This window comes from Schistocerca serialis, chromosome 9 (assembly GCF_023864345.2).
Source record: "Schistocerca serialis cubense isolate TAMUIC-IGC-003099 chromosome 9, iqSchSeri2.2, whole genome shotgun sequence".
In the NCBI taxonomy this organism is placed as follows: domain Eukaryota; kingdom Metazoa; phylum Arthropoda; class Insecta; order Orthoptera; family Acrididae; genus Schistocerca; species Schistocerca serialis.
In genome coordinates, this window is record NC_064646.1 from 210,502,230 (window position 1) to 210,646,408 (window position 144,179).

Genomic DNA, 144,179 nt, shown 5'->3' on the forward strand with positions numbered 1-144,179 from the left:
ACTGGTGCCCACCATGCCGCTCTACAACGAGGAGTGATTGTCTGGGGTGTCATTTCTTTTCACAGCAGGGTCCCTCTGGTTGTCATCCGCAGGACCCTTGCAGCGCACCGGTAAGTCGACGATATTCTACGCCCCATTTTGTTGCCCTTCATGGCAAGCCATCCTGGGCTTACATTTCAGCAAGATAACGCCCCCACGCACCCGGCGATAGTTTCTACTGCTTGTCTTCGCGCTTGCCAAACTCTATCTTGGCCAGTAATGTCGCCGGATTTCTCGCCAATTGAGAACGTTTCGAGCTTCGTGGGCGGGGCCTACCATCCAGCTAGGTATTTTGACGATCTGACTCGCCAAGTGGACAGAATATGGTACAGTGTCCCCCAGGAGGGCATCCGAGAACTCTATCAATCAACGCCAAGCCGAATAAGTGCTTGCATAAGGGCCAGAGGTGGACCAACGCGTTATTGACTTGCTCATTTTGTGAAGCTCAAAATGGCTCAAATGACTCTGAGCACTATGGGCTTAACATCTGAGGTCATCAGTCCCCTAGACTTATAACTAACCTAAGAACATCACACACATCCACGCCCGAGGCAGGATTCGAACCTGCGACCGTTGCAGAAGCGCGGTTCCAGACAGAAGCGCCTAGAACCGCTCGGCCACAGCGGCCGGTTTTGTGAAGCTCTTACTCTTCAATAAATCTTCAGATTTTTCTGAAACTGTAAAAATTTTCTTTTCTGTACCTGAACATCTCATCTACAGATTTTGTTCCATGCGGGTAATTCCTTCGTAGTGCGTCTTTTCTTTAAAAAGAAAAAAGAAAAAGAAGGTGTATCTGGTCTTGCTGTAACTAGCCGTTAATCAGGCCTTCATGCCACGCAGTGAGGGTTGCTTGCACTACTGTGTACTTGTACTGAAGAGACGTAGCATAGTCGGGTCGTCACGATGTGGGACAATAATTTTCGACAGCACGCGATGATAGTTATATCCGATTTGAGGATTCGCAAGAGCCGTCTCGCTCTTCATCTCCGTCTCTATTCCATATCTCCATACAGTATCCCTGTTTTTTTTTAAAAGCACGTGCTACAATTTCTACTGTAGTAAAAGCAGTTGCAGTAAAGTAGTTTTTAAAACATTTGTCCACTGTGACATCAATATATAAAAAGTAAATACACTGGTGTCAAAAATTAAAGCAACAAACGGAAAGCCGGCCGAAGTGGCCGTGCGGTTAAAGGCGCTGCAGTCTGGAACCGCAAGACCGCTACGGTCGCAGGTTCGAATCCTGCCTCGGGCATGGATGTGTGTGATGTCCTTAGGTTAGTTAGGTTTACCTAGTTCTAAGTTCTAGGGGACTAATGACCTCAGCAGTTGAGTCCCATAGTGCTCAGAGCCATTTGAACCATTTGAACAAACGGAAATTTTGCAAGGTTGCGTTTATTTTGCCACAAAGCATTGTACACAGGAGATAGTAATGAAGAAACGATGTAAAGAACACAGAATGTAAACTGCAAATTGCATAGCGGTAGGCAAAAATGTTCTTCGTTTTCTCCAACGTAACGAATTTGTGCACCCATTCTGGTAACTGGATAAATGTGCTTAGCATGGGGTGTGATCATCTCTGACAGCAATACAGGCCTGTCAACAACGGAGAATGCTGTGAGTGATGTCATCAGTCTCATGTTGAGACAATAACGCCCATTCTTCCTGCAGAGCTGACCACAAGTCTTGGAGAGTTGTTGGTGGATGCTGACGTGACGCAGCCTGTCACTCTAGTGCATTCCAGACATGCTCTATGGGATTCAAATCGGGAGAGCGAGCGGGCCACGCCATGCATACAGTATCTTCCGTTTCCAAGAAAACACAACCGCCTCTGCTCTATGAGGTCAAGTATTATCGTCCATCAGTAGGAGGTCTGGGCCCACACCACCTCGCAACAGCCGTACATGAGGTCCCAAGATCTCGAAAAAAATGGTTCAAATGGCTCTGAGCACTATGGGACTTAACATCTTTGGTCATCAGTCCCCTATAACTTAGAACTACTTAAACCTAACTAACCTAAGGACAGCACAGAACACCTAGTCATCACGAGGCAGAGAAAATTCCTGCCCCCGCAGGGAATCGAACCCGGGAACCCGGGCGCGGGAAGCGAGAACGCTACCGCACGACCACGAGGTGCGGACCCAAGATATCGCTGCGACACCTACCAGCAGTTCAACCTCGACGATTCACCCAAACAATTTCATGAACCCTTGCTCACGCCTCCTCGATATCGGTCTCTTTCCACAATGTTTGGATTCCGAAATCGTGTTCCACGTCACCTCCAGATGCGAATACATCGAGAATCGGAAGTTACCTGCGAAAAGAACATTGACCCACTGCTTGACTGTCCAAGTGGCATGTTGACGACTCCACTCTAAATGTTCCCTTCTGTGAAGACGCATCGGAGGTACACATACGGAAGGTTTCCGCAATAAAGGCTACTCCACCGAAGCCTTCTCTACATCGTTTGTCTCGATACAACAGGTCCAGGGGCTACAGCGAGGACACAAGCCAGTTGCCGAGCAAATCTAAGGCGGTACCGTCCTGCCCTTACGGTCAAATAACCCTTGTCTCTTTTTGATGACACAGATGGTCGGCCCTGCCCTGGTTTTCCAGATACCGTTTAGGTCCCTATAAACTGTTGCCACTCCGAGAAATAACAGAACGATTCACATTAAGCCTTCGGGCCACATCAGTTTGCAACTGTCCTGCTTCAATTCTTCTTATTGCCCTCCATCGCTGTGAGTCTGGTAGCCGTCTTCTTTGTGCCATACTGCACCCTCTGTGACTGTATACAAAGCGATTGTGGATGTGAGACTACCCAGTAAACACTACCCCGTTTAATAGGTGCCCTCACGTCATCGTTGGCATTGTTTTTCATTGGCCGGAATGTTACCTTCCGTGCAGAACACGATTGTACGGACATCTATTGACATTATGTATGCTTATACCATGAATTAGCCACAAAAGGGGGAAATAGTGGTTTATTGATTTAATTTTGGACACCAGTGTATGTTAACTTATGATGTGCAACTGCGAAGCTGTACAGGCGAGAGGGCAGAGCTATGCAACTGTGTGATCGACGAAGAGGAAGAAAGGGTTCATTTAGTAAAGCATTGCTGTGTATAAAAATCAGAAAATATAATGGAAGTGAAAACGTTGAAATACTTTAGAAACAGTGCCACTGAGAATGGGGAAACTAGAAAAGGATAAGGTGCAGCGTTTGAGGTGTGAAGCTGCACACGGAACTCGAATATAAAGTGTGAAGGTAGAGTAGCAAACAGGGCAGTAGTTGAACGAATAGGCCAGAAAAAATGTGTTTAAGTAACCTTACCCAAATGAGAGGCAGGATGACAGCACGTGTATAAGGTGTTGATAAATAGTTAAGTTGATAATGGACACCGCAGTAAAGCACTTTACTGAGAATGTTTGGTGCTGTCGGAATGTAATTCAAGTTTTTCGACCTTCAGTTACAGATATGTTGTGTACCTGTTAGACACAGCGTTGTCGGTAATTCCTGTTACATTTTCAAGTCTAGATGTGCTCTTACAGCACGTAGTTGCAGTCGACTGTAAGGAAATACGTTCGAACTCATTTACTGAAAGAAATTTTGCTAGCAAGGAGAATAGAAATGGCCTGAAGTTTCTGATCGACAGGCTATGCGTTATGAAGAAAAAAAGCTCTGTGGGGAGGTAGAGCAATAGTCGATGCATTTCTTTAATCTCTCTGTCTTCCTCTCTCCCTCTTTCTGTCTCATAGCTACGAACAACCCAAACACGATAATTCTATCAGAGACAGCAAAGGGCTTGGAACGGCATTTGAAGAGAGTGGGTCGGGTCTTGAAAGAAAGACATAAGATGAATATCAACAGATGCGAAACAACGATCAAGGATGAATTAAATCAGGCGATGCTGAGGGAATTAGTTTAGGAAACGAGACTTTTAAAGTAGTAGATGAGTTTTACCATTTATGTAGACAAATGAATGATGATGGCAGAAGAAGAGAGGATGTAAAATGTTGACTGACATTGGTAACAAAAGAGTTTCTGAACAAAAGAAATTCGTTAACATCTCATGTATATTTAAGTGTTAGGAAGTCTTTTGTTATGGTAATAGCCTTGTAAGGAAGTGAAACATGTACTATAAACAGACAATAAGAGAATACAGGCTTTTGAAATGTGGTGCTACAGAAGAATGGGTAGATCGCGTAACCGGTGAGGAGGTACTGAATAGAAATGGGGAGACAAGAAATTTGTGGCACAACTTGACTAAAAGAAAGGATCGGTTGAGGGGACACAATCTGAGACATCATGGGATAACCAATTTAGTACTGGAGGAAGTGTGAGGGTTAGAAATGAGATGAATACATTTAGCAGATTCAGAAGGAGGTAGGTTGTTGTAGTTATTTGGAGGTGAAGAGGGTTGCACAGGATAGAATAACGTGGTGAGATTGTAACGTGCAATAAGCTGTTTGGACCACGTATGTTCTCAAATTAACGATCTTATCATTTTTTCGAACTTTATCTGAAATGTTTCAAATTCTGACTGTAAAGTAGTATATGACTTGCTAACACATTAACCCCTGTGATTAAAAATCAACTTTCATAAAAGTACTGTGTTACAAATAGATAAATTTTTATTTATGTGAATACATACTACCATAATTATTCTATTGTGCTGCTGAGTGAATTTCATTTTCTGTAAATTATTTTCGCGTTGATGTTCTATGTTTCATCTTAGTATGACTATATCTTTACTGATGTACTTTGGAACGAAGTTAACTGGGTGCCAGTTGGTTGTATGTTGTCTGGCAGGACGGAAGGAAGGATAGATGTAAAGTTTTCTGGAGTTGCGTACAAATGGAATGTATATCGCTGAGTGAACATTGTAATCGATAACAGAAAGGCATCTCGGACAATTAAAAATGGAAATTACATACGAATCAGTTTGTCGTGTATGTTATTTCAGGAAACACGTCAACCTATAGGGTTTCCAGACCTATAAGAGAACCTGGCTTCTAGACGGAAGAAATTCAAGCAACGGACTGAAGAAGATTCTTAAAAAACAAGATGAGTATTTTTTCCGTAAAACTACCACTAGACTCGGCCAATACTTTTAATCCATGAACATTTATTACAATTAACGGCCACTCAATTGTGGGTAACAAAGGAGGTTGTTAAAAGCTGCATCAAACCAGTCTTCGGACTGAAGGCCACAACAACAAAAACAACTACTTGCTCTTGTGAAAGTCATCTACAAGAAAAAGCAGTCATAGTTCAGAAGTGGTAGGTAAAAACGTAAAGTCCGGCCACAGTCCCTGCCAGGCCCATGCGTACCGATCGATCTCCGTGTCGTCCTCCGAAAATGGCGTTATTGGATGCAGTATGTATGGACGTAGTGTCAGCATACCGCTCTCACGGTCGTTGTCAGCTTTTGTGACCTGTAGCCGCTACTACTCGATCAGGTAGCTCCTCAACTGAATGGAAATATTGAGAAACCCCATATGTCAAAAAATCAAATTTTTCAGGAAATACAAAAGCTTTCGAGATTTAAAACTATGCTGAAATTCCGTTTTTTTAATTATTTTTTGTTGAAATTAATGTAGGGGGAAGAATGGCAGTGCGCTGCAGACAATCTTGATGCATTTTCTTGACGTTAAGTTAAAATTTATGTAGTAAACATGTGGGCTTTCTCAATATTTTGTAATAAATGTGCATAAATCATTACTTAACCCACACTTTATTATTAATATGGACAAGAATCAAACAGATTACGCCTATTTTCCATTATACTCCACGTATGGTTCATTCTTTGACACGTATTTGCCAGATGCCTAATAAGGATAGAAATTCTGGGTGATTTCTTCGCTCCGGTCGCAGGTTCGAATACTGCCTCGGGCATGGATGTGTTTGATGTCCTTAGGTTAGTTAGGTTTAATTAGTTCTAAGTTCTAGGCGACTGATGACCTCAGAAGTTAAGTCGCGTAGTGCTCAGAGCCATTTTTGATGATTTCTTCCTTTGGTGGCAATGGTAGAAATAGCTGCAGACCATCTATTTTCTTCTCATTTATAGAACGTGATATTGAAAAGCCTGACTTACAGGTATTGATAGAATTACAAACGTATCAGCCATCTGGGATGTGTGATCTTCTGCTCCATGACTGGGTGGCGTAACAGTACCAAGGCTTTCATGTGAATAGCAGAACTGCATGAATTGCGTTACATGAAAGTCGTGTTTGCTGCTTCTTTGTGTAGCCCTTCCTTCAGTTTCTTTCGGTAGAACTTTGGTCACCATTCCTTAAAATTTCGGACCTCTTTCGGTTTTGGTATTTTCACATCAAATATCGTATTTGTCGCGGACTCTATCATTGATCTTGTATCATAAAATGTATCCTATCCGCCTTTTTTATTTTCCTTTTTACTATGTTGAAATCTCTATCATATGGGAGAGAAGATTGACCACTTATTGGAAAATAATGGGTGATGAACTGAAATCTTACCTGTGCCACAACCATTAAGCAAAATCTCACCATTGCATGGTTTCTATGTTAGCCTCCTCAAGGGTCGAAGAACAAATGAAGGTGTTAAGCATGTTGTCCAACATTTTCATTTATATAACCAAAAGGAAAGTAACAGACTTTATTGAGTTCCTTCGTGCTTTTCCTTCATGACACAGGTAAGACCTGGCGTTTCCGCTCTGTAAGTAAAGTGCATTGAAGACATTTGCCGAAAGCTGACACAACTGAAATGTATCTTGTACCGGTATCTGATGCAATTGCAGGTTCAGCATAAAATAAAGTGAGAGGCCTGCAACAGCAAAACAGTTTCCGCTTTCGCTTTAACTGGATGTAATTTCTTGAAGAATTTATCTGCACGCTTCTTGTTCACTATTATCTCAACTGTAACTGCCCTGGTGGCAATGATAATTGAGCCTTAATTTTGAATCAGTGCTAAGTTTCAGGTTAGAGCTCATCTGCAGTCATAACCATGACGTTTTGGTTGCACTCTTTATCTCCTTTCCGATATTTTATTTATGCTTCATTATTTTTCTTGCTCATTTTATGGCTATATCTTTCGGAAACTTCATTTCATTCTTTCTTTTCTTCATTATTTCCTGATATTTGTCACTCACTACCAGTTTCTGGCATTTTTCCACCAGTAACGATAGAAATCGACTAAACCAAAGAGTAGAAGACAGTATAGATTATTCTCTCTATTTAAAACAGTGCTGACAAATTAAAATTTTAAGAAAGCACAATTTTTTGTACATGTGGCGTTTCTCAATTTAAGTGTGGCACAGAAAATGGCAGAACATATAGGCTTCCTCTATATTATGATCGTCTTATAAGTTTAATGTACAGAACCATAGGTAACTCAATATCACCAAAAAAAAAGAACATGTGGGGTTTCTCAATATTCCCTTTCAAAATTCGTCTCATACAGTCTGTGTCCACTCCCCCTAGTCCACCGACCGAAAAAAAAACCCTGGCAGTGCCGGGAATCGAACCCAGGCCTCCTACATGGCAATCAGCTGCGCTGACACTTTTTTTGCCTTTTGTTCGTTATTGTTAGTTGTATTTGGTCGTAGCGGACGTCACATAACATCCGTTGAAGTTCGTCGTTGATCCCTTCACTCAGTTCTTTGTTACAGAGACCAGGCAGCTCTCTGACCGAACACGCTGAGCTACCGTGCCGGCACAGTTCAGCTACTGAGGCAGACAGAAAGAGTGCATAGTCACTGAAATGCGAAAGCAAGATCAACTAAACTTTCCTTCTAATAACTACCAACGTGCATCTCTCCCTACTGTAAGCCGAGTAGCTGACAGACTTGGAGTGGTTTCGGCGCTTAAAATGTGTTTAAAGAAGGACTGATGACTACAAATAAAATGACACTAAACATTTACTCATATTGGATATATATTGTTCCTCGCAGTAATTTAAACATGCAACGTCTTTCATTTTACTCCGCTCTTATATATCAGTCATATTTCGTTTATTGATTTTGTCTTATAAATGAAGGCATTTACGGGAGTTATGACGAAAATCTGCTCTTAGTCTTGTGACGTGATTTATACGTTTTCGAACAATGTAACTTCACAGACGATTAAAAGTTTACAGCGGCACGCCTGCTACGTTGTGAGAACTTGTTTTTGTCTTAGTGTTGAAGAAAGTGGTTTGGCAGCCGTTAACGAGCTCAGAACTTTCTCCAGAGATTATTTCTCCTTTCGTATAGGAGCAACTAACTAAGCAAATATGACGCCAATGAACTTTTCCTTTTGGAGGTGTGTAAAGATCTTAGTTTATGACATTTCGGTTCAGATTCTTATGCATATGATTTTAACAGCCACAGAAGCTGTTCGTTAATTTCATGCAACACATCACATAGATAGTATATTCGTATACTGAATAATCTGTCCCTCAGTTATGTAGTTACTCATTTTATTTTTTGTCATATGTTGCGTAGAGGAAAGCACTCCTGGCCTAAACAAGCTGCTCTGATCAACGACCTACTCTACATGAGTAGGCGTACGACTATAAGTATTGGTAAGGTAAAACCTTGAATAATTGTTCTTCGAAGCAGAAGGAGTTGAAATTGGTGCCTAGAGGCTGTTAATGAGCGGATGATTTTCTTTTAAGACTGACTATGGCATGCTGGAAAGTATACAGTGTTTTGTGTCGTTGTGAACTGGTACCAAAGTGAGAGATACATATTCGTTAATAATGAGACCGAAGTAAGACAAACATATTCTGAACAAAAGATAGATAAAGAGATTTATTATCAATTTTCATGAAAGAAAAATAGCTATAGTTAGTAACAGAAGTTACACAAGTACCTATGTTAATATAGAATCATACGTCTGTTTAAAATGTCGAAGTTTCTCTGAAAGTAATTTGTTTACCAAGGTTATTAATTGAATCTTACTGTGATAATATTATGTTAAATATGTAAAATGTGTGACTACGGCCTCCCGTCGGGTAGACCGTTCGGCGGGTGCAAGTCTTTCGATTTGACGCCACTTCGGCGACTTGCGTGTCGAATGGATAAATGAAGACAGGACACCACAGACAAAAGAAGTTTCTTAGTGAAACGTCGGAAAAGTATTTTTTTAAACTAACATTACGAGATCTTCAAGTACATTAATTTCTTCAGATGTGATACAAGAATCATTGGACGTCTTGTGTACCAGAATGTCTAAAGGTGTCAATCTCAAAGATGATACGAGTAGGAAAGAAGATGATGTTGTCGCAGCTTGGTTCGAGCAGAGGAAGAACTTTGCGACACAGAGAGACATTCAGAGTTAGAATTTGAAACAATCTTAGATCGTCTTTGGGTATCTACAAAAACATCTCTTGCCTGTATCTCTTAAACTGAGTATTGATTAACTGTCCCATAGGATATATTCAGTTTTTGTTTTGTATGTTGTCAACCATGTAAGCTGCTTAACTCCTTGTAATACTATGACTGAGTACCATTCGGTTGTTGACATGGATATTGACTGTTCAGGCGTGTTATGTCTATGTGCATTGTGTGTTTTTTCAGTGCACCTGTGTTTTTATGTTGGTGATGACCTGTTTGTTTTTATGCGTTAAGTGTATCTTTCGTTTTCGTTTTAAGTTGGTGGTTCAGTTTGTATATAAGGGTTATTTCATATACACTTTCAACAGCTGTTTACTTTACAGACTGTAGTTAATTTTTATATCTGTCCTCAAAGAGTGGAGTTTTATTTAATCTATGCTAGTATGTATTTGATATAACGTTGTTTGTGGGTTATAGAGTGGTTTGAGGTCTTGTGAATTGTTCTGCGAGCGCTAATAGGTTTTCTGCATATGGAAAATTCGCGTTGGTTGTTGTTTCTGTGTATTGTAAGGTCTGCAAAATTTAATTTTTTTCTAAATTTCTGTTTCTCTGGTGAACTCTGTCTTTGAGTGAACCTGCCTTTATAGTATTGCGGAGTCCATGTGTGTAACTGTGCAACTCCGTGTTTCGTCTGTATAATACATGGCGTCATTAACGTAACATTGCCAATGAATTATTCTGTATTGCATGGGTTTCACTATGGTTTCAAATACTTCGTTCTCAACGTAATTCTCGTCCAGAACTCAAAAAAGTGTGGTGGAATAATCGAACAGTATGTAAACTGTGAAACATTGTGTTGCCAGTATAGTTTTCATATAGTCTTGGCAACGAGGGAAGTACAACAAGCAGATAGAAACAAATTACACACACACACACACACTCACACACACACACACACACACACACACACACACACAAAACCCTATCCCAACATTCATCAGTTTACAAAGTATAATGTCCTCATAACCAATAAGCAGAAATGTTTTCATAACCAATTACAGTAACCTAGCAAACAAACATGAAAAATAATTAACATAGCGACGTTGACAATAGAATGTGACATATAAAAACTTCAGTAAGTTAATACAGTTCTACGAAGCGCAAAATAACCCAAACATCAACAATTTCATTTTAAGCCAACAAGCAGCTGCATTAACGTTAGTATATGCTATTAAAGTATATAATTTCTTAAGATGTTATGAATATAATGACCATAGCCCCAAAACTCTGTATCTTCCTACGGCAGTCTTTTCCTGTCTTTCGACAGACCAAGATGAATTCAACGACGATCGCGAAACTTCACCGAAAGGTGAATGGGTGAAAAAGGCGAAAAATTATGGTTGCTTAAAGCAGAATCCTTTTAGATAACCTATTTATTTGAAAAACACGGAGCTTTAACCCCAAGATGAGTCTCTCGTCTGCTATGTCCCCAATGTCACCTACAGCAGTCAAACACTCTGATATTAGAGGACTCCATACTATACTTGGTTATTTGATTTTGCAATCACTGAGAGTTTAAATATTGTGTCTGCGTATCAGCCGCCGCGTCCATCCATAAAAAATGCAAACAATGTACCACAGTCTGCCAGAACTTACTACCCTATTTAACACGAACAGTCGAAATGCATGAGATTTTTATACAATTTTCCATTGTATTACTGCCCGTAATTAAAGTTGATGATCAGCTATATTTTCTTTTTTTCTCAAGTCATTAATCACCAGGCCAAATATACACCAAAGTACACAGTTTATATAATTGCATTATAAGGAGAGGAAGTCACTGTCATGCCAATACCAACTTTTTATGAGCAGTTTTTGTCTTCTCATGAGTAAAGAGTTATACAAAGCATCACACCGCAATACTGATACGCGTCTCACAGCAGCGTGGAATCATACATCAGGAGTATTTCGTCACTTGCAAAGGAAGAGATTGTTTTTTATCCCTAAATAAGCTTGTCTGTTACAATTAGTTTGTTTTTATGCCGTTTCAGATTCACCTGATGTGTTCCTTTTCTGCTGCAGCCATCATCTAGTAATTTGTAAACAGCCTTGGTTGTCGCTGTTTGCCGTGACTAGCGAGCCCGCATACTTTTAAAAGTTTCTGTCACGTAAACCGCCAACGACGTCATTACAGACATTATTCTGAAACAGCTCGTGAATTATCGTAAAAAATTAAGTGGATATGGAATTACGAAGTGAGAGGTAATTATACTGATCTTTGTGTTTTGGTTCTCTTCGTCTCGAGAACAGAATCACTGGGAGTGCTTGATGGTAAATCGTGAGTTTAAAGTTGTCATTATGCAGTTGTTTTCATAGCGTTCACTGTTTTTAAGTCTTCTCAGTGGATAAAAGTACTATGTATAGTAAATTACTTTAGCGCCACCAAGGTAACACTTGCAAACTTAAACACGAAAAAACAATCTGCGGTCATGATTTATGCAGAAAAATTGAAATCTCGGTCTCTGTCCCATGTTGCAGACAAAACATCAGTGGCAACAGCTCCTGCATGCATTTTAGCGTTTGTTCCGCGTCTTGGCGCACCGTGCAGAAGACTGAAAATGTTTCCTTTACCTGCTTTTCGTTATATCTATACACTACGGTCTAATGGTTGCATCTTTGTTTAGTAATCAAAATGTTATCAGTCCCGCGTTAAAAATCTGAAACCGCTTAAACTATCATTTATAATTTGCACTGGCGGCCGGAGACTTCGGCCATAAGAAGTCCCCCTCATTCCGCAAGCGGCTTCGTCAAGAGGGCGGAGGAACAGACAGAGATTCAGGACATTCTCTCCTCCTTGGAGTGGGAAACTGTCCCTGAAGGCGGAAGAATCAGGAATGATCAACGGCATGAGGATGCAGAAGGCAATGGAAACCATTGCAATAAAGACACGTAACGTGTATCCACAGGACATGTGATCCGTAACTGAAAAAAGTGTCATGATGACCTCTCCATTGGCAAAATATTCCGGAATAGTGCCCACTCGGATCTCCGGAGGGGACTGCCAAGGGGGAGGTGCCCATGAGAAAAAGATTCAATAACCAACGAAAGGATAACGTTCTACGAGTTGGGGCGTGGAATGTCAAAAGCTTGAACGCTGTAGGGAAGCTAGAAAATCTGAAAAGGCAAATGCAGAGGCTCAAGCTAGATATAGTGGGAGTCAGTGAAGTGAAATGGAAAGAAGACAAGGATTTCTGGTTAGATGAATACAGGGCGATATCAACAGCATCGGAAAATGATGTAAAGGGATTAGGATTTGTTATGATTAGGAAGGTAGGGCAGAAAGTGAACAGTTCAGTGATAGGGTTGTTCTGATCAGAATCGACAGCGAACCAACACCGACAACGATAGTGCAGGTTTACATGCCGACGTCGCAAGCTGAAGATGAAGAGTTAAAGTATATGACGAAATTGAAAGGGTAATACAGTACGTAAAGGGAGATGAAAATTTAATAGTACTGGGGGACTGGAATGCTGTTGTAGGGGAAGGAGTAGAAGAAAAGGTTAAAGGAAAATTTGGGCTTGGGACAAGGAATGTGAGAGTAGAAAGACTAATTGAGTTCTGTAATAAATTTCAGGTACTAATGGCGAATGCTCTGTTCAAGAATAACAAGAAGAGGAGATATACTTGGGAAAGGCCGGGAAGATTTCAGTTAGATTACATCATGGTCAGACAGAGATTACGAAATCAGATACGGGATTGTAAGGCATACTCAGGGGCAGATATAGACGCAGATCACAATATAGTAGTGATGAAGAGCAGGCTGACGTCTAAGAGATTAGTCACGAAGAATCAATATGCAAAGAAGTGGGATACAGAAGTACTAAGGAACGACGAGATACGCTTGAACTTCTCTAAGGCTATAGATACAGCAATAAGGAATAGCCCAGTAGGCAGTACAGTTGAAGAGGAATGGACGTCTCTGAGAGGAGCAATTACACGTGTTGGAAAGAAAACCATAGGTACAAAGAAGGTAACTGTGAATAAACCATGGGTAACAGAAGAAATACTTCAGTTGATCGACGAAAGAAGGAAGTACAAAAATGTTCAGGGTTCAAACGGTTCAAATGGCTCTGAGCACTATGCGACTTAACTTCTGAGGTCATCAGTCGCCTAGAACTTAGAACTAATTAAACCTAACTAACCTAAGGACATCACACACATCCATGCCCGAGGCAGGATTCGAACCTGCGACCGTAGCGGTCGCTCGGCTCCAGACTGTAGCGCCTAGAACCGCACGGCCACTCCGGCCGGCAATGTTCAGGGAAATTCAGGAAAACAGAAATTCAAGTTGCTGAGGAATGAAATAATTAGTAAGTGCAGGGAAATTAAGACGAAATTGTTGCATGAAAAATGTGAAGAAGTCTAAAAAGAAATGACTGTCGGAAGGACTGACTCAGCATTCAGGAAAGTCATAACAACCTTCGGTGGCATTAAAATCAAGTTTGCTAACATTAAGAGCGCAACGGGAATTCAACTGTTAAATGCAGAGGAGAGAGCGGATACGTGGAAAGAGTACGTTGAAAGCGAGGGGGAAGATTTGTCTGATGTGATGGAAGAAGATACAGCTGTCGATTTAGAAGATATAGCGGGTCCAATATTAGATTCAGAATTTAAGAGAGCTTTGGAGGACTTAAGATCAAATGAGGTAGAAAGGATAGATAACACTGCATCAGAATTTATAATATCATTGCAGGAAGTGGCAAAAAACGACTATTGACATGACTCTGGTGACATACTATGACTATCGAAAAAATTCCAAAGATTGCATGAGCCGACATGTGCGAGAATTATCGCACAATCAGCTTAACAGCTCATGCATCCAGGTTGTTGACAAGAATAATATACAGAAGAACGGAAAAGAAAATTGAGGATTTGTTAGATGACGATCAGTTTTGCTTTAGGAAAGGTAAAGGCACCAGAGAGGCAATTCTGACGTTGCGGTTGACAGTGGAAGCAAGATTAAAGAAAAATCAAGACACGTTCATAGGATTTGTCGACCTGGAAAAGACGTTCTATAATGTAAAATGGTGCAAGATTTTCGAAATTCTGAGGAAGATAGGGGTGAGCTATAGGGAGGGACGGCAAGGTGAAAGGATATCAGTGATACGATTCGGTGATGACATTGCTATCCTGAGTGAAAGTGAAGAATAATTACATGATCTCCTGAATGGAATGAACAGTCTAATGAGTACAGAATATGGATTGAGAGTAGATCAAAGACAGACGAAAGTAATGAGAAATAGCGTAAATGAAAACAGCCAGAAAGTTAACATCAGAATTGATGGCCACGAAGTAGATGAAGTTAACGAATTCATCTACCTAGGAAGTAAAATAACCACTGATGGACGGAGCAAGGAGGACATCAAAAGGAGACTAGCAGTGGCAAAAAGGGCATTCCTGGCCAAGAGAAGTCTGCTGGTATCAAACATAGGCATTAATTTGAGGAAGAAATTTCTGAGAATGTACGTCTGGAGCACAGTATTGTACGTTAGTGAAACATGGACTATGGGAAACCAGGAACAGAAGAGAACTGAAGCTTTTGAGATATGGTGTTACAGATGAATGTTGAAAATTATGTGGACTGATAAGGTAAGGAATGAGGAGCTTCCGCGCAGATTCTGAGAGGAAAGGAATACGTTGAAAACACTGACAGGGAGAAGGGACAGGATGATAGGACATCTATTAAGACATTACGGTAGTAGAGGGAGCTGTACAGGGCAAAATCTGTAGAGGAAGACAGAGACTGCAAAACATCAAGCAAATAGTTGAGGACGTAGGTTGCAAGTGCTACTCTGAGCTGAAGGTGAGGAATTCGTGGTGGGCCGCATTAAATCAGTCATAAGACTGGTGACTCAAAAAAAAAAAAATGTCGACTATCTGTCCCGAATCCATTTCCAATCTCATCGTTGGCAGGAGCCTGAAGATCAAAGAGGACGAGCTGTACTTAGACTATGGGTGGCGACCGTTGTAGGGTCATCTTTAGTATTGGGAGAGGTTCAGATAAAAATGTAAATTATAAGGAAGCCGGTGCTTGAGGGCTACTCACGTTCAAATGTACCTAGAGCAGAAGTAGAGACATTTGATTACGACAGATCTTGATCATCATTCAGTACTGATCATGCTTTTCACCAGTTCCCTTCCCTTTGCTCTTTTCCTCACATTGCTCCCGCGCGTACATTTTTAAAAGGGTGTATGTAGTCCGTAGAGCCGAAGCAAAAGATCTGGTGAGAACCCGAGAATATTCTGGTCCTATGTAATGCTGCAAAGCAGGTCTAAGTCTTCTGTCCAGTCGCTCGTTGACAAGTCTGATGTGACGGTTGAAGATAGCAGAACGAAAGCCGATGCTTTAAAATTCGCGTTTAAGAAACCATTCACTCAAGAGAATCGTACAAACACACTGTCGACTGACAGCGCATAGACTCCCGTGTAGAGGACATAGTAATAAGCATCGTTGGAGTAGAGAAACAACTGAGCGAATTGAAAGCAAATAAGTCGCTAGGTCCGGATAGAATGTCAGTTCGGTTTTACAAAGAGTACTCTACGGCTCTGGACACTTAATTAGCGGCTGGCCGGGGTGGCTGAGCGGTTCTAGGCGCTAAAGTCTGGAACCGCGTGACCGCTGCGGTCGCAGGTTCGAATCCTGCCTCGGGCATGGATGTGTGTGATGTCCTTAGGTTAGTTAGGTTTAAGTAGTTCTAAGTTCTAGAGGACTGATGACCTCAGATGTTAAGTCCCACAGTGATCAGAGCCATTTGAAATTTTGAACTCAATTAGCTTGCAATTATCGGGAATCTGTCACCCAGCGCAAAGTCCCAATTGACTGGAAAAATGCGCAGGTGACTGTTGTTTAAGAAGGATGAAAGAACTGACACACAAAATTCTCAGATCGAACATAATAAATTTTCTTGAGACCGAGGAGCTTATGTTCACGAATCAGCACGGTTTTAGAAAGTATCGTTCGTGCGAAACTCAGGTTTCCTTTTTCTCAGATAATATAGTGCGAGCTATGGAATAAGGGCAACAGGCAGATCCCATTTTTCTATATTTCCGGAAAGTATTTGACACAGTGCCCCACGGCAGACTGTTAATGAACGTAGGAGCATGTGGGATAATTTCCCAGATATGTGAGTCGAGGACTTCTTAAGTAATAGAACGCAGTATGTTGTCCTCGACGGCGGGCATTCATGAGGGACAAGGATATCGTCAGGACCGACTCAGGGAAATGTATTAGAACCGTTATTAATTTCTGTATAAATGATCTGGCTGATGATTGTTTGGTGATGATGCTGTGGTGTACGGTAAGGTGTCGACTTCGAGTGACTGAAGGATGATACAAGAAGATTTGGACAAAATTTCTAGTTCATTTGATGAACAACAGCTAGCTCTGAATGTAGAAAAATGTAAGTTCATGCCGATGAGTAAGAAAAACAAAGCCGTAATTTTCGGATACAGCATCAGTATTGTCCTGTTTGACACAGTCACAGTGACGTTTCTATTAATCAAGAAACCTTCGAGCCACTCACATATCTGGGAAATTATCCCATATGCTCGTACGTTCATTAACAGTCTGCAGTGGAGCAACGTGTCAAATACTTTTCGGAAATCTAGAAAAAATGGAATCTGCCTGCTGCTCTTCTTTCATATCTCGCAGTATACTATCTGTGAAAAAGGAAAACTGAGTTTCACACGAACGAACCTTTCTAAAACCGTGCAGATTCCTGGACATAACCTTCTCGGTCTCAAGAAAATTTATTATCTTCGAACTGAGAATATGTCAAGGATTCTGCAGCGATTCCATGTTAAGGATGCTGGTCTGTAATTTTGCGTGTCCGTTCTTTTACCCTTCTTATACAACAGTCATCTGCGCCTTAATCCAGTCAGTTGGGACTTCGCACTGGGCGACAGATTCGCGATAATTGCAAGCTAGTTAAGTGTCAAGAGCCGTAGAGTACTCTTTGTAAAACCGAACTGACATTCTAATCGGACGTAGCGACTTATTTGCTTTCAATTCGTTCAGTTCCTTCTCTACTAAAACGTTGCAAAGTGTTATGGAACGGGGCGAGCAGGTGAGGATTGTGGTAGTGAAGGCGAATGGTCGAATTCGTTTTATTGGGAGAATTTTATGAAAGGATGGTTCACCTGTAAAGGACACCGCATATAGGACACTAGTGCGACTTATTCTTGAATACTGCTCGAGTGTTTGGGATCTATACCAGGTAGGATTAAAGGAAGACATCGAAGCAATTTAAAGGCAGGCTCCTAGATTTCCTACTTGTAGGTTTGAACAACACGTGTCACTGAGATGCTTCGGGAACTCAAATGGGAACCCCTGGGGGAAAGGCGACGTTGCTTTCGAGGAACACTATTGATAAAATTTAGAGAATCGGGTTTGAAGCTGAGTGCATAACGAATCTATTGCCGCCAACATAACATTCCGCGTAAGAACCACGAAGATGAGATGCGGGAAATTAGAGTTCATAGCGTGGCATACAGGCAGTCGTTTCTCCTCACTCTATTCGCGAGTGAAACACGAAGGGAAATGACTAGTAATGGTACAGGGTACCATCTGCCACGCACCGTACAGTGGTTTTCAGGGTATGTATGTAGATGTAGATGAAATGTATGTAATTATTGATGGGTGTCTGAGGCCTTGTTGCCTTGAGAGAGTCTTACTATGCGTATGGTTATACTTTATTTCCACGAAACTGTAAGCCCTTATAGGCTTCTGGATCTACTAACGCTGCATCAGTGCCTTCAAATATTTTCTTTGATAATTTGAGAGTTGTTTCCACAGACTGCATGATCGAGCGCCGTTTGTTGCAGCACTGTGCCTCCTACAAGTTCAGTTAGTGTATCTTTATCAGACGTCAGTAGGTTTTTAGACGGTACACTCAGTGGTGGCTTTGCTGCTTACGTTTTGTTGAAGGCTTCTCCGCAATAGTTGTTCTTCTTTTGCTCGAGTATGAAGGAGATGCTTACTGATGAACCAAACGATTGTGATGAACAGGATACACAACGCAGCAGTGATTGTGCGTAGCGTGGATTCGACAAGTTTTTCGTAGGTTTCTGGAGGTGTGTGGCCCCAGACGTCAACGCGCAGGTCAAGCAATTCCCGTAAATTAAGGGCCGGTGATATGCAGACGCCTAACTGGCCCCGGCCGGACTGGCCGTGAGGTTCTAGGCGCTACAGTCTGGAACCGCGCGACTGCTACGGTCGCAGGTTCGAATCCTGCCTCGGGCATGGATGTGTGTGATGTCCTTAGGTTAGTTAGGTTTAAGTAGTTCTAAGTTCTAGGGGACTAATGACCTCAGAAGTTGAGTCCCATAGTGCTCAGAGCTATTTGAACTATTTTGAGCCTAACTGGCGCCTGGAGCGCGTTAGATTTGTTCCATCGGATTCAGGTCAGGAAAACTCTGTGGCCAAGACATCAACATGACTTCAATATCATGCTACCCCACTGCAAAATGATTATGTGACACGAATAGTTATCCTGTTGGAAGACACAGTCTCTATCAGGGGAGACATACGGCATAAAGGGATGCAGATGGTTTGCAGTAATGTTCTCGTATTCCACAGCTCCCACGGCACCTTAGACTATTACCAAAAGTCCCATGGGACCCCAGGTGAATGTCACCCATAGCATAATACTTCGCCAAATGACCTGATGATGATGATGTTGGTTTGTGGGGCGCTCAACATCGAGGTCATCAGCGCCTGCAAAGGTTCCCAATCTTTCCAGTTCCAATCTCGCCACTTTCCGAATTATGATGAGATGATGAGGACAACACAAACACCTAGGCCCTGGGCGGAGAAAATCCATGACAAAGCCGGGAATCGAACCCGGGACCCCGTGATCCAGAGGTAGCCACTAGACCACGCGCTGCGGATCCCAACTGACGTGCGTGCCTGGCACAGTGCATGTTTCGAGCAGCCGTTTGCCTGAATTACAAGAAACGTGATTCTTCCCACTAGACAGCACGTTTCCTTTGATCCACGGTGCCGTGCCCACTGCAACCGTAGCTAAAGACGTCGTTGGGTCAACTTGGGAATATTTATTGGTAGTCTTTTGCGGTGCCTCACGTTCACATTGTGCACATGTTCCTGCACCAGCACTGTGCCCTGTCGATAGATTTGCCGCTGATTGTCGCCGATTCTGCTTTACCGAGTGGGCAAGCCTCGACCTCCACGTTATGTGTTGAGGAATGCACATCCAACAACTTTTCGTTTCACTTAGCATATCACAGCTTGGATTCTAGCAGTCTGTTCGACTGAGAATGCTATTTATACAACACTCGCCTAACACTAAAATCCTTAAATAATGAAATGTCGCCAGTTGGTATTTTTGTGATCTTTCCAAGGCGTTTGATTGCATTTCAAATTACTCTTTTAGAAAAACTTAAGTTTAGTGGAACTGATAGCTTTACACACGCAAATGGTTTGATTCATATTTCACAAACAGAATGCAAGACGTTGCACTGAATAATTCAGACATTGTTCGAAGTCCCAAATGACTGGAAAAAAGCACACATGTCTCCAGTATATAAGAAGGGTAAAAGAACGGACCCGCAAAATTACAGACCAATATCCCTAACTTGGGTTTGTTGCAGAATCCTTGAACATATTCTTCGTTCGAATATAATAAACTTTCTTGAGACTGAGAAGCTTATGTCCACGAATCAGTATGGTTTCAGAAAGCACCGCTCGTGCAAAAATCAGCTTGCAGTGGAGGTTCTATAAATCCCATAGAGGGCAGCTGATAAACTACTTTAAAATACACTCCTGGAAATGGAAAAAAGAACACATTGACATCGGTGTGTCAGACCCACCATACTTGCTCCGGACACTGCGAGAGGGCTGTACAAGCAATGATCACACGCACGGCACAGCGGACACACCAGGAACCGCGGTGTTGGCCGTCGAATGGCGCTAGCTGCGCAGCATTTGTGCACCGCCGCCGTCAGTGTCAGCCAGTTTGCCGTGGCATACGGAGCTCCATCGCAGTCTTTAACACTGGTAGCATGCCGCGACAGCGTGGACGTGAACCGTATGTGCAGTTGACGGACTTTGAGCGAGGGCGTATAGTGGGCATGCGGGAGGCCGGGTGGACGTACCGCCGAATTGCTCAACACGTGGGGTGTGAGGTCTCCACAGTACATCGATGTTGTCGCCAGTGGTCGGCGGAAAGTGGACGTGCCCGTCGACCTGGGACCGGACCGCAGCGACGCACGGATGCACGCCAAGACCGTAGGATCCTACGCAGTGCCGTAGGGGACCGCACCGCCACTTCCCAGCAAATTAGGGACACTGTTGCTCCTGGGGTATCGGCGAGGACCATTCGCAACCGTCTCCATGAAGCTGGGCTACGGTCCCGCACACCGTTAGGCCGTCTTCCGCTCACGCCCCAACATCGTGCAGCCCGCCTCCAGTGGTGTCGCGACAGGCGTGAATGGAGGGACGAATGGAGACGTGTCGTCTTCAGCGATGAGAGTCGCTTCTGCCTTGGTGCCAATGATGGTCGTATGCGTGTTTGGCGCCGTGCAGGTGAGCGCCACAATCAGGACTGCATACGACCAAGGCACACAGGGCCAACACCCGTCATCATGGTGTGGGGAGCGATCTCCTACACTGGCCGTACACCACTGGTGATTGTCGAGGGGACACTGAATAGTGCACGGTACATCCAAACCGTCATCGAACCCATCGTTCTACCATTCCTAGACCGGCAAGGGAACTTGCTGTTCCAACAGGACAATGCACGTCCGCATGTATCCCGTGCCACCCAACGTGCTCTAGAAGGTGTAAGTCAACTACCCTGGCCAGCAAGATCTCCGGATCTGTCCCCCATTGAGCATGTTTGGGACTGGATGAAGCGTCGTCTCACGCGGTCTGCACGTCCAGCACGAACGCGGGTCCAACTGAGGCGCCAGGTGGAAATGGCATGGCAAGCCGTTCCACAGGACTACATCCAGCATCTCTACGATCGTCTCCATGGGAGAATAGCAGCCTGCATTGCTGCGAAAGGTGGATATGCACTGTACTAGTGCCGACATTGTGCATGCTCTGTTGCCTGTGTCTATGTGCCTGTGGTTCTGTCAGTGTGATCATGTGATGTATCTGACCCCAGGAATGTGTCAATAAAGTTTCCCCTTCCTGGGACAATGAATTCACGGTGTTCTTATTTCAATTTCCAGGAGTGTAGAAATACCAGATCCAGCTTCGAAAGCTGGCATCAAAGATCATTGGAGTGGTTTGCTGAACATATGCGAATCGGATACCGTGGAGTCTAGTGAGGCGTTAGTTATAGGAGTAACCATCGATTCGTGGACTTGCAAGACTAGCATTTCAGGAAGAATGGATGTTGTGGAGACAAGGCTTAGCCACAGCCCGGGGGATTGTTTTCACAACAAGTTTTTCACTCTACAGCAGAGTGTGATATTAAACTTCCTGGCAGATTAAACCTGTATACAAGATTGGGGCTTGAACCTCGAACATTTGCCTCAGTTGCTATAGCATTTGCCTACGGAAGGAAAGGTCCTGGGTTCGAGTCTCACACACTTTTAATCTACCGGGAAGTTTGAAGTCAGCGCGCTGTAGACTGAAAAACTAATTCTGGAAAAAATCCCCCAGGGACTGGCTGAGCCATGTCCCCGCAATATCCTTTCTTCCAAAAGTGTATGGTTGGAGATGCGGTATTGGCAAAAGTAAAGCTGTGAGGACGGGCCGTGAATCGTGCTTGGGTTGCTCAGTTGGTGAACCCCATGCAAAGGTCCAGAGTTCGGGTCCAAGCCCAGCACACAATTTCAGTCAGCCAGGAAGTTTCGAGAGTAGGTTTTTTTTGGTAAGGTTCATGTTCTTACAGCCTAAAGTTAATTTAAATCAAATTAACTTTGTGGGCTAGTCGCGCACCATCTCCCGAGTACTTATGCCTACTGTCGTTCCCATATAATCGTAATGTAATGTACTGTTAAAATCATCTGTCACATGACTTCTTCTGAGACGACGTTAATGGTTCTAACCATTCCCTTTCTCCCACTTCTCTCATCATATCTGGATAATCGAGTATGATCTGTTCATAACATAGCGTTATTAGCTGAGTTACCGCCAGCAGAGGACTTAGCTGCCCTTAGCTCATGTTTCGAAAATGGAGACTGAAGCCCAGTGACAGAAAGACCGAGGTTTGTGGGTCTTCACGAGAAAACGGCTCTGAGCACTATGGGACTTAACATCTGACGTAATCAGTCCCATAGACTTAGAACTACTTAAACCTAACTAACCTAAGGGCATCACACACATCCAGGCCCGTGGCAGGATTCGAACCCGCGACTGTAGCAGCAAGGTAACACGGAGCTCAAGGTGCAGTTTCATGGCAGTACTCTCCGTCACAACAAGTACCTCAAGTATCTTAGTATCATACACGACCGTACTCTATCTTATAAAAATCGAAAATATATCCGCCATGATACAAACTCGTAACCTGGAAAACACATCAGCCAAGATAAGAACGCGAACAACATCATTCAGAGGCGGTGTGGCACAACCGGTGGGACTTCAATGGAGACTTTGCACACATTGCCTCTTGCAATGTTTTTTTTTTTTTTTTTTTTTTTTTTTTTTTTTTTTTTTTTTTTTTTCGGCCGCAGAGTATTGTGCTTCATTGTGGACCGAGAGAGGTGGCGCAGTGGTTAGCACACTGGACTCGCATTCGGAAGGACGACGGTTCAATCCCGCGTCCGGCCATCCTGATTTAGGTTTTCCGTGATTTCCCTATATCACTTCAGGCAAATGCCGGGATGGTTCCTTTGAAAGGGCACGGCCGATTTCCTTCCCCATCCTTCCCTAACCCGAGCTTGTGCTCCGTCTCTAATGACCTCGTTGTCGATGGGACGTTAAACACTAATCTCCTCCTCCTCCTTCATTGTGTTGTGATAGTTGTCATACCATCCTCATCGATGCACAGCTCGACAACTATTACCGGTAAAATCAGACCAGCTCCTGTCTTCTGGCTTCCTCTGCTAAGCAGTGTCTGTCCAACATAGATTCGCAGAACTGAGACCCTGCTCAGATATTACCACAGTATACATATGAACAAGGAACTACCCATTCTTCACGAAAAAATGGCTCTGAGCACTATGGGACTTAATACCTGACGTAATAAGTCCCCTAGACTTAGAGAACTACTTAAATCTAACTAACCTAAGGGCATCACTGACATCCATGTCCGTGGCAGGATTCGAACCCGTGACCGTAGCAGCAGCGCGGTTCCGGACTGAAGCGCCTAAACCGCTAGGCCACAGCGGCCGGCTATTCTTCACGACATACCTGTCTTACGAAGAAATAGGCTTCGTTCGAGAAACCCGCCACTATTGTACGCGGAACAGAGAGCTACGAGTAACACCAAAGTAAGAGATCCCCGGATCAGGAACTGTCAGCACAGAGGAAATTACCAAGAATAAGAATATTTCGATAAATATAACTGTGATACTGAGGGCGCTGACCGTAACAGAAAACTGTACGTCAGATGTGGTCTGTGTTCTGACTCACTTTATAGATGGGGTATTGTGGAGTCTCCGAGCTGTGACTGTGCTGCACCGAAACAGTCTGTCAGACATATAAGAGACGAGTGCGCCCTACGATGCTATAAGGGCACGTGGAATGATTTTATGAATGCCAGTGCCACAGCGGTGGAATGTATCAGACACCTAGTTGTAGAAGTTCAGCTCTTTAGTTGGAAACGTTGTATAGAATCGGGTGTACTAGCAACATTCTGTTTCAGTGTGTGTTTGCTGTGCCTAGAGTGAAACTGTTTACTGTAGAAGACATCTACATCTACATCTACATGGATACTCCACAAATCACATTTAAGTGCCTGGTAGAGGTTTCATCGAACCGCCTGCACAATTCTCTATTATTCCAGTTTCGTATAGCGCGCGGAAAGAATGAACACGTATATCTTTCCGTACGAGCTCTGATTTCCCTTATTTTATCGTGATGATGGTTCCTCCCTATGTAGGTCGGTGTCAACAAAATATTTTCGCATTCGGAGGAGAAAGTAGGTGATTCGAATTTCGTGAGAAGATTCTGTCGCAACGAAAAACGCCTTTCTTTTAATGATTTCCAGCCCAAATCCTGTATCATTTCTGTGACACTCTCTCCCATATTTCGCGATAATACAAAACGTGCTGCCTTTCTTTGAACTTTTTCGATGTACTCCGTCAGTCCTATCTGGTAAGGATCCCACACCGCGCAACAGTATTCTAAAAGAGGACGGACAAGTATAATGCAGGCAGTCTCCTTAGTAGGTCTGTTACATTTTCTAAGTGTCCTGCCAATAAAACGCAGCCTTTGGTCAGCCTTCCCCCACAACATTTTTCTATGTATTCTTTCCAATTTAAGTTGTTCGTAATTGTAATACCTAGGTATTTAGTCGAATTTAAGGCTTTTATATTAGACTGATTTATCGTGTAGCCGAAGTTTGAGTTCCTTTTTAGCACTGATGTGGATTACCTCACACTTTTCGTTATTTAGGATCAGCTGACACTTTTCGCACCATTCAGATATTTTTTCTAAAGCGTTTTGCAGTTTGTATTGATCTTCAGATGACTTTATTAGTCGATAAACGACAGCGTCATCTGCAAACAACCGAATACGGCAGCTCAGATTGTCTCCCAAATCGTTTATATAGATAAGGAACAGCAAAGGGCCTATAACACTACCTTGGGAACGCCTGAAATCACTTCCGTTTTACTCGATGACTTTCCGTCAATGACTACGAACTGTGACCTCTCTGACGGGAAATCGCAAATCCAGTCACATAACTGAGACGATATTCCACAAGCACGCAATTTCACTACGAGCCGCTTGTGTGGTACAGTGTCAAAAGCCTTCCGGAAATCCAGGAATACGGAATCGATCTGAAATCCCTTGTCAATGCACTCAGCACTTCATGTGAATAAAAAGCTAGTTGTGTTTCACAGGAACGATGTTTTCTAAACCCATGTTGACTGTGTGTCAATAGACCGTTTCCTTCGAGGTAATTCATAATGTTCGAACACAATATATGTTCTAATATCCTGCTGTATATCGACGTTAACGATATGGGCCCGTAATTTAGTGGATTACTCCTACTACCTTTCTTGAATATTGGTGTGACCTGTGCAACTTTCCAGTCTTTGGGTACGGATCTTTCGTCGAGCGAACCGTTTATATGATTGTTAAGTATGCAGCTAATGCATCAGCATACTCGGAAAGGAACCTAATTGGTGTACTGTCTGGACCATAAGACTTGCTTTTATTAAGTGATTTGAGTTGCTTCACTACTCCGAGGATATTTACTTCTACGTTACTCATGTTGGCAGCTGTTCTCCATTCGAATTCTGGAATATTTACTTCGTCTTCTTTTGTGAATAGCAAATGCGTGTTCTTGAAGACAAAAAGTGAGACTGAAACCGAGAATCGGCACACAGTTGGCCCCTCTCGAAGAAAGCCGCCGAACTATGCGTTCCCATGTGCCTGATGATATTATCTTGTGTCCTTAATCGATAAGAAGTCCTTACTGAATAAGCCAGCCGTTAGAGTTTTAAAATTTTACACCGTTTAGCGTACAGCCATTTCTTCTTGCCCAGTGTTCAAGTTTTCACGATAACAATTTTTCACACGCCAAAATATGAACCGATCACAAGTGCGACCATGACCACGGCGTCATCGTACATTAGATACATCCCCTGCAGAAGTGATTAAAGAGACAATGACGCGTCACTTGACTGCCTAACACAGTTGATCCCAATGCAGAAGTATCGGTGTTCAAACCCCTGTCAGGTCATTGCGATTTAGTTGACAAGTAGCGTCATCAAATTATTGCACGCAGAAGGTGAACTGCAACCAGAGCCCATTAACTCCAGCGTAATTCTCCAGTTGGATTCCAGTACAAATCACAATGCGTTCTACAATTTGTGTAACTAAAAACAGTCAATAACCGCAATTTTTTTCCTGTATTTTGTAGATGGTTTCGATTTATGAGACCATCATCTGATGCATCTGTTTTCCTAAACAAGTAAACAAACATAAAAGACTTGTAGCCAAGGTAGCCACTGCAAGTTCTTGATGTATTTTGCTACTTTACAAAGACGCATATGATGATGATCTCGTAAATCGAAACCAGTCACAAAATAAAAGATAAAAATTTGCGATCAAAGACTGTTTTGAATTCCGTAAATTTTTAACACTGGATAACTCTATATTTCGTTGTGATAATGTTACACTTCATAAATTCAGTAGTATTGCCAGTTATGAGGATATGGCACCAAAGTTTTAACACAGTATCGGTGCGACAAACAGTAGATAACATCTAATCGAGCCATTTAATGGCTTCCGCGTGACCACCGACCTGTGTCGCGCTCTGTCATCAGTGAAAGGTGCAAAACCTTATCGCGGTGTGGTGTGTACCACTGCGGTGAAACGAGCGCTTCCACACTTCACTGGCGCTGCTATATTTCGGCTTCTCGTAAAAAAAAAAAACTGTAACTGCCGCTGACCACCACGTAATCGCCGTGAGTCGGAAGCTTTTCTGTGTCCGACAGAAACAATCCCGTCAGAACTTCAAAAAAGGCCGCAGTTTTCCGCAAAGACTGCATCGTCACACAGTTTTCACTTGTGCGAACTTAACTAACGACTATCGGTCTCACGTCCATTACAACTGTAGTACTGTCATTGTCTTCAGTTCAACTCCCTGTTTTAGTAACCGCTGGATTTCGCACCGTTGGACGGTTTATAGTACTGTTCGTTTCCAGGAAGAAGTACTTTCGTTACTTTAGTATGATAAATACAATGACGGAAAAAAATCGCAACACCAAGAAGAACTTGTGCGACATAAACGAAAGTTTGTAGGTGTGTTTCTGCATCGGAAAGATGATGTCTATTCAAATTTCGCATAGCGTGCATAAGAGGGCGATAGTAGCGCCGCTATGAAGATGCAGATGATCTTTCTTTAAATACACGCTACAACGGCTGTGAGCGTTAGTTACCTTTGAGACTCAAATATGGTTCAAATGGCTCTGAGCACTATGGGACTTTACTGCTGCCGGCCGCGGTGGCCGTGCGGTTCTAGGCACTTCAGTCGGGAACCGCGTGACTGCTACGGTTGCAGGTTCGAATGCTGCCTCGGGCATGGATGTGTGTGATGTCCTTAGGTTAGTTAGGTTTAAGTAGTTCTGAGTTCTAGGGGACTGATGACCTCAGATGTTGAGTCCCATAGTGCTCAGAGCCATTTGAACCATTTGAACTTAACTGCTGTGGTCATCAGTCCCCTAGAACTTAGAACTACTTAAACCTAACTAACCTAAGGACATCACACACATCCACGCCCGAGGTAGGATTCGAACCTGCGATCGTAGCGGTCGCGCGGCTCCATCCTGTAGCGTCTAGAACCGCTCGGCCACCCCGGCCGTCCCTTTGAGACCGACGTAGTGAGTTGATGTTAGACAAGGATGCCTTGAAGGCGATAAAGACGCCGTTATCAACTGAACGAGGTCGTGTAATAGGGCTACGAGTTAGCTGGATATCACTTCTGCGATACTACAGAGAAACTTGGCGGTACTGTAGCCGCAGTACATGATTGCTGGCAGCGGTGGTCACGAGAATGTTCAGAGGCAAGAAGACCGGGCTCAGGACGACCGAAAGGGAAGACCATCGTGTTTGGCCTGTGGCTCTGGCGCATCACATTGCAACTGCAGCAGCAATTTGAGCTGCAGTTGGCACCACAGTGACACAACCACATGTTACAAATGAGCTACGTCTAGGATAGCTCCGAGCCAGTCGCCCTATAACGTGTTTACCACTGACCCCAAGCCATCGTCATTTGCGACTTCAGTGGTGTCGAGAGAGAGCTCATTGTAGGGCGGGGTAGAAGATTGGATGTTAAGTGGAAGTTCATTCACATATACGGAACATAAGGAATAGGAATATACCCAAAATTGAAGTCTGTGGTACTCCCTTATGATTTTTAAGCGCAGTCATTAAAATTTTCTACCTTTCCGATATTGTCTGAATTATTCAGCGCAACTTTTTGTATTCTGTTTGTCAAATATAATTCAAACCAGCTGTGTATAAAGCCATCAGTTCCACAGAACTTGAGATATTTAAAGAAAGTATCATGATCTGCACAATCTAAAACCATGGAGGGATCACAAGAAATACCGACAGGATATATGTTATTATTTAAGGCTTGTGCTATTTGATAAGTCAATGTGTAAATAGCTTTCGCACTCGAGCAGCCTTCTTGGAATCCAAACTGTGGTATGCTAAGTAACTTTTCGAATAGTTTGGAAAAACACATCAGTAATGAAATTGGACGATAATTGTTTAAGTCTGTCTTGTCACAGTTCTTATGAAGTGGTTTAATAATTACGTATTTTAACCTTTCTGGAAAAATTTCCTGTGCCAGATGCGCATTGCTGACATCGCTAAAGACATTACTTATTAATTTGGAGCAACTTTTCAGAATTCTGTTTCAGATACCATCTGCCACACAAGAACTTTTGTTTTTTTTTATAATTTTTGTAACCATATTAATTTCAGTGAAGGTTGATGGTGCTACTACTAGTTGCTTAAAGCATTGTGGAATGGTCTTATAATTAAAAGTTATTATGTGAGACGCCTCTGTATGCACCATGTTCCATATCGTGAAGCTGTTGGAATTATTTGATGGTATTGGTATGTCGATTCATCTTGAAAATTTTGGGAAGAGAATATTTCAAGAAGTGGTACTGGTAACAGTATTTTACAAAAATATATAACTTAAGACGATATTCAAACTGACGTTAATGAAAAATAAAAATTATCTTTGGTTTATAAAAGTTTACGCTAGTGGGGAACAGGACCTTATTATGCTGATTGTTGATAGGAAATCGGTTCAAAGGGATAACTGATACTTGATTTAGAACGTTATGAAGTGTTCAGTGGAGTAGTGGTGTAATTTAAAACCTGTTTGCATTGAATTTAACAGATAGATATTACGTATCACTGTATCATTCAACTGCGTAGATCGCAGGTGAAAACAAAGCACGCGCAATATAAACCAAACGTGCAAACGTTTGAAATTTCGTGGTCTTATAGGCCCATATATTCTTATAAATCAAGAATATTTCAGCTTAAATAGTCAGTGTTGATAAAGAAACTGCTGATAGGATAAGTAAGTGATTTTTAGAAAACAAAGATGTTGTGACTTAGACTAGTTGTAAGGTAAAAATACGGCAGTCTAGCGTGGTCTCTAGGTTGATATAGCATCGGAGAAATCAAGGAATCCGATTACGCCAGATTATAAAATCGTTTTTTGAAAATGACAGTGTTTACCTGGCACATTATACACATTTTGCTCAGACTCCGCAGCCTTAATAAATTATGGGAGAAATATTTCTTATTTCCGATCATTGACGATTGACTTTTATGTACTATTACAGTTTTCTCATCTACTTCCGGGTGTTGAGTGTCTCCAGTAAGTAAGTAAGTAAGTTATTTTACTGCCCGACCGGCGTCGAGCTATGCACATACTGTACATACAAATAGAAACCAGTGAAGGTGTATTTCAGTTTCAAGAAACGTGGAAGACATCAGTGCTATAGAAATAATTGCAAATCATTGTATTGTTTATTTATTTATCGGCCTTTAGCTAGCACCATATAGCCAGCTTACAAGTACAAATAATATACGAACGTTGCAGACAATCACTATGGTATGTGCGACAATGTCTCTGAAAAGAATGTCGTAGATGCTATGAGCATGCGTTGTTAACAGAGGCCGGCCGGAGTAGCCGAGCGGTTCTAGGCGCTACAGTCTGGAACCGCGCGACCGCTACGGTCGCAGGTTCGAATTCCATTTCAACCATTTATTAGGTGAGGCTGACGTTTGCATAAATTGCACACCTTTGATTGGGACTGGTAATATTAGCCAACAGTTCTTTTTGGGTCGCCTCTTTGATACACGCTGTAATAACATTAGAGACGATCGAACGCTCGTTACTCCCCAAATACCTCCTCTTCTTCGTATTCTGCACATTTTCTTGCAATGCTAGACGATTATCCATCACTTCCGGATATCGAAGTACGTCAGTAAGTATATAAAGTTAACTCACTGACACAGGCAACTAAGATCCCACGAATAGAAACGACGTATATCACTGCACGCCGATCTATACTGCTAGACAGATAACGGGCAACACATTTTGGGTGCCCCTGTAGGCAGGTAGCAGCGTTCTTCCGAGAAAGGCCACTTCCCTCACCAAAAGCGGTGCTCGCTCTTGAGTTTACAGACAGACTATAATCATTGTTTTCTCTCATAATTTTCCCCTTTATTACTCCTTTTCCACCCTAGTTAATTATTTCTTGGTGCCTTAATAGATGCCCCACAGACGTCTCCCATATAAGGAAAGGGTTTCGCCAAATTTAGTTACGTGCCTATCCTTTCTAGTTTATCTTCGGTTGGAATTTTGGTGGTTGATTTAATTTGCAGCACCGCTTTGCAGCTTCACAATGAAGAAGTCTCCAGTTTCCTCTTCTTAGGTTCCTGTAGAGCCCTTCCTTACAATATCGGCCATTGACTGTACAGCTTCCATCATATTTTGCGCAATTCCACATCAATTTTCGAAACCAGTCGAGCTCTTTTGTTGAAGAAGGCTTTCTTCTTTCGCGGAAATCTACACCTAAAACTTATTTGCCTCATGTGTTTTGCTTCCTGTGTAGTAGAATTTTTGCACATCTTCCGTTAGTAAGTACTTTACAGATATGTCCAAAAGAACAGACACTGCGTATACATAACTAAGGCGAAAAAGACCAGTGATCCCTTCAGCGGAGATACACATCAAGCTCGAACTCTCGCCAGAATCGCCGAGACACCGCGAGTAATGAACCTAATGAGCAGGGGCACTATATCAGTAGTGCGTGGTATAAGTTGAGAATTTGGGTGTGACTGGAGTTGTGTTAGAATAATCCGTGCGGTCGTGGTAGCCACTATGTCCGATAGCGTAGTCGTCAGCACATCTGCCTTGTAAGCAGGAACCCAGGTTCGAATAGCCGGCTGGCCTAATTTTTCAAATTGCCCCACTGATATAAATCAGTGCCCACTGTCTTTAATTCTTTTACGTCTTGATATCTCATTATGTCCGAGCTCAAAATATGTTCTAATATTCTACAACAAATGGATGTCGAAGATATCGGACAGTAGTTCTGTAGATCACTTCTGCTGCCCTAGTTGTAGACAGGGTGACCTGCGCTTTCTTCCAACTACTGGGCACGGTTTTTTGTCCGTGGGATCTACGGTGAATTATAGTTAAAATAGGGGCAAATTCGGTATAAAATCTGAGAGGGATTCCTGTAGGTGCCGGCCGGAATGGCCGAGCGGTTCTAGGCGCTTCAGTCCGGAGCTGCGCTGCTGCTACGGTCGTAGGTTCGAATCCTGCCTCGGGCATGGATGTGTGTGATGTCCTTAGGTTAGTTAGGTTTAAGTAGTTCTGTGTTCTAGGGGACTGATGACCTCAGATGTTAAATCCCATAGTGCTCAGAGCCATTTGATTCCTTTAGGCCCTGGAGCTTTGTTTAATTTTAACAGTTTCAGCTGTCTTTCAACGTCGTTGTCGCTTATATCATTTTCACTCATCTTTTCAGTGGCACGAGAATATGTAACGGAACATTTGTAAATGGAGTTAAGCATTTCCGCTTTTATTTGCTATCCTCAGTTTCAGTTCCTGCCTCATCCTTGAGTGACTGGACATTAACTCTCCTGCCACTAACTGCCTGTACATACAACCAGAATTTATTTGGGTTTTGCGAAAGACCTTTCGACAATATCCAGTGAAAATTGTCACTGAAAGTATCACGCATTGCCTTCTTATCAGCTAAACATGTCCCATTCTGCATATGTCTATTTAAAGTCCTATGTTTTGTTTTACACCTGTTATGCAATAGTTTATTACCAGTTTCTTTATAGTGACTGTGTAGCAAGGAAGGTCCCTCCCATCACGAACTGCTCTCTGGGCATATAGGTATCCTCTGTATGGTCAGATGGTATTTTAAACTTGTGTCATAGTTCCTCTAAATGCTACTGTCACCTCAGGTAATTATCGCTGCTGAATTATTGTAAGGAAATTCACACACTTCTCTGTAGATATACTGACTGACACTGGATCAATGCGAGATAAAGCCAGTGCACAGAGAGCAAGAATCCGGTTGTATTAGATTGCAAAATCAGTGGTAAACTTTTTTAGCCTGTATATTCATCTGAAAACCCAAGGGTAATGTCTCAAAGCGACAGAAAACGGAATGAACATATGAAATCAATAACAGGGAATATGAATGTAAGAAACATAGTTTGTGTGAGAATTCTGAAAACATGTGCTGGAGCTCTTAAGTAAATCGTATTGTGAGCTTGTTCAACAGTAGTGCTCCAGCAGCTAACATACGAATCTGAAGCAAGACATTGAATGAGGCTCCAAATGGAAATCGAAACCGTCCCCTAGCCTTAGAACTACTTAAACCTGGCTAACCTAAGGACAACATACACATCCAAGCCCGAGGCAGGATTCGAACCTGCAACTGTAGCAGCAGCGCGGTTACGGACTGAAGCGACTAGAACCGCTCGGCCACAGCAGCCAGCAACTGCTTCAACCTACATTCAAATTAATCTGCTTATTGTATTCTTTCCTTAGACTCCATCTACAAACCCGCTGTACACATTTCCCTGTATCGCCAATTTCAGTATTCCTTGATGTCTCTAGTGCCCTACCGGATTATCGCTTCTTTTAGTGAGGTTGTGCCATAAAGATCTTTCTCCTCAGATCTATTGCGAAATGAGCTCTAAATTTGAATTATTATCTTTACAATTCACTTTCATAGGATTCAGCAGACCGAATCACTGCTGGAGAGTACATCAGGGAAGCGACCTACGTCGAACTTGAGACGTAATTCTTGGGTGCCGTGACGGTAAGCAAAAATCAACCATTATTATACATCAGTCATATCTATAAATTCATTTACTTCGAACATATTTCCATTTTTATGAACGAACTATTTGCTCTCAACAGTCGTCAATTGCAGCCATTAATTTATTTCATTCATATTTGTCGCTTCTACATTCTACGTTCTACATTAGTCGCGAGCCATTGTACGAATCCTCAAATTCAACTGATCCTAGAATCACCTTGCAGTCCACTAACTCATAGTTGATGTTTTGAGGAATTTCGCATCCTAATGAAACCGACAATGATTGCTCAGTTCGTATTTTCTTTCCTTCTGAAAACTGGGTGCAACATCCGCGATCGTCTAGCAGCACGCGGCAGTTACGGTAATTCTCTCCCACGGCGTTTTCGGATTCCGGGGCACCGCCAAGCGGAACCGCAAAAACATCGCTAACGAACGGGGGCGGCTGTACTTTCTCGCTGTCCATTGGTTTTCCCACGATATAGAGCTATTAACAATACAACACACCAGCGAGTGGAGAATAGTTGCGCACGACTCCGTGCTAGTGTAATTTTCAAAATAAAAAAGCATTCTTACTCTTAATGTAGAGTCTTTTGTTAGGAGGACATTGCCATTCTCTGTGGAAACAACATGGTAAAATAAATTACTGTTATTAAGTAGTAGACCATCTCTTATAATCAAGTATTTTTGTTCTTCTTTTTGTGTTATACAGAAAGCCCTCAAACAACTGGTTTACTTAGGCTAATCGACTGCATCTACAATTTTGCGCTCTACTATACCTCTTGTCAAGTTAACGTTATTGGTCACCTTAGAATGTGTTCTGCCAGGTTATCCTTTCTTGTGGCAAACAATGCCACTAAGTTTTTTCTTTTCTCATTCCTTTCTAGTGTCGTTGGATTTCAACCATTACTTTTTAAATTAAATGATTGCGTCCTTCTATTAAACATCTCACATGAGTCCCACAACTCACACTTCAGCGTATTTATCCAGGCGACATCAAGACAATCTTTCTCAATTCCGTGCTCATCACTGAGACAACTAAAGCTCTTTCATTGATGTGAACTTCCTTTGATCGAAAATTCGGTGTCCCCTTTCCTTCAGCTATCATGTACAGTATTAATTTACAGTATTAATTTAGAGGTATCATAATCTACGACACATTAAGGATGAAAGCAACATTTTCACGACACATCACTGTCAAGCAACATAGCTCGGCGAACTTGACCCACACACAGAAAGAACTGCTACAGATGCAGAAGGTAACAGAGAAGCAAAAAAACGAAAATTTGATTCAAAGACAATAATCACAAAGAAGTCACCGCGATTCTTAATGGTCCGCTGCACATTATCAAATGCGGGAAATGGCATCAAACACGGCGTGTGATCACCAAGGACGCAATGCACGCTCTGCAACGTGCTCCCACACTAGACAAGGTTGGTAAGAATTTCTTGTGGTAGTGCGTTCCACTCCTCCTACAGCAGTGCGGTTGGCAACTATGATGTGGACGTGTAGTGCGTCTCCCCAAAATGCTGAAGGGGATTTAAGTCGGGGGAACGCGCAGAGCAGTCCAGTCGCCGAATATCTTCACGTTCCAAAAGCTCCTCCACAGCACTGTTCGATGCGGTCGTGCATTGTCATCCATAAAAAAGAATTCGTGGACGAACGTACCTCTGAATAGACACCCGTGAGGAAGCAGTACAGTGTCTCAGTAACGTTAATAACCTTGACCGATGAGTGAACCATGTTCAAAGATGTGGATGTCAGTACGTCCATGTAACATTATCCCTCCCCACAGCACTGCACCTGGACCACCAAAAGCAGTGGATGTCATTATGGCCATGAAACATTGTGCCTTCCCACACCACAGCACTTGGACCACCAAAAGAAGTGGATGCAAGTGTGGCCATGAAACATTGTGCCTTCCCACAGCACTGCACCTGGACCACCAAAGGAAGTGGATGTTAGTATGGCCATGCAACATTATGCTTGCTCACAGCACAGTACCTGGACTACCAAAAGATGTCCACATCAGTATGGCCATGCAACATTATGCCTGCACACAGCGCAGCACCTGGACTACCAAAAGATGTCCACATCAGTACGGCCATGCAACATTATGCTTGTTCACAGCACAGCACCTGGACTACCAAAAGATGTGGACATCAGTACGGCCATGCAATATTGTGCTTGCTCACAGCACAACACCTGGACTACCAAAAGATGTGAACATCAGTACGGCCATGCAACATTATATCTGCACACAGCGCAGCACCAGGACTACCAAAAGATGTGGACATCAGTACGGCCATGTAACATTATGCCTGCACATAGCGCAGCACCTGAACTACCAAAGGATGTGGACATCAGTAGGGCCATGCAACATTACGCTTGCTCACAGCACAGCACCTGGACTACCAATAGGTGTGGACATCAGTACAGCCATGCAACATTATAAATGCACACAGCGCAGCACATGGACTACCAAAGGATGTGGACATCAGTACGGCCATGCAACATTATGCTCGGTCACAGCACAGCACCTGGACTACCAAAGAATGCGGACATCAGTACAGCCATGCAACATTATGCTTGCTCTCAGCGCAGCACCTGGACTACCAAAAGATGTGGACTTCAGTACGGCCATGCAACATTATGCTTGCTCTCAGCGCAGCATTTGGACTACCAAAAGATGTGGACTTCAGGACAGCCATGCAACATTATGCTTGCTCTCAGTGCAGCACCTGGACTACCAAAAGAGGTGGACTTCAGTACAGCCATGCAACATTACGCTTGCTCTCAGTGCAGCACCTGGACTACCAAAAGATGTGGACTTCAGTACGGCCTTGCAACATTATGCTTGCTCACAGCACAGCACCTGGACTACCAATAGGTGTGGACATCAGTACAGCCATGCGACATTATGAATGCACACAGCACAGCACCTGGACTACCAGTAGGTGTGGACATCAGTACAGCCATGCAACATTATGAATGCACACAGCGCAGCACCTGGACTACCAAAGGATGTGGACATCAGTACGGCCATGCAACATTATGCTTGGTCACAGCACAGCACCTGGACTACCAAAAGATGTGGACTTCAGTACGGCCATGCAACATTATGCTTGCTCTCAGCGCAGCACCTGGACTACCAAAAGATGTGGACTTTAGTACAGCCATGCAACATTATGCTTGCACTCAGCACAGCACCTGGACTACCAAAAGATGTGGACTTCAGTACTGCCATGCAACATTATGCTTGCTCTCAGCGCAGAACCTGGACTACCAAAAGATGTGGACTTCAGTACGGCCATGCAACATTATGCTTGGTCACAGCACAGCACCTGGACTACCAATAGGTGTGGACATCAGTACAGCCATGCAACGTTATAAATGCACACAGCGCAGCACCTGGACTACCAAACGATGTGGACATCAGTACGGCCATGAAACATTATGCTTGGTCACAGCACAGCACCTGGACTACCAAAGAATGTGGACATCAGTACAGCCATGCAACATTATGCTTGCTCTCAGCGCAGCACCTGGACTACCAAATTATGTAGACTTCAGTACAGCCATGCAACATTATGCTTGCTCTCAGCGCAGCACCTGGACTACCAAAAGATGTGGACTTCAGTACTGCATGCAACATTATGCTTGCTCTCAGCACAGCACCTGGACTACCAAAAGATGTGGACATCAGTACAGCCATGCAACATTATGTATGCACACAGCGCAGCACCTGGACTACCAAAAGATGTCTACATCAGTACGGCCATGCAACATTATGCTTGCTCACAGCACAGCACCTGGACTACCAATAGGTGTGGACATCAGTACAGCCATGTAACATTATGAATGCACACAGCGCAGCATCAGGACTACCAAATGATGTGGACATCAGTATGGCCATGCAACATTATGCCTGCACACAGCACAGCACCTGGACTACTAAAGGATGTGGACATCAGTACGGCCATGCAACATTATGTCTGCATACAGCACAGCACCTGGATTACCAAAAGATGTCCAAATCAGTACGGCCATGCAACATTATGCTTGCTCACAGCGCAGCACCTGGACTACCAATAGGTGTGGACATCAGTACAGCCATGCAACATTGTGAATGCACACAGCACAGCATCTGGACTACCAAAAGATGTGGACTTCAGTACGGCCATGCAACATTATGCCTGCACACAGCACAGCACCTGGACTACCAAAGGATGTGGACATCAGTACAGCCATGCAACATTATGCTTGCTCACAGCACAGCACCTGGACTACCAATAGATGTGGACATCAGTACAGCCATGCAACATTATGAATGCACACAGCGCAGCATCTGGACTACCAAAAGATTTGGACTTCAGTACAGCCATGCAACATTATGCTTGGTCACAGCACTGCACTGGACTACCAAAGGATGTGGACATCAGTACGGGCATGCAACATTATGAATGCACACAGCGCAGCACCTGGACTACCAAATGATATGGACATCAGTACGGCCATGCAACATTATGCTTGGTCACTGCACAGCACCTGGACTACCAAAGAATGTGGACATCAGTACAGCCATGCAAAATTATGCTTGCTCTCAGCGCAGCACCTGGACTACCAAAAGATGCGGACTTCAGTACAGCCATGCAACATTATGCTTGCTCTCAGCGCAGCACCTGGACTACCAAAAGATGTGGACTTCAGTACAGCCATGCAACATTATGCTTGCTCTCAGCGCAGCACCTGGACTACCAAAAGATGTGGACTTCAGTACGGCCATGCAACATTATGCTTGCTCACAGCACAGCACCTGGACTACCAAAAGATGTGGACATCAGTACAGCCATGCAACATTATGAATGCACACAGTGCAGCACCTGGACTACCAAAGAATGCGGACATCAGTACAGCCATGCAACATTATGCTTGCTCTCAGCGCAGCACCTGGACTACCAAAAGATCTGGACTTCAGTACGGGCAAACAACATTATGCTTGCCCAGAGCGCAGCACCTGGACCACCCAAGGCGTGGATGTCAGTAAGGCCAGCAACACTATGCCTGCCCATAGCACAGTACCTGGGCCACTAAAACGATCATGTCCTATAATGTTGCGCTGCTGCTACGTTCACAGGTTCGAATCCTGCCTCGGGCATGGATGTGTGTGATGTCCTTAGTTTAGTTAGGTTTAAGTAGTTCTAAGTTCTAGGGGACTGATGACCTCAGATGTTAAGTCACATAGTGCTTAGAGCTATTTGAACCATTCTATAATGTTCCTTGGTGCGTTTTGTGTCCACACCTTTCTCCATAAGAGGATACTCCAGTATTGTCGAACATGATCCTATTGGTGGTCTGAATGTTATAGTGCAGGGAGGCATGATTTCGCATGGGCGTACTAACCCCCAAATCTTGGAAAGAACGGTACGCTGAGCTACCAATTTTACTGTGACTCTGTACTCCCTCCCCATGTTCTTCTTTCATGAGTCCAGTTCGGACCTCATTTCATTTTTGTGGATGACAATGAGTGACAGTACCGAACAGCACAGTTTGAGGAGGAAGCTCCTGGAAAGCGAGTTTATTCGGCGAGTTCACTCCCATCAAGCACGTGTGGGATGCATTGGGCAGACAGACTGCAGCCAGTCCACATGCACAAACAATCCTCCAGCACTTGTCAACCACGCTTATGGAGGAATGAAACGCTCCGCCGCAAAAACTCTTTACCAAACTTGTAACAAGCACGGATTACAATGTGCGTGTGCATCAAACGGCGCAGGTTGGAAAGGGAGCTATTGGAATTCAAGGATATTCGGTGAATGGACTGGCCTGCCTTTCCTCAGAGTTAATTCCCATCAAGCACGTTTGGGATGCATCGGGGAGACAAACAGCAGCTGGTCTACATGCACAAACAATCATCCACCGCTTGTTAACTGCGCTAATGGAGGAATGAAATGCTCCACCACAAGAACTCTTTCCCAAACTTGTGACCAGCACAGATTACAATGCGCGTTCGCATCAAACGCCGCAGGTTGGAAAGGGAGCTCTTGGAAATCGAGGATATTCGGTGAATGGACTGGCCTGACCTTTCTTCGGACTTTATTCCCATCAAACACGTTTGAGATGCATTGGAGTGACGAACTGCAGCTGGTCCACATCCACAATCAATCGTCCAACACTTGTCAACCACGCTGATGGAGGAATGAAACGCCCTACCACGAGAACTCCTTACCAAACTTGTGACAACGTGGAAGCACGTTACAGAGCATATATTTCCGTCTTTGGTGATCACATACCCTATTAAAAACTATAATCGGCGTATTGTGATGTCTAGGGGACCATTACGAGCCTCTGTGACATCAATGTAATTATTTTCTTTGTATAAAAGAGTCATTTCTCTTCGTCTCATTGCGCATTTCTTTGAGTTACTTTCTGTACTATACTGTAGCAGCTCTTTCTATGTATGGTCCAAGTTAAATCGCGCTATGTTACTTTGCAGTGACATATTGTGCGAAAGTAATTTTCGTCCTTAAGTTTTGCACACCACTATATTTCTCTTTCTGTCACTACTTTCCATCCTTTATGTATCGTACATAGTTATCGATTAAATTATGTGAGCATCTTTGCCGTGATTTCATTACCCTTAAAAAAATAAATTAAGAAAAAAAACAAGAAAGACCAGATGATAGGTCTCCTAGACTTCAGCTATCGTAAATGTTAGACACCTGTGTTGTGTGGTCATGTGGTCATAGTTCATATTTCAAACTCATTTTTCTGCTGTGAAGCACATGTTCGCTAATGTGATGACTACATGTAGCCGCATACTATTACATGATTATTTACTTCCTTTTATTTTAGAGCCTGTAGTCTGATTTGCCTTGTTTTCGAAGGCCGAATTTTTTCTGCCTTCGAATGCGACATATTTCTTAACATTGTACAGCAGTTTCACACTGTCACACACAACTTATTGCTATCCAACTGCGAATTCCAAGCCTGTCTCCTCAACACAATGTTAAAAGTAACGCTAATAGTTGCAGAATCAGCTACAATAGGAAATTTTGGACCACCAATCTTTTTTTAAGAATATTCCAAGTCATTTATTTTCCTGCTGCAACTCTTGAAAAGAGTCCAGTCAGTGAGCAGTTTAACGACCTACCTTGACACAATAATTTAACAAGCTGCTGCATATGTTACAAGAGGTGGCTGTGTCAAGATTTCAACGAATAACGGAAATGTTTTATATATATTGTTTGGTTGCTACATTGCATTTTAACTGTCTGTTTTTGTTTCACGCATGAATAATAAATACATCAGGTTGGAAGGAAATGAGGATTGAAAGGAAAAGCGAGCAAAAAGGGAAAGAAATGTAAAAATAAAAACTTTTTTAGAGCCAAATCAGAACAACTGTTACCTAAAAAGGAGAAAATATATAACTGACTACACTCAACGTATCATTCCAGGTAAGAACAATGTAGTTTATTGCAATATTTTACGTAAAAAGTTGTGTCAGTGCAGTCAGTACTCATTCAGCAATTTGCTTATGACAACAGGATAAATAATTTCATTTTCAAGTGATTAACAATAGTATGTACTGTACTGTACAAGAGGGAGGGATTTATATCACGGGAGCACGAAACGGGAGCGGTGTTTCACTATTTTAGCTCAGCCATCTTATATTAGGGGAATATTGTTACCCACTGAAAATAATTATTTGGAACTAAAATCACTTAATTGTTCTATACGTACAATGCCTAAAACTCAAACATATTACATAGGTATGGGAAACATAGGAAAATTAATTGACATGTACTCAGCAAAATAACATAGTACTGGATCCATTGCTGATGAGAGTGAGTTTAATGACATATCCGTAGATAATACGAACAAATTCAGCGTGCGAAATTAATTCAAAAACTGAAATCGAAAAAGTTAAACCCACAGTTAATACCGTATTGAATCCTTTTGTTAGTCCTGCTACCAGACAAGTAAATGGTACAAATACCACTGAGCCATTCAATATAGCAAATATAAGACCAATCATCTTCTCAAATAACAACTAAATTATCATCTGAAATACGTAATGAGATGTCTGCCTTACGAGAAGAAGTATCTACCTTACATAATGATACATGTGTTAAAAATGAAAAGTCCACCTCACATAATGAAATGTCTGCAGAGATCTCTTCTAAGTTGTCCGCTGATATATCAACTACATCTGAATTGTCCACCAAACTATCGAGTGAGACTTTCACAAAACCGATGAGTTTTGTAACGAAATTTCTACACAAACAGCGGATTCTTCTATGAACGTATCGGAATTAATATTTACGTTGTAATGCCCTCAAGACTGATTTACCAAATTTGTTGCTACAACAGAATGAGATGTCGACCTGAAAAAATTAAATGAGTGCTGAACTAGCTACGATGAAACAGGTAAGCAGTGATTTGTCTGATAAAATGAAACGTTTGTCTGAAGAGCATAAAGTATTTAGTAATCTGTACGTAAATTATATCTTAACTGGAATAATTAGCTACCGAACAATAGGTTAAACTCTAATTAGACGTACACCTAGGCAACTTTGACAAAGATTATTCTGAGCGGATTTTCAGCAAGGCCTAGTTTGTAAATGAATGTTTGATTTCTGAATTGCCACACGTACTTAGCGCTGAGATTTCCACAAAACATGAGTTTTGTAACGAAATTTCTGCTCAAACAACGGATTCGTCAGCGATGTGTTATGGTCACAAGAGAATAGGCTAGGCGAGGTTGTTAATTCGGAAATTAAACAGTCAAACACCATGGTAGAGACTTCCCACGTTGGCCAGAGAATGTCACAACAAAAGCCAAAGAAATGCAAGAAGAATTAGCCAACGCCAAGCAGTGTGTAAATAGCTTTCGACGGTGCTGAGCCACAATCATACATTTGACTTTACATTACTGTATTTATCTTCTGTACTATCTAGTTTCTGCTTTTACGCCATTGTCGAGTACAATGACGAAAGTTGGAACATGCAAATAGTCAGACACATAGCAAAAAGTTGAAAAAATTTTAAAAATATTATATGCATACCGTTATAAAATTACGAAGTATTCACTTACTTCTTAGACCATTAACATGTCGTATTTGGTAAAGTCAGTCCAAAGCAGGTAAACAACATCAGCACTTGCCTTTAAGATGTAACTATTAAAGCGATGTCAAAGGATGGAGACTCTAGAACATATAGTAAATATAGAAGTATTGCAGGTATAAGATTACTAGCGTTAGGTGTCATCTGACCACACATGATTATCTTCGTAGGTGGAATTTTGAATCATTATCTTTGTATTTACATGTAAATATCTTATCCTTAATAATATGACGTGAACATACGTTATATGCATGAAGTAACCGAAGTCTGTAAGGAAGAAACTAAATAAAGCACAGAAGCCACTGAATCGCACTTAACGATATAGTAAGAGCCAGTAATAATATAAAAAAGTACTAAATATAGCAATATGAGTGAAAAAGAGACAAGTAAAGTTCAGAAACCAATGAATTGCACCTAATGGTGTAGTAAGTGGCAGTAATTATGTAAAAAATTACTTAATTCAGCAATACGAGTGAAAAATGGGTGGGACAAAAAGTGGGAGGGAAATGAAGGGAGAAGAAATAGGAGTAGATATTATTAGCTGAAGATTGTATAGTGTGACTGGAGGGGTGATAGCTAGGGGATCGGAGGGTTAGGGGTGACCCAACTGTAGAGGTCAGTTAGTGGAATGGATAAACAGGGAACGTAGTGTTAGAAGTACGAATATGTGTGACGAGATGGCGGGGGGTGGAGGGTAGCGTGGGCGTTTGCAGGAGGGAAACAGCATAAAAAACATGAATGAATATTTGATTGAATGTTAAAATTGGGTAAATCAGAATGGGGTTGAAGGAGGGAGGAGAAGATCTGGGAGGAGAGAAATTACGACAGACAGAGCGATTAGCAAGGAGTTGAAAGCTTGGGAGGGGGCGGGAAGAACTACAATGGGCACAATGATATACAAGGAATGAATGGGGTACAGGCGGGGGTGGAGGAAAGAGAGTCATCCATTGGATTAGATTAGTATAGCAATGATGGCAGGGGGGAGGGAAGGGGATGAGAAAACAGCAGAAGGAAGAAGACGTGAACTGGAAGACATGCACAATGAGGTGCAAGAAGGCAGAGAGATGGGTGGGTGAATAAAACAGGGGATAGGAAAGAGGGGGGGGGGGGGACAATGCGAAGGGATAAGTAGGGGAGGGCGGGGCAAAGGAATTCCGTGGGACTGCGATACACTGTGGCATTCACGTGTGCATATAAATATAATACAAGAATGGTAATATGCTTACAGAAATGCAATAATTCATTGCAAATTATATTGCATAGAGAAATCGCTACTTAGTAAATATAGAGATCAAAAGCAATGTGTAAATATTTCTTTCATACTATGGCAGAGAAGACGGAATTGCTAGTCCTATACCCTGTAGGCATGAGTATGGGAATGAGCTGAACCACAGCCGTATATGGCCTGACCATACGTTGTATGGCATGGAGGCGACGCCACAACTTACTGGACGGAAACCTGCATAATCATAGGCAGTTTCGAGTATTCATTTAAGAGAAAAAAGTGTACATCCTCTTGTATTCATTAAGGCTTTTGTAATGCCAAGGTCACAGACTTACAAACAGAAAATATAGTATGTCATAGGTTTCATACAGGGGGAAGGCGCCCTACCAAGATTACGCTCAGTTGGAGCGTGTATTTCTAGCAAAATATTGTTCTGCTTGTGTGCAAAGGAGACTAAGGGAGGAGATATTTAGCCCAGAGCATTTGTAAATATTTTGAAAAATATAAACAAGACCAGGTACTGGGAAGGATCCAGTTACTAACCAGGACATACTCAGAATTTTGGAGGCTAAATTGCCTTGGATATAAGGGATAAACTAACACAAGTACCAGAAATTGATCATGATTATTTTATGTCGATCTTGCATTCTATTGACCTTATACGAAAGGATTTAAGAGCGAACAATCACCACGATAACGGTGTGGCACAATCTTCATCGCCAAGGATGCAGTGACACACCGCAGCAGACAAGAAAGATATAGCACAGTTGGGACCATGTCACATGCTAAATTCGTGGCAAATAAATAGTGGCTCACGATGGAATAATAAAAAAACTAAGTGACAATAGATGCATGTACTAGGTAAATTGAAGGTGGAGGGGAGAGAAAGGGAAGGAACTATTGATGTTAGGCGCACCACAACTTTAAGTGGAATCAGCTGCGACAATGCTGTGATAATGTGTGCTGGACTGGGATTCGAACCAAGGATCTCCGGCTTACTAGGCAGTTGCATTAAACTCAGCACCAATTGGACACAGTGTTTACCGCAAATGCGCGGACCATCTTGGCACGCCTCGTTGCCGACTCACATTCCCAGCTAGCGCCACCTATCTGCAGACCTCCAGGGTCGCTACTTTGAGATTCCCACAGGAGATCAGACGTAATTGTGCATCCATACTTAACATGGTGGAGTTATTCCCCATTGAGGCGAATTAATTATATGAATGCTTTGTGTCTGTTCTTTCGTGCATGTCTGAAAGAACAGACACCATGCATTCACATAAGATTCATGTGATGTTGAAGGAGAATGGCGGACTTCACACCCCGCTGTAAACGTAATTGAAGTAGCAGATGATCTATGCCCCTCAAACAAACTAGACACAGTCACAATAAGCCCTCAAAAGCTGATCGTGAGTTGGTCTGGGGGGGGGGGGGAAACGTAGAAAACAAAGTTAAGATGCTACAGTACAATTATCATAATGATATCAGGGAAGGATTACAGGAAGGAAATTGTACGCTACTGTACATGCTCTGTTAGGAAATACATTAACTGACTTTTCGTTAGATACTGGTGTGATGGTAGGAAATACGTCCGCCAGTTTACGTAGAAAAATAAGGGAGGTCCCTGTCCAGAATTGTCTAATTCTGGGCGCTCTCTGAGTTAAATCGTGAACTGTCAGGATCCAGGCACAAGTAGAAGTACGATAAGGAAATGAAGTAATAAAATGCTCGTTCTTAATCACAAATGTACAAATAGGTGAATGTATTTTAGGCTTAGACATTTTGTGTAGGAAGGACACGATAATACTTCACCACAGGTAAACGTTATTTGAATGTGTATAGCCAAAGAATCACAATAGATCTGTTAGAGACAAAGGTGAACTATGGTAAGTGCTGCCAAGGGATAAAAGATAATTAACATCAAGATTGCACCCACCTGAAACGAATGCACAGAGCAGTCAAGCATTATTGATTCATCACAACATAATGACTTACAAAGGTTATTGTTGAAATATGTACATGAATTTAGGAAAAAAACTGGTATCATAAACAATTATCATTATCTCATGTATATCTGACATAACACATACTCCATCCCATGGTCAAAGAAAGCAGCAGCTAGTAATCACGTAGAACAGATGCTAGAATGGCACATCATTGTACCGTACATGTCACCATATTGTAGTCTATTTTAAAGTGTTGTGAAGCCTGGAGGAAATGTTTGTTTGGTTTTAGATGCGAGGGCAATTAGCAAAATTATCACTCGTCCAGAGCATTTGGGATAGTAAGTTACGGAAATTTTTCGGAGTTAAACTCCTCATTAGTACTGATTTACGAAATTCCTGCTGGCAGTTGAAACCAACCGAAGACTCTAGGAAATGCACAGCATTTATTTTTTCAAGTAGAAGCTACCAGTTCTGTGTGCTGCCATTACCTTAGATTTAAGCTCAGGAGTATTTATAACTGCGCTAGATAAGATATTGGGACCTCAATTACTAGACCAAGTTACTCTGTATGCTGATGACGACTGATGTGGGAAGAACATATACAGTTACAAGAAAAGCCACTATACAAATTTTCAAAGTGGCAGGAGTAACAGAAAATTTATAAAAATCTAGATTTATCAAGGAAACAATTAAATTTCTTGGTCATATTATTACGTCTACTGGAATATCACCTACTCCTGATGAGATCAGTGCCGTAAAAGATTTTCCGAACCCACGTACTACGAGGCATCTAAAGCATTCATCGGTTTATGCTCATTTTTTTTTTTTTTTTGTAGATTTGTACCTCAGTCTTTTAATGAAACAAAAATGCACCATGAATCTGGATGAGTGATTGCCTGAACGACTATGATTCATTGAAAGAAGCTTTAGTAAATTCCGATATTCAGCAACATACTGACATCAATAAGGATTTCTGACACATCGTTTTCAAATTTAGCGGCTTGTCTATTTCAAATTTATGAGACAGAAAGAAAACAAATAACGCAAGTCATAAGTTTTGCTAGTTGCACCTTACCTAAATGTGAATGCTTATTTTCTGCTACTGACCTATAAATTGTAGCAGTGGATTGAGCCGTATTTAGAACATTTAACTATTACATCTATGAGAAGAAAACTGTAGTCTTTTGTGACCATCAAGCAACGGGTTTTCTCACAGCATGTAAGTTACTGCATCCGCACTTAGCTCACTGGTCTTTTTCTTCAAGAGAATGATTATGTGGTCATTTATAAATCCGTGAGTGAAAATACTGTAGCAGATGCTTTGTCAAGACTACCACAAGATTTGCTAGTAGAACAAACGACCAATGGTCAAGTACGGTTAATGGATGGTAGATGCTATCGCCAGTATTACTTGAACATATGCAAGAACATGGATGAACTGCAGGTTGCAGACAACAGTTGGCAAAAGATAAAAATGTTAATTTCACAGGATCCAGTACATATATTGAAGCAGTACTACATGAAACATAACGATGTTCTCTGTACAGACAAAACCCTAATTCTGAAGCCAATTTCGAAAAAGTCACAACCACTGTAAAGAAAAAATTACTTAAAATGGTATCGATGATTGTTTTTCGCTGTTGTTTGCTTTTACAGCCTGTAATGAAGTTGAACAGTCTTGGAATGTGTCATAAAATAATACTTACAAGTACATAATAATGACAAATTTTCATGGATTCAAGGTACATTTAGCACCAAAGCTACATCTGAATTTAGTCCTTTTTAAGAAGACAACTCTATTCTGTTAACACGAGACAATACACTGAAGACAGAATTTGGTAGGATCAAAGTTAATGACATTTGGATATCAGTAAAAAATAATATCCGCTGCTCAATGGTAAATCGCAATGAGCATTAACTCCATTTCCAAAATCCAATTTCTGCGCAACTGGATGTACTGCATTCGCTGTAATAAACGGTAAACATCGTGTGAAAATGAACCTGGAACCCTAAATGAGGGTCTCTGTATCCTGTTTAATGCCAATATTTGAAAAGTACTGTAGTGAACAACAAGCTCATCCATGAGATTAAATATACTAACGATAAACTAGTTCATTAAACTGTTTGTGCACTCAAAATATGTGTTCTACCTAACATATTATTATGTTTTTTCTAACTAGCCTAACCGGATCAATTGGACAATTTAGTTGCATCAGATAGACCGTTAATATCTTCAGGGCGCCGTGGAAGTCTCTGTGATACTTGGCAGGCATTGAAAACCAAAAAACTTAGTAACCACTGACTCAGGTCAACCCCCGACTCTTTAAGGAATCGAACTCACACATATAAAGCAGTTTCAAATATCTGAGTACTTCACAAATGAGATAATGTGTTAAATATTTGACTTTAAGCATGTAAGCGCTAAGAAGTTTAGAAAATGTTTGAAACTATGCTTAAAGTTTGTTGGAAGTCACTAAATGTTCTCATTATGAAACACGATTAATATAGTGTGGCTAATTTCCATTCCATTTTAAAGAAAAGCAATTTTTCCCATTTGTCAATGTTTATGGCGTCATAACTCCTCGATTACGTGTCATTCACGATATATGTGGATATTGTCTGCAAAATGTTTTGCTTATACAGTCGGTAGTAAAGAAGTATGAATTAAAAACATCATCCCTTATGTTCAAGTTTGACTTCATTAACAGCGAAAATGTAGTAAATGACAACCGTTTCTTCTTTTATCATTTTTTGGGGTACATCAACGAGAAAAACTTTCATAAGCGTTTGAAATTACTTGTGAAGTTTGTTGGAATTCGCCAAGTGCTCTCATTCTCAGACACTGGATGAACGGAGCCCGGGTATACGTTCTCTGTTAGTTATTTTGCCTCAAGAGACACAGTCTCTCTCTGTAATACTTACCTTACTGTATTAAGCTGTTAACATAAGATTGAACCTCTTAATTAGCAGACTATGACAGCATTTTAAGTTTTTAAAACCCGTCAATAATTGCGAGAATTGTCGAAAGTCAAAATTTTGTTGCCGTCTGGAAGCCGCCGGTTAGGCAACCTGCAACTGGGATAGTGTTCCGAGATAGCCGCTCAGTAATACGTACAGATAGCTAACGAACCATACCCATCGAAATATTTATCAGAGTATCACGTAAAATTCTGAAGTAAATCGGTTAAGAACTTTTCGATGTCTTTGGTAACTATGTTTTTCTTTCATACATTTCGTCGTTTTTTCTATACAGAAAAAAGTATTTGTTTTAGTCCGTAGTAGCACATTTTCTTTATTTTGCTTAGTGGCTATCGGTTTCCGTAAACGGTACCATCCTCAGGCGGGCCATGATCAAAAAATATCACTGTACACAGAGAAAATAATAATGTGAGAAACATTTACATAATATTTTCTCTCTATAATGGTAAACGGATATGGAATATGTATATTATATTTTTAGAAAGGTATAGTTACGTACGTTCGAGTGTTCAGTAGAGTATCGTGTAAAAATCTGAAGTAAATGAGTCAATAACTTCTCGAGATTTTTGTTAATAGCCTTTCCCCTTTATGTGTTACTTAGAAGTACAATTATGTATTATATATATTAAGAATATAGCCTATATACATGCGAATAGACATGAGAGTATTGTGTAAAAATTTGAAGTAAATCGATGAAGAACTTTTGGAGATTTTTGGTAGCAACGTTTCCCCTTCATATTATAGTGCATATTTATTTAGATATTACGTATATATTACAAAATATGTTGCCTGTGTCCAACAGAATGTGCACTGGAGTATCGTTTAAAATGCGAGGCTATCAGTCATGAACTTAACAAGATTTTTGGTGGCATCGTTTCCCTTTCTGTGTTAAATGTATATTTATTATGTGCATTAAAAAAATTATATTTATCTGTCCGAAAGTTCATTAAGTATCATGTAAAAATTTGAATAAACTGGTCACGAAGTTTTTGAAATGTTTAGTAATAATGTTAGTCCTTTAGATATTACATTTAAAAAAAATAGCCTATCTCCGTCCAAATAGTCTAAAAGTATCGTGTAAGTATTTGAAGTAAATCGGTCAAGTACTTTTTGAGATTTTTGGTAACAACTTTACCATCTTCTACATTAAATATATTCTTACGTATGTTTTATACACTAAAAAATGTGTAGCCCTTGTACATCTGAATGTTCATTAGAGTACTGTGTAAAAATTTGAAGTAACTCTAACAAGAACTTCAAGAGATTTTTGCTACAACATTTCCCCTTAATTATTACACAGATATACCCTAGCACGTCAGAATGTTCATCGTGTAAAAATGTAAAGTAAATCAGTGAGGTAGTTCTGGAGATTTTCGGTATCAACGTTAAATAACGACTTGTCTTTATATAATAGTAAAGATTATAAATACACTCCTGGAAATGGAAAAAAGAACACATTGACACCGGTGTGTCAGACCCACCATACTTGCTCCGGACACTGCGAGAGGGCTGTACAAGCAATGATCACACGCACGACACAGCGGACACACCAGGAACCGCGGTGTTGGCCGTCGAATGGCGCTAGCTGCGCAGCATTTGTGCACCGCCGCCGTCAGTGTCAGCCAGTTTGCCGTGGCATACGGAGCTCCATCGCAGTCTTTAACACTGGTAGCATGCCGCGACAGCGTGGATGTGAACCGTATGTGCAGTTGACGGACTTTGAGCGAGGGCGTATAGTGGGCATGCGGGAGGCCGTGTGGACGTACCGCCGAATTGCTCAACACGTGGGGCGTGAGGTCTCCACAGTACATCGATGTTGTCGCCAGTGGTCGGCGGAAGGTGCACGTGCCCGTCGACCTGGGACCGGACCGCAGCGACGCACGGATGCACGCCAAGACCGTAGGATCCTACGCAGTGCCGTAGGGGACCGCACCGCCACTTCCCAGCAAATTAGGGACACTGTTGCTCCTGGGGTATCGGCGAGGACCATTCGCAACCGTCTCCATGAAGCGGGGTACGGTCCCGCACACCCTTAGGCCGTCTTCCGCTCACGCTCCAACATCGTGCAGCCCGCCTCCAGTGGTGTCGCGACAGGCGTGAATGGAGGGACGAATGGAGACGTGTCGTCTTCAGCGATGAGAGTCGCTTCTGCCTTGGTGCCAATGATGGTCGTATGCGTGTTTGGCGCCGTGCATGTGAGCGCCACAATCAGGACTGCATACGACCGAGGCACACAGGGCCAACACCCGTCATCATGGTGTGGGGAGCGATCTCCTACACTGGCTGTACACCACTGGTGATCGTCGAGGGGACACTGAATAGTGCACGGTACATCCAAACCGTCATCGAACCCATCGTTCTACCATTCCTAGACCGGCAAGGGAACTTGCTGTTCCAACAGGACAATGCACGTCCGCATGTATCCCGTGCCACCCAACGTGCTCTAGAAGGTGTAAGTCAACTACCCTGGCCAGCAAGATCTCCGGATCTGTCCCCCATTGAGCATGTTTGGGACTGGATGAAGCGTCGTCTCACGCGGTCTGCACGTCCAGCACGAACGCTGGTCCAACTGAGGCGCCAGGTGGAAATGGCATGGCAAGCCGTTCCACAGGACTACATCCAGCATCTCTACGATCGTCTCCATGGGAGAATAGCAGCCTGCATTGCTGCGAAAGGTGGATATGCACTGTACTAGTGCCGACATTGTGCATGCTCTGTTGCCTGTGTCTATGTGCCTGTGGTTCTGTCAGTGTGATCATGTGATGTATCTGACCCCAGGAATGTGTCAATAAAGTTTCCCCTTCCTGGGACAATGAATTCACGGTGTTCTTATTTCAATTTCCAGGAGTGTATTTCATCCATCCTCAGCAACTGTAGTAGCATATAATGAATTAATAAGCAACCAGCTGCATAACAGATATTTAATTTCTTCACCGGTTTCGGGCACTTCGTGCTCTTTTCAGAAGACTATACCTATCGCTTGTATCTTTTGAAGAAGAGCACCAAGTGCTCGAAATTTCTAAAGGAATTAAATTTATTTTATGCAACTGATTGCTTACTATTTCATTATAGTAAAGATGATTATCTTTATATACCCTATATATTAAAAATATTTAACCTGAGTCCGTCCCAACGTTTATTAGAGTATCACGAAAAATTATGAAGGAAATCAGCCATGTAGTTTTCGAGGTTTTTGGTAACATTATTAAACAACGAATTGTCCTTATACAGTAGTGTAGATTTATATACAGTGTACTTTAACGATGTCTCACATGGAGCATGTCGTTAGCTTGATTGGGAATGACAGGTAATCTGTATCTTTCTTCAGCACTAAAAGTTGGTACTAACTGGGAGCTATAATTACAAAATAAATAAAACGAATAGAAAACAGTAATTTTGTTTGTTAATTTTCTGTCTAGTAAATAAGGACCTCATTTTTAGAGAATATTTTGTAATGGGACTTCAATGACAAGCCTTTCCGTCACACGTTTAGCAGTCACTGAAGTACTGCAGGCGCCTCTTGCGAAATTTACGTTCGACCGCAACTGCTCTCGCGGCACGTGTAAGTTGAGTGGCGATTACACGAAGACACTGGCCGTAGATTTCGATCCGCACGAGGAAGATTCACCTCAGAACCGGAAAGAATTGCGCCTCTCGACAGCGCCGGCAATTCCCAGCGTTACGCAAGAGGAGCTGGGAAGACGCGCCACATGCGCTGTCAAGGGCGATCTGCAGATCTCTGCGGAGGACGCGAGTGAAGAGACAGTGACGGGAGTGGAATGTGGGCTGAGAACAAAAGAGACCAACGGCATGCGTCGTTGGTCTCTTTGGACAGTTCCTCAACCAGGCCACAACTGCTAACAGATCCTGTCTTACTTCGTGTTTGTGAAGTGGACTACACTGAGGCCATATCTACAAACGAGTTAAGACTCAAAATGCTGTTGTGTTCAGGAACATAAAAGAAGGTGGCAGAAAGTGGTTCTTAAGCTTGTATATCTCCATTAGTCACTGCCTCGATATTGACGAATGGTTTAAATTTAGGAAATATTCCACACAGTATTTAACATCCCAATAAACGTACAAATATTCAGCAGAATGGGTCAAACGCTGATTACTATAAAGGGCTTCATCAGTGGTGTTTCTGAGCTGAAGATATAAATTTTCCAGAATTATAGAGAAGAGCAGATGCATAAATTTTAATAAGGGACACCTGATCTGGAAATGACAGATCTGAAAGGTACAAGCGGCAATAAAAAAATTTAAAATTTATTGTTGATCTGCTGACGAAGATAAAATCCAAACACAGATTTTTATGGACAACTTAATAACAAAATCCGTCTAATGTCTATCCAACAGCGTTTTTATTTTGCTAATCTACATTAAGAAATCACAGCTTTATCACCAAGGCTTCAATTATTATGTAAGGACCTACAAATGCATATCTCTGTGCTGACCTCAGAATGTAGATGTTTACACAATAGCTGAAGTTCAGTGACGACTTCAGAATGCAGTTCGTAGATGTAAGACCTAGCCACTGACCAGTTGCCACAGAGACTGAGTCGTTCATTTCAGGTGCCAATAAAACGGGCCACCTCTCAGAATTCTAAGTCTGACATTCCGCACAATCTGGCTGCACTGTAGAATGTGGGAGTTTGCGGTGGAGGTGCTATCTTTCAGTCGAGTTGTTACAGTGCTATATCAGATCGTGGTCTAGTGGGAGCAGTTTGCTAAATTATTTGCCAAGGCAGACTGTCAAATTGCTCGCTGACGAGATATATCGCAAGAGCTGCAGTGGGAATAATAAGATCTGGTGGCATAAAATCCTTCAGTGTGATTGGTTCTGCGCCTATTACCGTTACTTTTGTCGTTGTGTTGAGGAGACAGGCGCAGAATTCGTTTCTAGATAGCAATAAGTTGAGTGTGACTGTGTGAAACTTCAGTACCATGCGAAGAAAAATATCCCACTGGATGACAGGAAGAAATCTGACTTCGATTGCAAGGAAAATCAGACTACAGGCTCGACAATTGTGGTGTCACCGCCAGACACCACACTTGCTTAGGTGGTAGCCTTTAAATCGGCCGCGGTCCATTAGTATACGCCGGACCCGCCTGTCGCCACTGTCAGTAATTGCAGACCGAGCGCCACCACACGGAAGGTCTAGAGAGACGTCCTGGAACTCGTCCCAGTTGTACAGCCGACTTTGCAAGGAACGGTTCACTGACAAATACGCTCTCATTTGCCGAGACGATAGTTAGCATAGCCTTCAGCTACATTTGCTACGACCTAGCAAGGCGCCGTATTCAATTGATATTGAGATTCTATTAATGTATCATCAAGAGCGATGTTCTACAAATGTCTATTAAAGTTAAGTATTCCAGAAGCTACGTACTTTTCTTTATAGCATTCATTACGTATCCTGTTTCAGACCTCACGCCAGCCTGCGTGAGTTTAAGCGCGTGCCTTTCGGCTTCCTCTCATTGTGTCTAGGCTGTCTTGCCTAGACACAACAACAATAACGGAAGTAATTAATTATGTGTAGTACACAGGAGGTGCGTAGGCATCACATCACCTAACCTGTGTTCACAGCGGAGAAATGAGACTGAAACATAAATTGCGATCACACAAACATATGAAATGAATATAAACTCAAAATCTGCCAAAATTAGGGTATTTATTAGCATTAAACTTGAGAGTAACAACGTAGCTGTCTTACGTTTATGATAGCCAATGAAAAAAAAAAGACGAGACTGGAGGACTCAGACTCCTATCCCTTGTTTCTTTTACCAGGTGTTGTTATGGCAAAAATACATATATCATGCTCACATAATCAATTGATAAAAATGTGTTACGTCGCCCTCTTGAATGGCTATGACAAGAGTTACATAATCTTAGAGAAGTCATTCAAAATTTGGATTGTTTCACGTAACCCAGAAAAATATACACAGTAATTGCAATATCATAAGTTCAATGAATTATACATTATGTTATTTAGTAAACAGTTATTAATCATTTATAGTTAAAGTTCAGTCTTTTGTGCAGATACACAGTACAATGTATTTATATTAGTCACTTAATTAATTAAATGAAATCGTAATTTCCTGTTCATGTAACGATTTATGAATAAAGTTCCTTTTAAACATAAGCCATAAAAGAATATATGAATCACAGTCTACAGATGACGTTTTAGAGCATTTTGTAGCCAAGCCATGGTGGTACCTGTGGTCTGTGCAGTCTAGAATACTCAACATATATTTTGTTAACTGCATTCCTTTTGCAAGTTGGTTAGTGTTGTTTGTGTCTTTCACATGTTCAGGACAGGGTTTTTTAGTAACAAGCTGACTGCAGTTCTTTGAGGTATAATGAGTAATGTTCTGTTTCATGAGGCAGAGCGTGTCGGGAACAAGCTTATGTTGTGTAAGATGATGACCATGAGAGTTGGCATAAGTGACGTCAGTCAGCTTTGTTGTGGTCTATGTAGGCAGCCAGTCTCTGGATTGAAGATTATCTGCCGGAGTAGTATGCAGAAACCATCAGGTTGATTCATTTGACATCTCAAGGTCATCTTAATCAACTCATCAGTTTTGACTTGCTCAACACAATCTTACCATGGAATTACTCTCATGTAGAGCATTACCAGTAGAAGACATGGTAAGAATGGGTTAGATCAGTTACACAGTTAGCATTTTACGTAAAATAAGGAATGGATACATATTTACACATACCTTTATTATGTACATAATGGATCCATCTTAATGCAGGAGATACTTTAGCTTATTATTAGAGCATGACATCGCTCGGTCGCATTGTCACGTTGGTTAGGAATAAGTTCATTCACATTGGGTAAGAACTTAATAACTTGACTTAGCATGCACAATTTGAGCATCCTTGCTAAATTTCCCTGTAAGGTTTGATAAAAATTTGAGGGGAGTCAGTGTCAGTCTTGCACTGATATATTCGTAAATCCATACCTCTGTCATTTTTTGTTAAATCTCATTGACATTTTGCACAGTTACATATAGGGATCCAACATGCTTTTATATTTTTTACAGATTTTTAATAAAATTTGAATGCTGTGAGCGATTTTTGAATTTTTTGTTACATTATTATTTTGAGATACACTGTTCATTATTTGCAGGCAAATTTGCAAAATTTTTTTCTATGGTAAAGTAATATACACCAATAAACGTACAATTAAGTGCAGTAAATTTTTGGTAAATTATTTCAATTATTTTCTGTGATATTTTGAATTTGAACAATTTTAGGGACAAATTTTCCCTATATTATCAACCATAAATCTGCTTGCGCTGTGTAGACTGAAGTTCTGTTCCACTTTCACATTTCTTCTGTTTAAAAGAATAAGTGTGCCAAATTTATCGTAATCCTTCCAATAGTTCCTGATATATGTGTTTCTGAAAGACAGATATCTTAAGCTGCGGAAAAATCGATGTAAATTTTGAATGAAATTTTTTTAATCATACCTAGCTAAATCTGCCCATATCCATATTCCAGTTGTTCTTCATCATTGTCTGCAGCTCTTTTAGCTCTTTTGTTTCTTTGTCTAGTAATTTTTTCTGTATTCTATATCGAAAGCTCCAACTTCACGAATCGTTGCTCATTGATGATCCGCAGTATCTGCTCAGTGAAGACTCCAGGTGTAAAGCCCAACTTTCTGAGGGTGTGAAATCTTGTTCCATTTTCATAATCAAACACCGCCAAATGGGAAACATACATAGTCTTCTGGCATCTCTTCCAAATTAGAGCACTGGAAGTTTCATTTCGGTTCTGCGTTTTGCTATGCAGCCATTTTGCTAGCAGTTCTGATGAAGACAGTGCTTTTCTCGTATTATCCAAATCTGTGGGGTTATTTCTAGTTGCACCAGCATAATATACTTGTAGGCTGTCCATTCTATTATTCTTTAGTCTGTTTTTACCTCCCAGTGGTTTCCCATCCAGCAATAGCTTGCCTTTATTGTCTGCAACAAGTCTTCTGAGTCGTCCATTCATTCTATTCTGAATACGACAACCATTCCAGTTTTTCAATAGTACAGTCTTTTCTGCAGGGCTGACTTTCAACTGCTGTCTTAAAAGCACTGTAGTCTCCATCTTCTAAATAATCTGTGTATCTTACTCGATACGTTTGCAAAGACGTATGGAAAATGAGTTTCATACTAGCATCTTCCATCCCACCATTGGAGCCTACATAATTCCTGCTACAAATAGCTTCGTGAGCTTCTTGGCATTCTGTTGCTTTACTTGCATCATTATATTTCTTGTACAAGGAACATGCAGAACAATATTTAGACATCACCTGTAAGTCTAATAATTTCCAGTGTCGACACTAATGGCTGCTGAAACTTCATACAGTGGAGTATGCCCCCTCTTCATGCAGGAACTGTCTCAGGAAACTGCTGTATCTTTGATATTAGTTGCATTACAATTTTCTTGAATTGCTCCCTGGACTGCCATTTTCATGCTGTCTTCACTTACATCTGCAACTGCATTGACGAGAATAGTGTTCATTGCAGTAAATTTTAGACAAGGATCACACATTTTCATAATACCTCAGAAAAAGTTTCCACTATCTCTTCCAATTCCTATACATCTTAGTTCATAAGCAAGTCTAGCATTGTCTTCATACATTCTATTACTTGCCTTTGATGTCTTGAATGGTGTGTCAGCATCACATTTTTGATATAAAATGTGTAATGGGCAAACCAAACCTTCTCTCTTTCCATTATCCACCAAATTCTGTCTTGATTTGCTTATTCTAACACAGTACCTTTCCCAAGTTTTACTTTAGATGCACTTGATGACAAGCTAACATTTGCACGTGCAGGCCCAACCCTAACCTCAACATAAATTTTTCTCTTTATATTGGAAATATGGGACTTACTCTACATTTAAATACTTTATCAATCCTAGGCATTGTAAAAACCGATCAACATATTCTAACTTGCACAAACAATGACACAAAAAAAATCCACCTTCACTCAAATTCCGTTAAACAGCACAGAACTTGTTTGCAAAGTTCCACAGCCACACTGCTTGGACCACAAAATGGCTCCACACCGATCTATACAACAGTGCTGGGTTGTATGCAGAAAATCACAGCCTTATAAAGCTATATTTTCCAGGTTCACAGGCAAAATTGAGCAAGAAATTTGTTCTTCCACTGCATACCTCAAAAAGTGTGCATGTCACGTTTCGCTGCTTCCGGTTTTAATTTTCTTTATGCCATCTGACATGTGAAGTAGTTATAATGTTGTTCTTACAAGAACCGACGGAAGATTGTGTTAACACATATTTTCGTTGGTAATTCTGACCAGACTTCTTATAATAATTGTTTCTACACTTCTTTCATTGAGTTTCACGTCCCACTATATAGAAATCAGTAGGCGTATCATGTACACAGTAATGGAGGTCTTTGTTTGCTTTTGCAGCAATAGAAATTGTATTGCGGAAGATGTAAATGTTGGAGAGTAAGAAATCAGTCCGATTGAATCTTGAAGGAAGACTTTATGTTTTTGGTTCTTGCAGTAAATAGCGGTGTATTGTATCATGGCAAAATATCGTCTAACTGTAAGTGGATTAGAAGCAAAATGCTATGCATCTTATAGTGAGGAGTGTATTTCAGAAGAAGAAAACAATACTAGTGAACTAAAGTTAAAATTTTTTGGGTTGTTAGACCGCATCATATTTCTTTCTAAAATAACAGATATTTCGACCCCTCTGCTGGGTTCTTCTTCAGGATGTTACGGTGTCCACTATTGCTAGAACACTCTTCACTAGTGGACACCGTAAAATCCTGAAGAAGATCCCAGCAGAGGGGTCGAAAAGCCTATTTTTTGGAAGGAAATATGACGCGGCGTAACAACCTAGAAGATTTTAACTTTAGTAACGACGGCCACGAAAGCCTGCAGACTTACATAAATATTAGTGAAGACAGCATTTACCCTACGTCACTATCGGAAAATTGTACTTCAGGCAATGAGGTTAGTAGTGACAATTTCCAAACTGTAATAAATTTGGAAATTTGTGGTAAGTTTTATGGGACCATACTGCTTAGTTCATCGGTCATAAATCTTATACACTACTTAATCTAACTGAAACTAATTTACTCTAAGAACAACACACACACACACACTAACGCCCGAGGGAGGACTCGAACCTCCGACGGGGAGAGCCGCGCGAAACTGATACAAGACGCCCTAGACCGCGCGGCTACCCCGCGCGGCCGCAGACTGCAGAAGTAGTTCAATCGAAGCGTAAGACCATCAGTTGAAATTTGATATCCTTTGCAAGTCATGGAAGGGCGTCAACTGCAAACAAAATGACAGAAGCACCTAGTCCACTCAGATAAGCAGTATTGTGTAGCAAATTACTAATACTGGGGGTCGCAGAGTATACGGTGACAAATGGGAAGATTTAGATGGCTTACATAACAAACATATACTAATGTGTTATTTCTTGCTGGTGTTTATAAATAGTACGATGAATCAGCAAGCAGCTTATGGGATCCAGAATCAGGCGGAGCATTTTTCCTGCTACAGTGTCACTAAAGATTTTCTTTCGCATCTCTTGAGTGTTTCGTTTCGATGGTAAATCTGATCAACAGATGCCAAGGGACTTATGAGAACAGTGGTTGGAAATGCTTGCAGAATCATATAATCCTGGATCAAATGTAACTGTTGATAAGCGACTGATGGATTGTAGAGGTCGCTGTCCTTGCAAATAGTACGTCGTGAAGATTAATAAAACCGAGAAACTACAGGGACAGATTCTTGACGGGAAATGGAGGGAAAAAGGTCCTACGAAATTGTGTCCGGAAATGCATCGTTGCCACGGTAGATGGCACTGGTGACTGAAAGTTCCTCTGACCACGTGCCGGTGTTCATTGTGTGATGCAGGTTGTGTGATTGACGCAGCATTCTGTAAGCAGCAGAACAGTCTGATATACAAGTCGCGAACAAGCCGAGATGGTTTTTGTGTACGGCCAAGCGAATGGCAACAGTCGAGAGGTGGAACCCGGTCCTCCAAATCTGGTATGCGTACATTTCACCGCCTTCCTGAACGTCCAACTGTCTGAAAGACGGTGTGGGCACACCAGAACACCCATTGTAGGACTGCACGCTCTACGAAGACGCGGCCGGTAATGGACGTCAGGTCTTCGATTCCAAAGCAGCATTAAGGAGAGAGTCGACCTGGCGCAACTTGGACGATACTGCAACCGCAGTATCCAGGAAGGCCAAAGAAAACTTCACGAGGCATTCAACCATAAGTTAGCACGCTGCCAACCAGGCTAGACAATATTCTCTGCAGATAAGAGAAGACAACTGAGGTCGGCGAACATGGAATAAAATACTGTGCCAAGAATCTACATTGCGTTGGTACAAGTGATCGTGGAAGTGTGGACTTTAAGAAGTAACAGTGAGGGATGGAAGTAATTGCTGCAGTGGAAATGGAGCTGACGTGCTGCCCGACGCCCAAGTAATCCAGCAGACTACGGTTGTTGACCGGAGTAGTATGAGGACGGACCCAGCAGCGGAAACAACCAACTGCAACTTAAATGCATCAACATAAATGAACAAACAGAAAACAAATTCTGTAGTGTTCATAGTAGATTAGTAGCTGGGTAACTGATTAAGGGTTTTAATGTAGTTTTGTAGTAACAGAAGTAGTTGTAGTTTTTTTCTCTTTTTTTTTAATTAAGTATCAGAAATAAATAATTAATACATAACTTATAACTGTCCAATGAAATGTGATTTTTATAGCCTATTTTAGCTTTTCGGATAATAGACTATATTACGAAGAATAAATACAAAATAATACAAAATAAATATCTGAAAGGACCCATGAGCTCTCTAACACTCCAAACGGGCTTGGAATATGTGACGCGGTTGGCGTCTGTGCGGGCATTTATTCTGGTATAGCCTTGCTGCCTCTGGACCGTTTCCATTTGCTTGGCTGCACACACAGCATCTCGGCTTCTTCCCGACATGAATACCGGACCGTTCTGCTGCTTACAATACGCTGCGTCTATCTCACAGCCTGCAACACACAAGGAAAACACATCATTTGGTCAGAGGAGCTTCCATTCGATAGCGTCATCTATTGTGGCACCTATGCATTTCCGAACGCATGTTCGTAGGACCTTTTGTCCTCCATTTGCAGTCTGGAATCCGTACCTGCAGTTTTCCGGTTTTATCAATGTTCACTCTGCATATTCCAAGCAAACTCACGAAGTATGTGATGAATATATTAACACTGCGCGACAGTGCTAGTTCGTGTGCTGTGAAAACACAAGTCTACAAAACTGCACGATGAAGCATGTAAGAGAAGTCAGGGTTTGCGTGTTGTCATCAATCTGACGTATACGTTAAGATGACAGAATGTTAGATGTCATTTTTTTTTACATTCTTTATGTTGCGTCAAGGGCATCTCACAATAAAGATAACGATGTTGGGTGCAGTTAGAGAAAACAAGACAGGACTGCCTAAGTTATCATTCAAAGACGTCAGCTGTTCAGAATTCTGTTTCACGAAGGATACCACACGTTGCACTGATGAGTACAATGCATAAGGGTCGCGAAATAAGCAACAGAAAGATAAAAAGCCGAAAGTTAGACCACAATGCCATGGAAGCTTATTGCCAAATTCACATGAAAGGGAAAAACCAATCGTTGGCGCGTAACTGTATTTCACAATACGCTTGACGCTAGTGTTTGCAATGCTTTTCTACTATCGAAACAAGTCAATCCCGAGTTGAAAAGAAATACTCTCCGCAAAAGAAGAATATTTCTCGAAGAACTAGCAAGACTTATTGTTACTCCGTACACTAAAGACAGAAAACCGTTGCCACGAAATGCAACACCCTTCGCTGTTGTGAGAAAGATGCAAACACTGGTTCCAAGCAAAGCTGCAAAAGTACCAGAAGTAATTTTTGTCCTTCTAATTGTGACAATAGAATTCCTATTATGTGCTCAAATTGTGATAAGCTTGTTTCTAAAGGTCATGTTGCATATTGTTCACCAAACTGTAAGAAGTAATGTGTTATCAGTTTTCTGTGTCCAACACCATGATTTCCACTGTTATTTTTACTTGTACTTTGATGAAGGATTTGCACTGAATAGGCACGTTATTTCGTAGATGTACCAAAAGACGCAAACAGATGTATGTTGCTGTATTTTGAAAAGTGTTCTATGTTTAGAACTAACCTACCCGTTATCACTTCTTTATATCTTGATCAATGGTTTGTGTTCAAAAGAGGCTTGCCCATTGTTACTTTTTTGCATTTAGATCAACTTTTTACGATCAAAAGAAATGAATATGTTGTGATTTATTTATATTTTGATATTATTTGTTGAAAATAAATTTATTCATTACAATTTTATAGTATTATGAATCATGCTATAAAGAAAAAGAAAGATATCTATGTTTGAATTTTGATCAATACCAATATTAGATCACGTAATAATGCTTTACCTGGGACAAACAAGAATTAAATTTCATATAATACACTACTGGCCATTAAAATTGCTACACCAAGAAGAAATACAGATGATAAACGGGTATTAATAGGACAAATATATTATACGAGAACTGACATGTGATTACATTTTTACGCAATTTGGGTGCATAGATCCTGAGAAATCAGTACCCAGAACAACCAGCTCTGGCCGTAATAACGGCCTTGATACGCCTGGGCATTGAGTCAAACAGAGCTTGGATGGCGTGTACAGGTACAGCTGCCCATGCAGCTCCAACAGGATACCACAGTTTATCACGAGTAGTGACTGGCGTATTGTGACGAGTCAGTTGCTCGGCGACCATTGACCAGACTTTTACAATTGGTGAGAGATCTGGAGAATATGCTGGCCAGGGCAGCAGTCGAACATTTTCTGTATCCAGAAAGACCCGTACAGAACCTGCAACATGCGGTCGTGCACTATCCTGCTGAAATGTACGGTTTCGCAGGGATCGAATGAAGGGTAGAGCCACGGGTCGTAACATATCTGAAACGTAACGTCCACTATTCAAAGTGCCGTCAATGCGAACAAGAGGTGACCGAGACGTGTAACCAATGGCACCGCATACCATCACGCCGGGTGATACGCCAGTATGGCGATGACGAATACACGCTTCCAATGTGCGTTCGCCGCGATGTCGCCAAACACGGAAGCGACCATCTTGATGCTGTAAACAGAACCTGGATTCATCCGAAAAAATGACGTTTTGCCATTCGTGCACCCAGGCTCGTCGTTGAGTACAGCATCGCAGGCGCTCCTGTCTGTGATGCAGCGTCAAGGGTAACCGCAGCCCCGGTCTCCGAGCTGATAGTCCATGCTGCTGCAAACGTCGTCGATCTGTTCGTGCAGATGGTTGATTTCTTGCAAACGTCCCCATCTGTTGACTGAGGGATCGAGACGTGGCTGCACGATCCGTAACAGTCATGCCGATAAGATGCCTGTCATCTCGACTGCTAGTGATACGAGGCCGTTGGGATCCAGCACGGCGTTCCGTATTACCCTCCTGAACCCACCGATTCCATATTCTGTTAACAATCACTGGATCTCGACCAACGCGAGCAGCAATGTCGCGATACGATAAACCACAATCACGATAGGCTACAATCCGACCTTTATCAAAGTCGGAAACGGTACGCATTTCTTCTCCTTTTACGAGGCATCACAACAACGTTTCACCAGGCAACGCCGGTCAACTGCTGTTTGTGTATGAGAAATCGGTTGGAAACTTTCCTCATGTCAGCACGCTGTAGGTGTCGCCACCGGCGCCAACCTTGTGTGAATGCTCTGAAAAGCTAATCATTTGCATATCGCAGCATCTTCTTCCTGTCGGTTAAATTTCGCGTCTGTAGCACGTCATCTTCGTGGTGCAGCAATTTTAATGGCCAGTAGTGTATTTTCTTAACGCAGTCTCCTACAGATTTGCCCATTGGGTCATTACGACTCGAAGTACCAAGAGTGTATACTATTTTTAAGGAGAACAGCAGGGTTAATTAGAACGTTCGAGAGACAGTTCAGTGCACAAGGGAGGAACAGTGAGTGGTGGACCTCGCGCAAAATGAGCTGGCGTACGCGCAGAAACCAACTCTCGTTCACAGCGGCGCGCGAGTCTACCCATTTGTTCCGAATGCGCTGCCGCCTTGGTTGGATGTCGTCTGTTTGCTATTTGCTTCGTCAGTTGTTCATGTGCTGAGTTTCTTATTTGGTACTCCTAGTCATAGATTATCGACTTATTGAATTATCGGTCCTATCGGCATAGCCCGATAATGCGGACGTTTGCTGACTCGCTAACTTTGTCTTACAACTTCTGCATTTGAGCAGGCTTAAGCTGTTGAACCGCACGTCCCATAACGAGGTGTGGTCGCTTGCAGCAGAATCTCCTCCCTCCCTTCCGTTGCCCCCTCCCTTGCCACGCTGCTTTTGCAGGTACAGGCCAAGTTATTTTGTGTACTCTACACCAACAGGTGTTTACCGCCCGTATATTCACATGATTTTTTTTTATTACTTTCATTAGCCGAGATTTCGTATTAACTACCCCAAAAAAGGTTTGGACAATCTTGGTATCTGCAAATGTGTTTGGTGTATAATTAGAGTTCCAATTTTAAAATGCTTTAAAAAAACAAGTCACTGCTCAAAATGACGTCAGATTTGACCGGAATGTTATCGAAAAAGGGGGAAACGTTACAGAAACAAAAACAATAACGAAAATATTACAAAGGCGCTGTAACTGGCACAATATGCGAAATAAAATACGTGAGGTACACGGCTTTTCGTAAATTTTGCCTCTGAGATTCTCGGTATGTCTGTCTCAATGCAGGATCGCGCACTGCTGGTGAAACTCTTTTACAAAAACTAGTAGCTCTGCAAACACTCAAGGGCATGAAAAAGGCGTTGTTTCGATGTCTGCTAAGGGTCTGGAGAAAATGATTACAAAATTAGAAAATGCATTCTTTGGATGTGCAATATGCACTCCGTCTTCAGGCCACGAGTAACCTACCGGAACCATCCGACCGCCGTGTCATCCTCCGAGGAGGGTGCGGATAGGAGGGGCGTGGGGTCAGCACACCGCTCTCCCGATCGTTATGATGGTATTCTTGACCGAAGCCGCTGCTATTCGGTCGAGTAGCTCCTCAATTGGCATCACGATGCTGAGTGCACCACGAAAAATGGCAACAGCGCATGGCAGCCTGGATGGTCACCCATCCAAGTGCCGACCTCGCCTGACAGCGCTTAACTTCGGTGATCTCACGGGAACCGGTGTAACCACTGCGGCAAGACCGTTGCCATTTGCAATATGGCTCAGGGAGAAAAACAATTGATCCGATGTCAGTAGAAGATGTGGTCATAGCATCACAAGAGGGGCTGCGTAGTGGTGTGCAAACATGCAGTGCACGAAAAATTTCCCGAACTTTCGACGATCTGTTAGCACAGTGCATAAAACTCTACGAAAATTCTGCATTGCTATCCAAACAAAAGCGCCTATGCAGAAGTCACTTCATGCTGACCAGCCAATAAGAGAAACATACGCTCAAGAATTTCTTGCTCACATGGATGTGGACAATGAATGACCATGGAACATTCTGTGAACGGACAAAGACTACTTCCAAGGACACGTCAGTACACAGAATTGCAGAATATGAGCAAAAGAAAATCCGCTCGCACATCAGTCGGTACCGCTTCATTCTGCCAAGGTAACTGTGCTGTTCAGGTTGACGGTATCGTTTATCGCAGGAGTATATTTTTTTCGACAAGATGGGTCCTGCGGGTCCTGTTACCTGTACCATCATAGAGTCTCCTGCACACCATCGTCATTCTAACACGTCAAAGCATGGATGTGTGGGTAGGTTCATTTCTATGCAACAAGGATCTCTCCCGTACATTGCACGGCCATTAAAGTAGATACTGCAGAGGAATTTTGGAAATGTTAGGATTATCAGCTGCCATTCCCCACAGCCTGGCCGTCCAGATCACCTTATCCTAATCCGTGTGACTTCTGGCTGTGGGGTTATTTGACAGACTCCGTGTTCGGTGACCCGATTGCAAACGTAGTTGAACTGGAACGTAGTTGAACGGAAGGCACGTACACTGATCTGCCAAAACATTATGACCACTGCCCACCGCCACATTGGATGCCGTCTGGTGGCGTTGTGGGCACGTGACACGCTAAGAAAAGTATGTAAGTCGTGCATACACGGACGGGAGATCACCCGGGCAAAGATATTGTAAGTGGGCTGCTCTGTGTTGGCACCCCTATGTAGCGCTTTGCATTGGATCTCTGACTGTACTTTCTTTGTAAGAGACTCTGTGGCTGTTTGGACTCGTTGGGCCGGCTGGTGTGGCCGTGCGGTTCTAGGCGCTTCGGTCTGGAACCGCGTGACCACTACAGTCGCAGGTTCGAATCCTGCCTCGGGCATGGATGTGTGTGATTCCCTTAGGTTAGTTAGGTTTAAGTAGTTCTAAGTTCTAGGGGAGTGATGACCACAGATGTTAAGTCCCATAGTGCTCAGAGCCATTTGAATTTGGACTCGATGGAGGTTAATCTCCAGTAGTGTTGGACAGTTGGAAGTTAGTCGCCAGCAGTGATGGAAGTACTGTTGGGCAGTTGGAGGTGAATAGCCAACAGTGATGGATGTTAAATGTGAGAAGTTAGCATTGATGGAGGGTAGAGGTCTGAAGTGTTTGTAGGCTAACGATCTGGAAGTATACGACTTGGAGACTGAAAATTGTTCTTGATTATATATCTTTGTACTGGATATCAATGACGATTTATATTCGTGTTTGAACTGGATGTCACGTTATTAAGGTAAAAAATACATTATTTGGTTTGCAACAAAATTTTTTCTTTGCTAACCACATGCCTATTAGTAGTTAGTGGATTTAGTAGTTAGAATGTTTTATTTAGCCGGCAGTATTGACGCTCGCTGTACTGCAATAGTTCGTGTAATGAAGATTTTTGTGAGGTAAGTGCTGAATGAAATGTATAGGTTATTGTTAAGATTTCTTTTTAGTCAGGGCCATTCTTTTGAAGTAATTTTTTTGAGCAGTCAGATTGTCTTGCGCTTGAATGTTGTGAGTCGGTGTTGACTTGATAAGAAAAAGTAACGTTCAGATTTACTCAGCTGTTTCAGAATCAAATAACGTAGAAGTTTCATCTTCTCAGTCATTCTGCAATTTAAGTACAGACACACTCATTTAAATAATGAAATTTCAATATGGGCTGCAGATAGGAAAGTCCATTGAGATAAGCGACTTTCACAAAGGTCGGATTATTATTACGCAGAGCCTGTGAACGAGAATATCGAAAACGGCGAAGCTGGTATAATGTTTACGTGGTACCGTCGTGAGCACCTATGGAAAGAGGCAGAAGGAAAGCGAAACTACCACTAGGCGCTAAATGGCTGGACGTCCACGACTCTTCACAGAACATGGGATTCGAAAGCTTGTCTGTTCTGTGATGTAGGATGGATGGTGATCTGTGGTATCTCTGCCGAAATAGCACAGTGCTGGCGCAGGCAGAAGTGTTTCAGGGCACACCGTTTATCGTACGTTATTGAACATGGAGCTCCACAGGAGACCACCTTTGTGTGCTCACATGTTGAGCCAACGACATCGTCAGTTACAATTCCAGTGGGCACGGGACCATTGGGATTTGACCGTCGACTAATGGAAACGTGTCGGCTCTTCGGGTGAATCACATTTTTGATGCACTAGGTCGAGGTTACTCGAAGTGCGCTACAAGCGTGCGCTACAATTGCAGGCTAGTGGGACAGGTATTGTGGTGTGGGAGACATTCACTTGCGCTTGCATGATACTCGTGTTGGAAATCGAAGACACACTGAGAGCTGCCAGCCACCTGCATCCCTTCATGCTTGATATCTTTCCTGATGGCGATGTCATCTTTCAGCAGTATAACTGTCCGTGTCTCGGAGCCAGAACCGCGCTACAGTTGTTTTAGGAGCACTATAGTCAATTCACGTTGATGTCTCGTTGACCAAAGTCGCCTGATTTAAATCCTATGGAACCCATCTGGGTCGTGACTGGACGCCATCACCACGCACGCATAACAATGGCCCGTTATTTACGGAAACTACATGACCTGAGAATAGACATCTAATGCCACATACCTCCACAAACCTATAGACAGACTGTCGGATCCCTGATACGCAGAATTATTTACGTATTTCGTTCGAAAGACAGACAAACAAGCTATTAAACAGGTGGTCATAATATTTTGGCTCATCAGTGTATTGTGCAGTACTTCTGAACGTGACCCTCCGATCTGTTGTGGAACATGCTTTTCTAGATTTCAACTTGCAGTAGAAAACGGTTGACAGCATATTGAGCAATATCTTGCTCTATCATCACCACAGTTAAAAACCATTTTTATTCGTGTTTTAATGTGGTCTTTGGCCTCAGGACAACTGAAAACCTATTTTGCCCATCCGATGTGGTATGATCTTGCAGTGGTGAATAGACTTACCTAACAGTGCTACAACTGTTGAAAGCCAAATTTTTGCGCCCATGCACATTGCACAGAACAGTTTGTTTAATGTGAAACACACACCATAGCTGTCGTACTGCGATTTGTCTGCCATTTGTAACCGAACTCATTTATTCTACAGCGCCATCTAGTGGAAAAACCTTTCATAACGTTTTCCCATTCTTCCATAACATTTCTTAAAATTTGACGTCATTTTGAGCAGAAGTTCTTTTTTCTACAGCGTTTTGAAACTGGAACTTTAATTATAATCATCCTATGTATAGGCTTTGTTTCGAGATAAGTAGGAACAGAAAGCAAGATCTTTATGAAACTAGGAATAAACCTTACTTTGAAATAAAAACAGTCATAACCAAAATAAACGCAGTATACTCGAAAGCACACATTTATCAAAACAAAATCTTTTTCTAAGTAACATTCAAATCCGCTGTGGCTTCCAGCCCCGTACTGTCATTTGCTTCGATATTCTGCTCAAGTCTGTCCCACTCTTCGATAGCCGGCCATTGTGGCCGAGCGGTTCTAGGCGCTACAGTCTGGAAACGCGCGACCGCAACGGTCGCAGGTTCGAATCCTGCCTCGGGCATCGATGTGTGTGATGTCCTTAGGTTAGTTAGGTTTAGGTAGTTCTAAGTTCTAGGGGACTGATGACCTCAGCAGTTAAGTCCCATAGTGCTCAGAGCCATTTGAACCATCTGAACTCTTTGATAGTGCCCCTTAAGAGGCTGTAGATTGTGTGGGACTCACTTCAAGTTTCAGCTGGTTCCTATCATGCTCAATCGGGTTCATGTCTAGCAGATATCGCATGTCATCCCAACAGGTTGATTTCTGTGCTGTGGTAGAAGACGTTCACAAGATGGACGCGGTACGCTCATACATTATCGTCTTGAAACACAAATCTTGGCTAGCCGGAGTGGCTGAGCGGTTCTAGGCGCTTCAGTCTGGAACCGTGCGACCGCTACGGTCGCAGGTTCGAATCCTGCCTCGGGCATGGATGTATGCGATGTCCTTAGGTTAGTTAGGTATAAGTAGTTCTAAGTTCAAGGGGACTGATGACCTCAGAAGTTAAGTCCCATAGTGCTCAGAGCCATTTGACCCACAGATCTTTTCCGAAGTTGGCAACCAGATAAATTAATAATTGGCTACCTTACGGGCTCCCCCGCACCCCCCTCCCTCCATCTACTCTGATGACACAGCTACTGAACAGTTCAAATAAAAACTTGAGGTATCCCACTAGTACAATTATGGTTTGTGGTGACTCCAATCTACCCTCTACATGCTGGCGAAAATACATGTTTAAAGTCGATGGTAGGCATACAACGTCGTCCAAAATCGTAATGAATGTCTTCCAGAAAATTATTTTAAAACACTAGTTCAGGAGCCCTTTCTAAGTGTAAATAGTTGCGAAAGCATGCTTGACCTCTTAGCAACAAACAATCATGTCCAAATAAGAAGCATCGTGACCGATACTGGGACTAGTGAGCACATGTGTGTTGTAGCTAGTCTAAATACCGTAGCATCGTAACCCACTACAAATAAACGCAAATATATCTATTCAAAAAATCAGATAAAAAGTCACGTGACATCTTTCTAAGAGACAGTCTTCACTCCTTCCATTCTGACTATGTAAGCGTAGAACAGACGTTTTTTAAACTCAAAGAAATAGTATCAACAGCAGTTGATAGATATCTACCAAATAAATTAATGAGACATGGTACTGACTCCCGAGGTACACAAAACAGGTTAGAAAACTATTTCAGAAGCAACTAAAACAGCAAGTCAAATTTAAAAGAACGCAAAATGCCCAAGTTTGACGATCTTTTATAGGAACTCGAAATGTAGCGCGAATTTCAATGAAGAGATGTTTTTAATACTCTGTTTAGAAATCTGGCAGAAAACTCGAAGAGATTCTGGTAGCATGTAAAGTACACCAGGGGCAAGACGCAATCAATACCTTTACTGTGCAATAACAATGATGATGTTGTTGATGACAGCACCACTAAACCAGAGTTGAAAAACACTGTTTTCCGAAATTCCTTCACAAAAGAAGACGAAATAAATATTGCAGGATTCTAATCTAGAAAAACTGCCAACATGGGTATCTCAGAAGTAGATATCCTTGGTGTAGCGATACATCTTAAAGCACTTAAGAAATGCAAGGCTTCCGGTCAAAATTGTATACCATTCAGGTTCCTTTCGTAGTTTGCTTATATAATACACACTTAGCAATCATATAAAACCACTTGATCGTAGAAAGATCCGTACCCACAGACTGGAAAGTTGCACATGTCTCACCAATACCCAAGAAAGGAAAACCCAAACCCCTGAATTAGCGACCCGTATCACTAACGTCGATTTGCAGTAAGATGTTAGAACATACACTGTGCTCGAACATTATGAATCACCTAGAAGAAAACAATTCACTGACAAATAGCCAACACGGATTCGGAAAAAAGTCTTTCTTCTAAAACGCAACTAGCTCTTTATTCTCATGAAGTAATGAGAGCTATCGACGGGGGATGTCTAATTGATTCCATATTTTTAGTTTTTTCAGAAAAATTTTGACATTGTTCTTCACAAGCGACTTATAATTAAATTGTTTCCCTACTGAGTATCGTCTCAGTTGTATGACGTGAGTCGTTATTTTCTATCAGAAGGTCACAGTTCGTAATAACTGACTGAAAGTCATCGAGTAAAACAGAAGTAATATCTGGCGTTCCCCAAGGAAGTGTTATTGGCCCTCCGTTGTTCCTGATGTACAGTCGTGCTCAAAAGTATCCGAACGACCTGAACTGCATTTCACCTGATTGGCGTGCAACTGGCATAACACGGCTGTCTAGCAGGTCCTCTAATAGCTCCTTGGTACAGTCGTTTGACTATTGAAAATGGTTCCAACATGTCACCACTAGAAAACACTGCTCTGTATCGCAGTAACTCAAGATGTAAAGTAATACACGATGCTACAAATATCAGGGAACACCTTATCACAGATAAGACTGTCCTTAAGGCTTGCAAGCTCACATTTATTACAATAAATGACATACCTGACATGATACCACTCTCATTATTACGTCAGATAGGTAGTGCACGCAGTAAGTTCGTCGTATTCATGATTTCCTCTTCAAAGTAACATACCGTACTTTTTATTTAACACAAAATGACATTAAAAATTTAAGTTATCCACGAGCAACTAGTTGAGAATATGTATGAACTTCAAATGACACGACGAACCGTCTCATTCTGCATATGGATTCAAACTCAGGTCAGGCAGACGAAGCAAAGATTTCGTGACTGACGGAAACTAACAGTCATTCCTGACTAGGCATACAGAGAGTGATATACCTCGAATTTAGACAGTATAAGTTAGCAAATATCAACTTTAAATTACAAAACGCAAACATTTTTAACGGACGCGGACCAAATCATATGGAAGAACTGACAGCGACGTATATCGGAAGACAGTAAGATCCCTTCGCTTTTGGTTTGGCAGTATTCGACACCCATTCTAGGCGCAAGTACATGAAGAGTCTTTACATCCTCCTGACATGAGAATAGCATAATCTCTGTGTCAGAAGATTGCTTCTACTTAACCATTTAATAGACTCGCATGTTTTCCACCGTGACTAATTTTGTAAGCTAAGCATATCATCCGTTACAGCACACTCCTGGGGCTGGGAAATGTGGCCACAATGGTCTGGTGGAACGAACTATCTCAGGGGCAATGCGTGGGTTCAGGCATTTACTTTTAAGAGGCACAAACAGATTTACTTTATCTCTGGTAACCTCAAGAGAAAGACGTTATAATTCATAATCCACATTAAACATCACGTTCCTTCATTACCAACTGGGCAGAGCCAGTTTACGTTGGGAAATGACATAGGCGGAAGAAATGGTAAACAGTAATACTGTCGCCAGTAAACTTACTTACGTTAGAAAATTTTATTTCATTTGATGAACCGATAGCCATTCAAAGGAACAGGGCTCTTATATTATTTGTACTTGACTGAACTGCAGACGTAGAAAAATTTGGTGCTGGGATGTGATTTCAATTCGTATCTCCTCTCTCGAGGATCTGAATCTCTCGGAACAGTATAGTTCACTCATTTCGTTCCTTTCCCCAAGACTCTAGGTCTACTCCAAAGTTAAGTTTGTGGGTCCGAATACTGATCCAGTACAAAAATATTCATAATATCATTTCAAGCCCTATCACGTGCATACCGGCCTGCTAGTGAAAATTAACGTGCACTTTTAATGTCTTTTCATGTGTTGGTAGGAGTGCAGTTCGATTGTCGCTCAGGCACAAAAATTTGTATCCTTATTTCAGATTCAAACACCTAGCAGATGATAAGAAAAACCGATACATAACATTTGATTTTACTTAGTTAACAATCCGATTACGTGTTGGTTTCGCATCTCCATCACAGAACTTCACATCATGCGCTCCATCTTTAAATGCATGCACACTTTGTTACTTCTGAATGGAGGTATATCAGACATCTTTCGTGGTTAGTTAACAGAGAAGAAAGGGTCTTGATAGGAGTCCCGGTTTATTATAAAACCTGTGGTCTTTTATTTTCAAGTTTAGTTTTAGTTACCGATATTGGCAAATATTTCGGTAATTCATGACTGTTCACGGCTAGTCAGCAATATGATAACATTAGATTTGATTTGATTCGATTAATATTTGTTCCATAAATCATGATTACGAAATATCGTAATAATGTGGAACATGTCATTTTAATGAAAGGTTTCTTTACATACCATGATGCAATTTCTTTACAACAATATTTACTCTCTCTCTCGCATTCTTTTTTATATTTATCTCTCTCTCTCTCTCTCTCTCTCTCTCTCTCTTTCTCTCTCTCTCTCTCTCTCTCACACACACACACATTGTTTTTTGTTTTTCTTGTTTGTTGTGCTCGACTATCGGCCGGGCACGAAAACGTCCATGAATGAATATCTTAGTTTTGAGTATACTTGCGAAAGGAATATATAAACAAATACGAGAGTTTCTGATTTATGATGCTTAGTGTACAGCCAGTTCTGATTATTATTAGTAACTACGGTCCAGTCCCTAAATCTAGTTACAGAAATGCAAATCAGACGCATTCCAGGCCGTGTCAGCCGTGTCTTTGAGATGCCAGCTATGGTCACTTCCCAGCCCTCTGTAGGAACACATCGGTTCGTCTTTTACTGCTGGTAATGTAACCGAGATTTGGCAACAAGGCAAGGTATGTTTGGCAACTCTGTGATCGACGAGTTACTTCCTGGTGTGCACGGAATTAAGCCTCAAATTTCAATAGATATTTTCTGTCATTTCCATTGAATAATCTGAGTTATTATCGTTTGCGGTGTAACAAAAGTCTGTACATTTACGGTTTTCAGCCCAGGAAAGTCGTTGCTTGTGGAAATCGCAACTAATCTTGTCCTTTAAAGAGCGATTTACGAGTTCTAGTCACTATTGGCCTCGTAATAGAAATCCCAAATGCATATCTCGTTGCTAGCTCTGTGGTAACATGCTGCTCTCTAAAAAGGCGTCTGTCTTGGGTTGCGGTTCCAGTCTCGATGACTGTGACGTTTCTATTCCTTCTGTGAACGAGCTACAAACAGTCAGATAAAACATCGATAAGGAAAACGCAAGAAAATACTTTCGGCTCATAGTGCAATGGTGAAAAACTTACAATGCTGCACAACAGGTAATGCCTCTTTCCGTTGCTGCCGTCCGCGGTGGTCTTGCGGTTCTAGGCGCTGCAGTCCGGAACCGCGGGACTGCTACGGTCGCAGGTTCGAATCCTGCCTCGGGCATGGATGTGTGTGATGTCCTTAGGTTAGTTAGGTTTAAGTAGTTCTAAGTTCTAGGGGACTGATGACCTAAGATGTTAAGTCCCATAGTGCTCAGAGCCATTTGAACCATTTTTTTTCCATTGCTGACAAACAAATTTTGGGATTCTAGGAATAAATAACTTTATTCATGAAATGCTTTATTAGCATATCTCTTGAGTATGAAACAGCATACCAATTAAACACAGACTCAATCGAAATCAAAGTGAGTAGTATTTTACTAATTCGATTCGATAGAGGCACGCTTGTGTACAGATACTCAGCTTTATTAAAACAGACTTTCGTCGTAAGGTTATTGTGTGTAGTTTTATTTTGTTTTTTATAATACAGTGCACAATTTTCGTAGGGTTTCTTTTACTGTTGTTTAAACAATACTAAATATGAGAGAGAAATTAATCGTCAACGATATATGCGAATTCTCTGACGTTAGGTATAACAGTCTGACAATGCACATGCAGTTTATTGATTACATGCATGTAGAAAACCTGTTCTGAATTAAAGCTGTCAAACAAGGTTTGAAGAAGAATAAAATGCCACTACCACTCGACAGCTAATGTAGAAAATACTTATCTGATTTATTTTGGCACGATGCGCCCTCCCCATACATAAAACAAAAGTTTCGAGATGCATCTACTGCCTAGCCGTTTATTAAACCTGAAAAGAACAAAATGTCACAGAAGTTAGCCCTTTTTCCACATGAGAATATTTTGGGGTGAGAAGTGAAGGCAATTATATTCAAAGTTCCATTAGACTGATAACTTCAGCAGACAGCAGAATTGCGTTTTAAAAATGTAGCAGTGAACGTATTTGAACTCGCGACGTTTTCTCTACAATGCATTATACTTACCGCTACACTACTAGCTGAACCATAGCTACACATGCTCAAGAAGTCAACAACAGATCCTACAGAACTTCCACATTCCACAGTGTTGTGAGATAATGCATATAAGCGGATGTAGACTTGTGAGAGATAGACAGTTACAGCTTTTCTTTTGCACTGCACGACGCTTTCAACAAACAGATGGCGCAATAGAGTTGCTCAAATGAAAAGGAACACTTCCTATTTAAATTTCTGCATCCTACACTGTTGGCAGTTCTGTGTAAGTGGCTGTTAGTGATTTAGTTTCTGTGATTAAAACATAGAGTCGAATGTATGTACTGGGTAGCCGAGGCAGCTAGTTCATGGCGATTCGGTCAAGCAAGTTAATGAATGTACTGAACATGCTGCAAACCACCACAGGGAGCCTGTGTGTCAGAATTATCATACAGTGTGTCGCAACGACGTTACAATAGAAGAATGAGCCACAGAGATGCGTGGCTGGTGGACTGTTGGGTTGCTGACAGGTTTGTGTATTCAGGGTCTGGGTTCAATTCCAACGTGTACCGATGACTTTTGATATGAAGAGACAGATTCTATTCTCTTCTGGCTACGCCAAGTGAAGAAGGTATAATGACTTTTCTTATACTAGTTATTTATGTCTGGTGACGAAACAATCGCTTTGTAGGGTCACAGGACACTTATTCCATCTTTTATTTGAGCTTCTGTATGTCGATAAAATTGGTTCTGAACTGGGAATGCAACTCAGACCGCCCTTAACACGGAATTTGATCCCTTCGTGACAATACAGTTCGACTACAATTTGTTGTTTGTTCAAAACTGCAGTTTCCTCAACATCTCCACATAATGCACCTGAATGGGTTCGAATCCCGACCCGGCACTAAAGCTTTCATTATGTATTATCAAGCTCTGGCATGAGAACACCTATCTGCTGGTGGATAATAATTTTGATTTTTAGTGTATTTTCATTCGTTGTCGACACTTACGCTGTCTGACGTTTTTGACTCCCAGTGAGACACAGAACTATTTGCGAGATCACTGTAAGTTCAAGGATGTTATTCCGTGCTGCTGGTGGAGAAAAATTCGGTAGCTGACGTCTCTTTGTGTGTAGTCAACAACGATATGTGTGGGGTTCGATTACCAGTCAGCACTGAACTCTTCGTCATATTATTTCTGGTTCAAACATGTTGTCATGTTGTTGCTGGTGTAACAAACCCATATTTAACGTTCGTTTTCTCTAGAATATGACAGCGATAGGTGCCGGGTTGGAGTCCTGGGAAGGAAAAAATTAATGTTTCGTCTCGTCATTTCGGTTAAAACATCTTGCTATTGCCGAGAAAATCCGATATGTAACTGTTGATTGTGCTTCGATAACAATCCGATTATGTTCTGGGTTCGAATCCCTGTCCAAGACAAAGCTTTACCTCACGGCATTTCATGTAAGTTACTTGTGAAGAAGCAATATTTAACACCTCTCGTAGTTCGTTAACAGGGACATCTGATGCTGGGTAGGAATTCGCGCCCGTTAAAAATGTTTAGTTATGTAATTTAAAGTTAATATTTCCTAACTGATACTGTCTAAAATTGAGGTATATCACTCTCTGTATGCCTAGTCAGGAATGACTGTTAGTCACGAAATCTTTGCTTAGTCTGCATGACCTGGATTCGAGTCCATATGCAGAACGTGCGGTTCGTCGTGTCATTTGAAGTTCATACATTTTCTCAACTAGCAGCTCGTGAAGATCTTAAATTTTTGATGTCATTTTGTGTTAAATAATAAGTACGGTATGTTACTTTGAAGAGGAAATCATGAGTATGACGAACGTATTACTTGCATTACCTATCTAATATAATAATGACAGTGGTAACATTTCAGGTATGTCATTTATTGTAATAAATGTGAGCTTACAAGCCTTAAGGACAGTCTTATCTGTGATAAGGTATTCCATAATATTTGTAGTATCGTGTTACTACTTTACATCTTGAGTTATTGCGATACACAGCAGTGTTTTCTAGTGGTGATTTGTTGGAACCATTTTCAATAGTCAAACGACTGTACCAGGGAGCGATTAGAGAACCTGCTAGACAGCTGCGTTATGAGGGTTGTATGCGAATCAGGCGAAATGCAATTCAGGTCGTTCGGATACTTTTGAGCACGACTGTACCTCGATCAACACTGCATCGTGTAGTTCACCAGCGTCTTCGTATGTGTGCTTACAAAGCGCATATTCTGCAACATCTGACGCTGAACGACAAACCACGCCAACAACAATTTGCTGCGGATAAGCTGCAGCGTATTGATGAGGATGCCAGCTTCATGGAAAGATGTTTATTCTCAGATGAGGGAATCTTTCATCTATCAGGAAGGGTTAATAGGCATAATGTTCGGATTTGTGGTTCGCAAAATCCCCACATTGTCATTGAATATGTTCGTGATAGCCCTAAACTAAATGTGTGGTGTGGGCTAATGCATGACAGGAGTTTTGGACCCTTCTTCTTTGCGGAACAAACAGTGAATGGGTCAGTGTATCTGTACATGTTGGAGCAGTTTGTGTGCCCTCAGATACAAGACTTCCAACACAACATTGCTGCTGCCTTGGCATCAGCTTCAAGGAGAAAAGGGCGAGAGGCTGCCAAGCATCGTTTACATATTATTGTAGTAGGGCGCCGTTTACTGGTTGGCTCGCGTCAACGACAGTGGCCCGCGTCAACAACAAGCGTGAGAGGAGCGTCCAAAGCAGGAAGTGCTAGTAGTACCGCCTCAACTATGACCACATAAAACAAATAGTGGGACAAGCAGATGCCATACTCAGATTCGCTTGTTCGACACATTCTTGAGTATTGCTCATGTATCTGTGTTACCTGTCAGATAGGACTGATAGAAGAGATAGAGAAGATCCAACGAAGAGCGGCAGATTTCGTCACAGGATCGTTTAGTCAGCACGAGAGCGTTACGGAGATGCTCAACGAACTCCATTGGCAGACGTTACAAGAGAGGCGTTGTATATCACAGAGGGACTTACTATTGAAATTTCGAGAGAGCACTTTCCGGGAAGAGTCAAAGAACATATTACTTTCCCCTACATACGTCTCGCAAAAGGAGAAAATTCGAGAAATTAGAACCAATACTGAGGCTTATCGACTGTCGTTCATCCCACACGCTATTCGCGAGTGGAACAGGGTTGGAGGGCTCAGTTAGTGGTACAAAAAGTACCCTCCGCCACAGGCCATTAGGTGGCTCGCGGAATATGATGTAGATGTAGATGCTTCGCTTCGCCGTTTGAGTTTTTAGATCCCTGCTGCATGGGACAAGTGGCAACGATAAAAGTTGAGGACCCCTAAGAACCGGCGCAATTCCATGGCCGTTTCTGATCGAGCTGTGCTGGGGATAGCCTCTATCTTTTCTGGGAGCGAGCGTGAGCTCTCAGAGGAAATAAAGTATCCCAAGAATGTAATTTCTGCCCTACCGAACACGCACTTCGATATATTCAAAACGATTTCAAACTCGCCCTTGTCAAAACCGTTCAAACTTCTTAACTGATACAGATCCCATACCGCGCTGCAGTACGGAGCTTTACCGACGATCATTTCTTTCACGTACGTTTTGTCAATGGAACAGAAAAAAGGAGAGGGGAGAGGCAGTGGCAGTGGTGCAAGAAGTACCCTCCACCACGTACCGCAAGACGTATTGTGGTATATCGATGTGGGTGGATATGTAGACTGTTGAAAAAGCTTTCCTATTAGTTTTCTATCGTGCTGATCGCTAACCAGCATAATATTCTTCTAAACTGGTTGAGAAACTTCCAGGTTCGGTACGCGGCTTAGTTGAAATGCAACGGTCAATAATACTACGCTCTTATTCGATTCAAGATAGTGTCATTTTCTTGTTTCGCATGGCAATTTTTTTACTCTATAAGAGCAACGGATTCTGTAACTGAACAGCAGTGGCTCACGATAGTGAGCTCATTTTGTCGTCTTCGTTCTGCACACTGTAGCTGGCCACTGACTATGTTACACATGTCGCAGTAAGTGTTTTTTTTTCTTTTAGCTGTTATAAGTAAATGTAAGATGCATACATAATACATAACATAGAGTATTGTACTGAGACAATGGATGTAGGGGAGTAGATGCAGCATCTCCGACCTGGACAAGCTTCTAATGGTGGTGGTTTGCCAATGCCTTCCTCTGACCTGTTATGAAGTGCCAAGTGTGCATCTCTACAGCGTTGATGACTGAGATGGGTACTTATACAGTGCGGTGTTGGCTTTGTGTTGTTAACGACGAAGGGAAGGGAGAGAGGGTCAAACTCCACGCCGTCACGGAGCCTACTCCTCCCAAAGAGCATGAAGGGGGCCTCCGACTCTTTATGTCCCCTACGACGGACTGATCACAACAGTGTCACACACTGCGGAGAGTTTTGGAATTTAATCCAGGACACTGGCGCAAAGACTGGTGATTCGGGAACTTTACGCCGCCACCTCTCCTCTCCGCCGGCCAAATATCAGCTGTGAAAATATTGTAACAGGATTCTAACACAACAGCTTGGCCCGAGTCGAGCTCCATCACAGAAGCATGCGTTAGCGATCTCTGTTACGGTGAAGCTAAATGGACGGATTGCGATTTTTCGAAGCATCCAAATTAATTGGTTTACGAAGACTGAATAAGGATTACCGACTCCACCGGGAACATAGTTTACTATGTTCACAATGGAGACACACGCTTGCTTAGCTCCAGTGGGAATCTGCACGTACCGTCAGCATAACACGTTCTGATACAGAAAACGCTTGCTGTCGTCTGTATACGTTCTGATACAGAAAACGCTTGCTGTCGTCTGTACATTAAGACACAACGCTGCATCTCGTCACTAGTAAAAACCGGACTGTCAGAGATTGTTATAAATAGGTTACACTTGAAGCTTCTATACGCAAAGTATTTTTCTGGTGCGTCATCTCGTCACTAGTAAAAACCGGACTGTCAGAGATTGTTATAAATAGGTTACACTTGAAGCTTCTATACGCAAAGTATTTTTCTGGTGCGGCATCTCGTCACTAGTAAAAACCGGACTGTCAGAGATTGTTATAAATAGGTTACACTTGAAGCTTCTATACGCAAAGTATTTTTCTGGTGCGGCGTCTCGTCACTAGTAAAAACCGGACTGTCAGAGATTGTTATAAATAGGTTACACTTTAAGCTTCTATAAGCTCTGAACAGTGGAGTATTACGAAACTGTTATCACTGATCGTTAAGAAAGCAGAGTCGTATGCCTCTCAATGCTACGCTGACGTTACGTTGGAGAGGAAGATAGTAAGTGGCAATCAATTTTATGATTATCAATTTTATGATTACATAAAAGAAATCTAAGACATAGTAATTTTACTGTATTTTTCTCTCTCTCGCTCTCGTGCGATTTGTGTGTCTTTCGAAAGCTGTTTGCTCCCCTATTGTGGCGTCGACGGATCTCTCTTCGTGTACCACAGCTTCATGCAATGCTGTGGGATAGCCATTCACCGTAATCACAGGCGCAGTAATGGGATTGTGTCAAAATTCAGTAAAAAAACAAGGCAAAGTAAGGTTATAGTATTTATTTTGCAATTTCTTCTGTACATGATTTATCTCTTTATCGATGGGAGGGGGGTAAGCAGTTCCGGCATTTGCCTTACAACCAAGGAAAACCTCCCGAAAACCCTGGTCGGAACTGAGGGTCCGTAGTCAGCTGGACGCACTGGATGGGGCGGCGACGATAAGCATCTGTCATGTAGTGGCGTCATGCGTGACACAGGCGCGAAGAGTCGGCAGAGTCCCTCTCTGCGTAGGGCGGCCGACACGTAGCAGACCATCACCGGCCCGCAGCGTAGTGTCGCACTGTCCATGGAAAACAGTCCGGTTCGTTCCAGCAGGAGAGGGCAGCACGGAGCGCCGGCAGCTTTACACAGCAAGAATTTTTCACGTGAGTGCAGATAAGTTCGCGACACCACAGACCTGCCGACGAATATGCCTCTGCGACTCACGTCTGCGGCTCTTACATCTGCGAATCACACGCCTGCTCGACTACATATTGGCAGCTGTACGCTTCTGTGGTTCAGCACGTCTGGAACTACTCTTCTGTGATTCCTACATGTATGGGGCAGTACGTCTGGGACACACAATTTTTGGACGCAGGGTTGTGACCCACGTATTTAGGACTACATACCTGACCCTCCTACGTGTCTGTACTGTTACATCTGCGAATTCGAGTTGTCGGGGACGCTAAGCTGCACATCTGAGAATCTTCGCAATAAGTCCGCGCTCTGCGAGTCTGTACTAGGCATCCAAGAGTCTAAGCGTCAGCGACTCTACATTGCACGGCCAAGAATCTACGCTAAGCAGCCTACGCTACACGTACACGAGACAACACTTTGTGCTCACTCGCCAACGGTCAGCCCCGACAGTCTGAAGCACTAACCGTAAAGACCCTCCTGCGAAAGACCGACGAACGGTCCAGCAAGGCAACGCATGGCCTAGAAGGTCCAGCGCAAGGTCTTCTGGGTATTACACGTGGTAGCAACAGGACTGGCATCGCGGCTATAAGGCGTTTGCCATTGCCCTTGCAGTGTTCTTCTCCTGACCGAAGCATCGCGTAAGCTCGAGGACACAGTGTAGGCTCGTGGACGTTTAGTGTAGATGCATAGCGTAGATTCGCGGGCGCGTAACTACATAAGAGTAGCAGATGCGTAGACTTGTGGAGCCACAGCAGACTCGCAGACCGCGTACTGCTGGAAAGATTCTCAGACGCGCAGCGTGGAGTCGTTGACGGCTTCGTTCACAGACGAGCAACGTACAAAAACGCAGCGGTCCTAGATGTGGAGTCCCAAATTCGTCAGAGTCACAGTCCTGTACGCACAAATGGTGATGTAGGTGTCACAGAAGAGTAGTCCCGCACAGATATGGTGAACCACAGAGGCGTACAGTCGCCAGCGCGTATCGTGCAGGCGTGTAACTCGCAGATGTGAAGAGTCGCAGACGCCAAGACCTGTAGACGCGTAGTCGCCGAACAACCTGTCGAGTCACAGACTTGGCTACACTCAGGTGAAAACTCGCAGCTGCCGTCACCCCGTGTTGCCTTCACCTGCTGCTGAACTGGACTGAATTTCATGCACAGGGAGCCTCCTTATATAGCCATCGTGGCTCTGTTGAGCTGCTGTTTCCGAGGAAACCCGTAGCGATATTGTTGCCTCGCCGCCCTGGCTCTAATGTTACAACAATCGGTAGCATATTTCGCGTGTATACTCCTTATAATACCTATTAAGACACAGTGATCCAGATCTTTCCGAGAATGTTGCTTTTAGCAGTTCTGGCGTATATTATTACTGGTTCCGAATTGGAACCTCTAAGCGATTGAAGAAACGTGTTCTCTAATCTCGATCTCCACCAACATTTAGTGTCATCCGTTAGGATTTTCACTCCGAAAACAGCAGACTTCTGTCCGAGCTTCTTTTTTTTTTTTAGGTCATCGGTCTTCTGACTGGTTTGACGCGGCCTGCTACGAATTCCTATCCTGTGCCAAATTCTTCATCTCAGAGTAGCACTTGTAACCTACGTCCTCATTTATTTGTTGAATGTATTCCAATCTCTGTCTCCCTCTACAGTTTTTGTCTTCTACAGCTGCGTACAGCCCTTTCTCCTTCTCAGTGCCTTCCGCATATTCCTTTCTTCTCCGATAAAGACGCCATTGTCTGCACCTCAGTGGGTTTGAACGAAGTCGTATAATAAGGTACGAGAAGCTGGATGTTCCTTCATCGATATTGCAGAAAGACTTAGCCACTGTACATTATTGCTAGCAGCGGTAGTCACGAGAACGTATGGTTGCAGGATGACCGGGCTCCGGACGGCCACGCAGCACTTTTTTTTCTGAGTGGTTTGATGCGACCTCCCACGAATTCCTCTCCTGTGCCAACCTCTTCATCTCAGAGTAGCACTTGCAACATACGTGCTCAATTATTTGCTGGACATATACCAGTCTCTGTCTTCTTCTACAGTTTTAGCTCTCTACAGCTCCCGCTAGTCCCATGGAAGCTATCCCCTGATGTCTTAACAGATGGTCTTATCATCTTGTCGCTTCTCCTTGTCAGTGTTTCCCACATATTCCTATCCTGTGCGATTCTGCGCAGAACCTCCTCATACCTCACCTTATCAGTCCACCTAATTTTCAACATTCGCCAGTAGCACCGCATCTCAAATGCTTCGATTCTCTTCTGTTCCGATTTTCCCACAGTCCATGTTTCGCTACCATGCAATGCTCTGCTCCAAACGTACATTCTCAGAAATTTCTTCCTCAAATTAAGACCTATGTTTGATACTAGAAGACTTCTCTTGGCCAGGAATGCACTTTTTGCCAGTGCTAGTCTGTTTTTTATGCCCTTCTTGCTCCGTCCGTCATTGGTTACTTTGCTGCATAGGTACTAGAATTCCTCAACTTCATCTACTTTGTGGCCATCAATCCTAATGTTAAGTTTCTTTCTGTTCTCATTTCTGCTACTTCTCATTACTTTTGTCTTTCTTCGATTTACTCTCAGTCCATATTCTGTACTCATTAGATTGTTCATTCCATTCAGCATATCAAGTGGTTCTTCTTCACTTTCATTCAGGATACTAGCGTCATCAACGAATTGTATCACTGATATCTTTCCCCTTGAGTTTTAATTCCATTCCTGAAACTTTCTTTTATTTCCATCATTGCTTCTTCGATGTACAGGTTGAACAGTGTTGGTGTCTTACACACTTTTTAATGCTAACACCTAGCTCTTGGTCGTCACAGAGCGAAGTGGGGCAGTGGTTAGCACACTGCACTCGCATTCGGGAGGACGATGGTTCAAACCGGCTTCCGACCATCCAGATTCAGGTTTTCCGTGATTTCTGTAAGTCGCTTCAGGCAAATACCGGGATGGTTCCTTCCCTAATTCGAGCCTGTGCTCCGTATGTCGACGGGACGGTAAACACTGATCTCCTCCTCCTCTTGGTCGTCCACTCTTATTATTCCATCTTGGCTCTTGTACGTATTGTATATTACCCCTCTCTCCCTATAGCTTACCCCTTTTCTCCTCAGAATTTCAAACATCTTGCGCCATTTCACATTTCCGAATGCTTTTTCCAGGTCGACAAGTCCTACGGACGTGTCTTGATTTTTCTTTAGTCGTTCTTCCATTATCAACCACAACGTCAGAATTCCGTCTCTAGTGCCCTTACCTTTTCTAAATTCAAACTAATCGTTGTCTAGCGCATCCTCAATTTTCTTTTCCACTATCCCGTATATTATTATTCACAGCAACTTGGATGCAAGAGCTTGTTAATTCTCGCTATAATTCTCGCACTTGTCAGCTCTTGCAGCTTTCAATTTGTGTGGATGATATTTTTTCCGAAAGTCAGATAGTATGTCACCAAACTCATGCATTCTACACAACAACGTGAATAATCGTTTTGCTGCTGCTTCAATGTACTCTTTCCACCTATCCGCTTTCTCCTCTGCATTTAACAGTGGAACTCCCGTTGCAGTCTTTAATGTTACCTCCCTGGCTTTTAATGTCACCGAAGGTTGTTTTGACTCTACTATACGCTGAGTCAGTCCCTCCGACAATCATTTCTATTTCGATTTTTTCACGTTTTTCATGCAGCCACTTCGTCTTAGCTTCTCTACACTTCCTGTTTATTTCATTGCTCAGCGACTTATATTTCTGTAGTACTGAATTTCCCTGAAAATTTTTGTACTTCTTTCTCTCATCGATCAGAAAACGTATTTCTTCTGTTACCCATGGTTTCTTCGCAGTTACCTTCTTTGTACCTATGTTTTTCTTTCCAATTTCTGAGATTGCTCTTTTTAGAGACGTCCATTCCTCTTCAAATGTACTGCCTACCAAGCTATTCCTTATCACTCTACTATGGCATTAGCGAACTTCAAGCGTGTCTCGCCATCCCTTAGTACTTCTCTATCACACTTCTTTGCGTATTGATTCTTCCTGACTAATGTCTTAAACTTCAGCCCACTCTTCGAGACTACTATGTTGTGATCTGAGTCAGTATGTGCTCCTGGGTACGCCTTACAATCCAGTATCTGATTTCGGAATCTCTGTTTGACCTGATGTAATCTAACTGAAATCTTCCCGAATCACCTGGTCTTTTCCAAGTATACCTCCTCCTCTTGTGATTCTTGAACAGAGTATTCGCTATTATTAGCTGAAATTTATTACAGAACTCAATCAGTCTTTCTCCTCTCTCATTCCTTGTCCCAGTTCCACATTCTCCTGTAACCTTTTCTTCCACTCCTTTCCTTACAACTACATTCTAGTCCCCCATAACTATTAGATTTTCATCTCCCTTTACGTCCTGTATTATCCTTTCAATGTCCTCATATACTTTCTCTGTCTCTAAAAAAATCCTTATTATTTGGATGTTTTGAATGAAAAAGAAATACATCATTCGATCTGCAATGTTTTTGAAGTGAAATACCCCATCTTAATTAAGAATGTTTGCACCTGCTTTCATTTCGTTACACACGAAAAAATGAATACTTTTTTAGACACTTAGAAATTCATCAATAGTTACATGGCGAACACAAAGCCAATATAAACACGTATTTCTGTCTAATCTTCGGGAACCTTTATAGATATTTCGGTGTGTGAGATGATGACTGCGTAACACGTCAGAACATGGAGTCCAACGCTCTACCACAAAAACGAATTCCTGTAGACAATGTAAAGGGAATGTGAGAGGGTACAACAAGAATACAACAACGCCGAAGCTACAGACCAATCATTGGACAGATTACATAAGCAGAGAGGGGCAGAAGATGTTGTTCTTCGTAACTTTTGTCTTAGGACTTGATGTTGTGATGGCTCTTAGGATTACCATAGAAACCGCGAGGGAGTTCTGATATTGTCAGCTGTTTCCTGTAGCGCCTTCCGAAAGTGGTGGAATATCTGTGAAATAACTAATGTCGAAAAGGTGTTACATGTCCGCAACACATCGATGAAAATGGAGTCGTAGTTATTACCGTTGTGTGATGCAGAACATGTAGCAATTTGAGGCTGAACTGATAGAGAGTTACAATTCTAGAGGCAGAAAATTCGGTTCTGGATAGTGAATCATGGAATCTGTTACACCAGTAACTGGCCGTGTCGGAATACCACGGCTTCTACGACGTTGCCTATTCGAGAAATGTATCCTGAGGCAAACTCCGATGGCTGCAGTGTTACCCTATGGGAAACATTGAAATGTGATACTATCAGAATGCAGCATAGAAGACATAGACAGAAGTAATATTATCTCTAATCTTTTGAATCCATTAATGAATTATGTCGTTCCCCCAGGGCGGTGCATTTTCCAGAAACTACTGTGGTTATTTTTGTTTCCGAATTTGAGGAGCGTCTACAGAATCCAATACGTCTAGGACGCCACAAGATTCTAAAGGCTATGCCAAACGGCTTGCAGTTGTTTTGAACACCAGAGGTAGGGCAACATACATTGGGTACCTGATAACGTAGTGGCAAAACACCGTAAAGAGTTTGTCTATTTACAGCAAGTACTTGAAGTTAGGCCAGCCTTCCGATAGTCACCCACAAGGACAGAATAACCGTAACCGTATTCTGAATAAGTCTGAAAAGTAGTCGAGAAGTACTGGCAGAAATGAAGCTCTGGTGCTTGTTGTGAAACGTACCAGGATAGCTAATTTAGGAAGAAAACTGGCCACGAAAAGGAAGGTTCCGTTTGGAGATCTGGACCAGCACATAGTTTCAATCCATAAGCAAGTTTCGTAACAGTGCTCTGAAATGTAGGCATATTTCCTAAGGTTGCGAGACAGGTGTCACTGTAATTAACGGATTACAAAGGAAGGTAAATTACCGTTTTCACTTCACTGACTTTACGGCTCATACGTCTCGACAAATGTTCTAATTTTAACAAGAACAGGCTTGACAAACATTTATAGATAGTCACATCTCTTAGGAACGGTATCTATTCAGATGGCAGGTAAGGTAGTTTCCTTTGCTTTCTTATTAACTTTTTATTTTTACTGTCACGACAATTCATTGACAGTAACCAGGATTAGGATTTAACGGCTTTGTTGAAGAAGCACCAGCTTGCACAGGGCATGGACTGGTCAGTGTCTTTACATCTGTGCCAGTGTAGTTGACCTCAGAGTTACCTATCCGTATTTTCCTTATCACAAAATCATGTAAGAAAAGCAATAAATAGTTTTCATTTCATGATTATTTCTGATTTCCTTGCTCAACTTGGCTCTACAGCTTTACCAAATAATATTTCTCCGAAAAAGTTTTAGACAGTTCATGACAATGACGTTATCATAAAAGACATTACTATAAAAGACGTTATTATAAATCTTTCCGATACGACTACGAATACCAGAAAATATTACTCAGGTGTGAGACAGTTTTGCAAAAAATTCCAGCAAAATCGCAACCCTGGTTTACAGAGCAAGTGGGAATTGAAGGATCGTCATGTCAGAACGTTATCAAATAGGACCTGGGCATTTACTCCCACATGTTTCCTGCTGCACATGAGTTAAATGTTCCAGACCAACAGTGCGTGTTTAGATCGCACCGTGGTTTCTGAATGGAAAGCTATTGAGGCATCTCGACCCCCACGTTTTCATTTCTTTAGATAAGGATCGGTTCAGTGCGTTCGGGTATGTGAACTCACCGAATACATTCCTCCATGCAAATCCTCGTGAAGACTTTGATAAACCGCTGCATATTGTTGAGATTAGTGTTCGTAGCGCAACATCCCGGTCAGTTTCAGTTTGCCTGTTAAGTATCTATTGTAATAATAAAGTAAAAAAACTTTGATACATCATATTACCGTAAGCTTCTTTCTTCTGGATTTATCTACGGCTCAGACATTACCAGTTTACATCAATTTCGGCGGTTCTCTCATCTATAAGGTGACCAAATACCTTTCTTCTCCGGTCAACTGCATTGAGATTCTGTTTTTTTGTGTCGAGTAGGGGTCGCCAGTTTAGAGAGCATCAGTCCACACCAGGCATGTGGATGTGGTCTTAATCGAGTCAGGCCGATTGGTTAAGGAATGCATATCACCAACTCCAGTCCCAAAGATCTACCTCTTGACCGGTATTGCACCTCCTCCTGTAAGACACGGAGTGATTCGTAACGCGAGTGCTGCAAATTGATCTGAAAGTCACTTCAGGTTCGTGTATGGTCGTTCAAAAGAGCAGTGATAAGAGCTGAATGAGAGGATCACTTATCTAGTGACACAGCTTCACCGTAAGGCACTAATTCATTTTACAAGCTACGGCGAAATAACGAGTATTTCGGTAAAAACCCTATCAGTCGAATAACACTTCCCTGGTTCTCTTCTCACACCGTCAGTATTGTAACGACAAGAGTGAATCCACACACACAAGAAAGCTTCCTATGTAGTACTTATAAATAATACTTTATTACAAAAAGTAGAAAATGAACTCATTCGCAAACAATGTCTTCGGGGACGCAACTCCATACGGTGTGAACGCACAATTTGTAATCTCTCTGATTTTTTTGATACAAAAGAAATTGTAAATCTCTGCGATTGTCGTTCGCTAACGCTAAGCAATAACTCTGAAATTATTGTTTGGTCAGAAGTCTACCACTGATGAACCACTATCACAAAATCAAAACTCCACCGCCGTATACCGTCCAAGGAACACGGTTTCACACTGAGGCCGAGATCAGTAGAGGTGATGGTGTAACACCAATAATCGATAGGTTAATGTATAATCCGTGCAAAGTCTCTGCTGACATTGTACTCTAGTGTATCGCCATAGACAAGATCACTGGTTGCGTAAATACACTGAAGAGCCAAAGAAACTGGTACACCTGCCTAATATCGTGTAAGGCCACCGCGAGCACTCAAAAAAGCCGCAACACGAAGTGGCAAGGACTCGACTAAGGTTGGAGGGAATTGACACCATGAATCCTGCAGAGCTCTCCATAAATCCGTAAGGGTACGAAGGGGTGGAGATCTCTTCTGAACAGCACGTTACAAGGCATCCCAGATATCCTCAATAACGTTCGTGTCTGGCGAGTTTGGTGGCCAGCGGGAGTGTTTAAAGTCAGAAGAGTGCTCCTGGACACACTCTGTAGCAATTCCGGATTTGTGGGGTGTCACAGTGTACTGCTGGAGTTGCCAAAGTCCATCGGAATGCACAACGGACATGAATGGATGCAGGTGATTAGGCAGTATGCTTACGTACGTGTCACCTGTCAGAGTCGTATCTAGACGTACCAGGGGTCCAATATCACTCCAACTGCACACGCCCCATATCATTACAGAGCCTCCACCAGCTTGAACAGCCCCTGATGACATGCGGGGTCCATAGATTCATGAAGTTGTCTCCATACCCATACACGTCCATCCACTTGATACAATTTGAAACGAGACTCGTCCGACCAGGCAACATGTTTCCAGTCATAAACTGTCAAATGTCGGTGTTTTCGGGCCCAGGCGAGGTGTAAAGCTTTGTGTTGTGAAGTCGTCAGGGGACATGACTGGGCATTCGGCTCCGGAAGCCCATATCTATGATGTTTCGTTGAAAGGTCCGCGCGCTGACCCTTGTTGATGGCCCAGCATTGAACTCTGCAGCGATTTGCGGAAGGCTTACACTCCTGTCACGTTGAACGCTTCTCTGCAGTCGTCATTGGTCCCGTACTTGCTGGATCTTTTTCCTACCGGAGCGATGTCGGAGATTTGACGTTTTACCGGATTTCTAATTTTCAAGATACACTCGTGAAATGGTCGTACGGAAAAATCCCCACTTCATCACTACCTCATTGATACTGTGTTCCATTGCTCGTGTTCCGACTATGGCACGACGTTCAAACTCATTTACATCTTGATAACCTGGCACTGTAACAGCAGGAACCGATCCGACAACTGCGCCAGACACTTGCTGTCTTACATAGGCGTTGCCGACCGCAACGCCGTATTCTACCTGTTTCATTACTCTGTATTTGAATGCGCATGTCTATACCAATTTCTTTGGCGCTTCAATGTATGTAATAATCATTATAATTATTTTGGCGTTTTAAGAAATTATGTTGCAATTGCACCTCTAGTTTTATGTATATTAGTCTGTGAATGTAATAATTTGTAAAAACTCTGTATATTTTACTGGTCCATAAGTAGGGAAGCTAAATGTAAAACCTATAGAAAAGCCCCACCGCTACGGAAGTAGTTCGACGAGACTGGAAAAGGTGGACTTGACGAGCAAGGCTTAGATACATATCGTTAGTGTTGTCAACGAATGAAAGTACATTAAAAATCTAAATTATTATCCACCAGCAGATAGGTATTCTCATGCTAGAGCTTGATAATACATAATGAAAAATTTAGTGCCTGGCCTGGATTCGAACCCATTCACGCGCAGTATGTGGAGATGTTGAGGAATCTGCAGTCTGAACAAACAACAAATTGTAGTCGAGTTGTATTGTCACGAAGGAATCGAATTCCGCGTTAAGGGCGGTCTGAGTTGCATTCCCATTTCAGAACCATTTTATCGACGTACAGAAGCTCAAATAAAGGATGGAATAAGTGTCCTGTGACCCTACATAGCGTTTGTTTCGTTTCTAGATATAAATAACTAGTATAAGAAAGATTACTGCTGATAGAGTTTCTACGTGACGCGACTCCTGACATTATTGTGGTTCAACCTAACATCTGCTTGCTGGAGAAAGAATATCATGTTGAACGTGAATTTCAGACCACAATGCCAATACACTTTCTTCACTTGGCGTAGCCAGAAGAGAGTAGAATTTGTCTCTCCTTATCAAAAATCATCAGCAGAAGTTGGAATCGAACCCAGACCATAAGTATATGAACCTGACTTCAATCCAACAGACCACCAGATCCTCTTCTCTGTGACTCATCTTTCTATCATAACAACGTTGCGCCAGACTGGATGAGAATTCTGACACACAGGCTCCCTATAGTGGTTTGCAGCATGTTCAGTACATTCATTTACTTGGTTGACCAAATCGCCATGAACTAGCTGCCTCAACTACCCAGTGCATACATTCGACTCTATTTTGTAATCACCGAAATAAAAATCACCTAACTACCACCTACACAGAACTGCCAACAGAGTAGGATGCAGAAATTTAAATAGGAAGTGTTCCTTTCCATTTGAGCTACTCTATTGTGCTATCTGTTTGTTGAAAACGTCGTGCAGTGCAAAAGAAAAGCTGTAACTGTCTGTCTCTCAGAAGTTATTAGTCTAATGGAGCTTTGAACATAATTCCCTTCACTTCTCACCCCAAAATATTCTCATGTTGAAAAAGGGCTAACTTCTGCGACATTTTGTTCTTTTCTGGTTTAGTAGACGGCCAGGCAGTAGATACATCTCGAAACTTTTGTTTTATGTATGGGGAGGGCGCATCGTGCCAAAATATGTCAGAAAGGTATTTTCTACACTGTCATGTGGTAGTGGCACTTTACACTTCATCAAACCTTGTTTGACAGCTTTAATTCAGAACAAGTTTTCTCCATGCACGTAATCAATAAATCGCATGTGCATTGTCAAACTGTTATAGATAACATCAGAGAATTCGCATATATCATTGATGATTAATTTCTCTCTCATGTTTACTATTGTTTTAACAACACTAAAAGAAACCTTACGAAAATTATGAAATAAAACTGCCCACGATAACCTTACGACGAAACTCTGTTTCAATAAAACTGAGAATCTGCACACAAGCGTGCCTCTATCGGCACGAATTAGTAAAATACTATCCACTTGGATTTCGATTGGGTCTGTGTTTGATTGGTATGCTGTGTCATACTCAAGTGGTAGGCAAATGTGGCACTTCATAGATAAAGTTATGTATCCCTAGAAACCCAAAATTTGCTTGTTAGCAGCGGAAAGTGGCGTTACCTGTTGGGCAGCATTGTAAGTTTTTCACCATTGCACTATGAGCCGAAAGTATTTTCTTGCAATTTTCTTATCGATGTTTGATCTGACTCTCTTTCACAGAAGGGACAAAACCGTTACAGTCAGCAAGACTGGAACAGCAAACCAAAACAAACGCTTTTTCACAGGTCGGCACATTACCACAGGGCTAGGGAAGATGCATGTGTCTTCACAGCCTTTTATGAGGCCAATAACTGGTAAACCGCTACTTAAAGGATGAGATTAGTTGCGATTTTCTCGTGCAACGACTTTCCTGGGCTGAAAACCGTAAATTTACAATCTTTTGTTACACTCAAGCGATAATAACTCAGATTATTCAATGGAAATGACAGGAAAAATCAAGTGAACTTTGAGGCTTAATTCCGTGCACAACAGGAAGTAACTCGTCGATCACAGAGTTGCCAAACATACCCTGCCTTGTTGCCAAATCTCAGTTACATTACCAGCAGGAAGAAGACGAACCGATGTGATCCTACAGCAGGCTGGGAAGTGACCATAGCTGGAGTCTCAAAGACGCGGCTGCTACGGCCTGGAAAACTTAATCCGTCTGATTCACATTTCTGTAACTAGTTTTAAGGACTGGATCGTATTTACTAATAATACTCAGAACTGACTGAAAATTAAGCTTCATAAATCAGTAACTCTCATAGTTGTTTTCATATTTCGTAAGTGTACTCAAAACTAAGAAACTCATTGATGGACGTTTTCGTGCCTCGCCGATAGTCGAGCACAACAATCAAATAAAAATACAAAAAGAATGTGTGTGCGTGTGTGTGTGTGTGTGTGTGTGTGTGTGTGTGTGTGTGTGACGGAGAGAGAGAGAGAGAGATAAAAAGAAAAATGAAAGAGAGAGAGAGAGAGTAAAATATTGTTGTAAAGAAATTGAATCATGGTATGTAAAGAAATCATTCATTAAAATAACACTTTCCACATCATTACGAAATGTCGTATTCATAATCTGCAGAACAAGTACTAATCCAATCAAATCTATCATATCATATTGCTGACTAGCCACGAAGAGGCATGAACTACCGAAATTTTCGCCAATATCAGTAACGAAAGCTGAACTTGAAAATAAAAGACGACAGTTTTTGTAATAAACCGGGACTCCTATCAAGACCCTTTCGTCCCAGTTAACTGACCACGAAAGATGTCTGATATACCTCCATTCACAAATAACAAAGTGTGCATGCATTTAAAGATGAAGTGCATGATGTGAAGTTCTGTGACGGAGATACGAACCCAGCACATAATCGGATTGTTCACTAAGTAAAACGAAATGTTACGTATCGGTTTCTCTTACCATCTGCTAGGTGTTTCAGTCTAAAATAAGGATACAAATTTTTGTGCCTGAGCAACAATCGAACTGCACACCTACCGTCCTTCTTTATCATCCACGTATATGGCTTAAGTATCAATTGGTTACTCACCAACAGTAAGATGTGTGCGTGTCTGACCAGAAATAACGATACCTATTGCGAATGTTGGCAACAATGAACAGACATTAAAAGTGCATATTAATTTTCACTAGCAGGCCGGTATGCACGTGATAGGGCTTCAAATGAAATTATGAATATTTTTGTACTGGATCAGTATTCGGACCCACATACTTACCTTTGGAGTAGACCTAGAGGAGACTGCAATCTTGGGGAAAGGAACGAAATGACTGAACTATACTGTTCCGAGAGATTCACATCCTCGAGAGAGGAGATACGAATTGAAATCACAGTCCAGCACCAAATTTTTCTACGTCTGCAGTTCAATCAAGTACAAATAATATAAGAGCCCTGTTCCTTTGAATGGCTATCGGTTCATCAAATAAAATAGAATTTTCTAACGTAAGTAAGTTTACTGGCGGCAGTATTATTGTTTACCATTTCTTCCGTCTATGTCATTTCCCAACGTAAACTGGCTCTGCCCATTTGGTAATGAAGGAACGTGATGTTTAATGTGGATTATGAATTATAACGTCTTTCTCTTGAGATTACCAGAGGTAAAGTAAATCTGTTTGTGCCTCTTAAAAGTAAATGCCTGAACCCACGCATTGCACCTGAGATAGATCGTTCCACCAGACCATTGTAGTCACATTTCCCAGCCCCAGGAGTGTACTGTAACTGATGATAGCTTACAAAATTAATCACGGTGGAAAACATGCGAGTCTATTAAATGGTTATGTAGAAGCAATCTTCTGACGCAGAGATTATGCTATTCTCATGTCAGCAGGATCTAAAGACTCTTCTAGGCATCATAGCCTCGATGTGAAGCAATTTTGAAATTTTCACTAATTCAGCAAATTTCATAGTTCGAGAAAGTCCACTGTGATGTGTGAAGTTACCGGATAATTCAGTTATTACTGTCATAATTACTATCATTTTCTTCATACCGCTGCTGGAACACATGTGCTTGAAGATTATTTAATGCCTTTCTGTCATTGTAGAATTAGTTGCTAAGAAGAGGTTCTTTCCCTGTCTACAGAATCCTTTTCATGTTAATATCAAACATCAGCAATTACTCGTAGATTACATTAAAACTAAAGCAATTGATGAAGACGTCACTTGATAATAAAATCGCGCTGACTTTCTTCATTTACTTGCGCTTATAAATGGCTGGCGAATAGTGACAAATCAAACGCCAACTGATCTTACTGCCTTTCGATATACGTCGCTGTCAGTTCTTCCATATGATTTGTTCGACATGACCTGTTTCAAGTTGTGTATGTAATGTAGCGAAGAATGTTTGCCAGTGCTCTTTCTCACCGAAAAATATGCAATTCACTCATTGGGCTCCATTAGTACACCGTAACAGTAATTTCTCTGTGTATACAATGCATACGGATTGTAGAATTTAGTGGCGCTCTCTCTTCTCTTCTGTATACAATATGCCTGACAAAACGGACCCTTTATCATTACAGGCCCTGGACAGTGCAACAGCATACTGACAACAGTACGATGTTGCATGCTGACAACCTCACTGTTCCTTTTAGCTGATTTTGTAATCATTTAAATAAAACAACATGACCTTCCAGTGAGAGACATTTCGTCTCCCTCTTCCTTCTCTGAGATTTGTCTGTAAGCTTTTTGCCTTACAAACAGCGAAATGCGGTAGAGTACGGCCGGTAAACGATTCACAAACCACGATTTAGTGCCGTTAAGACGATTTCTTTCAACATTGTCTTAGCTGAAGGAATTTAGTTTCTTCGTAAATCGTCCTATGCAGCAACGTTCACAGATATCTAAAACAGGAAAAGCTTTTTATCCAGGTATGGAGGTTGTAAAACAAACTTCCCACATTTTGTGTCAGGTTGATCTTTTCTTCTGATTGCACTGCGTAAGTATTTTGTGTAAGAGGTATCACAGGTAGTGTTCCTGTAACTGTGGCAGTCATTGGTTGAAATCGCGTTTAACACCAATGGGTACAGTACTGCTAAATATTCAAAATGATTATCAACCTAAGTCTGAGTTCATCCACAAACTGAGGCGTATTTGTAATACTGAAGCTAGACTGTGTATCTTTGTCTTCCTTGAATGGGCATTGGAAGACATTTACATACACGTATACAATACTATGAATACTTCGAATTATATAGTTAACGTTGCTCTCATAAACTAATTTTGCTTTGTTAATTCCTCTGCGTCTTCAGCGTGCAATATGTGTTGTAGATACAGTCTTAGACAAAAAAAATTGACCGCCGAGTTGTTCTCGTAAAGTGGACAATACAGTCGTGCTCCCCTAAGAATTCTGTGTCCAGCAATATGCTCGATCTGGCAACATTGTAGACTGTGGCACTTCTACCAATCCACTACCGAACAGCGCGCGGTAAAAACGAACACCTAAACCTTTCTGTTCGAGAACTGATTTTTCTTATTTTATTTTGATGATCGTTCCTACCTATGTAGGTTGGGATCTTCGTGGATAATCAGCAATATGATATGATTAGATTAGTACTTGTTCCACAGATTATGAATACAACATTTCGTAATGATCTGGAAAGTGTCATTTTAATGAAAGATTTCTTTACATACTGTGATTCAATTTCTTTACAACAATATTTTACTCTCTCTCTCTCTTTCTCTTTTCTTTTTATCTCTCTCTCTCTCTCTCTCTCTCTCTCTCTTTCTCTTTCTCTCCCTCACACACACACACACACACACACACACATTCTTTTTGTATTTTTATTTGTTTGATGTGCTCGACTATCGGTGAGGCACGAAAACGTCCATCAATGAGATTCTTAGTTTTGAGTATACTTACGAAATATGAAAACAACTATGAGAGTTACTGATTTATGAAGCTTAATTTTCAGTCAGTTCTGAGTATTATTAGTAACTACGATCCAGTCCCTAAAACTAGTTACAGAAATGTGAATCAGACGGATTACGTTTTCCAGGGCGTAGCAACCGCGTCTTTGAGAATCCAGCTATGGTCACTTCCCAGCCCGCTGTAGGATCACATCGGTTCGTCTTCTTCTTGCTGGTAATGTAACTGAGATTTGGCAACAAGGCAGGGTATGTTTGGCAACTCTGTGATCGACGAGTTACTTCCTGGTGTGCACGGAATTAAGCCTCAAAGTTCACTTGATTTTTCCTGTCATTTCCATTGAATAATCTGAGTTATTATCGCTTGAGTGTAACAAAAGATTGTAAATTTACGGTTTTCAGCCCAGGAAAGTCGTTGCACGTGAAAATCGCAACTAATCTCGTCCTTTAAGTAGCGGTTTACCAGTTATTGGCCTCAGAAAAGGCTGTGAAGACACATGCATCTTCCCTAGCCCTGTGGTAATGTGCCGACCTGTGAAAAAGCGTTTGTTTTGGTTTGCTGTTCCAGTCTTGCTGACTGTAACGGTTTTGTCCCTTCTGTGAAAGAGAGTCAGATCAAACATCGATAAGAAAATCGCAAGAAAATACTTTCAGCTCATAGTGCAATGGTGAAAAACTTACAATGCTGCCCAACAGGTAACGCCACTTTCCGCTGCTAACAAGCAAATTTTGGGTTTCTAGGGATACATAACTTTATCTATGAAATGCCACACTTGCATACCACTTGAGTATGGCACAGCATACCAATCAAACACAGACCCAATCGAAATCCAAGTGGATAGTATTTTACTAATTCGTGCCGATAGAGGCACGCTTGTGTACAGATTCTCAGTTTTATTGAACCAGAGTTTCGTCGTAAGATTATCGTGAACAGTTTTATTTCATAATTTTCGTAAGGTTTCTTTTAGTGTTGTTAAAACAATAGTAAACATGAGAGAGAAATTAATCATCAATGATAACAAAAGTTTCGAGATGTATCTACTGCCTGGCCGTCTACTAAACCAGAAAAGAACAAAATGTCGCAGAAGTTAGCCCTTTTTCAACATGAGAATATTTTGGGGTGAGAAGTGAAGGGAATTATGTTCAAAGCTCCATTAGACTGATAACTTCTGAGAGACAGACAGTTACAGCTTTTCTTTTGCACTGCACGACGTTTTCAACAAACAGATAGCACAATAGAGTAGCTCAAATGGAAAGGAACACTTCCTATTTAAATTTCTGCATCCTACTCTGTTGGCAGTTCTGTGTAGGTGGTAGTTAGGTGATTTTTATTTCGGTGATTACAAAATAGAGTCGAATGTATGCGCTGGGTAGTTGAGGCAGCTAGTTCATGGCGATTTGGTCAACCAAGTAAATGAATGTACTGAACATGCTGCACCACTATAGGGAGCCTGTGTGTCAGAATTCTCATCCAGTCTGGCGCAACGTTGTTATGATAGAAAGATGAGTCACAGAGAAGAGGATCTGGTGGTCTGTTGGATTGAAGTCAGGTTCATATACTTATGGTCTGGGTTCGATTCCAACTTCTGCTGATGATTTTTGATAAGGAGAGACAAATTCTACTCTCTTCTGGCTACGCCAAGTGAAGAAGGTATAATGGCATTGTGGTCTGAAATTCCCGTTAAACATGATATTCCTTCTTTAGCAAGTAGACTTGGGTTGAACCACAATAAAGTCAGGAGTCGCGTCACGTAGAAACTCTATCAGCAGTAATCTTTCTTATACTAGATATTTGTTTCTAGAGACGAAACAAACGTTATGTAGGGTCACAGGACACTTATTCCATCCCTTAATTGAGCTTCTGTACGTCGATAAAATTGGTTCTGAACTGGGAATGCAACTCAGACCGCCCTTAACGCGTAATTCGATCCCTTCGTGAACACCTATATGCTGGTGGATAATAATTTAGATTTTTAATGTATTTTCATTCGTTGTCAACACTAACGATATCTGACGTTTTTGATGCCCAGTGAGACACAGAACTATTTGCGAGATCACTGTAAGTTCAAGGATGTTATTCCGAGCTGCTGGTGAGGAAAAATTCGGTAGCTGACGTCTCTTTGTGTGCAGCCAACAACGATATGTGTGGGGTTCGATTCCCAGTCAGCACTGAACTCTTCATCATATTATTTCTAGTTCAAACATGCTAACATGTCTCTGCTGGTGTAACAAACCCATATTTAACGTTCGTTTTCTCTAGAATATAACAGCGATAGGTGCCAGGTTGGAGTCCTGGGAAGGAAGAAATTAATGTTTCGTCTCGTCATTTCAGTTAAAACATCTAGCTACTGCCGAGAAAATCCGATATGTCACAGTTGATTGTGCTTCGCTAGCAATCCGATTAGGTTCTGGGTTCGAATCCCTGTCCAACACAAAGCTGTACCTCACGGCATTTCTGGTACGTTACTTGTGAAGAAGCAATACTTAACCTCTCTCGTAGTTCGTTAACAAGGACAAAAGATGCTGGGTAGGAATTCGCATCCGTTAAAAATGATTACGTTATGTAATTTAAGTTGATATTTGCTAACTGATACTGTCAAAAATCAAAGTATATCACTCTCTGTATACCCAGTCAGGAATGACTGTTACTTTCCTTCAGTCACGAAGTCTTTGCTTAGTGTGCATGTCCTGGATTTGAAGCCATATGCAGAACGAGACGGTTCGCCATGTCATTTGATGTTCATACATATTCTCAACTAGCTGTTCGTGAATAACTTAAATTTTTAATGTCATTTTGTGTTAAACAATAAGTACGGTATGTTACTTTGAAGAGTAAATCATGAATACGACGAACTTAATACGTGCATTACCTATCTGACGTAATAATGAGAGTGGTAACATTTCAGGTATGTCATTTATTGTAATAAATGTGAGCTTACAAGCCTTAAGGATAGTCTTATTTGTGATAAGGGGTTGCCTGGTATTTGTAGTACCTTGGTATTACTTTACATCTTGAGTTATTTCGATACAGAGCAGTGTTTTCTAGGGGTGAATGTTGGAACCATTTTCAATAGTCAAACGACTGTATCGAGGAGCGTTTAGAGGACCCGCTAGACAGCTGCGTTATGTGGGTTGCATGCGAATCAGGCGAAATGCAATTCATGTCGTTCGGATACTTTTGAGCACGACTGTACATAAAGGTTTGCAGAGGACGATGTCATTTAGCGTAATGTAAAGTCATCGAATGATCAAACCAAATTGCAAAATGATTCAGACGAGATACTTGGTGCAAAATGTGACAATTGACTCTAAATGATGAAAAGTTTGAAGTAACCCACGTGAGCACTAAAAAGAATTCGCTGAATTTCAGTTAGGCCCTGCGCCCTAAATTACATAAATCTGAAAGCTGAACACTCGAATAAATATTTAGGGATTACAATTACGAATAACTTAAATTGAAACGTTCATATGTTGTATGGAAAGCAAACCAGAGAACACTAGAAAATGTAACAGTTTTAGTAAAGAGCTTGCTTACACTACACTTCTCCACCCTATTCTGGACTACTGCTGTGCGGTTTGAGATCTGCATCAGACAGGATTGACGGAGGAGGTCGAAAAAGTTCAAAGAATTCCAGTGCGTTTTGTATTATCGTTAAATAATGGAGAGAGTGCCACGGAAATACAGGCATTGAGGTGCCATTCATTAAGACAAAGCCGCTTTTCGCGGCGGCAGGACCTTCTCATGAAATTTCAGTGCCCAACATTATCCGCAGAATGTGTACATATTTCGTTTGCGGCTACCTACATAGGGGGTTATGATCATCATAATGAAATAAGAGAAATCAGAGCTCACACGGAAAGATTTAAGCGTTCGTTTTTCCCGCGCGCTGTTCGGGAGTGGAACGGTAAAGAAGTAGCTTAAAGGTGGTTCGATGTACCCTCTGCCAAGTACTTAATTGTGAATTGGAGAATAATCATGGAGATGTAGATGCACATGAAATGCTGACTGTAGAGCTGTAAAGTAGTTTGGAGGGTTCTATACCGATATTCCACATCCCTAAAATTACCCTCGATAGCTGATCTGGAGCGTCCAACATCCGTACCGGTTCAAAACATGATTGACACATCTCCTTGGCGTAGCTTGGAGACTGCCTTTCTTAGATCTGCATTCGCCGGTAAGAGAACCCAACGTCATTGATCCGGGTATCTGTTCCTTGTTCCTCTGCCACCTTCTTCCCGCTGCAAGGTCTTGTACGGTGGGGGAGGGGGGGGGGGGAACAAGTGTCCGCAAGGGTGGACAAGAGGGGCACAGCATTCTCACAGACGTCTGGAAGTGATTTCTCATGATTCCGTTACACCTCACGTTTAACTAATATTATAGCATTACGTTGCTGATTGCTATTCTTGTAGCACGATGCAGCTCGAAGCCGAATAACTTATTTGTATCAAAAAATGGCGATTGTACAGTCTTACCACGCCCCCCTGCATAAATTTCTGTGGACGGTCATGAGTGCCACGAGAGCTCTAGACCCTCCCAACGGAGAGAATATCTCACTTTGCTGCCTGAAATGAATCTCAGCAGAGGGAAACCGCACCCTCTTTTCACTTAGTGGTTGTGCAAAAGATTTTGGAGTTACTAGGTGTAACATCGATATCATACTTTCTCGAATTATATGTTTAGGAGACTTTTTCCGTCGCATACGTCCCCTGATTAAGCTTTACCTTGTGCTGTAACTTCATGATATCGCGTTGGGAAAAAAACGGCCTTTTTTTGCTATAGTTTCAGGTGGTAGTGTAGCAAACAGCATATAAACATAATTTTCTACGCTGCCTCAGTTCAATATAGAATCGCCGGTATGCGGCCGTGCATAGTGCCACTAGGGAGTCGACGCGTCCGTGATTCCTGCGTACTGATACGGACGGTTGTTTTCACTTCGCTGCAGGCTGGCTGCTCATGAGTGGCACTCAGCATTCACCACCTGTCGTTCTTCGAGGAAATCTGAGTGCACGACATTGCGCGAGCGTTCTCTCCCGTCGCTGTGTGGGCTAGTGAGTGCCAGCACGCCAGTTAAGTTTCATTTCCTTGACTTCTTTCTCATGCAGTACCTTCATTTCTCTACGACTTTTTACATTTCTGATAGTTTTCGAGAATGTGGTCCATTCTTTGAAAGAAGGTTATTGCATGTTTCTTTATTCTGGTATCGTTTGTCCCTCTGTTTCGTTCCAGTGCTGTGAATGTTTCTTTGTTAGGGCGTCTATATTGGATGTTCTAATCACACTATTAAATGAATCACTTATTTACCTGTTCTTATCGTTTCGGAAACTCAGTTTAAACCATTCCAGTTGCTACTGAAGCACGCTTCTGTAGTAGGATGTCTAACAAAGTCAATGGTACGACAAATCTCAGTACACACCCAGATACATCTCAATGCCTGTCCATTGTTCATTGCTAAGCTACGATATCTTTCTTTTCAACGATAAAATAGCTGGTAAGAATTTACCACAAAGATATTTCACTGTAGTATGACGTAATAAGGACACAAGGGCACACACTTCCTCTTCGCAAGGGCGGCGCGGAAAACCTAAATCCGGGTAGTCGGACGGGGATTTCAACGGTCATCCTCCCGAACAGGAATTCTATGCCTAACCATTGAGATTAAAGGCGCTGCAGTCTGGAACAGCAAGACAGCTACGGTCGCAGGTTCGAATCCTGCCTCGGGCATGGCTGTTTGTGATGTCCTTAGGTTAGTTAGGTTTAACTAGTTCTAAGTTCTAGGGGACTAAAGACCTCAACAGTTGAGTCCCATAGTGCTCAGAGCCAGAGCTCTCCAGGCCTAGCGCCTGCCGACATTTTTTTTATTTACAAACTTGAAAATAACGGTGAAAGGACCAATATTTGCAACGATAGACGAGATAAAAGAAAATTCACAGACAGCGCTTCACTCGATCCAGTAAGGAGCATACTAAGAAGTGGAAACGGAGATGTGAGCGGTGTATCAGTTGCGGAGGAGTGTATTTCGAAAAAGACCATGCACAAGAAGTAAAAGATAAGCGTCGGAAAATTTTCTAGACGAATTTACGGAATTGAACAGACATCGTACAGTAACGTTGGCGCAATTGTCCTGAAAGCGACTCACTCTGTAGTGAATGAAACCTTTCTTAATGTGATGGCCTTCGCTCGGTCAGAACCTTCTTTCGACACACCCAGTGTGCAGCAGCTGCAGTAGTTTCACGGCCTTCAGACTGTGAAATCTGGCTCTCTCGTCACGCCTCCATTATTCTCATACGAGCTTTCGGCACAAGACAAACAAATGCTCTTACAACAAGTAGCTGCACTGCACTTCTTCCCTTGTGGGAATCCCGACCTACTTAGCGACTGTTAGAAGGCACTTTTTAATTCATTTTCATGAAACCTGTTCGTAGCATACCTTCTAATTACGTCAGTTGTTTTGTACAGAATTGTCGTAAGGAAAACATGGAAGGGAAGAACGTCTCACTGAGTCACAAATAATGGGTTTATTTCACGTGTACGACTCATTTCATGCCCCCTACGCCTATAGTCTGCTGCTTGACATCAATATTTCTTCACTGCTTATGCATATCATGGTCACCGGCGCTATTAGGCAAATACAGATTACTCATATGATTGCCGTTTAGATTACAACTGTTTTAAAAAAAATGTATTTACCGGTTCCAGTAGCAGCTGTGTAGACTTGGGCACAAATAATTTACAACGCATATCCAAATTTTTGCATGTTACAGTGGTTGCGTATGGGGTTTGGATCTTTTCATACTTCTGTTATTATAAAATTACATGTAAGTTACAGAGTTTATATTTTCACAATGTGTACTAGTACTGAATGTGTTATCATGTATAAGCAAGCCACTGCAATACTGTTAACAAATATTTGACCATTACGGGCAGCATAAACTACTGCCTATGACCCATGACGAAATACACGTGTCAAGCGCCTGAAGATAAGTCTCTAGGACGAGATGTGCACCATGCGTATTAAGACTGGTGATTGGTGAGGTCTGTCTTGCCCTCCATATTTTACGAAACTAATGTAGTAGGGAACCCCTAATACCAACCACTACGAACAACATTAGATAGTTCAAGATTTAAGACAACTCGTTTATAATGCCGTCCATCATAATGCGTCACGCTAACGGCTTCTGCGTAATTTTCCCTTGATCAACGTTTACAAATCACCTCCCATAACTAATAAACACACTGTTTCTATAAAGCTCGTATCACATAACAATTAAAAGATTATCTTTCCAGCAATGGTCATTGGTTGTGTACATTGCCATCCTAAAGATCACCTATGACTACTGATTTATTTTGTATCGTGATTCAGTAGACTTTTACACATAGTGACGCTGGTTATTCGTTACCTTATGTGCATTAATCACAACAAATCTAGCGATTTTCCATCAATTTTATAATCAAATACATGTTGGAGAGCCAGACATTACGAAATATTTTCAAAATTACAGCATCAGAAGATCATAGAATATATATTTGTTTATTAAGTGTGTGGTATGCGTTGATTCTACAGAAACGTGCACTGCAAAGTTTTAAATATAGTATCATTCATAATCATCGAAGCTACTTGATTAGAAATTATCTACCGAAGAATTTGGTATGCCTTGATTCCACAGAAATACCTAGTGCAAATTTTTAAACATTGTGTCGTTCGTAATCTTCAAAGACTTCATGTCTAGAAATCTAAGACAAAGGTTCGCAATTAATTACATGTGTTCACAATCATCATCATCAATGTCTTTCAGTCCTTCTGTATCTCCATCTACATCTCCTACATCTACATCCATAGTCTGCAAACTACTGTGTAAAGCGTGGCAGAGAGTAGTGTGAGCACAAAAAAAACTTTACCCGTACCTGTGCACACAGCGCAGTAAGGGAGTGGAAAACGGTAGTGACGGGGGCTCAAGTTGGATCTAAGCCGTGGTAGCGTGAGGAACTGCTCCGTGCGTCTGCCAGCGATCCGCTCTCTGAGATTTTTACTTCCACGTCGCGGTATTTGTGTATATAGAGTCCACTAATAACGTACCCCATGGCTCACTCTTACCGCCGTGTGACGATCAAAGTAAAGTTTCAGGCCAAATATCCACGACCAGGAGCCTTCGAAGTTGGACAGTTCATATGTGAGCATCTGCATTTGGAGCCCCTGGACGTGATCGGATTACATTTTTCCATCATGCGCTCAAGTTGTCCAACGACATGCTATCGGGTTAAAATTTAAACACTCCGATGGACCATCCGGGATTCGGTCTCTAGGCCTTGAGGCTGTTTGAGCTCTCTTTTGAAGTACTTCAATAAATGGTCATTGCAGCTTTCCAACCATATGGCAACGTCTTGGGTCATCTTGTAGAGAAGTGGCAAACATTTACGACCTACCTCGTGTTAAGTGGCGTCCATCAGATCAAAACATAGCTGATGAAACACGTTCCATCGTACTTGATTGGCGGTGTGCGTGCCATCTTCATGTGCGATGGCCAGTCACAAACATGCGCATGATGTGACCAGGAAGGACGTGTCCGATCCGAAAGTTTACACCGACATTCGACACAAACACCGTTGAGTGAAGTGACTCCGGCATCGACGCTCACGCCCCTGTCCGCCACCTATGCGACCACAGGACCCTGCCACGCCACTCCAGGATATGCTTGAAACCTCGTCAACGGCACCCGACGCAGCGCAAAGAGCTGACGAAACCAGCATGGAATCACCTCTAGTGCTCGCACCACGACCATCCAATCTCAGGACCCTGAAAGACGATACTGTTCGAACCATGGATGTTAAACTAGATGTCATACCGACTTCTGCCTTTACCTAGACGGGTATGATATTGGACGACGGGCGACCACATTCTGATTTCGAACAACACGTCGGGGAACAACAGTCGCCCAAGAATCGCAAGAAATGCCATCTAACACTTTCCGACGACGCCTTCCTTCAGATGGCCTAGCGAGATGTCTGACGGTAACCTTCCTTACTGCGTCCGACCACTGTGCGGCCCCTCATGCCCCCCCCCCCCCCCCCCCCCCCGCTCCTCCTTGCTGTGACAGAGCCTGTCTCATTCCAGAACATGTATTCAGTGATACCAGTGCATGAGGACGACGCGTCCCCCCTAGCCTTTGTCACAGCACCAACTTCACCCATTCAGAGTGCACGACCGTCATATGTCTTCAGCATCCTGGGCCAATGATGTTGAAGGAGCGGATCAGACCGCCAGCGTGTGTGTGGGTACACCCCATGGAGACGCCTGAGCTGGCGCCCTGCCAATAATCATGGCCACTGCGGCAGACCTGGCAGGTCTACAATAGCCGGATGCTTCCATCACGCATTCTGCATCGATTGCAGCTGTACACAGCATTATCGTATCGCTGCAATGAATGTTGCCACCATCCAAGCCCCCGCAAACTAGCCATGTTCTGAGACACCATCTATTGTGCAATGTTGATATTGCACTCCTACATGAGGTGTTCGCTGTTGACTTCCAAATGCTCACTGGGTACACCACACATGTTTCTCGTGCCTCCGATTCTGGTAGCGGCATCGCCATCCTCCTACAAGAAGGGCTTCCTGCAAAGTACTTTGTATACCTTCCCACAGCACAAGGTGTGGTCCTCACCCTACTTCGCGTGCATATCATCAATATCCACACACCATGTGCCTCTAACCACCGTCATGACCAACATTCATTCTTCGCCGAGGAGGTCACACCGCCCTTCACAGGCCCACAAGACGATCTGGTTTTCCGTGGGGACTTCAACTTGGCACGAGGGCATGCTGACCAACTCCCACAGCATTCATCCTCTCAATGTTCATCGATAGCCTGTGACTCGGCATCTGGACGAAGCTCCATCGCACCCTGCGAGGTTACACGTTTCACAATGCTCACTTGTCAAGCCACAGACTGCATCTGCTTCACCCACCCCTTGTTGATGGCACCCACCAAGCAGAAGTCTGACCCATAGCTTTTGCAGACCATGAAGCGTACATCTGCGACGTCAATGTCGCCCGACAGTCTGGAAATTCAGTGTCGCCCACCTGACCTCCGCAGACTATCGCCATATGGTCGAGGATACGAGGGCACGATGCTGGCATCGTCGTGACGCCTATGCCTTCACCTTATCTTGGTGGCTTTCATGTGCAAAGCTGATCCTCGATAAAACATTGATGATTTATGGTAAGGAAGACAGAGCATGGTGAATTATTAGTACGTTCTCCATTACTGTGAGACGATGCCTTTCTCGCCAACCTGGTAGACGATAGTACATCGAACGAAGGTGCAGATCTCCTTGATAATGCGCTCCCCTCACCTGGAAGGAAGAGTAGTTTAATCTATAATCGTAAACCTCCAGAAAATCCATCGATGTACCACCTCCTCCAGTAAATACAACGACGACGCAGGGCTCTGATCTATGCTTTCACTGATGAGGAAGGCCACTGGCATGAGACCCAACAAACCATCGGTCGTGCTCTCCACAATCATTTCGCTGGATTGTATGCAGCTGTACCAGATTCTGCGAAACTGATCACAGAGGTCAGACGACTTACTACGAGAGCTCTCCTGGTGGAGGTAACGCATGAACTCCATGAAGATGTGACCATAGATGAAGTACTTGATACTATCGAGGTGGGATCTGAGATCAGATCCCAGGGACCTGATGGCATCCCCATCGAATTTTACAAGAGCTAGCCCTTCATCGGCGGATGAAGTTCGAGCAGCCCTGACATGGGAGGTGACCTACGTCGAAGCATCGGGCAACTCTCTCAGTGTGTCCAAATCCAAGGTCTTGCTCACTGGCGAGGGCCTACCAGAGAGAAGCGTCGCTGCCATTGTTCAGTGTGTTGGCACTGAACTCACAGCCGATCTCCATCGCTCAGCAGCTATCAACGGTAGGCGTTTGCTATAAAGAATCACCGACTGCGAGCCCTCGATATTATCCAGCGTGCACAATATGTTAACATCTATTATGCCTCCCGCATACCACATGTGACTCAGGTACTACCGGTCCCAATTCTCCTGGACTGACGTATATTGATGGCATTGGGCTCTTTCGTCAACTCAAGGATGTTATTAAAACCTTGTATTCCCACGGGACTGGTGGGGTGGAACTAATACACAGACTATACATCAGTCCTCAACTAAAACTCTGGCATCGTTTCTCGCAGAGCCTCAATGGACCCCTATTCAAGACTTTCCACCAGTCTCTTTGCCCGCTCCAGTTTCGGTATCGACCATTCCATCCCCTTTTTTCATATCCGAGAACTTTTCCTGGACTTTAGTTATGGCTAACAGTTTTTGCCAATAACACGTTTCTACCAGACGAGAACAGTTTAGAGAGTGTTGCAACACTGTCGCCCGCCCAACCCCATCGAAATTAAGTATCCCCAGCGCGTGTGGTAGCACATATGGAAAGCGGTCCACACACGTTTTCTCGAATCAGACGTCCAGTCAGCTTGGCATATCACAGTAAGTGGCAAACAAATTAACCGACCTCGGCTGTATCGCATTCATCTAGCCGATTCGCCCCTCTGCATCCACTGTGGAATGGACGACACAGACAACCACCAGTTCCACTGTGGTCCAGCGCCCGATGTCTGGACGCTTTCGCGGTGTATTTTGGCGTTTCTTACTCGCTAAACGCCCGCACATGTCGATATCCATACACTTTTATTCCCGGAGGGGACTTTTTACTTCGTGCAATAGTTCCTCCTTCCGCAACTCTGACACCCCAATCACCTCTCTGGCTGCCATGGTGAAACAATACAGTACCAAAGTACGACCGGCTTCACAAAGTATAACACAGTTCAATCTTAGTGAACTGTCATTAAAAAAATAATGTACTTTGTACCAACCCCACGGCCTCACACCACACCACGCTCTCTGCTACCATAGTGTTACTGAGGAATAAGTGGGAGGGCTGGGAGTGAGGAGGTAAGCATAATACAATAGTTCTATGCAAACTCTTAAAAACACGAAATAATTGATTTAAAACAATGTCAAAAAAGTTTACAATGAAACGTTTAATTTAAGGTGATACCTTAAGCAAGAAAAACTTTACAACCAGACGTGAATATAACATATGTGCTCCTCCTATCAAAATTACTGCAGTTCCACATTCGTCTATCTTTGCTCAAGACAAACAGTTACAAAAGAAAACAACTATCAGAGTTTGTCTCTGGACGGGACAGGAAATTGACCATCTGATTACAGTACCTATGAGTAGCATGACAAGTTTTCGGACTCCCCCTTCCGCAGAGTTCTCTTAGTTAAATATACACCACAGCTGAACCACATAGAACCCGCCAGGTATTCAGATCCCTGGGCGACGACCGTTCCAATCACCACATCTCACTATAACTCAAAAAGATTAATGATGGGTACTATCCACGGAACACGTTGTGTAGCAGGTTGGCGCAGTTCGGGACTCCGCTCTTCCGTTTCGCTCACTGGTTGCAACCGTTCTCTACGTAGCTGGTGGCTACGGCCGTCCCTCATGGAGGTCGGCAGAGGGCGACACCTGAGTGGCGCTGGTCGCGCCAGAATGTAGTAGCGGCGCGGGAAGGTTGCACGCAGCATTCAGAGGCATCGGACATGTGGCGATGATATCATCGGCATAATATCCCCTGTTAATTCTACGTGGTTCAGTCACATTAAAGTGACCTTCACCTATTTTAGATGTGAATGTGCAATAACCAGTCACAAACGGCAGGGGAGAGCCCTAGCAGTGGAGGGTATATAAAGCATTTGGAGAGTGTGAGGGAAGGGACGTGGAAAACACTGCAGTCGTTGTAATGTTGAAACGGAGCGATTAACCTGACGTCCAAAAGGGGCAGGTCATTGTCTTAGAGGCCAAGGGTGGAAGTATTTCCGAAACGGCTAATTTTGTAAACTGTTCACGTGACGCAGTGATTAAAGTATACAAGGTGGTTCATTGATCGTGACCGGGCCAAATATCTCACGAAATATGCGTCAAACGAAAAAACTACAAAGAACGAAATTCGTCTAGCTTGAAGGGGGAAACCAGATGGCGCTATGGTTGGCCTGCTAGATGGCGCTGCCATAAGTAAAACGGATATCAACTGCGTTTCTTAAAATAGGAACCCCCATTTTTATAACGTATTCGTGTAGTACGTAAGGAAATATGAACGTTTTAGTTGGACCACTTTTTTCGCTTTGTGATAGATGGCGCTGTAATAGCCACAAACATATGGCTCACAATTTTAGACGAACAGTTGGTAACAGGTAGGTTTTTAAAAGTAAAATACAGAACGTAGGTACGTTTGAACATTTTATTTCGGTTGTTCCAATGTGATACATGTACCTTTGTGAACTTATCATTTCCGAGAATGCATGCTGTTACATCGTGATTACCTGTAAATACCACATTACTGCAATAAATGCTCAAAATGATGTCCGTTAACCTCAATGCATGTTGTCAGGTGTCGTCGGTGGATCACGATAGCAAATATCCTTCAACTTTCCCCACAGAAAGAAATCCGAGGACGTCAGATCCGGTGAACGTGCGGGCCATGGTATGGTGCTTCGACGACCAATCCACCTGTCATGAAATATGCTATTCAATACCGCTTCCACCGCACGCGATCTACGTGCTGGACATCCATCATGTTGGAAGTACATCGCTATTCTGTCATGCAGTGAAACATCTTGTAGTAGCATCCGTAGAACATTACATATGAAATCTGCATACATTGCACCATTTAGATTGCCATCGATAAAATGGGGGCCAATTATCTTTCCTCCCATATTGCCGCACCATACACTAACATGCCAAGATCGCTGATGTTCCACGTGTCGCAGCCATCGTGGATTTGCCGTTGCCCAATAGTGCATGTTATGCCGGTTTACGTTCCCGCTGATGGTGAATGAAGCTTCGTCGCTAAATAGAAAGCGTGCAAAAAATCTGTCATCGTCCCGTAATTTCTCTTGTGCCCAACGGCAGAACTGTACACGACGTTCAGAGTAGTCGCCGTGTAATTCCTGGTGCATGGAAATATGGTACGAGTGCAATCGATGTTGATGTGGCATTCTCAACACCGACGCTCTTTAGATTCCCGATTCTCGCGCAATTTATCTGCTACTGATGTGCGGATTAGCCGCGACAGCAGCTAAAACTCCTACTTGGGCATCATCATTTGTTGCAGGTCGTGGTTGACGTTTCACATGTGGCTGAACACTTCCTGTTTCCTTAAATAACGTAACTATCCGGCGAACGGTCCGGACACTTGGATGATGTCGTCCAGGATACCGAGCAGCATACATAGCACACGCCCATTGGGCGTTTTGATCACAATAGCCATACATCAACACGATATCGACCTTTTCCGCAATTGGTAAACTGTCCATTTTAACACGGGTAATGTATCACGAAGCACGTACCGTCCGCACTGGCGGAATGTTACGTGATACCACGTACTTATACGTTTGTGACTATTACAGCGCCATCTATCACAAAGCGAAAAAAGTGGTCCAACTAAAACATTCATATTTCTTTACGTACAACACTAATATGTAATTAAAAATGGAGCTTGCTATTTTTAAAAAAACGCAGTTGATATCCGTTTGACCTATGGCAGCGCCATCTAGCAGCCCAACCATAGCGCCATCTGGTTTCCCCCTTCAAGCTAGACGAGTTTCGTTCTTTGTACTTTTTGGTTTGATGCTTATTTCATGAGATATTTGGCCCGGTCACTGTCAATGGACCACCCTGTATAGTGCATGGCAAAGTGGAGTTATCCAAAACTCGCACAGAGACAGCTGTGATGCACCACGGGGCATAGACGACATGGGTGAACACGACTGCAGAGATGTGTGTGGACGAACAGACGTGCAACTGTTGAGCAACAGACCGCTGAGATGAACCACAAGGCTACCACAAGAGGCGGCTCAACAACTGTTCTTCGAACATGGCTGCATCTGAACCTCTGCAGCAGGTGTCTGATACATGCATTCATGCTGACTACTGTTCATCGTCAATGAAGGCTGGCATTTGCAAGCCATTACCGCAACTGGACGTCCGCTGCGTGGCAACAGTTGGCCTTTTTAGGTGAATCACGTTCTGTGCTCCATCGGACATATGACCGTTGGCGTGCGTGGCTTCACACGTCTGAAAGAAAACACCGTGCAACATTCGTCGGAAGGGTCCAACACGGAGGAGGGAGCGTTATGGTCTGAGCAATGTTTTCGTGGCACTCCCAGTTGACCTTGTCGTTCTGGAAAGCGCAGTGGTTCAAAATGGTTCAAATGGCTCTGAGCACTATGGGACTTAACAAATGGTTCAAATGGCTCTGAGCACTATGGGACTTAACATCTGAGGTCACAGTCCCCTAGAACTTAGAACTACTTAAATATAACTAACCTAAGAACAATACACACATCCAAGCCCGAGGCGGGATTCGAACCTGCGACCGTAGCAGTCGCGCGGTTCCGGACTGAAGTGCCTAGAACCGCTCGGTCACACGGCCGACATAAAATGCAGTGGATCAACACAAGCATGCATCTATATTTGGGGACCATGTTAACCCTTTATGCAGTTTTTCCCCTCTCGGTGTGTTCGCGCCACGGCTCTTCAAACGAGAAACCTAGCGCAGCTGACCACGGCGATGGAGTTACGTAGTATGGCTCCACATCCCTGTCAGTACCTCCCAGAACCTCACTGACTCTCTTCCTGCACGGCCGCACTGCAAAAGGTGGTTATTTAGGTTTTTGACAGGTAATCGTATTAATGAGACTGGACTCTGCTATGGGTCATACACACAAACCGTGCAATATCCTTGAATGAGTCACACGAGCATTTTGTAAATGACTTGCTTTCTAGACTTAAGCCATTTTCCCAGTATCCCATCAATGAAACACAGTCAGCCACCTGCTTTACGTACGAGGGAGTGTATGTGATCATTCAGTTCATAAACCTACAAATTGATGCACCCAAATATTTGTATGAGTTAACCAATTAAAACTGTGACAAATTAATATTTTATACTTATATAGATATGGTGTCTGTTCTTTCGGACATGTCCGAAAGAACACTATATTATCTATCACATTATATTAATATCTCCAGCTGCTGACGGGCGTTGATATATATCAACGGGGACAGGTGAAACTGTGTTCCCCAACCGTGAATCGAACCCGGGATCTCCTGCTTACATGGCAGACGCTGTAACCATCTCAGCCACCGAGGGCACAGAGCATAGTGCGACTGCAGTGACTATGTCGCGCACGCCTCCCGCGAGACCCACATTGTCACCTCGTATGTCCACAGACTACATTCGAAGTGTCCCACCTCAGCACACTCATTACGCGTGCAAAACATTCTTACAAGGTCCCGTAACAGTTCCACACAGAAGAAGAAGATCATGGCCAGTATTGCCAGAATTATATACTTGTATGGATATGGTGTCTGTTATTTCGGACAGCTGAAGGTATTAACTTAATTCTAATTTCGTTCCAGACGGCTGCAGGTCGTCAATGGTGTCTGTTCTTTCGGACATGTCCGAAAGAACAGATACCATATCCATATAAGTATATAGTTCTGGCAATACCTGCCATGACCTTCTTCTGTGCGTATGCACACGTATTCCTCGAACTCTTAAGGGATTTGGTAATAATGTCTTCCACGAATAATGAGTGTGTTGGGGTGGGACAATAAGAATCTATTGTGTGGACATACAAGGTGACAATGTGGGTCTCGCGGGAGTCGCAATACACTCTGTGCCCTCAGTGGCTCAGCTGGATAGAGCGTTTGCCATGTAAGTAGGAGATCCCGGGTTCGAGTCGCGGTCGGGGCAACCATTCTCACTTGTCCCAGTTGATATGTATCAACGCCCGTCAGCAGCTGAAGGTGTTAACTTAATTCTTATTAATATTTTAGTCATAAGATACTACATTTGTGCATTTCCTGAAGTTCAGAATTTATCTATCTGCACATTTAAAAAAAATTGCCGATCTTTTTACCACTATGAAGTCTTATCCAGACCTAACTGAGTATCTGTGCACCACTTTTCTAGATAGCACTTCGTTATGGACAAATGAAATATCTTGGAAAAAGTCTGTAGTTAGTAGTAATATAATGTGTCAGGTCGTTAAGGGATAACCAAGTGTTGCAACATACCTTCCTGGTGCACACGTAACGTTATTTCTACATTTGTCGCTGGCAATCCACCCAAAACAACAGTATGCGTCTTGCCTACCAATAAATTCTCGGTCCAGCCACAGACTCTGTTGGATGTCCTGTATCATCGTACGTTCATTAATAACTGTTGATATAGTGCTGTGTCAAATGCTTTTCGGAACTCAAGAAATATACTACATCTGCCTGATTGCTCTGACCCGTCTTGTGAGAACATTGCAAGCTGGCTTAGTTGTAACCGATCTTTCCGGAATCCATGCTACTTCTCGTTGAGGAAGTCATTCTGTTCGATGTACATCATCACTCTTGAGCTAAACATACACTATGTGATCAAAACTATCCGGACACCCCCAAAAACATACGTTTTTCATGTTAGCTGCAATGTGCTGCCACCTACTGCCAGATACTCCATATCAGCTACCTCAGTAGTCATTAGACATCGTGAGAGAGCAGAATGGGGCGCTCCGCAGTACTCACAGACTTCGAACGTGGTCAGATGATTGGGTGTCACTTGTGTCATACGTCTTCACGCGAGGATACCAGACTCCTAAACATCCCTAGGTTCACTGATTGTGATGTGACAGTGAAGTGGAAACATGAAGCGACATGTACAGCACAAAAGAGAAGAGTACAGGCTGACCTCGTCTGTTGACTGACAGAGACCGCCGACAGTTGGAGAGGGTCGTAATGTGTAGTAGGTAGACATCTATCCGGACCATCACACAGGAGTTCCAAACTGCGTCAGGATCCACTGCAAGTACTATGGCAGTTAGGCGGGAGGTGAGAAGACTTGGATTTCATTGTCGAGCGGCTTCTCATAAGCCACACATCACGCCAGTAAATGCCAAACGACGCCTGGCTTGGTGTAAGGAGCGTAAACATTGGACGATTGAACAGTGGAAAGACGTTGTGAGGAGTGACGAATCATGGCACACAAGGTGGCGACCCGATGACAGGGTTTGGGTATGACGAATGCCCGGCGAACGTTATCTGCCACCGTGTATAGTAACAAGAGTAAAATTCGGAGGCGGTGGTTTTATGGTGTGGTCATGATTTTCATGGAGGGTGCTTGCACCCCTTGTTTTGCGTGGCACTATCACATCACAGACCTACATTGATGTTTTAAGTACCTTCATGCTTCCCACCGTTGAAGATCAATTCGAGGATGGCGATGGCATCTTTCAACACGATCGAGCACCTGTTAATAATGCACGGCCTGTGGCGGAGTGGTTACACGACAATAACATCCCTGTAGTGGACTGGCCTGCACAGAGTCCTGACCAGAATCCTACAGCACACCTTTGGGATGTTTTGGAACGCCGTCTTTGTGCCAGACCTCACCGACCGACATTGATACCTCTCCCCAGAGTAGCACTCCGTGAAGAATTGGCTGCGATTAAACAAGAAATCTTACAGCACCTGACTGAACGTATGCCTGCGTGAGTGGAAGCTGTAATCAGGGCTAAGGGTGGGCCATGTTGAATTCCAGCATTACCGATGGAGGGCGCCCCGAACTTGTATGTCATTTTCAGCTAGGTGTCCGGATACTTTCGATCACATAGTATATTTCTGACAACAACCGATCAGGTGTCGCATGAAAAATGACAATGTGCGCGCGGGCTCTCCTTCCCGTGGTGGCACATTGGAGTGTGAATGTATAGTGCGAGAGAACTTACTGTCCTCCCCTTGTTTCCACTCACAATAACTAGACGGAACAAGTTGTCTGTTATAATTGTTTATTACATTAAACGTTACAACTTGCACAGGCAGCGCGCCAACTGCGGCTCCTGGCTTAGCTGGAAGACATACACGCCCGTCCGCTACGGGGTCTCGCAGCTACCTGCTCGGCCGTTACAACGGCTAATCCTACCGGCGCACACAAAGGACCTGGGAGGTCCACTTCCGCACATAGGTTGCAAATTCTTCCGACACCGAGCAGACTATACTGGACAGTCTGACCTGGCCAGTCTGAAGCTGCCACTAGATGGCAGTTGGAGTGAGTAGCAGAGTCCAAACATACTCCCACTCTAAAATGAGTTTTCTCATTTTACAAATACCAAAATTTTAACAAACAACAAAACCAAAACAAGTAAACAATAAAAAATATAACTAGGTACAAGATCAATGCACATAAAACATGAATACACTAACATTTTTTACAAATAACTAACGTTTTAACAAACATCAACACTAAAACAATAAAAATATAACTAGACACAATATCAATGCACATAAAACATGAATATACTAACATTTGGGATGCCCACATCACCAAACACCACTGTCATGCTGCATATGAAACACGATGGGTACTAACATGCAGGACACAACAATAGAGAATTAATATTATACTGCATAAAAACATGAAATCAATACTAACAGCAGTTAGTCCACAAGAAACATCCACAGCCTCCCAAGCTGATTTTATGAATTATGAGGTTATTCCAGTAAATGACAATTTGGCAGTGGCTCTGTATCATATATCACTACACAGACCTGAGGGAACACTTAACTGATTCACTGTTTAGGTAGGGGACACAATTTTGCTATAGGCCTCTTAATATGCCCATTAGCAGTTTTTACCATTACCACACGCACACACTTATCAGGACCGGGAAACAGCTGGTCAATGACACCCAGCCTCCACACCAAGGGAGGCAAATTATCCTCCTTGACCAGCACATGATCGCCGATCTGGGGTTGCCATGCTCCTTCCGATGTCCATTTTTTGCGTTGCTGCAGATCATGTATATATTCTGTGGACCACCTCTTCCAAAAGGACTGATGCAACTGCTGCACAAGTTGCCATCTGTGCAACCTGTTGGCGGGAACCTCAAGGACAGAGGGTTCAGGATGAGCACAAAGGGGCTGTCCGATTAGGAAATGACCAGGAGTGAGAGCAGCAGGAGAATCTAGGTCATCAGAGAGAAGACACAATGGCCTTGAATTCAAGCATGCTTCTATCTGAATTAACACAGTAGTCAGTTCTTCAAATGTCAACATTGCATTGCCAATGACGCGTTTGAGATGCGACTTCATGCATTTGATTCCTGCCTCCCAGAGTCCACCAAAGTGAGGGGCACGAGGTGGAGTGAACCTCCAACTGATTCCCTCTGAGGTCGAATAATTCACCACACCTTCAACAGCAACATCATTGGAGAGAAAACGTTTAAGCTCATTGTCTGCACCTACAAATGTGGTACTATTGTCACTGTACATGTGAGAAGGTTTCCCTCTTCTTGCAATGAATCTCCTGAGGGCGGCCAAAAATGAACTTGTTACCAAGTCACTAAGTAATTCTAAGTGGATGGCCTTGGTTGCCATGCAAATGAATAAAGCAATATAAGCCTTGGTGGTAACTTTACTCCGCCTTCCACCATGCTTTACAGCAATAGGGCCTGCATAATCTACTCCACAGTGCTGGAATGGATGAGACTGGTTTACTCTAGCTGCAGGTAGCTGACCCATGAGTTGAACTGCTGTCTTGGACTTAAGCCTAAAGCATTTTATACATTTTCTGATTACTCCCTTGACTGTGTTACGCCCATTGGGAATCCAGAACCTCCTACGCAACATAGCCAACAAAAGTTGTGACCCAGCGTGCAACAGATTTTCATGTTCATCTATAATGAGAATTTTTGTCAAATGATGCTTAGGCGGAACGATAATAGGATGGCACTCATCATATGGTGCATCAGCATTCATTAATCTCCCACTCGTAAAATACCTTCGGCATCAACAAACAGGTGCAAATCCCTTAATTTGCTATAATGTGGAATAGGGGAGCAGGCCTTCAACAAAGCGATCTTTTTACCATATTCACTGTGTTGAGCTGCGCCAAATGCCCTTTTGATAGCGTTGTGGCATTCTTGTGGAGTGAGTGGCCCAGTTATCCTGTCTGATTTCTGAAGCCTAGTGTTATTAGCAAACCTCAGTGCATAGGCCAAAACTCTGTAAGTTTTTTTGAATGATGAATATTTACACAGCAGTTCATCACCAACATTAATGACAGACACCAAGGATACTTGTGTACACCTTCTCTCAGGCACATCTTCTACACTAAGTGGAGTGCAAGTGTTGCAGTCGAGGTCGCAAGTGGATAGCCATGACGGGCCAGACCACCACTGAACAAGTGAACTCAAGGCAGCTGGATTAATACCACGTGATAAGTGGTCAGCAGGATTATCCTCTGATTTGACATGTCTCCAGTTGGCAACTGAACTCAGTTCCTGGATTTCAGAGACTCTGTTAGCAACAAAGCTTTTCCAGTGACAAGGACTACGCTGCAGCCAACAGAGAACTATTGTGAAGTCTGTCCACAAATGAATGTCGCCACTATCTATGATGCCTAAGGCATTGGACACCTTGTGAATGAGTCGGGCAAGAAGTAGCACACCGCATAATTCCAGTCGTGGAAGAGACTGTTGTTTTACAGGGGCAACCCGAGACTTGGCTGCAGCCAATGAGACCAACACGCTGTTATTGGGAAGAACACATCTGACGTATACACACGCCCCATATGCCAACTGTGAAGCGTCACAAAACCCATGAATTTCTAATTTAACATGCTGGGGGCAAGGAATAATCTTCCTGTTAATGAAAATACCATTTAGGGAAGGCAGTTGCACACAAAGAACATTCCATTCATCAGTGAGGTTGGATGGAAGAATTTCATCCCAATCAAGGCGTAGTTGTCACAAGCGCTGCAAGAACAATTTACATCTTATGACTGCTGGACATAAAAGCCCCAGTGGGTCATAGATTGATGCTATTGTAGACAGGACACTGCGTTTGGTAACCTTTGAGAGCCGAAGACTCTTCAGCTGTACATGGCACTGGAATGTGTCGGAGCCAGGGTGCCATAATATCCCTAACGTTTTTATGGCTTGTTCACCAGTAAGACGACAAGGTAAAGACGTTTCTCTGTCCTGCACAGGAATTTTTTCCATGACCTTGTGACTATTGGAACACCATTTTCTCAGTGGAAACCCCCCTGAAGCAAGTAGTTGAGTCAGCTGGATTTGAAGTTCCTGAGCTTCAGCTTCCGTGGCTGAGCCACCTAAGAAGTCATCCACATAAAAGCTAGACATCAAGGCTTGTGATGCCATTGGAAACCTGTTTTCATTTTCCAAAGCCAACTGCTAAAGACATCTTGTAGCGAGAAAGGCAGCAGGAGCGGTTCCATATGTGAGTGTACACAGTCTATATTCTTGCATAGCTTCAGACTGTGATTCCCGCCACAGAATTCTCTGGAAGTTCCTATCATCAGGATGGAGAGACACCTGGCAATACATTTTTGCTATGTCAGCTGACAGAGCCACATTAAAAGAGCGAAATTTTATAATAATGGAAAATAAATCTGGCTGGACAGTGGGACCAACCATCAAGATATCATTAAGAGATACTCCATTAGAAGTAGCAGCAGAGCCATATATACTACCCTCAACTTAGTAGTGGAGCTGCATTCTTTGAAGACAGCATGATGTGGAAGGTAACAGCTTGGACCAATAATACCTTGAGGATTAGAGATCTCCATGTGCCTCAATTCGACGTATTCATGCATGAATGCAGCATATTCCTTCTGCAGATTCGGTTGCCTTTTAAACCTCCTCTCAAGATGCGCCAGTGTCCGAGACGCTTGTTGTCGTGATTCGCCTAATGATTTACAGTCAGGTTTCACTGGTAGTCGAACCACAAATCTCCCTTCTTCATCTCGTGCCGTGTGGCGCTGAAAGAAGACAGCATGATGTGGAAGGTAACACCTTGAACCAATAATACCTTGAGGATTAGAGATCTCCACGTGCCTCAATTCGACATATTCATGCATGAATGCAGCATATTCCTTCTGCAGATTCGGTTGCCTTTTAAACCTCCTCTGAAGATGCGCCAGTCTCCGAGATGCTTGTTGCCGTGATTCGCCTAATGATTTACAGTCAGGTTTCACTGGTAGTCGAACCACAGATCTCCCTTCTTCATCTCGTGCCGTGTGGCGCTGAAAGTGAGCCTCACATATTTTATCCTGCTTACTAATCGTTTTCGAAGACAGTTCCTCTAACTCCCAAAATCTTTGCAGTTTGGCATCTAAATTGTCACCTCTAACAAAGCACGAGGTCACTGTAGAACGAGGCATGTTGCATGAAACTGAAGGCATCCTACCAGACAAAATCCAGCCAAATTTTGTTTCCACCAGTGAGGGATGACCTGGTTTCACCAGCCTTTCCTTACAAACAACGTCAAAGAAAACCTCAGCACCAAGAATTAAATCTACTGTGGCAGGCTTGTTGAATTCTGGATCAGCGAGCGGAAGATTACATGGGACACTCCAGGACCTTGTGTCTATCTTGCTCGCTGGTAGGTCACTGGTGACATGATCTACGACAGCACAAGTGGTTCTGACACGAAAGTCGTTGACCCTAGACGACAGTTCAACATCACAAGTGTAAGACACTGAGGCAGCAAAGGCATTGTTTATACCCTTCACAGGAAACGAATGTTTACTTCGTTTCAGTTTTAATTTCTCTGCCATGCCCTTAGATATAAAGGATAGCTGACTCGCACTATCTAGCAGAACTCTGCAAACCTGCTGTCTACCCATGCTGTCCTTAATGTTGACAACAGCTGTTGCTAACAAAACATTACAATGGATATTTGCCTTCCCGTTCGTAGTTTGATGGGCCAGGGAATGGCCTCCTGGTTCACTATTCTGCCCATTCCTTGGTTCAGCATTAGCGAGATGAGCCCTCCTCACATGTCTCGTTTGATTTAAATTATTAACATTTTCTTGCAAATCCCTTGAGGTGTTATCCCTGAACCTGATCAACTCAAGGGCCTGACATTTTGTTTCCAAAAAATCTATTAGTTGATTTAATGTGGTGAATGTCGACCCAGACATCTTTACCTCGCACTCATGACGATCTGTGGGTCGCATACTGGACAGAATCTCTTCCGAAAGAATAACTTCATGAAGTGGAACATCAGGTTTGAGAGCTTCTAAGGCCTTCAAATGGCTGCATACGTGATTAATTAGTTGCCTATAATCGCTTGCTGCGCCATGGCCGACTGTAGGCAAGGCCATGGCTGCAATTATTTTTCGGTTATTATACCTCTGCGTAATAAGTCCCCAGGCTATCGCTAGATTTGCTGCTGTGGCAGGTATATGTTTCAAAAGGTCCTTAGCTTCACCTCGCAAAGACGAATTAAGGTAATGAAGTATTTGAACGTCATCAATTGAATTGTTATTCATAATGAGACTCAAAAACGTATCCCTGTATGATGACCACTTAAGGTAGTCACCTTCAAAATTTGGCAAGTTAATAGCGGGTAGTTTCAAAGAACTGACACTGCCTGATGGATTCGAGCCCAAAGGCTGCGGAATCTGGGTGTACCTCTTCATTGAACCCTTGAGAGTGGATTCAACAAAGTCCCACGAATCCTCGAATTCTGCCCTGTCCTTACTGTGATCTGCTGATTCGTCTTCAATTTCCAGCCGTGTTTGAGACGACTCAAAATCAGTCTGAATCCGAGTCAATCGATTTAATTTTGATTCCAACATTTCGATGCTGGCACTGTCTGCAGACTGCACAAAGCTCGCTAAGCGCGCGAGAGCGGCCTTTGCTACACCTCTCTGCTTGACTAGTTTTCTCTGAGGGCTCCATTTTATGACCAGGAAGATGGTAGTAGGAAGCCAACAGTTGCACTTACCAGGCTGCAGCGGCAGTAGGAGTCAGTACGGACTGGAACGGCAGCGGCGTCACGGGCACTGGCAGCTGGCGTGGTAGGCGCTGCAGTCTCCGACAGCGCGAAGTTTCGGCGGGAGCAGGAGGTGACGTCGCCGATGATGCTCTGGCACCGACGCGTTTCTGTGCCTCTCCATTTGAATTAGAGACACATTAAATGTTCACAAATATGTCCCCGATCGCCGTTGTTAAGGCTGTTATTGTCGAAGTGCCGAACAGGCCTTGGGACACTCGATAGCAGTCAACAACGAAACCGATAACGTGCGCAGCTCACACGTGGTTTTTTAGAAGTTCACAAATACCGGAAAATAAGTCCGCGCGAATGTAAATTCCGCGTGGTCACTGTATCCGGCCCGGAGGACCAAAAAATGTGCGCGCGGGCTCTTCTTCCCGTGGTGGCACATTGGAGTGTGAATGTATAGTGCGAGAGAACTTACTGTCCTCCCCTTGTTTCCACTCACAATAACTAGACGGAACAATTTGTCTGTTATAATTGTTTATTCCATTAAACGTTACAACTTGCACAGGCAGCGCGCCAACTGCGGCTCCTGGCTTAGCTGGAAGACATACACGCCCGTCCGCTACGGGGTCTCGCAGCTACCTGCTCGGCCGTTACAACGGCTAATCCTACCTGCGCACACAAAGGACCTGGGAGGTCCACTTCCGCACATAGGTTGCAAATTCTTCCGACAGGGAGCAGACTATACTGGACAGTCTGACCTGGCCAGTCTGAAGCTGCCACTGGATGGCAGTTGGAGTGAGTAGCAGATCCCAAACAGTGGTATTGTTGCACAGTCGATACCACACTGGGGGCCATCGTCGTTGAAGACTGAAGTTGGCAGCACAAGTGCAACGACCGTCCACCATCTCTCGCTCCTGCAACGCGCGCCGTCCATGCCCACGGCCTCTGTGCGGGAGTGCCGAGATCGACCGCACATGGCGGAGCCGTGTGCAGCGGCAGTTCCAGTTGGGCGCCAGTTACTCCCCGGTTACTCCCCAGTTACTCTTTGGGTCCCAACCAGTGTAGTCCACTACGACATCAGACACGTGATGACACTTAGCAGTACAGTGACAATTCTGCGTGTCGGCACTATCAGTAGGCAAAGGACTTTGCACTGCACCGCATGCAGATCTTCAAGGTATAAACTGAGTACTCAAAATATATGTATTATGGAATAATGTTTGTTTATTCATTCAAGGTTTGATTTATACTTCAGTTCCCGTGCACCTTCCTGAGCAGAACTGTATCTTGTATGCGTGTCTACCACTCGGATGCTAAGCGCCATAACAGACAGCAATTCAAATCCCTGTCATCCCTGTCCAGCCATCCAGCTTAGGTCTAAGTCATTGTCAAAGGGGATGGCTAATATTGGAGTTTCAGCATTAACCCAGTAAACTATAGAAAGAGGTATCGTCTATACATGACCTCTTCCACCTTTGTGAAGCCCTGATGTAGCATATCAACTAGTCGTCGACAAGTTATTCAACGCTCCACACACAAGCGATACACTGCTGGTATCTCAGAAGCGATATCGTCTGCAGTTGGTCACTCTTCGATCCAACTATACACTAGTGATTTTCCAAACGACTTTAACCAATATTTCGAAAATTATTTGCTATCTTTAACAAAACCTCGTATGTTGGCTAATAACCGTAAAAAATGTGAGTTGAAATATGTTAAGATTTTCGGCATGTTTTTCTTCGGAGCAGTCATCTATACACAAAGGTAGTCTACAGATTCAAATTATCTGCTACTTACGTAGGAAATTTATTGATAATCTCCACAATTTTGGTTTTATCTTTGATCATTTCATTGATAGTTTTCAAAAAATTTCATTTTCCTGAATCATTTTTTTATTGTGTTCCAAATAGTTTTTAAGTTTATGGCAAACGAATTTATTTCCTGTTCAGTATACATGCTGTGGTAGCGCACTGCACTCGTATTCGCGAGGACGGTGATTCTAAGCTCCCTCCAACAGTCCATATTTTATTTTTTGTGTCATTTTCTAAACCGCTTAAGGTGAATGCTGAGATGGTTCCTTCACCTAATCCGAGCTTATGCCCCATCTCTAACGGCGTCGTCGTCGACAAAAAGTTATACAATATTCTTCCTTCCTTCTTCAAAAACACATAATTTAGATTCCATGATAATTTTGCTTAGACTTTTCAATTCAGTTTGTAATATGATTTTTTGCGCCTAATTAACGAAGTTCATTGATGCTTACTCTTTATGTTACTTTTATTAAAGGCCTGAATGTAGCATGGTATTTTGGAGGATTTAATCTACTTACACGAATTAACTTTTTATAGCAACTGTTTTCAAAACAGGTAGCCTTTGTCAGTGTTATATAATATACACTGCCTCTCACAAAAAATGAAGCACAGAGGCGAAATGCTCGGATGTCAATGCAGCTCTGTACAAGTACACACATTAGGCTGCTGGGTAAACCGTTACACACACAATTCTCTGTGACGACTACAATGGCCACGAAAGTGCCTTGGAGTTGTTGGTGTTTAGCGATCTTACCAGGCATGATAGGTAGTATAAGTGGTATGAACTAGGGCTGTTGTTTAAATGTCGATACATAGATATATCGATGTTCTTTGTTGGATAAGTACCGATCCCTTTCCAAATTTATGCTGACTACATATTTCTCACCGATATATCGACATTGTAACAGCAATATCAAGTACCGATATTTTTATTTTATATTATATTTTTTTCGCAATTTTCGATAAATATTTGAAGTTGTTATTTTGAAGCTATACTACAACATAAGTCTACTTTCACTGTGTGACGGAGTCTTACTACTTTCTGAGCTTTCATCACATCCAGGTTTTCTTTTTGACTGCAGGATGCATCACTGACACAAAGAACAAGTCCGATTGCGCGGGGGTGTGGCGCTGTGAATGGAATAACAAGATATCCGACGTGACGAAATTGCGCATCAGTTGCGTTAAAAACAATTTTTAACGCAACTAGTGTGCTATTTTTTCACATCGGAATTCTTCAAAAACAGTTGCTGAAACTTCGCCGTGGAGGAAGATGGGGCGGGGAGGGGCGGGTGGGGGGGGGGGGGGGGAGACGTGCGAAGGCAAACGCTTACATAATCGGCGTTCGGCGCTACCAACGGAAACTGCAACGTCTTACCTTCACCACACAATTTTGACTTTGTAACTGCTAAGTTGCCGGCGTTCGGAGAAATAAAAAAAATAAAAAACAGGAAAGTTGACATAATGTGTTCCAGGCAAATCCAATATGTAATGAAACAGAACAACGCACCCATCGGACACCTCTTATCATGCCACTTGCCTGCATTGTTAGCGAAGTGGTAATCGCCAAGCGTCAACATCCATCGTGTTCTTTCAGTTCTTGCTCTAAGGGGGATAAGTAGGCTGCTAGCTTGTTGATGTATAGAATATCTAATAATAAATCAGTACTTAAATATACAGCTCTAAAACGGGCAGTTTATTTACAATGGTTAGCCGACATTTCTTTTGGTCTGTACGTCGATATCTTTTCAGTCTATATATCGATGTATAGATAACACCATAATGTCGATAATATTTTTAAACGTATCGAAGACGGATGATGATAACGATTTAAATATCGATATATCGGATTCCCGATATATTCAAAAACATCAACAGTCCTAGTGTGAACAGTGTCAGATGTTAAGTGATCACTGTGTAGAACACGAAGATACCGCCTACTCGTGAGAGACAGATTTAACAGCACCTGACAGAGTTTAGGAGAGGACTCATTGAGGTCCTCCATTTGGCCGGCTGGTCGAACCGTGCAACATCCAGATCTGAGGGGGGCAGGGGGAGGGGGGCATTAGTGAATGCTAGTGGCCCGATGTTCGACTGCATGGAAACATGAGGGCAGCCATTCTCGTCGTCAGGTTTCTCGTCTACCACGTCTGACCACCAGAAGGGAGGACCTTGTGTTGTACATCAAGCACATTGTAATCCATTCGCATGCACGCCTGACATCCGAGAACAAATAATGGACTTCCTACAACATTCTGTATCGTATAGGACCTTTGGTGGAGACCAGCAGCTGCGAAGACTAGGGAAATACCGTCTCACACTTAGGCTGCCGTTAAACCACAACACAAACAGCCCCGTTTGGAGTCGTATCATAACCGCGAACGCGAAGCATATGTTGCTTATTAATGGTGTCGCATTGTGTTCAGTGACGAATCGCGTTCTGAACTACTCCGGATGACCATCATTGGCGAGAGATCCCATGGGGAGAGATCCCATTTTACCACTGTTCTGGAGAGGCAAAGCGGTTTCACTCCTGGTGTCATGATGTGGGGAGCCATCAGATGTGACTTCAGGTCACGGCTGGTAGTGATTGAGGGAGCTCTGACGACACAGTGACATGTCACGGAGATCTGAGTCCTCATGTGTTTCCTCTCACGTGACAAATCGTGGGGCTGGTTTTCATCAGTGCTCGAGTACACTTGGCATGTGCCACGATGATCTGTCTCCATGATGGAGGAGCTCCCTCTGTGGCATCATGTATCCATAGCACTCCACAGGCAACGGAATTGAGAGGCTCTGTTAGAGGCCGATAGCGGTTATGCTGGTGGACCCAGTGGTGCACACCTGCTCAGCCACACCCCCAGTGGCTCTGGACCACAAGCGCCCCATACCGCCGCGATGTAGGGTGGCCAGTGGCAGCCACTCAACCCACTTGCCTCTGGAGCCTCTTCACCATGTCCTTGTTAACATCGAGCACTGGGTTTTAGTTCTTGATGCATTATTTGTAATGAGACTTCATACCTTGCAAAAATACAAATTAAGTAAAACTTCTCTTTGCTGTTTCACTTGTTTGCTAATCATTTGTACTCCTGTCCAGCTTTTCTGCGACGGAAGTTGCCACACTAATCCATGGCCGACCTCTCCTTACCACTGTGTGTGAAATCGTACACGATACCCTAGGCCAGCTAGATACCCAGATCTGTTCCCAATATCTATGGGACATTAAGTCCATCCCAGTGCCAGAATGTACACTATGTAATCAAAAGTACCCGGCCGCCCGCAAAAACATACGTTTCTCATATTGGGTACATTGTGCTGCCACCTACTGCCAGGCACTTCATATCAGCGACCTCAGTAGTCATTAGACATCGCGAGAGAGCAGAGTGGGACGCTCCGCGGAACTTACGGACTTCGAACATGGTCAGATAATTGAGTGTCACTTGAGTCACAGGTCTATACGGGAGACTTCCACACTCCTAAACATCCTACGTCCACTGTTTGTGATGTGATAGTGAAGTGAAAACATGAAGGCACAAAAGTGTACAGACTGACCTCGTCTGTTGACTAACACAGGCCGCCGACAGTTGGAGAGGGTCGTAATGTGTAATACGCAGACATCTTTCCAGACCATCACACAGGAATTCCTAACTGCATCGGGATCCACTGCAAGTACTACGGCAGTTAGGCGGGAGGTGAGAAAATTTGGATTTCATGGACGAGCGGCTGCTCATAAGCCACACATCACGCCAGTAAACGCCAAACGACGCCTTGCTTGGTGTAAGGAGCGTGAACATTGTACGATTGACCAATGGAAAGACGTTGTGTGGAGTAATGAATCACGGTACACAAGGTGGCGATCCGATGGCAGGGTGTGGGTATGGCGAATTCCTGGTGAACGTCATCTGACAGCGTGTGTAGTGCCAACAGTAAAATTCGGAGGCGGTGGTGTTATGGTGTGGTCGTGGTTTTCGTGGAGGGGGCTTGCACCCCTTGTTGTTTTGCATGGCACTATCACAGCACAGGCCTACATTGATGCTTTAAGCACCTTCTTGCTTCCCATTGTTGAAGAACTATTCGGGGATAGCGATTGCATCTTTCAACACGATCGAGCACCTGTTCATAACGCACGGCCTGTTGCGGCGTGGTTACACGATGATAACATCCCCCTAATGGACTGGCCTGCACAGAGTCCTGACCAGTATCCTACAGCACACCTTTGGGATGTTTTGGAACGCCGACTTCGTACCAGGCCTCACCGACCGACATCGATATCTCTCCTCAGTGCAGAACTCCGTGAAGAATGGGCTGCTATTCCCCAAAAAACCTTCCAACACCTGATTGAACGTATGCCTGCGAGAGTGAAAACTGTAATCAAGGCTAAGAATGGGCCAACACCATGTTGAATTCCAGCATTACCGATGGAGGGCTCCACGAACTTGTAAGTCGTTTTCAGCCAGGTGTCCGGATACGTTTGATCACATAGTGTGTATTTATACTCTGCGAACCACTGTGAAGTGCATAACAGAGGGTACATCCCATGTACGGCCCCACTGTAAAGTACCACATTGCAGTCACACAGTATTTGTGATATTAAGAAACAGTTGCTATAGTTGTGGGCCAGCTTGCCTCAGGAGACGATAAAACGGCAGTATGACTCACTTCCTAACCTAAAAAGCGCAAATATTCGCTGTATTCGCTTCCTAGGGGTTGCAGCGTCATACTGACAAGTGTGCTCTACCTGTCAAGTTCTTCATAAATCTGGCTCTATTTTGAAATCACTGCAGTAACATCACAGTCTTTGAAGTTTCATTTTGTTTCCTCCATTTCTGAGTGTTTCACTTTTTCGTCAGGCGATGGTATATTGCGTTTTTCACTCACGCCACGTAAGCTATGTAGATCTTTCCAGTGTGTGTTTCGCAAAAAAGGCTTGAAGTCCTGGATTTTGACCTAGCTTTCGCCACAACATTTGCCCACGTCTAGTTCTTTTCCTTCTGTGGTTCAAGTTACTTGATGCTTGAGTCCAAATGCAGACTGATCTTGCATGTATTTACCTGTTAAGGACTTCCAAAATCCAACTTGCATTGTTTTAACATACAGAAAAAAACTTCACTCGAGTGATCGATTTTACTGATTATTCCACTTTCTCCGTGTTAATTTTAATATTGAGCCCCCAGGGCAATGCCCCTGTTCCACAACCCAGTTATGCCCCTGGCTTACGGCTGTATTGTTTCGTTTGAAAATAATCGTTAAATTTCTCATAAACTATTCCCAAACTCCAGTAATCCAACAAAACGTAGTGTTCAGAAGTTGAGAAAAAATAGCAGTTCAGTCGTTTTATCTCTTATTCTAAGTGTAACCGTGAGTCCTCAGTTCGTACTTCTGAAGCAGCAGCAGGCATCTTGCAATCTTGTAGAGAATTTCTGCTAGCCCCAAAAATACTGTCAGATGGCTTTCATAACAGAATTTAAAAATATATCTTGTCTTTCTGATATGAAGGACTAATATCTGAATATGATTGCCTTCCATATGTTCAGACATTACTTTCAGCTATTAAAGAAAAGATTGTGGGTGGCGAACTTGACCCTAATTACAGTTTATGATTGATGAAGGATGTTTGCACCCTTCTTGCCATATGAATAGTCACACTAATTACTACAGGTCCACCGAAAATTCTCGCAATGTGCATCAAATTCCTGTTCGCACCAAGACGCTGGAGTTTGGTGCGCGGTTTCTCGTAAAGGGATTATCTATCCCAATCTTCTTTGAAATCACTGTCAATATAGGGATTTGCCTTCAATTTTTTGAGAACTTCTGCTGTTTCCTAAACGAAAGACAACATTCGCTTCCATCAAGATGTAACTTCGTGACACACATCTAGCCGGCCTCGGTGGCCGAGCGGTTCTAGACGCTTCAGTCCGGAACCGCGCGACTGCTGCAGTCGTAGATTCTAATCCTGCCTCGATCATGGATGTGTGTGCTGTCCTTAGGTTAGTTAGATTTAAGTAGTTATAAGTTCTAGGGGACTGACGACCTCAGATGTTCAAGTCCCATAGTGCTCAGAGCCATTTGAACCATTCTGACACACATCTCGCCAGTAGCTGTCTCGTACTCGTGCAGCCTACACAGGAGAACACATCATAAGCAAAGCTTCCTGGCAGTCTCGTACGGTGGACTTATCTACTCCTGTTTTTTGTGGAGGAATATTTAAGGAAAAGTACACGAAAATAATTCTGCAACGGTAGACCAACTGAAGGGGAAAATACGCCGGGGTGCGAGAATAATGGTGTTACATTTCTGTGTGAAGTGTGTTTTTATGAGATTTCAAAGGACAAAAATGTACGACGGCTATTCGGAAAGTAAGCTCTGAGCGCTCGCGAAATGAAAACGACAGTGAAAATCCGATGAAACTTTGCACTCCTGTATTGGTCGGTGTCTCTAGTATGCCTGTCGATCACGTCCCGTCGCTCTTTTCAGTTTTGAGCGCACAGTGAGCGCGTAAAAATGCCTAGAAAATAGTGTCTCTCGCCAAGTATGATGGTCAGATGAGAGAGTGCACCTGATATCATGCAGGCAACATAACTGTCATGCGTTTTTTTCGTCATGACAATTCTCGCCCGCACTCTGCAGGGGCAGTAAAGAGGCTCCTGCAGCGTTTTCGATGGGAAGTGTTTGATTGCCCACAGTACAGCCCGTAACTGGCTTGCACTGAGCTTCGTTTCTACTCGTATGAACCGCTGGCTGTGAAGACAACATTTTGGTACAGACAACGAGCTGTAGACCAGCGTAGAGATTTGGCGCAAAGAGCTAGCTGCTGCCTTCTACGACTAGGGCATTGGAAAGTTGGTACAATGCTACGACAAAAGCCAAATTTCATTTTCAGAAATTTGGCGTAAAGGTGCCTACAAGCTTCATCTCTAATGACGCAGAAGTGTGGCGCCCAGCGAAGTGACCTTCGGGCTCGACGACACTTCATACGCCAAGGTGTCGACACATGCGAAAAAAGACCACGGCTCGGAATTTTATGTGATAGGTAAGGTGGGTTAACGCCATTACGGACGTGTCACACGTCGTCAAGGTCTCACACGTCCTTATAGCTACACTTTATCCCATCTTTTGATGCCTCTACGATGGATGTTAGAACCGCAACGCCCAGCGTTGGAATCACGCTGTTTTCTTATTAGTGGACAAGGAAAACATTCAAAACACACCGCCGCTAAGAATCGCCACGAAAAGGCCACAGGGGATAGCATAGAATGCGCCAATGGAACCAACTGCTTCCTTGAAACGTTGATTCGGAAACGACAGTTCGCTATGCTATAAGAAACAGGAAGGCGTTCTTCACAAACTTTGACACTGCTGACGCCCGCGGACGTTTCCACCCCTCTCTGAGGACATTGTGGGACTATATTCAAATCAAAAGTGATCTGACTCCTTCAGGGCGCAGTACGACTGCAAATTTTGCTCCAGTTTACAGGCTGAACCACTAGGGACCGTTAAAAGTCATTCGTCGTTATCTGCATGTGGTCCGTGACAGGAAAGGGCACTCGCACATTTTCATCCCTCCTGTTTCGGGTCCTCCTGTGGCGTGACCACGCAGAGGTACGACATTGACTCTTGGATGAGTTCCCTCTAAGACCCCCCAGTTCGGCAAAACCCTCGATGACTCCTGCTCACCTTTATTGGGAATTTTAAAAACGATCGTGTACAGAAACATCGTGTAAAGTATGCCGATGCGCTTGTACGAAGGCAATTGGATTTGCAGTGACGTCAAAGAGTTGCCTACCCGCAGGCGCTTCGGATTACTTTACAAATTGTTTCTGTACACGATCATTTTGAAAATTCACAATAAAGGTGAGCAGGTGTCATCGAGGGTTTTGCCGAACTGAGGGGATGGTGGGGGGGGGGGGGGGGGAGGGATCTTAGAGGGACATTTGCCATTTTATTCATCCATGTGTCATTGTCAACCCACAACCACAGAAGGACCGCGAAACAGGAGGGATGAAAACGCACAGGTACCTTTTCCAACCATGCATCATGTTCAGTTTTTGTTGAATGGTTTTGAACGGTGCCTTGTGGTGTATACGGGAGCAAAACTGCAACCGCGCTGCGCTCCAGAGGGATCCGATCACTTTCAATAGGGATGCAGCCCCCCATGTCCTTCGGGAAAGATGGAACAGCAGTGTCAAAGACGGTCAAGAACGCCAACCTGTTGCTCACCACACTGCGAACAGTCGTTTTCAACTGTGGAATGTATGGGAATCTACGCCGCAGGTAAAGAGGTGATTCCATTAAAGGCCATTCTGCCACCCCGTGAGGCCTTTCCTTGCCAGTTCTGAGCGGCGTTATGTCTTTAATTTTTCCCTTGTCCATTCATAAGAAAACCGCGGTTTTAACCTTAATCGCAGTGGCGTCAAAAGAATGGTTGAAAGGTGGGTAAGAAGGGCTTTGATGACCTTCGCATCATGTGACCCATTCACGGTGGCGTTGGGCAGAATTTTGGTGACGTTCGGTGCCAATGTGACATAATTAAACCACCTTACACGTCATATGAACTTGTGAGCTGTGGCCTTTCTTTCACGTATGCTGAGACCTTCCTGTTTGAAGGGCACCACGTCTTTGCGGCATGAGAAAGGAGCCAAATTTAGAACGTATGTGTGGAATGGGAGACAGTTATGGGATTTCGAAAAAGTTATTCTTTAATCCTGTTGCACTTGGTGATCACCTGCTATATATGTTGTACTTTTTAAAAGTATTTTCTAGTTTTGAAAAAAGTTATGGTTTTCTATGACTGAATGTACCTATTCCTGATGCGGTGTCTCTTTTATCTTCGACACATTTTAGTACATGGCCCCACTGGCCATTGCGTTTGTTCAGTGGTACATATGGTGTATAACCAACCATGATTCTGGATTGGCAAGCCAAAAAATCGTCTTTTGTTAGTAAAACGTGAGGTCTTAGACAGCAATCTCTGGAACTGAATATACACCAATCCCGGCACTGTCAGATAGGTGCGTGGACTTCTAGAACTTCCGGCATACTTTCTACAGCTGTGAGGCGGAAACTCCACGCAGCAAAGGTCACGGGAGACGTTTTGGCGACCTATTACGAGACGAAATGTCAGGAACTTTCGCTAGGGTGCAGCCGATCCCGAAACCAGGCAGTCTGCTTGAATGTCTGTCTGGTGTGGAGGCGGGGGGAACCGCGGCCGAAAGCGTCTGGCACTGTGTCCACCCACCCACCAGGCGGCTGTGGGCTCGCCATTTGCGTTCTTTCTCTACCCTCGGCGGTGATGTCGAAAACAATGATGACTTGCCGGAACCGATAATCAGCACGTCGGTAAAACACACACAATCACATGAATCACACGCTTGCGCGCACGCACACACATAGACACAGACACACCTACACACACACACACTCGCGCGCTCGCAATCTCCCCCCCCCCCCCCCCCCCCCCACACACACACAAAGTGCAACTCGTTGAAGAGACCATTAAGATAGCCAGACACTAACGCAACATTCGACTAAAGGTCGTATAGTAAACGATTAACTTTCCATTCGTCAGAATTGATTTGCAATCGAAATAACTGTAATTTGTTTCGTTACAGTAAGCTTATATGACATCAGATTACAGTTTGTTGCGCTCCTGAAATTCCACCTGCCACACTGTTAGAACTCCAGCCTCCAGTTTTTTTCCTATAGACAGCTAGATATACTAATAGTTCACTTACCGAATGACCTCTTGGTATACAAGTGGTAAAATGGAAATGAGCGTTTGGCCGGCAGTCCCCTTGCGGGGCAGGTCCGGCCACTTTGGTGCGGGTCTTATTACATTCGACGCCACATTGGGCGACCTGCGCGCCGGATGGGGATGAAATGATGATGAAGACGACACAACACCTAGTCCCTGAGCGGAGAAAATCTTCGACAAAGCCGGGAATCGAACCCGGGCCCGTAGAACGGCAAGCCGTCCGACTAACCACTCAGCTATTTTTTTAAAATCTCACTTTGTTCGTTTTCGTTCGTTGTATCTGCCCGGGGCGGACGTCGTAAGACATCCGTTTAAGTTCGTCGTTGACCAATAACTCAGTTTTTTTTTTTTATTACAGAGGGCAGATAACCCTCTGAGTGAACACGCTGAGCTACCGTGCCGGCTATTAGCACATTTGTTATGTTCTGCAGAAATGCTTCATTTCAAATGAAAACACCTTCATTTCAGACAGGGGAACTGTAGTATTGACAAACAAAGGAAGTCTCTCACAGGTTGTAATATGTAAGAGATGTGGAAATGTTTCGATACCATCGTCTTTCCACTAAAAAAGACATGAGGCACGGCATCTGCAGTTATAATGATTGCAAATTGATTAATGTTCCACCAACTTAACAAACTTCACAAAACCTGTACATGTAAATGGCTTCGGGCCCCTGATTACTGCTACGATAAAATTTATGAATTTTTGAGGAGCCACACCAACAAAGACACATTTTTTTCACAGAAATAAAAAGAAATAGTTTTGCTTTGAACTCCACAATGTTGTGTTAGTCAGCGTCTTGTTGGGATGTCATGTCTTCCTCCCACTTGTGCGCTTAACTCCCTAGCCATTTGTTGGGGAGCTATGATTTAATCTGTATTTCAAACCACTAAGCAATTTAATTGTCTCATACATAAAAGACCATTGCCAGATACGGATGAAACGATAACTGTTAACAAAAACCAGCCTGAGATTGAACCTCGAAGTAGCATACAAGACTATATATTCAAGAAGTTGCACTCAATTTATACATGTCTTATAAGACACCAGTACACGTATGTTGATCAATATCATAATCTCATTGTTCGGTGATAAAATCACAAGGAAATACCCATAACGAAGCTATAACACACCAAATATTAGCACATTGATTATGTTCTGCAGACGCTTCATTTCAAATGAAAACACCTTCATTTAAAACAGGGGAACTATAGTATTGACAAACAAGAAAGTCTCACACAGGTTGTAATTACATAAGATAAGTGGAAATGTTTCGATACCATCGTATTTCCACTAATAAAGACATGAGGCACGGCATCTGCAGTTATGATGATCGCAAGTTGATTAATGTTCGACCAACTTAACAAACTCCACAAAACCTGTGCATGTAAATGGCTGTGGACCCCTTAGTACTGCTACGATAAAATTTGTGGATATTTGAGGAACCACACGAGCAAAGAAGCAAAAACACATTCTTTCACACAAATAAAAAAAAATAGTTTTCACGTCTACATGGTCTGACTATAGAGGACTTGGCTGATGTTTGGTTGGTAAATGTATATCTGGTTCAGGCACAAGATTTTATCCATTTCTGTACGAAGATGTTGTCGAAAGATTACAAAGTGCTTTCAATTATTCGGTAGTATATATTTCTACAAAAAGTAAAAAAGCTTTCAAAATTACATCATCAGAACGCTTACAACGAATAAGTAGGGAATAAATCAAAATCAAATGCAAACTATTAATTACATCGTTATCCATTAACATAGCTACACCACGAAGGCGGCATGCAACAAACGGCAAATTGGCATGGCTTGTGCTACATGCTTGGCTGTGCAAATGACTGGGACTTGGACGCAACCACATAAAGTAGCTAGTAGTAACTATATCTAAGTTCTGTACGCAAAGGAAGATTGCATAGTGGATTCTTCAATCAGATATCGTATTTGAATGTTGGTTGTTTATGAGAAGATCGTGCTACGCCGGGAATAGTGATGAGAAACATTCAACAGCGGTAGGATCGTCGACTATCAAGACTGCAGTTTATCTTTCTACGATATATCTGCTCGCATTGGTCAGGATCCCAAGATTTTCACGCGAATGTAGACTCAGTGTGCTTAAGGAGGATCACACTCAACGCCGTGCAATATATCAATGGCCCTACGTGACTAGCGCCCGAGAGGACGGACATGGTGTCCGTTTGGCTGTGCAGCGTAGATAAACGACGCCACGTACCTAGAGTCTGAAAATGGGCTTGTTTGCAACACACTATCTTGCAGTAAGTATCCGGACACCCAATGTAATGCGGGACTGACCACGAGATATCACTTGAGCAGGAACTGTCAGCAAAAAAAAAAAAAAAAAAAAAAAAAGAGTTGGAGAGTATTGTGTTCTCAGTACTGAAGCAGTATCAGCACAACAGGTCAATCGGGAGAGTTCAGTGACTGCGAACGTGGACTAGTCTTGGGTGTCACCTGATTAACATTTATTATTTATGTACCGTATGGCTTTCTGAACAGAATATTAAATACGATACGAACATCAGCACATATAATTTATGAACGGACATCTAAATTTTTAATATAATCAGTTGCGTCGTTTGTTGCCATCAGGAAATCGTCGGCATTTCCACGATTGGCCCTGTTGGGACATTCTGTAACAGGTGATGAACGGTTTGCCTGGCTGCGTGACAATCACCCTGTCGTAAAGCAGCATCTGTGAGGCAACAGTGTGTGGACAACAACATTCCTCTAAGAAACTGTGTAACATCTTAGGGATGAATTGGAACTTCGAATTCACTCGCGTCTCCAAGGTCCGATATTACTACATTCTCTGGTTTTTACTCTTAAGGAAGAATAGGCTGCCATTTCTCCACAGACATTCACTCACCACAGTGAAAGTGTCCCCATCAGAGCTGAAATCGTCATAAAGACGAAGGTTGAAATTTTGGCATATTAGTGTCCACTAATACGTGTCCGTATACTCTAGATCAGAAAATGTACGTAAATGGTCTGGAGCTCACGGATTGTCACCACGGCGACCATTGTTGCGGCTTCCATTGAATCACGATGGACATATCTATGTGTAGATGCTCCGAGGAGAATGAACTTTGTGCGATTATATGTTATTGTCACACAAGCCCAGCAGCTGGCGTATAGGTATGAGGTGCCATTGGGTACACAATCCGATCACCGCTGGTTCACGTCGCTGTTGTCTGGATAACAGGCACTGCTTTTCTAAGTTGTTAAGGCCGATGGCTGTGTCCTCTCTATGAGGTCTCTGAAGTCTTCCAAGAAGAAAACATAAGATAGGATATAGCCTATGCTGTCCTTACTTATCTCGCCGCATACGGTATCAGTCTGTTGCCTTGATCAACACGTTCTCCATGCTTATCACTCAGTGATAACATCTGGTCGTGAGTTGTCGTGAGACTGGTGCTCACCCGCAAATGAAGCAGTATGGGCAGCATGGAGTCCCTCAACCACTCATCAATGATGCAAATGCCCGCAGCAGGAAAACGTGGTGTCGGCCAAGATAAGTTCGACTAAGCGCCCAGCCAAATTAGTGTCTTGTGCGCTAAATTTATCAACGTGTATGCCCCCAAATCATTTACAGGTTTAATGTTTTTCTAACTATACTCTACGTAGATAGTAATTACGATTTCATTATTTGCTACCGTTCATATTATTGGAATTTTAACGGCCATCAGTGTATTTTGCGCCAAAGGAGATACAAACGTTTTCTTAACATGTGCAGGGACTGGACAGAAGTACGGAAACACCGCGAGAGATGAGTGCTGCATCTTTGTATTTGGCCACGTGTGGCACATTTGGGATTTTCGCAACATGTTGTGTCACTCGTGTGTAATTGTGAATGCATTATGTCGAACCGATGTGAATTAGAATGTGGGTAAATTGTTGGCGCTCGTATGGTGGATGCTTCCGTAACCAAGTGAGTTGAAGTGTTTGGTGTTTCAACAGGCACGGTATCGAAAATTTACGCCGCATACAGGCAAAGCGGAGAAACATCACCCGCTAAGCCACAACGCGTCATGAAGACTCAGTGAAGAGGATTGTGACGAAAAGTAAAGGGACGGTTGCTGCAAACGTCACTGTAGAACTGAATGTCGCACTCGCCAAACCTGTCAGCACCCCAACGACAGGAAGGGAGCTCTGTAAGGGCGTGATTGCAGGGAGAGCTAGAATTCCAAAACCACTCATCAGTCATGCAGATACCTGTCACAGGAAAACGCGGTGCCGTAGCCATAAAACCTGGACTGTGGAACAAGGAAAGTAACTCTTGTTTCGGAACTTTTCAAACTTTTAGCCAAGTTTATGTCACAAGAGTGAAACAGGGCGTGGTTTCGGTGACGATTTGGGCAGCCATATCGTCATATTCCATGGGCCCCTTGGATACTCCGCAAGGCAGCGTTACTGCCAGGAATTATGTGACCATTTTGGCTGATGTGGTACATTGCATGATACAGTCTTTGTTCCTCAATCATGATGCTGTGTTCCATTACGGCAGTGCCCCTGTTCACACAGCTAGCATCGTTCAGGAGTGGTTTTGGGAGCACGAGGACGAAATGGTGCATCTCCTCTGGAAATCACAGTCACCAGATCTCAGTATTATTGAGCCTTTGTTATCTCCTCTGTAGAGAAGGGTGCGTGTTTACTACCACCTCCATCATCGTTATTCCTCTGAAGACCATACATCCATCTTGAGACGACTTGGAGCTGCTCTGAAAGCCACCAGGTTCCCCACGCAGTATTAGGCGTGGTAATGTGCTGTATTTTTTGTGTTTCCATATTTTCGTTCACCCTCTGTACCGTGCATTGATTTTAAAGCATTATTATTTCAGTATCTAACCAAATCTGAAACCTTCTGACACATTGAAAAATACAAATGCGTCTCCATCTACCTTTAGATCACAGGTAGTACGCAAATTGAGCGCTGTAATATTCTCGACGTTTAGAAAAGTTTGTGGCAGACTGAGTGTTTCGGGTGTACACAGATAGTGGATGAGGAAGGCAACGCGCGCCTGTGCGACGGGGCTGGCCTGAAAGAGTGCATGAGGCACTGTCGATACTGGTCCGTCCGTCGGATGGGGACGTCAGGCTCGGCGCCCCCCTTGGTGCCATTCCACAGGAGTAGGCTATGTTCCGGCACAGGGTTACACTATTTCCATTCTCTCTTTACCAACATACAATACGATCATAACTCTACACTATACGTATATCCATTACACTCACCTACACTCTACAAATTTACATACAACACATCTCTCCCATATCCGCAAAGAAAGTGGCCACTGCGTGTGGATGGATAACACACTACCCTCTACGCAGCTGAACCCATCACGTGAGTTGTTCCAGCCAACAATTCCATACAACATCCACATTTTTTTTACCTAGATAGTGGTAATCAAGGTGGATGACCGGGTTCAGTCTCCTACGAAATTTAACTCTACCTCTTCCCAGAGAGTGAAACCAGCATCCACCATTCCACAGCATAACGTACAACCGCTTGCACCGCGACCACTCTCTCTATTATACATACATCAAAAAAAAGTTTTCTATCACTCCGTTTCCCAGAACTCCTGAAGACCGACGTTGACTTTGGATATTGTATCACAGACACAGACGCTTTGACTGTTCAGAGATGTCACTAAACCAGCCCAAAGATGTAAACAACCATGCATGAGTAGCGCCTATTAGACGGAGGGAGCCAGATAGCCGGTCAGTTCCAGTCATTCCACCAGGAAGGAGGTACACGGCTCGTGTTGTCTGTAGTTCAGCCACTCCTAGATGGTCAATACCAAGGTTCGATCGCGTCCGCATTGTTACTTGGTGCCAGGAAGGACTCTCAATAAAAGAAGTGTCCAGGCGTCTCGGAGTGAACCAAAGCGATGTTGTTCGGACATGGAGGAGATATAGAGAGATAGGAACTGTTGATGACATGCTTCGCTCAGGCCGCCCGAGGGCTACTACTGCAGTGGATGACTTCTACCTACCCATTATGGCTCAGAGGAACCCTGACAGCAACGCCATCATGTTGAATAATGCTTTTCGAGCAGCCACAGGACGTCGTGTTACGACTCAAACTGTGCGCAATAGGCTGCATTGAAACGCCTGGTTAAATCCGCAGGACAGAACAGGTAGTTGGAATTGTCGAAAGGGGCCAAAAACGAGCGGCTCTCAGTTACATTCCAACACATATAACATTATTTTGTTGCCCAAACATTGCAGCCCTAATTTCCCAGCTTAACTATCGACTGCATATGTCACACAATCTTATGTCTTAAGGGCACAACCTCTTTAATTTTTAAAACGGTGAAGGCCCATGATTTAAAACACAACTACAATAAATTTTCAAAAGGCACAAAGCGCAAGGCTTTATCCTTAAATAATATTTCAAATGTGGCTGAAGGCTCAAACAATCTAAGACTTAACAATTAGGAATTGTACTTTTCAAACGGCTGAAGGCCCATGCTTCAAAACACAGGTACAACAAATTTTTACAAGGCAGAAAGCCCAAGGCTTTATCCTTAAATAATTTTATTTAAATGAGCCTGAAGGCCCAAACAATCTAAGATTTAACAAGTAAGGAATTCAAATTTTAAGATGACTGAAGGTCTATGGTTGAAAATCACAATTACCATAAATTTTCAAAAGGCAGAAGGGCAAAAGCTTTATCCAGAAAAAATATTTTAAATGAGGCTGAAGGCCCAAACAATGCAAGACTTGACAAGTAAGGAGCTTTCAATTTTAAAACGGCTGAAGGCCCATAATTTAAAACCAATCTAAAAGCATAGAAATTCAAACCATCGGCTATGATCCATTAAAATACACGATCAAACACCAATAAGAAAACGCAGTACAGGCAGCAGCGCGCAGAAGTTTCCGGGGGTCGGTCTGCACTTGAAACATTGGCATTCGCTTAGGGGAGACAGATAGTCGGCCCAACTATCCCCGATCCGCTGGCAACCCAGCCAAAAGACAGTCAACGGACCCACCGACAAGACGACTTGCTTTCCACCCGACCAGTACACAAGGAACTCCAAAGCCAAAACGTAAAAAGTGTTGCCGCCCACACTCAAGTATGCATAAGCGGTCAAAACTACACACACGTGTTGGACAGCGACAACATGGTCAGGAAAGGATACTGCCTGAATTTTACGTCAGGGGCCAGGGCAGACCACAAGGCATAAAATTGCGCTGGTGCACTTGGACTTCAAGTAACCAAAGATACAGTTAAACTCCACCGGATGATGGCCAAACATTCGCCAACTCGAACACTCGCTGTTGATCACGGGATTACCCCCAACAGCCAACCATGAAAACCAACGGCACAATGTGAACAGACTGGCTTCGGTAATTAAATCACCACTCAACTCGGATGTCCTGGGTCGTTGAGCCACGAACCTCGTAGCAATCGGAACAGCTCCCACCCACTCCGACACTGCGTAGAGACCGCCAGCGGGTCCGCGGAGATTTCCTGGCTGATACCACACCAACCGACCGACTGCCACACATCAGCTCGGAGACAGCACAAAAATACAGTCGACATCACAAGCTACACACAGTTTCACGAACACTTGCACGAAGGACTAGACAATACCAAGGGCAGCGACTGCGCAAAACAAGGACGAATCACGAGCCGGCAGAGACAGGCCTCCCATAAGCGATCGCCGGCCAACATACACGTCATCCGACAAGACGATCGACCGACGACCAACCAAAGTGGTCCGCACTCAAGTGATATGTATCGGCAACGGTCGGGTGAGTCATGGCTGTCCGGACCTCACTGCAGCCGCGCCCCGACTGAACTTCTGCTGCGTCCTAAGTAAAACACTGCCAGGTCCGAACTGCACTGCTAGCGCCTCCCAACTCACTGCGGATCCGAACTAACGCCGAACACACGACAACCGGGAAGTAATAGCAGTCAGCAAAGATAATACGCCAGGACTTATATCGATAAGCGTCGCTGCTGCCGCTCACGGGCAGGCAAGGAGGCAACTCAGTGACACCAGTAGTTGAAATTAACATAGTGAAGTGATAGTATAGCAAAAACAGGATGCCAAATGAGATATGGCACGAAGACGAGCCATGAACAGCTAATGCATGATACACAGCTTCACTCCCGACGTCCATGGCGAGGTCCGTCTTTGCAACTACGTCACCATGCAGAGTGGTACAGTTGAGCCCAACAACATGCCGAATGCACCGCGGATTGGGATCACGTTCTCTTCACCTATGAGTGTCGCATATGCCTTCAACCAGACAATCGTCGGTTCCCTGCTGTTTTGGGGTGGCATGGGGCCGACGTACGACACTGCTGGTCATGGAAGGCGCCGTAACGGCTGTACGATACGTGAATGCCATCCTCCGACAGATAGTGCAACCATATCGGCAGCATATTGGCTTGGCATTCGTCTTCATGGACGACAATTCGCGCCCCAATCGTGCACATCTTGTGAACAACTTCCTTCAATATAACGACGTCGCTCGACCTGGGTGGCCAGCTTGTTCTCCAGACATTAAACCTATCGAACATGCCTGAGATGGATTGAAAAGTGCTGTTTATGGACGACCTGACCGGACAATCAATCCGAGGGATCTACGCCGAATCGCCGTTGAGGAGTGGGACAACCGGGACCAACGGTGCCTTGATAAACTTGTGAATAGTAGTCCACGACGAATACAGACATGCATCAATGCAAGGGGACGTGCTACTGGGTATTAGAGGTACCGGTGTGTACAGCGATGTGGACCACCACCTCTGAAGGTCTGACTGTAGGGTGGTACAAGATGCAATGTGCGGTTTTCATGAGAAGTAAAAAGGGCGGAAATGATGGTTATGTTGATTTCTATTCCAATTTTCTGTACAGGTTCCGGAACTCTCGAAACTGAGGTGATGCAAAACTTTTTTTTGATGTGTGTAATATTTGCATTTACTCCCAAAACAGGATGCTATCTATCGTCCATGTAAAGGGGTGTTCGTGCACTATCATATGTCATGGGTTTTATTTATCGAATGCCTACACTAACACAATGTAAGAGAGATCTCAAAGCTGAAAAGAGCAGACTGGTACAGCCAAATGGCAGTTTCCAAGAAAACAACTGGTTTTCGGTTACACCATTTTTTTTCGTCTCTATTTCAACATGACCCTTAGAACCCCTCAAAATAATCGGTTTCTCAAGTAAACGATTGTCGGTTTTTTATTGTTATTCGGTTACTTCTTGTAATATACGTTAATTTCGAACAAGGACTGAAAAATTCTAATGAAGGTGGAGGAGAAAGAGATTACGATCAATATGTGGTTGACGCTGCGGCAGAAATCGGTCTCATTGTCTTCAGCAAAGATTGCGGAGGGGAAGGAGGGCGCGGCGACAGCGAGAGCGGAAGTTCACAAGTTGACGACTTCCCTGCATCCTCGATATTGGATGGTATCAGTTTTTCTCCGTGAGGAAACCACAAAATTAAGAGTTCAGTATTATCCCGAGATAAAGCGCTTCCATAAAATCGAGATATATCAATAAAATTTATCTTCTCTACCGAGGAATATTGCGGATATTTTCTTCTTGTATGGTGTCGCAAATTAATTACGCCTAGTTCCGTTTTCAATCTTTTAAAACAAATGGAGCGTTGTACTTTACTGCTATCAAACTTCGTAAAATACTTCCACAAACTAGGAATGGTAAAATTCTCTAAGAATACCGATGTCTGAGAACGACAGCGAGATCTATAGATCAAGCTTGATCTATAATCAACTGAGGGCAAGAATTGCACACTGCACATACACACGTACCGTCTAATAGGCTATGGCACAGGGCAAAGTGTACATTATAGTCTCTGCAGTGCTGTACCAATTATTATGTCATGTGTTTATTGCTAGTTTCTGACTGTAGGAACTTTAAAATAGTGCTGATTGCTTTTCCCAATTTCTACAAAAGTCAAATATTTTTAATCAATGGAAATTTTATGAACAAGCATTCCTCCTGTTTATGCTCTTCACGGGTATGCTGCCGTATATGATCGTCTTCACTACACGATATTTCGGCGATCCATCTGGTCGCCATCTTCAGGTGCAGAGGAAATAAGACAGGAAGTTTATCATCTTCGTCGTGCACCGCCACCACAGAGTCATATTTCTTCCAGTGAAAGGAAGGGCATTCGGTCATTGAGGGAAGATAATGATCTTTTAGTTCTTCCTACTGATAAAGGTAGTGTCACTGTTCTCTTGGCTCGTGACGTTTATTTGGCTAAAATGTCCTGTTTATTGGATGCTTTACCGTAAACTTTGGAGCGATCCTACAGACCGGATAAAGTGGAAGACCATTTCACTTATTAGGAAGAGCTCCCTGCCAAAGGACACCATCAAAAAACTTCATCCAGGGGCGGCAGTACCACCCAGGTTCTATGGTTTACCGAAGATTCATAAACCTGGAACTCCTCATCGTCCCATCATCAGTAATTTGATCTCTCCTACTTATAATTTAGCTAAATATCTAGCTTCCGTCCTCAGCCCTTATTTTGGGAAACGTGAACATCATTTATCCAAGTCCACTGATTTTATTCAACGTTTGAAGTCTTTATGCATTGGAATAGCTGAACTTTTAGTTAGTTTTGATGTGGTTCCTCTTTTCACCCAGGTACCTTTGGAAGAGTCCCTGTTGTTAATTAGTCAACTTTTGGATGATAAAACTACTGAGCTTTGTCGCCATTTGTTGACATCGACATATTTTTCATTTAATGACGTATTTTTTGAACAAACCGACGGTTTGGCTATAGGGAGTCCTCTTTCCCCTATTGTCGCCAATCTTTTAAGGAAGATTTTGAAGATACCATACTCAGGACTTCTTCTCTTCAACCTACGTGTTTTTGGAGATACATGGATCATATTTTCATTGTTTGGCTACATGGAATAGAAGCTCTTAGTCGGTTTTTAGATCATTTTAGCTGTCTTCATCCATCCATCAAATTTTCGATGGAAATTGAAAAAGATGGCAAATTACCATTTTTGGGTATCGTAGTACACAATAAAGAAAATGATACCTCGGGATATGGCATATACTATAAAATCACACATACGGACCGCTGTCTTCATTCAACGAGCTGTGATCCATCACATCAGCGCATGGACGTTCTACGTACATTAGTCAATGAGTTTATGCCATTCCCGATTCCGAAAATTTGATACAGGAACTGGATCATCTTAAAGCTGTGTTCAAGCTCAACGGATATACCGATCATCCAATTAATCGTGCTTTTCAGTTTGGACCATCAAGTGAACCAGCGCCGGATACTACTAAATCAGTTGCTTTTCTACCCTTTTCTGGAAGCATTTCTTCAAAAATTTTTATAATTCTTTGGAAATATGATATTAAAAGTGTTCTTTTGCCTTTGGCCAAGACTAGAGCCCTGTTTGGATCTGTTAAAGATGATTTGGGAATTAGAAAGCCTGGAGTTTATAAAATTCCCTGTCGTTGTGGAAAGGCCTGTATTGGACAGACCGTACGCACTGTTTATGACCGATGTGTGGAACATCAGCGTCACATACGTTTGCTACAATCTGAAAAATCTGCCGTCGCCGAACATTGTCTCAATGAAGGGCGTAACACGTCGTTTAAAGAGACACAAATTATTGCTCCGGCTTCTCGTTACTGGGATTGTGTGCTCATGGAATCC

At 42.9% G+C, this 144,179-nt stretch overlaps 1 pseudogene; it reads right to left on the minus strand.

The window, feature by feature from the left end:
* Positions 1–64,823: 64,823 nt before the first annotated feature.
* LOC126420175 (5S ribosomal RNA) lies at positions 64,824–64,941 on the minus strand (annotated as a pseudogene).
* Between the last annotated feature and the right edge of the window lie 79,238 nt (positions 64,942–144,179).